The sequence below is a fragment of the Dermochelys coriacea genome, chromosome 1 (assembly GCF_009764565.3).
Source record: "Dermochelys coriacea isolate rDerCor1 chromosome 1, rDerCor1.pri.v4, whole genome shotgun sequence".
In the NCBI taxonomy this organism is placed as follows: domain Eukaryota; kingdom Metazoa; phylum Chordata; order Testudines; family Dermochelyidae; genus Dermochelys; species Dermochelys coriacea.
The window spans coordinates 273,915,689-274,059,867 of record NC_050068.2 but is presented as its reverse complement, the minus strand read 5'-3'; positions in this window follow the sequence as shown (position 1 = coordinate 274,059,867).

Here is a 144,179-nt window from a genome sequence, read left to right as displayed (position 1 = left end):
CGTGTAACTTTTCTACCAGGTATGATGGCACCAAAAATGGCTAGGTTCAAATACCTAATGGTTCCTCTTAAAATTAGCAAACACATCTGCTTGAGCCCCCAGAAACCTGATAGACAATACTTCCCCTCTCACAAGTACTGAGTCCAAAAACAAGGAAACTTTTTATTTGGGGTAGGGTGAGGAAGGAACACAGCATTAATTTGGAAAATCACAACAACAAACAGCAATATGTTTATATGAATAGTAAGTAAAATACCCATCCCTGCAGTATCTTGAGGAGTAGTCCTTTGCATCAGTTTCTGCCAGTGTGAACTTAAGAACATAAGAATGACCATACTGGGTAAGACCAAAGGTCTATCCAACCCAGTATCCTGTCTACCAACAGTGGCCAATGCCAGGTGCCCCAGAGGGAATGAACCTAACAGGCAGCGATCAAGTGATCTCTCTCCTGCCATCCATCTCCACCCTCTGACAAACAGAGGCTAGGGCCACCATTCCTTACCCGTCATGGCTAATAGCCATTAATGGACTTAATCTCCATGAATTTATCTAGTTCTCTTTTAAACCCTGTTATAGTCCTAGCCTTCACAACCTCCTCAGGCAAGGTTGACTGTGCGCTTTGTGAAGAAGAACTTCCTTTTATTTGTTTTAAACCTGCTGCCCATTAATTTCATTTGGTGGCCTCTAGTTCTTATATTATGGGAACAAGTAAATAACTTTTCCTTATTCACTTTCTCTATACCACTCATGATTTTATATACATCTGTCATATCACCCCTTAGTCTCCTCTTTTCCTAGCTTCTTTAATCTCTCCTCATATGGTACCTGTTCCAAATCCCTAATTATTTTAGTTGTCCTTTTCTGAACCTTTTTAATGACAGTATATCTTTTTTGAGATGAGGGGACCACATTTGTATGCAGTATTCAAGATGTGGGCGTACCATGGATTTATATAAGGGCAATAAGATATTCTCCTTCTTATTCTCTATCCCTTTTTTAATGATTCCTAACATCCTGTTTGCTTTTTTGACTGCCGCTGCACACTGCGTGGACGTCTTCAGAGAACTATCCACGATGACTCCAAGATCTTTCTCCTGATTAGCTGTAGCTAAGTAAGCCCCCATCATATTATATGTATAGTTGGAGTTATTTTTTCCAATGTGCATTACTTTACATTTATCCACATTAAATTTCGTTTGCCAGTTTGTTGCCCAATCACTTAGTTTTGTGAGATCTTTTTGAAGTTCTTCACAGTCTGCTTTGGTCTTAACTATCTTGAGCAGTTTAGTATCATCTGCAAACTTTGCCACCTCACTGTTTACCTCTTTCTCCAGATCATTTATGAATAAGTTGAATAGGATTGGTGCTAGGACTGACCCTTGGGGAGCACCACTAGTTACCCCTCTCCATTCTGAAAATTTACCATTTATTTCTACCCTTTGTTCCCTGTCTTTTAACCAGTTCTCAATCCATGAAAGGATCTTCCCTCTTATCCCATGACAACTTAATTTACGTAAGAGCCTTTGGTGAGGGACCTTGTCAAAGGCTTTCTGGAAATCTAAGTACACTATGTCCACTGGATCCACCTTGTCCACATGTTTGTTGACCCCTTCAAAGAACTCTAATAGATTAGTAAGACATGATTTCCCTTTACAGAAACCATGTTGACTTTTGCCCTTATGTTCTTCTATGTGTATGACAATTTTATTCTTTACTATTGTTTCAACTAATTTGCCTGATACTGATGATAGACTTACCAGTCTGTAATTGCCAGGATCACCTCTAGAGCCTTTTTTAAATATTGGCGTTACATTAGCTATCTTCCAGTCACTAGGTACAGAAGCTGATTTAAAGGACAGGTTACAAACCATAGTTAATAGTTCCGCAATTTCACATTTGAGTTCTTTCAGAATTCTTGGGTGAATGCCATCTGGTCCTGGTGACTTGTTACTGTTAAATTTCTCAATTAATTCCAAAATCTCCTCTAGTGACACTTCAATCTGTGACAATTCCTCAGATTTGTCACCGATAAAAGACTGCTCAGGTTTGGGAATCTCCCTAACATTGTCAGCCGTGAAGACTGAAGCAAAGAATTCATTTAGTTTCTCTGCAATGACTTTATTGTCTTTAAGTGCTCCTTTTGTATCTTGATTGTCCAGGGGCCCCACTGGTTGTTTAGCAGGCTTCCTGCTTCTGATGTACTTAAAAAACATTTTGTTATTACCTTTTGAGTTTTTGGTTAGCTGTTCTTCAAACTCCTTTTTGGCTTTTCTTATTACATTTTTACATTTAATTTGGCAGTGTTTATGCTCCTTTCTATTTACCTCACTAGGATTTGACTTCCACTTTTTAAAAGATGCCTTTTTATCTCTCACTCTTCTTTTACATGGTTGTTAAGCCACGGTGGCTCTTTTTTAGTTCTTTTACTGTGTTTTTTAATTTGCAGTATATATTTAAGTTGAGCCTCTATTATGGTGTCTTTGAAAAGTGTCCATGCAGCTTGTAGGGATTTGACTCTAGTCACTGTACCTTTTAATTTCTGTTTAACTAACCTCCTCATTTTTGCATAGTTCCCCGTTCTGAAATTAAATATCACGGTGTTGGGCTGTTGAGGTGTTCTTCCCACCACAGGAATGTTAAATGTTATTATATTATGGTCACCATTTCGAAGCAGTCCTGTTATAGTTACCTCTTGGACCAGATCCTGCAGTCCACTCAGGACTAAATCGAGAGTTGCCTCTCCCCTTGTGGGTTCCTGTACCAGCTACTCCAAGAAGCAGTCATTTAAAGTATCGAGAAATTTTGTCTCTGCATTTCATCCTGAGGTGACATGTATCTGGTCAATATGGGGATAATTGAAATCCCCCACTATTATTGAGTTCTTTATTTTGATAGCCTCTCTAATCTCCCTTAGCATTTCATCGTCACTATCACTGACCTGTCAGGTGGTCGATAATAGATCCCTACGGTTATATTCTTATCAGAGCATGGAATTACTATCCATAGAGATTTTATGGAACATGTGGATTCATTAAAGATTTTTATTTCATTTGATTCTACAGTTTCTTTCACATATAGTGCTACTCCCCACCCCTGCATGATCTGTTCTGTCCTTCCAATATATTTTGTACCCCGGAATGATTGTGTCCCATTGATTGTCCTCACTCCACCAGGTTTCTGTGATGCCTATTATATCAATATCCTCCTTTAACACGAGACACTCTAGTTCACCCATCTTATTATTTAAACTTCTAGCATTTGTGTACAAGCACTTTAAAAACTTGTCACTGTTTATTTGTCTGCCCTTTTCTCATATGTCAGATTCTTTTTTATGTGACAGGTTTCAGAGTAGCAGCCGTGTTAGTCTGTATTCGCAAAAAGAAAAGGAGTACTTGTGGCACCTTAGAGACTAACAAATTTATTAGAGCATAAGCTTTCGTGAGCTACAGCTCACTTCATCGGATGCATTTGGTGGAAAAAAAAAAAGGTTTTTTTTTTCCACCAAATGCATCCGATGAAGTGAGCTGTAGCTCACGAAAGCTTATGCTCTAATAAATTTGTTAGTCTCTAAGGTGCCACAAGTACTCCTTTTCTTTTTTATGTGAGTGTTTTTCATCTGCTCTGGCCCATACTTTATCCTCTTCCATCCTCTCCTCCTGACTAAAACCTAGAGAATCTCTATCAATAGACTCTCCTCTAAGAGATGTCTCTATCTGATCCATGTGCTCCTCTTCAGCAATTGGCTTTCCCCCATCTCTTAGTTTAAAAACTGCTCTGCAATCTTTTTAATGTTAAGTTCCAGCAGTCTGGATCCACTTTGGTTTAGGTGGAGCCCGTTCTTCCTATATAGGTTCCCCCATCCCAAAAGTTTCCTCCGTTCCCTCCTCTCTACACCTCGTCTCATCCACACATTGAAACTCTGAAGCTCTGCCTGCTACCTGGCCCTGTGCGTGGAACTGGAAGCGTTTCTGAGAATGCCACCATAGAGATCCTGGATTTCAGTCTCTTTCCTGGCAGCCTAAATTTGGCCTCCAGAACGTCTCTCCTACCCTTCCCTATGTCATTGGTACCTACATGTACCACGACCACTGGCTCCTCCCCAGCACTACATATAAGTCTATCTAGATGTCTTGAGAGATCCGCAACCTTCATACCAGGCAGGCAAGTCAACCTACATTTCTCCCGGTCATAGAATCATAGAATCATAGAATCATAGAATATCAGGGTTGGAAGGGACCCCAGAAGGTCATCTAGTCCAACCCCCTGCTCAAAGCAGGACCAAGTCCCAGTTAAATCATCCCAGCCAGGGCTTTGTCAAGCCTGACCTTAAAAACCTCTAAGGAAGGAGATTCTACCACCTCCCTAGGTAACGCATTCCAGTGTTTCACCACCCTCTTAGTGAAAAAGTTTTTCCTAATATCCAATCTAAACCTCCCCCATTGCAACTTGAGACCATTACTCCTCGTTCTGTCATCTGCTACCATTGAGAACAGTCTAGAGCCATCCTCTTTGAAACCCCCTTTCAGGTAGTTGAAAGCAGCTATCAAATCCCCCCTCATTCTTCTCTTCTGCAGACTAAACAATCCCAGCTCCCTCAGCCTCTCCTCATAAGTCATGTGCTCTAGACCCCTAATCATTTTTGTTGCCCTTCGTTGTACTCTTTCCAATTTATCCACATCCTTCCTGTAGTGTGGGGCCCAAAACTGGACACAGTACTCCAGATGAGGCCTCACCAGTGTCGAATAGAGGGGAACGATCACGTCCCTCGATCTGCTCGCTATGCCCCTACTTATACAACCCAAAATGCCATTGGCCTTCTTGGCAACCAGGGCACACTGCTGACTCATATCCAGCTTCTCGTCCACTGTCACCCCTAGGTCCTTTTCCGCAGAACTGCTGCCGAGCCATTCGGTCCCTAGTCTGTAGCGGTGCATTGGATTCTTCCATCCTAAGTGCAGGACCCTGCACTTATCCTTATTGAACCTCATTAGATTTCTTTTGGCCCAATCTTCCAATTTGTCTAGGTCCTTCTGTATCCTATCCCTCCCCTCCAGCGTATCTACCACTCCTCCCAGTTTAGTATCATCCGCAAATTTGCTGAGAGTGCAATCCACACCATCCTCCAGATCATTTATGAAGATATTGAACAAAACGGGCCCCAGGACCGACCCCTGGGGCACTCCACTTGACACCGGCTGCCAACTAGACATGGAGCCATTGATCACTACCCGTTGAGCCCGACAATCTAGCCAGCTTTCTACCCACCTTATAGTGCATTCATCCAGCCCATACTTCCTTAACTTGCTGACAAGAATGCTGTGGGAGACCGTGTCAAAAGCTTTGCTAAAGTCAAGAAACAATACATCCACTGCTTTCCCTTCATCCACAGAACCAGTAATCTCATCATAAAAGGCGATTAGATTAGTCAGGCATGACCTTCCCTTGGTGAATCCATGCTGACTGTTCCTGATCACTTTCCTCTCCTCTAAGTGCTTCAGGATTGATTCTTTGAGGACCTGCTCCATGATTTTTCCAGGGACTGAGGTGAGGCTGACCGGCCTGTAGTTCCCAGGATCCTCCTTCTTCCCTTTTTTAAAGATGGGCACTACATTAGCCTTTTTCCAGTCATCCGGGACTTCCCCCGTTCGCCACGAGTTTTCAAAGATAATGGCCAAGGGCTCTGCAATCACAGCCGCCAATTCCCTCAGCACTCTCGGATGCAATTCGTCCGGCCCCATGGACTTGTGCACGTCCAGCTTTTCTAAATAGTCCCTAACCACCTCTATCTCTACAGAGGGCTGGCCATCTCTTCCCCATTTTGTGTTGCCCAGCACAGCAGTCTGGGAGCTGACCTTGTTAGTGAAAACAGAGGCAAAAAAAGCATTGAGTACATTAGCTTTTTCCACATCCTCTGTCACTAGCTTGCCTCCCTCATTCAGTAAGGGGCCCACATTTTCCTTGGCTTTCTTCTTGTTGCCAACATACCTGAAGAAACCCTTCTTGTTACTCTTGACATCTCTTGCTAGCTGCAGCTCCAGGTGCGATTTGGCCCTCCTGATATCTTTCCTACATGCCCGAGCAATATTTTTATACTCTTCCCTGGTCATATGTCCAACCTTCCACTTCTTGTAAGCTTCTTTTTTATGTTTAAGATCCGCTAGGATTTCACCATTAAGCCAAGCTGGTCGCCTGCCATATTTACTATTCTTTCGACTCATCGGGATGGTTTGTCCCTGTAACCTCAACAGGGATTCCTTGAAATACAGCCAGCTCTCCTGGACTCCCTTCCCTTTCATGTTAGTCCCCCAGGGGATCCTGGCCATCTGTTCCCTGAGGGAGTCAAAGTCTGCTTTCCTGAAGTCCAGGGTCCGTATCCTGCTGCTTACCTTTCTTCCCTGCGTCAGGATCCTGAACTCAACCAACTCATGGTCACTGCCTCCCAGATTCCCATCCACTTTTGCTTCCCCCACTAATTCTACCCGGTTTGTGAGCAGCAGGTCAAGAAAAGCGCTCCCCCTAGTTGGCTCCCCTAGCACTTGCACCAGGAAATTGTCCCCTACGCTTTCCAAAAACTTCCTGGATTGTCTATGCACCGCTGTATTGCTCTCCCAGCAGATATCAGGAAAATTAAAGTCACCCATGAGAATCAGGGCATGCGATCTAGTAGCTTCCGTGAGTTGCCGGAAGAAAGCCTCATCCACCTCATCCCCCTGGTCCGGTGGTCTATAGCAGACTCCCACCATGACATCACTCTTGTTGCACACACTTCTAAACTTAATCCAGAGACACTCAGGTTTTTCCACAGTTTCGTACCGGAGCTCTGAGCAGTCATACTGCTCCCTTACATACAGTGCTACTCCCCCACCTTTTCTGCCCTGCCTGTCCTTCCTGAACAGTTTATAACCATCCATGACTGTACTCCAGTCATGTGAGTTATCCCACCAAGTCTCTGTTATTCCAATCACGTCATAATTCCTTGACATCACCAGGACCTCCAGTTCTCCCTGCTTGTTTCCAAGGCTTTGTGCATTTGTATATAAGCACTTGAGATAACCTGTTGATCGCCCCTCTTTCCCAGTATGAGGCAGGAGCCCTCCCCTCACAGACATTCCTGCCTGTGCTTCCTCCCGGTATCCCGCTTTCCCACTTACCTCAGGGCTTTGGTCTCCTTCCCCCGGTGAACCTAGTTTAAAGCCCTCCTCACTAGGTTAGCCAGCCTGCTGGCAAAGATGTTCTTCCCTCTCTTCGTAAGATGGAGCCCGTCTCTGCCCAGCACTCCTCCTTCATGGAACACCATCCCATGGTCAAAGAATCCAAAGCCTTCTCTCCGACACCACCTGCGTAGCCATTCGTTGACCTCCACGATTCGACGGTCCCTACCCAGGCCTTTTCCTTCCACGGGGAGGATGGACGAGAACACCACTTGCGCCTCCAACTCCTTTATCCTTCTTCCCAGAGCCACGTAGTCCGCAGTGATCCGCTCAAGGTCATTCTTGGCAGTATCATTGGTGCCCACGTGGAGAAGCAGGAAGGGGTAGCGATCCGAGGGCTTGATGAGTCTCGGCAGATGAGTCTCAGTCTCATCACAAACCCAGCTGTCTATGTTTCTAATGATCGAATCTCCCATTACTAAAACCTGTCTTTTCCTAATGACTGGAGTTCCCTCCCCTGGAGAAGTAACGTCAGTACAAAAGGATACCCCAACATCATCTGGAAGGAGGGTCCCAACTATGGGAAGGTTTCCCTCTGCTCCCATTGACTGCTTTCGTTCCCTGGGTCTTTCATCCTCCTTAACAGCACAGGGGCTGTCTGACTGGAGGTGAGACAAATCTACAGTGTCCCGGAAAGCCTCATCAACATACCTCTCTGCTTCCTTTAGCTCCTCCAATTCCAGCACCTTGGCCTCCAAAGCCCATACACAGTCTCTGAGGGCCAGGAGCTCCTTGCACCGAATGCACACATATGCCACCTGCCCACAGGACAGGTAATCATACATACTACACTGAGTGCAGTAAACAGGATAGCCCCCACTCTGCTGCTGGGCTTCTGCCTGCATTCTCTCCTACAGCTATCTAGGTTAATGATAGGGTTTTTATTTAAACCAAGAAGTTTTTATTATAGTTTAGTGTAAAGGTTTTAAAGAATGGCAAGTGTACCTCGCCCCCTTCCCACTCCCCTTCCAAACTCCCTCTAGAAACTCCCAGTTAGCAGTCCCTGTTTGCAAATGGACAAATGTTCGTTTGACTCTGAACTTCCCCACTCTGGTGGACCCCACTTGAAGAGGTCCATCTCCAGCCCCCAGGGGGAAGTACTGCCTGGCTTCTGTGAAGAGACATCTTGCCACGGTCTCTGAGCCATTGCCTCTCACCCTACTGCTGCTTCCAGCCACAAGGTTGTCTGTGTCACTACCTCTTGCCACTAAGCTCTCTACGCTGGCATTGCCACCTCTCGCCATCTCCGTGTTGTCTCTCACTGCACCACTGTCTCCAAGCTGTCTGTCACGGCACTGTTGCCTCTAGCCAGCATGCTGGTTCTGGGTCTTCAGACTCCTAATCTGCAGTAGCAGGGTCTATGTGGCCAGTGAGTGAGCAGCAAGCTAGTGTGCTGTAGATTCACACACCAGCTTGCTGAGCACCAAGTCTCCGTGTAGACAAGCCTTTAGTAAAAGGGCCGGATTTTCAGGGATGCTGAGCAATACCAGCAATGAATTTGGCCCATTGTGTGTGCAGGTCAGAAGAATCTCTAATGGTTTGGGATCCTGGTAGGAAACAAGCATTTTTATCTGCTTGTTGCATCGTTACAATAGTAACCACTAGTGGTAACCATTATGCCTTCATGCTTAGATTTGCTTCTTTTGCTCAGACTGGCAAATTTCACAATCTTTTTCAAAGAGTTACCTTATTTGGGGGTGTCTGACATCTCCATGGATTGTAGGAGCCAATTGTAGGGTGTAAAAGTAGCCACTTATCCATTGTGTGGCATAGTGGCCGGGAAATAAATATGAATCTCCTACACAGAACTTGTGTCACACCTTTACTATAGAAGGTAAGAGGCGCTCACATGGCAACAACACTAGTGGGATCAAAGTAGGAATTTACCATTGATACAGCAGAAGAGGTGCCCACATCAGCTAATGTAGCCACCATAGCCACCCCACCAATCTGCACTGTTATTATTTGTACTGCAGTAGTGCCTAGAGGCCTAAGTCAGGAGCCTCATTGTGCTAGACACTGTACACACATAATGATTAAACAGTCTCTACCACAAAGCATTTAAATTCTAGGAACTGCTGTTACTAAGCCTAAGTCACCATTATGTTAATTCCATTTTATTCCAGGATAACACCATTGAAATCAATAGAATTATACAGGAGTTAACACCTCTCGTGAATTAGGCCCTCCAACTTCAGTTAAATAAATAAAATTACACTAAAACAGTGGCACCTCTTTGGGATGACCTGCCTCACCTCATTTAAGATGAATACTGCAGGCATCCCAAACTCATGCTGATAGACCCTTCAATCTGCACCACTCACCAGCATCATATCTTTACATAGACGGATAGATGGGGGAGTCAAGGAGAGGATCCATAATAGCGCAGAAGCTGCAGCAGTAGTTAAAGAAAGAGCTGAAGGGCATCTTTCTCATTGCCTGCAACTATACTTATGAGAGACTTTTCAGATGATCTGAGTGAAAGGGCAGAGGCGCAACTGTCACTTTATTTGGCGGATTGGGAAGAGGAATTATCACTACTCACACCATTATGTGTAGGCAGAGATTTATTAGGCACATAGGTCAGGATTCTAGGAAAGAAGAAATAACCTCACCCAAAAGTTTCTCCATTTAATCAAGTTGCAAACAACCCGACACTGTCCCACACAACTTCTTGGTCCTCTCTAGGATCTGGAGGACCAAGAATTTATGGTTTTGAATTAATTCCACATTATCCACTCCTGTGACAGGGCGAGGATCCCCACCTCAGCACCTCCTGCTGGCCATGCTGGGAATTAGCTCTTGGTTGCCGATCCACCTTCCTCTAGTGATGTCTCACCGCCGTCACTTCTGCTCTACCTCAGACCGTCATTGCTCCCCGGACCGCAGCATCCTCTTCTGGGTCCGGTCCTCTGGCTCGGGGAACCAGCTGTCTCTAGTCCATCCACTTGCCACTCTGGCCTACTGCAGCCTTCAGTCTAGCCCCTCTCCTCAAGGGGTAAACTGCAGTCCAAATACTAGCCACCCACTCTGTTGTAAGTGGTGGAAAATGGGGGAACCCACAGGCGAACCCACTACTCCAGGCCCCAACCCAGGGACCCTATAACCACATGTTGCTCCTCCTCCAACTCCCACCACCTATTTCCCTGAGCTATTTCCCCATAGCCCTAGCACCTTCCTATCCCTTTGTATCGGGGGCTTCAGGCTGGAACTCCCTATTGCTCCCTCGACCCTGCCCAGCACTGCTCCATCTAAGGTACTCCTCTAAGGCAGCCAGTCCTTCTCCCCTGTCACTCCAGGGAGAGACAGCCCCTGCTCTCTTGAGTAGCTGTTCTTATATGGCCCTTTCTGATCCTGATTAGCTGCTCCAACAAATTGGCTCTCTAAAAGCCCTCCTCCCATTGGTTGGGTTTTGCACAGCCTCCCTGAGGGCTGCTTTAACCTTCCATCTACCTGTGTGGGTCAGCCACCCTGCCACAACTCCTAATGGAGTTTCTAACTTCAATAGGATCTTTTACTCATATGGAAAAAGATTTACAGGAGCACACCTTTATGGTCATAAAGGTGTATCTAGCTTTCTAAGGTATAACAGCTAATCATTTCAATTTCCTCAAAATCCCATTTATTTTGAAAGATCTCATTCACAAAATACAAATAAAAGCAAGGAAATATGTGAATGTCACCCATTACAGTGTTTCTCCACCCAAATCCTGTCTCCTGTTCTCCATTGTGAGTAGTATCTTTTTTTAAACTTTGATTCTACAGTTCCTGATGTTTTGCCAGCACATGTGTTCACAAGGCAGTATGATGGTTGCAGTTAGGTGGTAAAGACAATATACAGTCTGAAAAGCATTCTCCATAAAAAGAAAAGAACAATAAGTACACTGTGGTAAATAAATGACAACTCATTAAATAGAAACGTATTTTTTAAATAGTAGAACCTTATTATAAAAGACACTGAAATGAATTCACGGTTATGCAGCACTAATGAAATCAACAGCGTTGCATGTGTATATATGAGAGCTGAATTTTCTTCTTAATGTCATGCTTTTCTTGTAATGTTAATGGTAAACAAAAATGTCCTTGCGTCTGCTTAATTCACCACCTGTGCCAATGTCTTCCATTGATTCATTGTTGTAGCATTAATAGTCAACTTGGTTCTGGTATTAATTTTGAAATCAAATCTGTATAATTCTCCTAAAATGTTTCTTATAAAGAACACTCAACATTTTGATTAGCTGGAATATTAAATTCAAAACACTACTTTATTTATCTGCCCAATAAGCTCCATTTGCTTTGCCATTGCAGACTTGCCTTGCATATTTCTTATGCGTGCTAGCAATTTCCCATGATGCTGTCAAGGCCTTTCTCCTTTTCAGAGAGCCATCTGTATTCCTGATTCAAGGTGTTATGCTAGTCTTTATTTGAAAAGGGAGGCTGGCATTTGTTCACTCTCTAGCCTTATGTGCCATTAAGAACTGCACTGAAATCTGTTGACTCATTCATTTTGACATTAGCTGTAAACTGGTTTACAATAGATACTCTTTCAAGGTTTATCTACAATAGATTTTTTTTCCAAAAAATGTCTTACCATTGATGTCTCCAGTGCAGCTTCATCTGCGGTAGAAATGGTGGAAGCTTTAGTGTATGTAAGGTGCCAGTAGTCACCAGCATTTTAACCACCTCATTGTCTGAGCAGATTTAGAGAATATTGGGTTGGTTAAAATGCTGTTTGTGGTTGGGGTGGACTAGGCTCTGAGGTCCCCTGCTGGAGGCCTGGTGGCACTGCCACACCCCACTTCAGAAAAGGGCAGTAGAGAGGTCCTCCAAGCTACCTAGAGCAGCTGCGTGGGAAGCAGCCAATCAGGGCTCAGCAGGTCAGTATAAGAAGAGCTGCAGGGCCAGAACAAGTTCAGTTCTTTGCTATAGCTGGAGGGGAGTGGGTGGTGCTTCAGGCTAGCTGCTGGGACTTCCCAAGGATGAGGTCCTGCGGTAAGGGTGAAGACTGTGGGAGAACCATGGGGAAGTGGTTCATGGAATTATAGTGGCAACAGTTTATTTAAAGAGATATTGGGAATGGCTATTATCTATAGGGTTCCTGGGCTGGTACCTGGAGTAGAGGATGGGTCTGGGTGTCTCCTTTCCCCCCTGCTGTCCCCAGCCACTGGAAAAGTGGCCTGGACTTTGAGGCACCCTGGAAGGGGACTGAATTGTAGTGACCCAGCTGAAGAGTGGGGTTCAGAAAGGCCCTGAGACTGAAGACACTGCCTCCAGGGAAGGAGCCCTTGGGCACTACTCTGTTCTGGAGCTGGGACAAACAGAGAGACATCACAGAGGGTAGTGAGAGAGGCCCCTGTGGGACTTGTACCCCAAAGCAGTTTGCTTTGCTTTTTATCTCACAAACTGTGTATGACTTGGCCAGAAGGCTGAGTCAGCGAAGACCCACCACAAACAGATAGAGGAAGAGAGTGCAGTCACATGCTCTTGTGAGAGGTGAGTGCAACCCTGTTACACTGAGCTACACATAGCACTCCCATTATTCTTCCCAACCTTGGAGCTTACCCAGTGGTAAGAAAGATGGGGACAAAAGTATGGGCACAGCCTCAGGTGTATTAAGGCCTCTTTCTGTGAACTGGTTGGACTTCAGTGTTTCTATGGTACTACATAGTTGCCAGCCTTTCAAAACATGGACCTGGGGAAATTCTGCAAAAAAGCCATGGCTTGGAGAACTCTCAGTATATTAATGGTGGTTGCTGGGTAAGATTGGTGGAGAGGCTGGCGATGGCTCGCTATCTTGGTGGATCTGGGGAAAGCAGGAATAAAGGGCCTGGGTTTGGCAAAGGGGAGGAGGGCCTTTGAATTAAGGAAATTTTGGAAACAGTGGGGCTTGGGGTGAGGAGAAAAATGGGTTGGGAGTGTGGAGGGTCATGTGGGATAAACACCAAAATGGATACAAAAATGATTAATAAAACTGAACTTATTTTAAATTGTGAGCATGCCTTTGCCTGTACTGAATTTTAGGAGATATTTACAGTTACTTTCAGACACGTGCTGTGTGGTGAATAATAGCTGAATATATATGGTTTTGTTTGCTTAGTTAATTAAATGTTCATCCTAATTAAAGAGTCTAGGAAATCTCTACTTTTTCCACATAAGTGACAGACATGAAAAGCTTCATGGAGATTACTACTTTCTTGGTTGTAAATTTTCTTGTCACCTCTGGCTCTAATTGGCCAGACTCTGAAATGCAGCTGTGCTGCTGGCAAACAAGGTGCCAGCTTATGCCAAGGTCCCCATGCCTCACTTGAACACACACACATAACAGGAATCAGTCTGGATCACTTGTGTGTTTAGTATTGGTAAAATAGGTACTAGTCATAAAAATGTGCTTAAGTGTTTATGCTTTATTAAATGCTTGTAAATTGCTGAATTCATTAATCTCACTTAGAACATCTGTATCCCATATTATAAGGTGGTAATTAGGCATTTATATTGTATGCCTCTGTAAATCACCAGACAGGAGAGAGACATTAACTAGTGCGTAATATTGGTCTCCAACTGAAGATATGTCCTCCCTGACAAATAAGGCCTATCCACACCAGATGAACCATTGTGGCACATCAGAGAAGAATAAACTTTGTTGCTTGCTCTCCCCATCTCAATGAAGAGGAGACGTTAAAGTGAATGCCTCCTGTTTGCAACTAGGACGAGGAGGGGAAAAGGTCTAAAAAGCCCTGATAAGAAGGGCTATCTTTGCTGCTTGGACTCTAGGAGGGCAAGATTTCTAGGCATAAGCAAGAGATCCCCAGGTGCTTAGCTTGGGTTAGCCCTAGAGGACATATAGAACTTGCTTATTATAGCAGCTTCTATTACCTTTCGAAACTCAAGACTGTAACTCTTTTGTGAGTCTGTTTACCTGCTTTGACCTTATTGATAAGTTTCATATTTCCTTTTCCTCAATAATTCAAGGTAGCTGAGGAGAGAACCCACCAAAGAGAGACAGAACAAGTGGCAGCACTCGGAGCCAGTGAAGAAGTTGAGGTGAGAGCCGACAAAAGATGCCTGTCACAATTAGTCTCATTCAAAGCCGATGAGGAAGCTAAGGAGAGAGAAGCTCAAATGTTGCAGGTCAGAATTCTGGAACAGCAAAAGGAGCTTCCCCCAGCCAGTGAGTATATGTCCCCGCACAACACAGGGAGTGGGACAGTCTACCCAATTTATAAAAGAACTGACTGTATGGAATAGTTCCTCTCCACCTTTGAGATACTGTGGGCTACACAATATCCACATAGATAAACCGATGCCTATCCTCTTAACCAAATTAACTGGGAAAGTCAGACAAGTGTTTAATGTTATGGAGGAGAGTGATAAGTTTCATATGAAATTTAAAGAAAATGTATTGAAAAGGTTACCCGTGAGATCTATCAGAAGTCTAGAACTCCCAGAATGTTGGAACATGAGTAACATTGTCAGTGTGTATAAAATGTATACTTTTTATCCAAAAATGGATAATGGGGGTGGGTGCCGAAGGTGATTTATGGAAAACTGTTTGAACTGATGGCCCAGGAGCAATTGTGATGGGTAGTTACAGGTGCGGTAAAGACAGCTATCTGTGGTGACACAATGCTCACAGCATAGAGGCTGCAGAAATGCTGATTTAAATGCTTGCAACAAAGCCCGTTGCCAACTCTGTCCACATATCTATTCAGGGGATACCATCATAGGGCCTAATCACATCAGCCACACTATCAGAGGCTCGTTCACCTGCACATCTACCAATGTGATATATGCCATCATGTGCCAGCAATGCTCCTCTGCCATGTACATTGGCCAAACTGGGACAGTCTCTACGTAAAAGAATGAATGGATACAAATCAGATGTCAAGAATTATAACATTCAAAAACCAGTTGGAGAACACTTCAATCTCTCTGGTCACTCGATCACAGACCTCAGAGTGGCTATCCTTCAACAAAAAAGCTTCAAAAACAGACTCCAACGAGAGACTGCTGAATTGGAATTAATTTGCAAACTGGATACAATTAACTTAGGCTTGAATAGAGACTGGGAATGGATGAGTCATTACACAAGGTAAAACTATTTCCCCATGGTATTTCTCTCTCCCACCCCACCCCCCACTGTTCCTCTGATATTCTTGTTAACTGCTGGAATTAGCCTACCTGCTTGTCACCATGGAAGGTTTTCCTCCTTTTCCCCCCCCTGCTGTTGGTGATGGCTTCTCTTAAGTGATCACTCTCCTTACAGTGTGTATGATAAACCCATTGTTTCATGTTCTCTGTGTGTGTGTATATAAATCTCTTCTCTGTTTTTTCCACCAAATGCATCCGATGAAGTGAGCTGTAGCTCACGAAAGCTTATGCTCAAATAAATTTGTTAGTCTCTAAGGTGCCACAAGTACTCCTTTTCTTTTTGCGAATACAGACTAACACGGCTGCTACTCTGAAACCTGTGATTATGCAAGGCACTGAATTTAGCCGTATAGAGTGGAAATCTGTCAACTTCATGAAAAAACTCACACAGATACAGACAGACAGACATCTTCCTCTCCAAATGCAAACAGATGGACATCATACCGAAAGGACTGAAGGTAAAAAATCCATTACAATCTACATACCACACAGACTATGCTGACAGCTTGTGCCACACACTCTCAAGGAAACTGCGGAACCACCTGATCAACATCCTCTACAGCAAACAGGGAAAGATTAAGAATGAGCTCTCAAAACTGGATACTCTCATAAAGAACCAACCTTCCACACAAACTTCCTCGTGGCTGGACTTTACAAAAACTAGACAAGCCATTTACAACACACACTATGCTTCTCTACAAAAGAAAAAGGACAATAAGCTATCTAAACTACTATATGCCACAAGGGGCCACAACAATGGTTCCCGTAACCCACCCAGCAATATTGTTAATCTATCCAGCTATACTCTTAGCCCAGCGGAAGAATCTGTCCTATCTTGGGGCCTCTCCTTTTGCCCCTCCACTCCCACGAACATGATACAGTTCTGTGGTGACCTAGAATCCTATTTTCGACATCTCCGACTCAAGGAATATTTCCAACACACCTCTGACCAACATATTAACCCACAGAGACCTTCCTGCCAACACTACAAAAAGAAGGATTCTGGGTGGACTCCTCCTGAAGGCCGAAACAGCAGCCTGGATTTCTACATAGACTGCGTCCGCCGACGTGCACGAGCTGAAATTGTGGAAAAGCGGCATCGCTTACCCCATAACCTCAGCCATGCAGAACACAGTGCCATCCACAGCCTCAGAAACAACTCTGACATCATAATCAAAAAGGCTGACAAAGGAGGTGCTGTCGTCATCATGAATAGGTCGGAGTATGAACAAGAGGCTACTAGGCAGCTCTCCAACACCACTTTCTACAAGCCATTACCCTCTGATCCCACTGAGAGTTATCAAAAGAAACTACAGCATTTACTCAAGAAACTCCCTAAAAAAGCACAAGAACAAATCTGCACAGACACAGCCCTGGAGCCCCGACCTGGGGTATTCTATCTGCTACCCAAGATCCATAAACCTGGAAATCCTGGACGCCCCATCATCTCGGGCATTGGCACCCTGACAGCAGGATTGTCTGGCTATGTAGACGCCCTCCTCAGCTGGGAGTGCTGGTAACGAAGGGCCTATCTTCGAGACACCACCGATTTCCTGAGGAAACTACAGTCCATTGGTGATCTTCCTAAAAACACCATCCTAGCCACTATGGATGTAGAAGCCCTCTACACCAACATTCCACACACAGATGGGCTACAAGCCGTCAGGAACAGTACCCCCGATACTGTCACGGCTAACCTGGTGGCTGAACTTTGTGACTTTGTCCTGACCCATAACTATTTCACATTTGGAGACAATGTATACCTTCAAATCAGCAGCACTGCGATGGGTACCCGCATGGCCCCACAGTATGCCAACATTTTTATGGCTGACTTAGAACAACGCTTCCTCACCTCTCATCCCCTAATGCCCCTACTCTACTTGCGCTACATTGATGACGTCATCATCATCTGGACCCATGGAAAAGAAGCTCTTGAGGAATTCCACCATGATTTCAACAATTTCCATCCCACCATCAACCTCAGCCTGGACCAGTCCACACAAGAGATCCACTTCCTGGACACTACGGTGCTAATAAGCGATGGTCACATAAACACCACCCTATATCGGAAACCTACTGACCGCTATTCCTACCTACATGCCTCTAGCTTTCATCCAGATCATACCACTCGATCCATTGTCTACAGCCAAGCGCTACGATATAACCGCATTTGCTCCAACCCCTCAGACAGAGACAAACACCTACAAGATCTCTATCATGCATTCTTACAACTACAATACCCACCTGCTGAAGTGAAGAAACAGATTGACAGAGCCAGAAGAGTACCCAGAAGTCACCTACTACAGGACAGGCCCAACAAAGAAAACAACAGAACGCCACTAGCCATCACCTTCAGCCCCCAACTAAAACCTCTCCAACGCATCATCAAGGATCTACAACCTATCCTGAAGGACGAGCCATCGCTCTCTCAGATCTTGGGAGACAGACCAGTCCTTGCTTACAACCTTGCTTGCCCCCCAACCTGAAGCAAATACTCACCAGCAACCACACACCACACAACAGAACCACTAACCCAGGAACCTATCCTTGCAACAAAGCCCGTTGCCAACTCTGTCCACATATCTATTCAGGAGATACCATCATAGGGCCTAATCACATCAGCCACACTATCAGAGGCTCGTTCACCTGCGCATCTACCAATGTGATATATGCCATCATGTGCCAGCAATGCCCCTCTGCCATGTACATTGGCCAAACTGGACAGTCTCTACGTAAAAGAATGAATGGACACAAATCAGACGTCAAGAATTATAACCTCCAACTGGTTTTTGAAGAACACTTCAATCTCTCTGGTCACTCGATTACAGACCTGAGGGTGGCTATCCTTCAACAAAAAAGCTTCAAAAACAGACTCCAAGGAGAGACTGCTGAATTGGAATTAATTTGCAAACTGGATACAATTAACTTAGGCTTGAATAGAGACTGGGAATGGATGAGTCATTACACAAAGTAAAACTATTTCCCCATGGTATTTCTCCCTCCCACCCCACCCCCCACTGTTCCTCTGATATTCTTGTTAACTGCTGGAATTAGCCTACCTTGCTTGTCACCATGAAAGGTTTTCCTCCTTTTTCCCCCCCTGCTGCTGGTGATGGCTTACCTTAAGTGATCACTCTCCTTACAGTGTGTATGATAAACCCATTGTTTCATGTTCTCTGTGTGTGTGTGTGTGTGTGTGTGTGTGTGTGTGTGTGTGTGTGTATATAAATCTCTCCTCTGTTTTTTCCACCAAATGCATCGGATGAAGTGAGCTGTAGCTAACGAAAGCTTATGCTCTAATAAATTTGTTAGTCTTTAAGGTGCCACAAGTACTCCTTTTCTTTTTGCGAATACAGACTAACACGGCTGCCACTCTGAAACCTGTGATTTAAATATGTTACTTCAAAGCCCTATGAAGGGGTACAAATACCAGGGGATGGGAAATCCCCATATCACTCAGGGTAAGAGATAACTGGATATAAAAATAATTCCAAATTTGATTAAAAAAAAAAAACCCACAAGGGAGCCCAGATTTTCAAGCCCCCTACCAAACGTGAAGGCAAGTGGTCTACCATCACTGTAGAGCTCCCAGCCACATAAAACCAAATTGCCGAGAAGTTAGGGAACCTCACAATCCATACCCCCTCCTGCCACAATAAGTGTTACTCCCATTGCTTCAGAGGCAGCAGTAGTACAGGAGAAAATTGTCATGACTTATAGAAGAACTGAGCCTTGGGATGGTACTGAGCATTATAAATAAATTTTAGAAGGTAAATGGCATAGATTGTAAGTCAGGAGGAACACTGCACCCCAAGTCACTTTGGTCAAAGAAAGCTTGGTAAGAGAGGAAGACAGGCTTATCTATATATCTTTGGCCAAATTCACTGTAAGTGTATCTGTGGCTACAGTTTATCTGGAGTGCAAGGATTTTAAGGGAGATGATATCAACATTAGAAATCTGCTTCCCACTGATATTTTAATAGTAGTAATATTTTAGCCATGTCTAAGCAAGTTAATGTCACCATTTGCAGCCAGAAAGAGTATGGGTCATAGATACTAAGGTCAGAAGAGATCATTATGATCATCTAGTCTGACCTCCTGCACAACGCAGGCCACAGAATTTCACCCACCCACTCCTGCAGAAAAACCTCTCGCCATGTCTGAGCTATTGAAGTCCTCAAATCATGGTTTAAAGACTTCAAGGAGCAGAGAATCCTCCAGCAAGTGACCTGTGCCCCATGCTACAGAGGAAGGTGGAAAAACCTCCGGGGCCTCTTCCAATCTGCCCTAGAGGAAAATTTCTTCCCGACCCCAAATATGGTGATCAGCTAAACCCTGAGCATAGGGCAAGATTCACCAGCCAGATACTACAGAAAATTCTTTCCTGGGTAACTCGGATGCCATCCCATCACAGGCCATTAGGCCTATTTACCATGAATATTTAAAGATCAATTAGTTAACACAATCATGTTATCCCATCATACCATCTCCTCCATAAACTTATCGAGTTTAATCTTAAAGCCAGACAGATCTCTTGCCCCCACTGCTTCCCTTGGAAGGCTATTTCAAAACTTCACTTCTCTGATGGTTAGAAACCTTTGTCTAATTTCAAGTCTAAACTTCTTGGTGGCCAGTTTATACCCATTTGTTCTTGTGTCCACACTGGTGCTGAGCTTAAATAATTTCTCTCCCTCTCCTGTATTTATCCCTCTGATATATTTATAGAGAGCCATTATATCTCCCCTCAACCTTCTTTTAGTTAAGCTAAACAAGCCAAGCTCCTTAAGTCTCCTTTCATAAGGCAAGTTTTCCATTCCTCGGATCATCCTATAGCCTTTCTCTGTACCTGCTCCAGTTTGAATTCATCCTTTTTAAACATGGGAGACCAGAACTGTACACAGTATTCCAGGTGAGGTCTCACTAGTGACTTGTATAATGGTACTAAAACCTACTTATCCCTACGGAAATGCCTCTCCTGATGCATCCCAAAACCGCATTAGCTTTTTTCACAGCCATATCACATTGGCAGCTCATAGTCATCCTATGATCAACCAATACTCCAAGGTCCTTCTCCTCTTCCATTACTTCTAATTGATGCATCCCCAGCTTATAACTAAAATTCTTGTTGTTAATCCCTAAATGCATAACCTTACACTTCTCACTATTAAATTTTATCCTATTACTATTACTCCAGTTTACAAGGTCATCCAGATTCTCCTGTATAATATCCTGATCCTTCTCTGAATTGGCAATACCTCCCAGCTTTGTATCGTCTGGCCCCCACTCTGAAGCAAATCCTCACCAGTAACCACACAACAAAAACACTAACTCAGGAACCTATCCTTGCAACAAAGCCCGTCAACTCTGCCCATGTATCTATTCAGGGGACATCATCATAGGACCTAACCACATCAGCCATACCATCAGGGGCTCGTTCACCTGCACATCTAACAACGTGATAAGCCATCATGTGCCAGCAATGCCCCTCTGCCATGTACATTGGCCAAACCACACTCTCTCTATATAAAAGAATAGACACAAATCAGATGTCAAGAATTATAACACTCAAAAATCAGTTGAACACTTCAGCCTTCCTGGACACTCAATCACAGACCTAAAAGTCACAATTCTTCAACAAAAAAACTTCAAAAACAGACTCCAGTGAGAAACTGCAGATTAATTTCAGGTCTAACTGGACACGTTTAAATTAGACTTGGATAAAGACTGGGATTGAATGAGTCATTACACTAACTAAAAACTATTTCCCCATGCTAATTTTCCCCCTACTATTACTCACACCTTTTCAACTGTTTGAAATGGGCCATCCTGATTATCACTAAAGTTTTCTTCTCCTGCTGATAATAGCCCACCTTAATTGATTAGTCTTACTAGAGTTGGTATGGCAACCCCCATTTTGTGTGTGTGTGTATATACACACACCCACACACCCCTTCTTGCTATATTTTCCACTGCATGCATCTGAAGTGGGTTTTAGCCCTCGAAAGCTTATGCCTAAATAAATTTGTTTAATCTCTAAGGTAGCACAACCACTCATTCTTTTTGCTGATAAAGACTAACATGGCTAACACTCTGAAACCGACACACTTCACAGAATCTCCAGTGGAATTATGCAATATTTTTTTTTTTTTACAAGTCAAAGCAGCAAGACCAGACAATTTAAGACCATATAATACTATATAGACATAATAGGGTGGAGAATATACTATGAAAAAAGGAGACATGAACAGGGGAAGGAGAGCGCATCAAAGGGAGGGAAAACAAAGAGGGATAATGGTCTGGAATTCTTTGCGCAGTCTTAACATATCTAGAAATGGGGTCCAAATGTCTTCAAACATGTACAACAAACTTCATTCTTTAGCTGCTAAATCAGATCTGAGCGCTCCTCTATTCAGGATCTGAATCTACACTTCCACTTTTGTAAAATCATGTGCTTGGTGATCATTGCAGCCCTTAAGAACCAAAGTCTATATGGCAAAGTTAAGCTTAGTTTAGCAGGTAAATATCCTAGAATATAACTTTCAGCAGAGGTTTAGCTGCTGAATTCTATTTTAACTCCCATGTCCACCTCTTTCAAAATGTCCCTTTTTTTTTCTCTTTTACTGCACCAACAGATGACAGGTTCAAACCTTTTTTGTACAACCTCTGCAGTGTGATATCTTTTTGAAAAGAATTTGAAAAGAATATCTTTAACACAACATAATATGATCTGCCATTGGGATTCTTTAAGGGCTGTGATAAATCCCCTCTCTGTGCTTTCTCAGAGAACTCCTAACTAAGGGAGATCCTCTTCATTAACAAGATACATAGTGGGTGTAGGCCTGGGGAAATATATGAAACTTTTCTGAAGTTTCTAGGGGTTTTGGGGCCTCTGGCAGACCAAGGGCATCTCAGCTAAATTGACATGTTACATGTCTTAGTTGTAATACTGCCACTCTGTGGAGGGTGGCAGATCAGTGCTATTTTTAGCATTATAAAAGGGAAAAGCCCTTATCCTTGGTTGGTTGGTTGAGAAATCCCTCTGATCACTAGCCAGTTCTTCCAAATTATAGGTCTGTTCCCAATTTGCAAGTCTTGGTTGTCCCATATAGGCTCTTTTTGCATGATGGTGAGGAGAAAGCCTACATACTTCATACAGCCATCACTGTACACACCTTATTTTTCTCCATCAGACAAACAAATGAGCCAAGGAGACCCGCAGGGGGAATTAAGTGGTTAGAAACTGAACAAGTATTAATGCACCCAAGTAAAAAGATGTTAACATGCTGGAACCAGTTTGACAGGTGTGACACAAAAAAACTATAATAGCAATTTGGTAGTTCCCTTCAAAGAAAACATGTATTAGCTGGATAACGGGTTTTGGTTAAATCTAACCCACTTGAAGGTGAAATCATTTGTTTGTTAATTCCTTAAATGCTATAAGCTTCTTCTGCAATGTTCATTTGCAAATATTTAGTGTCAAAATGCATCCATCTAATGTAACTGATTACTAATATTACTGCTATGTGAATAGTAAGATGTTTTATGCACCAATATGTAATCAAGGGACCTTAGTATAACTGGTTACCAATATAGAAGCCATTTGAGTATCAACTGGAGATTGAATTAGTAATCTGGCACTGCTTAGGTGACTTCCTTATGAAACTCAAAGACAAGAACCACATCTCTATATCTGAGGATTGGCATGGAGAGCATTATTATTTGGCCTATTTTTTTAGGATAAAATTATTTGGTGTTCAACAGCTTAAAACATCTTTCTTTCCCACAATCAGAAGTGGCTGGGTTGGAGGCATTTGGGAAGAGACAAGAGTTAGTGATGTTGCTGGGTTTCCAGAGAAGCAGGAATGGGAATGGGTTGATTACAGCCTGAATGTGGAAGTCCAGTAAGGAGCCAAATTGTAGTCGTAGCAACCTCTTCTCTTCCAGAAAAATAAGTGGTATGTCTACACTGCAATAAAAAACCCACAGCACCAAGTCTTGGAGCCCGGGTTAGTTGATGTTTGCACCCAGGTTAGAATCTGGTGCCGCTTGGGGCGGTGGATTACCTGCAGCAATGGAAAAAGTTATTCCTATATCTATGGAAGATCTACACTACTGGCATTACAGCTGTAGCTGTGCTACTGTTGTTCCTATCGTATTAACATGCCCCGAGATGCCATACTACTTTGTAATAGCTCCTAAAGGTTCACCTGCTCCCTTTCCTTTATTCACTCATGTGGTGGGTGCAAACCTGATCTGCTCATATTGCAATCACAGCTCTGTGTTGCTCCTCAAGCTAATCCCTATCTCCTCAGATCACAAACATGCCTCTACAAACCTGCTCAGCCTAGTGCCTTCACCATTCAAACTGTTCAGTACTGTTACAACTGAGTGCAGCTGCAGTGTGTACAGATAATTCCCTGTAGATATTGTCAGCTTAGGGTGGGGGAGGGGCAAAATTACTGCTACATGGTGTGTCCCTTAACTCTGTACTTCTTGGGTGTTCTTTGAGTAGTTGTGGACATGTATTCCACTCAGGTGTGTGAGCACCCAGCACACCAGAGTCAATGAATTTTTTTTTCCCCACAGTAGTACCTGTCAGGGTGGGGCATGCACCCTGTGCTTCCTCAGGGCCCCTTCCCAGGCTATATGAAGGCAGACTTGGAACTCTAGTGCAGTTTCTCCTCGTGGCTCTTTGAGCTTATAGTTGGAGAGCTAGCATGAGCCATTTTTCAAGAGTTTAGTAGCAGTTTGTATTCTGTACTTAGTTTTATTGTTATACTTTTTGTTTGATCATCTCTGTAGTTAATCAGTGGCGTTATGCACCACAGAGCATAAACGCTCTATGGGATTAAAGCACTGCCCATTGGGTAGGGTTGCCACCCCCACTAATGACCTCTCACACACATTGTTTGTTGTGTCTTGGCAAGGGACACATTAAAAAGAGGTGCAGCAGCTGTTTATTTAAAAAATGATTTTTAGAGACTTAGGCCTTAAACAACACCATTTGGAGCAGGCAATGCAGCCTGCCACGGCACCAGAACCCTCTTCAGCTCGTTGTGCTGCCTGCCCACAGTCGACCTCTGTTTCTTCAATAGTTGCTGACAGACCCCTGAACTTTGACTCTTCCCTGAGGAGAAGAAGAAGAGGTCAATAGTCTTCTCCTGGGATACTTTAGGAGAGGCCTTATAATACTGACTAGCACCACTCAAAATTGAAGAAAGGTTCATCCCCTTCTTCACTGAAGAAAAGTTCTGAGTGTCACAAACTCATCTGGTACCCAGGGTAGAGTCAGGCCATCAACTCATGACTCCTAATACCAGGGCAGGAGGGTTCCATACCATTGGCTCCAGGGCCATCTGCAGGATGGATGTTGAGTTTGGGACTGACAATCTCACTGGTTTACATGACAGCAAGAGACTCTGCTGTTCTGTCCTGGACCATCCAATAACGCAGGAATCCAGTGGTTCTGTGGTGCCCAAAGCCATTCCTGGTCTCTCTAGCTATTTGGCTCTGGGGCAAAGACTGTTAATGGTGCCAGCTTTAATACCAACTGAGAAGCATACCAGAGACTTGCCCCTTGTACTGTCCTTTGGTGCACATACCTTCCATGCCTGTACTGACCCTCAGACTCAGCAGAAATCACATCCCCCACCTCAGTGCCTACAGCCTCGGTACCTGGACAGTAACTGGAGTGGGTACTGACTTCAACTTACTCCTTGGAATCAACTGTAGATCCCTTCCAGTTATCAGACCTAGAGGTGAGACCTTCCACCTCATGGGAGACATTTGCTATACTGACTACTATTCTGACCTTGGTACTGGCTTTGCCCTTCTGATAGTGAGCTATGGACAAATTGGGGTATTGAGTGACTCCACCAGGTTGGGCACCACTGATACCTCCAGCCCAGTTCAGAATCCACCAGCTCATTTCCATCACCACCTAGGCAGAATCAGTCTCTTAAATTATCCAGGCCTTCACTTGACAGAGAAAACTGGTACCAAGACATCTTTGGAGACTGATTTCCATGTCCTAATATATTGGAGACAGACTGCCGTGGCCTAATGCTTACTGGCTTCCTATGCCTTATGCTTGGCACCTTAGAACCCGGGTGTGGGAGGCAGTTCCTTGTTCCCACAGGTCTCAATTTCCATCCCAGTCAAGAGAGGTCATTACATTGACCTGGAACAACCCCCAAAACCACCTGCTTTTGAGGTGCAGGAAAATGCTGAGCCCACTGAACTTTGCCAAAGGAACAAGCCTTGCTTCCTGAGGCTGCTTTTGGCTCCTGTTAATCTGTCCTCTTCTTTGTCTGATGTCTCAGTGGTCCCAGGCACCTCACTCATCCCAGAGGATTTTAGATCCTACCAGGAGTTACTCAATGAATGGATGTGGCTCTGAATATCCAACTTAAGCTGGTACAAGAGAATACTCATAAGCTTTTGGATATCCTTCAAGCATTGACTCCAGGCAGAGTAACCCTCCCAATTAACAAAGCCTTCTTGGAGTTGGTAAAGGCCTTTTGACAAAAGCCAGCATTAGCCTACAGCTAAATGTACAGAAAAATGCTATATGTTCCCTCACAGGAGTTTGAATGGTTTTTACTCCCACCCAGCTCCAAACTCCCTACTATTGATGGCCATTAATGAGAGACCATGACAAGGGAGGTTCAAATCAACTCATAAGGAAAAGGAACCTAAGATAAGAAAAGTTTTCTCTACCATCTCTCTCCAAATACAGATAGCTAACAGTGCTTGCTGGTTAGCTAAGTCAATTTTCTGAATTGGGACGCAGTGTCCAAATTCATTCATAGATTGCAAGAGGAGTTTTTGAAGCTTTTGTAGCAGAAGGCAGTCTGATAGCTGAAACCACATTCCACTCCATGCTAGAGAGGATAATAGAACCCAACATACAAAAATTATAGAGGACCTTCACATTGATGGACCATTTTTGTTTTCAGATAAAATTGATAAAGCATTACATTTGTTTTAAAATTTCTGAGCTACCCTCTGCTCCTAGAAGTAATGGTGTAATGGGACCGGAATGTGGCAGACAACATTCTGGCGCTTATACCGAAACAGAATGGTGTCCTTTACACTGTCACATAGAGGACACGATTTTGCAGAGCAAAATTGTGTTCCCCACACAGTGAGAATTTGCATGCACAGTACGTGAGAGGTCATGGTGGCAGAGGCAGGGTCATAGACCTGCACAACAACAGTATTCCTACCAGTACCATAGGCAGCCCTTCTGTCCACTGAGACAGAAGAACTTCTCGAGGTCACACAAGTCTCAGAGAAGGAGATACTCTAACTTGAGTTCAAATCACCTCATCGTCAGCCTGCTTTTGACTTCTCCTTTTGAGGATAGCATTATGATCAACAATGATCTTTCTTCCATTTTCCCCCTGTTTGGGGGCAGATTATTCCACTTCCTTGGTGCTTGGGAAGCCATAACCTTAGACAGGTACAGTTGAGACTGGGATATTCAATTCCTTTCCACCACCCTTCCTATCCTCCTCCTTCATCTCTTTTCAGGGATCCATCTCACAGGATGGTGCTCCTTAAGGAGACTCAGACTCTACTCACCCTAGAGCCATAGGTTTCAGAGTGGTAGCCATGTTAGTCTGTATCAGCAGAAAGAATGAGGAGTTTTTGTAGCACCTTAGAGACAAATTTATTTTAGCATAAGCTTTCGTGGGCTAAAACCAACTTCATCAGATGCATATAGTGGAAAATACAGTAGGAAGGTCTGTAATTGAGTGTCCAGGGAGGTTGAAGTGTTCTCCAACTGATTTTTGAATGTTATAATAGAAAACCCCTGAAAAAGCACAAGAACAAATCGGCACAGACACACCCCTAGAATCCCAACCAGGAGCTTTCTGTCTGCTACCCAAGATCCATAAACCTGGAAATCCTGGATGCCCTATCATCTCAGGCATTGGCACCTACAGCAGGATTGCCTGGCTATGTAGAATCTCTCCTCAGGCCCTACCCTACCAGCACTCCTAGCTATCTTCAAGACACCACTGACTTCCTGAAGATCCGTTGGTGATCTTCCAGAAAACACCATCCTAGCCACTATGGATGTAGAAGCCCTCTACACCAACATTCCACACAAGATGGACTACAAGCCTTCAGGAACAGTATCCACGATAATGTCATGGCTAACCTGGTGGCTGAACTTTGACTTTGTCCTCACCCACAACTATTTCACTTTTGGGGACAATGAATACCTTCTAGTCAGCGGCACTGTTATGGGTACCCACATGGTCCCACAGTATGCCAACATTTTTATGCTGACTTAGAACAATGCTTCCTCAGCTCTCGTCCCCTAACGCCCCTACTCTACATTGATGACATCATCATCTGGACCCATGGAAAAGAAGCCCTTGAGGAATTCTACCATGATTTCAACAATTTCCATCCCACCATCAACCTCCGCCTGGACCAGTCCACACAAGAGATCCACTTCCTGGACACTACAGTGCTAATAAGTGATGGTCACATAAACACCACCCTATACCGGAAACCTACTGACCGCTATACTTACCTATATGCCTTCAGCTTTCATCCAGACCACACCCCACGATCCATTGTCTACAGCCAAGCTCTAAGATACACCACATTTGCTCCAACCCCTCAGACAGAGACAAATACCTACAAGATCTCTGTCAAGCGTTCTTACAACTACAATACCCACCTGCTGAGTGAAGAAACAAATTGACAGAGCCAGAAGAGTACCCAGAAGTCACCTACTACAGGACAGGCTCAACAAAGAAAGTAATGTAATACTCCACAAGGTCTCAAAATATACTAAGTATCAAAACAAATGTTTCATAAAATCATAGGGTTAGAAGGGACTGCAAGAGTCATCTAGTCTAACCCCTGCCAAGATGCAGGATTGTTGTGTCTAAACCATCCAAGACAGATAACTATCCAGGTGCCTTTTAAAAAAAACTCCAGTGAAGAAGCTTCCACAATCTCCTGAGGCAGTCTGTTCTATTGTCCTACTGTTCTTACAGTTAGGAACTTTTTCCTGAGATTTAATATAAATTGGCTATGCTGTAGTTTGAACCCATTGTCTCTTGTCTACCCTCTGTGAAAAAAGAGCAACTTTTCTCCATCTTTTTTATGGCAGTCTTTCAAGTATCTGAAGATTGATATACCTCCACCTTAATTTCCTCTTTTCCAAATTCAACATACCCCGTTCCTTCAGCCTTTGCTCTTATGAAGTGCATTCCATCCCTTTGATCATCTTTGTCACTCGCCTCTGGATCCTTTCCAATTTCTCTACATCCCTTCTATACCTTGGTGACTAAAATTTGGACGCAGTACTCTAGCTGAGAGCTAATCAGCGCTGAGTAGAGCGGTACTATCACCTCCCATGATTTGCACGCTATGCCTTTGTTAATGCAACCTAAAATTCCATTTGCTTTTTTTTGCAACAGCATCACATTGCTGACTCCTATTGAGGCTGTGATCCACCACAACTCCCAGACACTTCTCAGTAGTGCTGCTGCCAAGCCCAGTTTTCCCCAATTCTATATTTGTGCATTTGTTTTTTTTCTTCCCTAAGTGTCAAATTGGTGAGAAGATCTCTGTGTTCTTTACTTATCCCAACCTGCATCCTTTCCCCTTTACTGTCTATGGAACTTTGCTAGCCATCCAGTCGCATGTTATTTTTTTGTGAGCAGACTGAAGCAAAGTAGTCGTTGAGTCACTCTGCCTTCCTATCATCTTCTGTTACCAGCTCACCTTCTCCATTGAGCAGCAGACCCACACCATCCTTGATCTTTATTTTTTGTCTAATATATCTGAAGAACCCCTTCCTGGTATCTTTCAATTCACCTCCTACTAAGTGAAACTGAAACTTATACAAGAGATGCTACAATCCATTTTGTCAAAAAAGAAAAGGAGGACTTGTGGCACCTTAGAGACTAACAAATTTATTTGAGCATAAGCTTTCGTGAGCTAGAGCTCACTTCATCGGATGCATGAACACACACACACACACACACACAGAACATGAAACAATGGGTTTTATCATACACATTGTAAGGAGAGTGATCACTTAAGATGAGCTATTACCAGCAGGAAGGGGGGGGGGAGGAGGAAAATCTTTTGTGGTGATAATCAAGGTGGGCCGTTTCCAGCAGTTAACAAGAACATCTGAGGGACAGTGGGGGATGGAGTGGGGGGAGAAATAACATAGGGAAATAGTTTAACTTTATATAATGACCCATCCACTCCCATTCTCTATTCAAGCCTAAGTTAATTGTATCCAGTTTGCAAATTAATTCCAATTCAGCAGTCTCTCATTGGAGTCTGTTTGTGAAGTTTTTTTGTTGAAGGATAGCCACTCTCAGGTCTGTAATCGTGTGCCCGGAGAGATTGAAGCGACCACACAACAGAACCACTAACCCAGGAACCTATCCTTGCAAAAAAAGCCCGTTGCCAACTCTGTCCACATATCTATTCAGGGACACCATCATAGGGCCTAATCACATCAGCCACGCTATCAGAGGCTCGTTCACCTGCGCATCTACCAATGTGATATATGCCATCATGTGCCAGCAATGCCCCTCTGCCATGTACATTGGCCAAACTGGACAGTCTCTACGTAAAAGAATGAATGGACACAAATCAGACGTCAAGAATTATAACATTCAAAAACCAGTCGGAGAACGCTTCAATCTCTCCGGTCACACGATTACAGACCTGAGAGTGGCTATCCAGCTAGAGAGAACTGCTGTTATGCCCTTTGGGGGAAAGGATGATATGTCTCTGTCACAGGGAGGACACTGGCTACTGGTTACTTCTGGCAGCAGGCAGTGCTCCATCCCCAACCCATCCACCATAGTGAAGAAGAATGATCGATTAATGGCTATTAGCCAGGATGGGCAGGGTCCCTAGCCTTTGTTTGCCAGAAAGTAGGAATGGGCAACAGAGGTTGGATCACTGTTCTATTCGTTCCCTGGCATTGGTCACTGTCAGAAGACAGGATACTGGGTTAAATGGACCTTTTGTCTGACCCAGTATGGCCATTCTTATGTTTTTATGTTCTTAACTATCCCACTGCATAGGAAAGATAGGAAGTATGGCAAGATACCACCTTGGCTTAACCAGGAGACCATCAAGATCTGAAACTCGAAAGAGAGACCTACAAAAAGTGGAAATGAGGTCAAATTACAAAGGATGAATACAAACAAATAACACAAGTTTGCAGGGACAAAATTAGAAAGGCCAAGGCACAAACCACATTAAACTAGCTAGATACATAAAGGGTAACAAGAAAACATTTTACAAATAGATTAGAAGCAAGAAGAAGACCAAGGAGACAGAGTAGTCCCATTACTCAATGGGGGGGGGGGATAATGGAAAATGTGTAAATAGCAGAAGTGCTAATTGACTTTTTTGTTTCAGTTTTCACCAAAAAGGGTAGGAGTGATTGGACATCTAACTTAATGAATGCCAGTGAAAATGTGGTAGGATCAAAGGCTAAAATTGGGAAAGAACAAGTTAAAAATGACTTAGACAAGGTAGATGTCTTCAAGTCACTAGGGACTGATGAAATACATCCTAGAATACTCAATGAATTGACTTTTGCAATCTTCTTCAAAAAGTCATGGAAGATGGGAGAGAGATTCCAGAGGTCTGAAAAATGGCAGATATAGTGTCCATCTATAAAAATGGGGATAAGGACAACCCAGGGAATTATAAGTCAGTCACCTTAACTAACTTCAGTACCCGGAAAGATAATGGAGTGATAAGTGAACAAACAATGTTTTAGCCATCTGGGAAACCTTACAACTTTACAGCCAAATCACATTTTATTATATTTTTGTTAAGGCTTAAAGTGATTAAACAAAGGCTATTTTGTAATAAAGTAGGTTTTGTATAGCTGAATACATTCATGGACGTGTCCAAAAGATCTTTTTACTAACAAATCCTAAAAATTTGGTGTACAGAACTATAATGTATCCTCAAATAGTAATAAACCTAGAAATGTTGTATTAAGATTGTGTAGCAAATGCGTTATATTAGAAGTCGTCTTTTGTAAGAATTAGTGCTCTTGTTATTTTGCTAATGTTTTGAAGTGTCTAGGACTGGTTAAAACAAATGAAACTACTGTAACCATTTGGAGTTAGGCTATTGCTTTTATAATGAACCTGGAAGTTGTTTAAAACTAGAATCAGATTAGGTTTAATTTCTTCCTGCATTTGGAAGTGGCATGACATAAAACTCGCCTCAGATTAAAGTTAACAGGAAGAACAAAAAGAAAAGGAGTACTTGTGGCACCTTAGAGACTAACAAATTTATTAGAGCATAAGCTTTCGTGAGCTACAGCTCACTTCATCCACCAAATGCATCCGATGAAGTGAGCTGTAGCTCACGAAAGCTTATGCTCTAATAAATTTCTTAGTCTCTAAGGTGCCACAAGTACTCCTTTTCTTTTTGCGAATACAGACTAACACGGCTGCTACTCTGAAACCTGTCAGGAAGAACAAAGTGTGAGGGATCACAGGCCTCAAACCCAGGCCCACAGGTTGCACTCCGGCCATGACTGCTACCCAACAGCTTAGCTGAGTAACTAGGAAAGGGCTAGCTCGCGGAGGGTCCTGCCCCCAAAGCTCCCAAGCGAGGGAAACAGCCAGCTGCTCTATTGGCTAAGGAGTACTCTATAAACCCGGAAGTAATAACAGGAAGTTGTCTGAGCAACTTAAGGAATCCTTGGCTGGCTGCTACTATGGACCCTGGTGCTTACCTGACTTCTGCGCTCTGCATTACTGTCTGCTCCTGGTTCCCGTTTCCCTTCCGATTCCTGACCTCCCATCTCAGGCTCTTGGCTACTCCCAGTTCCTGTTGTCCTACTCTACTCCTGCTCCTCTGACCTTGTTTCTGGCTCTGACCTTTGACTTAGCACCTGACATTGTCAATGGTTCTGACCTTTGGCTTGATATTTGGTATTGTCTCCAGTTCTGATTCCTGGCTTGGCACCTGACTATCTCCAGCTGTAGCCTTCAGCTTGGTACCTGTTGCTGTCTTTGGTTTTGACCTTCTGCTCCAGTCACTAGGCCTGCCTCCTGCTCCAACCACAAGGCCTGGCCACTCACATCCTGGTCATTGCATAAATTTTCCAAAAGTTAACTACCAAATTACAACAATATGAAAACTCAATCCTGTTGTTAAATGGTTCAAGAACTAGAAAACAGAAAGTGAATCCAAAGAGACTAAACAATTCTGTGAATGTGTTTTTAATTAACTATGCTAAATAAGAAATTAAGAATTCCAAGGAAAGGATAAAAACTCTTGGTATTCAAGCTTCATACAAAGTTCCTTTCCATCTACTGGATGGGCAGGAAACTTGCCAAAAATTTGACCTGGTCACCTCTAATGAATGACCTCCTCTTCAAAAGAAAAGGACTAATAGAAAATTGCCATATAAGTATTTTTGGGTAGATCAAGCCCTCCCAATGCAGCCAAATGGGGTGATCATACTTAAAAAGGATTGTCAATCCCAAAACCTTTGTCCAACAGAACCTATGGCAGCAGATTGTGTTCAGCAGATCAATGCCTGCTCCAGAGAAGCTGGTCAATTCTACGTAAGTAGTTTGTTTAACTCTCCCTAAGGAAAAACTATTCTCTTTACGAGTACTCTACATCCTGGGATGCTGAAGCCCAGAATCCCAATTGTAAGCATCTTGTCAGAGGGAAAGAGACATTTCCCTGAAGACAGACTCCTAAGTCCCACCACAAAAAAGAAGACTGCACACCAAACAACAGAAGGAAGGGGAGAAATTCCACCTGCTTTTAGAGATTTAGGAAATCAATGAGTATTGCTAAAATTCCTTAGGTAAATGTTCTGCTTCCAAGGAAATCAGAATTTGAGTTAGAGAGCATAATTATTGTTCTCTTACCTCATCGAACCCATTGAGGTTCAGACCTATTAAAAAAATCAGAATCTTGGGCTTGCAGGAACTCTTGGCTGGAAAACACCAAAGTCATACATGTAACAACATCCATCGCTACTGTTAAGATATTTTGATTCCAAAAAAAATAGATCCTTAAAGATTAGGGAATTTTCTCTTCAGACTCTCCCCACTGTATTTTCCACCGAATGCATCCGATGAAGTGAGCTGTAGCTCACAAAAGCTTATGCTCAAATAAATTTGTTAGTCTCTAAGGTGCCACAAGCACTCTTTCTTTTTCTTCTCTTCAGAACCTAACTGAACTAAATTATAGGATTTAAATCTAACAACGTTGTAACTAAAACTGATTTGGTTCTTATTTCAACTGCGTGCTTTCACCTGTAACTACCAGAATTACCTGGTGTGTAGTGCTGAACTTTCTTCATTTGGGTTACTAAATTATCTGATTTATTGCTTAGAAGAGCTAACCACAAAAATATAACTTAAGTACAGCAGATGTTTATAGTAGTTATGTCCATTTCAAACCAAAGATTTTAAGGAAATTAATTGTTGGATGGTTCATTTTGTTTTGTTGTTTTTGTATCAACTCAGTTCCTTGGCAGGACTGGGATGTGGGCTGTCATGGTCAGAGCAAGGGTGATCAGAGCTGGAGTCCAAGTCACAGAATCAGAAGCTAGGGTTCAAACAAGAGTCAGGTCCAGCAACCAGTAAGGAAGACGATAGTTGTTTGGACAACTTCTTGTGCTGCCTCCTGTCTTAAATAGTGTTGTCTGGCCAATCAGGTTTCTTGTGGGCAGTGCCTCTGGAAGGGGTCAGAGTTCTGCTAGCTTCTCATTTCTCATAGTTCTGGGTGAGCCTCCCAGTGGTGGCTAAGGTGTGAGGGCTGCCTGTGAACCTGTTGGTCCTTACATTCCAGCTTTAAGTGTTACTAAGAACTAACAATTTCATGAAATCACTGTTCTTTGCCCTGTGACTTATTCACTCAAACCTCTGCAGCTGTGCTGCCTTGAATGTGTGACAGAATTATCTGCTAGTGAGAGATGCATCGTTGTATCTGTGTCCCTTGTAACACTACATCGTGTGTGAAGTGAGAAAAGTTATCACTTCAGTCTTTTGTGTGTTATAAACTTTAGAATACTTTTTCACTAGCTTTAATTGTGTTGTGTGTTTTTAACTACAGGGTTAACTAATATATTAATACCTTACACTCCATACTAGCCTCATTTCAATGTTGGTGTGGTATCTTAACTAGTTACTAACTTACCTTTGTCAATTTTAAATACCAAAAGAGGGGACTTAGGTATTTATTTCTATGTTTGCCCATTGGTGTGTGCTATTACCTTTAATAATATCTTTCTTTTGCCAAGTAACTCAAACATCAGTATCTCCTGTCAGTGTGCTATTGGCCTTATCAACTTTCCAAGGACACTTCCTCAACTTACTTAATTAACCTTAATTTTAATATCTTGGTTAATTAAACTGCTTTCTGAACTTTCACAGTTGTAAATTTTCTATTGACTCCACTAAATTAGAGTTAATCCTCTGTGTGTTGTACTGTTGTATTAGAATTAAGGCTATGATTTAGTCATGGGTATTTTTAGTAAAAGTACTAAAGGTCACAGACAATAAACAAAAAGAAAAGGAGTACTTGTGGCACCTTAGAGACTAACACATTTATTTGAGCATAAGCTTTTGTGAGCTACAGCTCACTTCATCGAATGCATTTGGTAGAAAATACAGTGGAGAGATTTATACACACACAGAGAGAGAGAGAGAGAGAGAGAGAGAGAGAGAGAGAGAGAGAGAGAGAGAACATGAAACAGTGGGTTTTATCATACACACTGTAAGGAGAGTTATCACTTAAGATGAGCCATCACCAGCGGGGGTGGGGGAGGAAATGGCTCATCTTCCTTGTCACCATGAAAGGTTTCCCCTCCCCCACCCCTCCTGCTGGTGATGGCTCATCTTAAGTGACCACTCTCCTTACAGTTCATAGATTATCAGGGTTGGAAGGGACCTCAGGAGGTCATCTAGTCCAACCCCCTGCTCAAAGCAGGACCAATCTCCCATTTTTGTCCCAGATCCCTAAATGGCCCCCTCAAGGATTGAACTCACAACCTTGGGTTTAGTGGGCCAATGCTCTGTGTATGATAAAACCCATTGTTTCATGTTCTCTATGTGTGTGTATATAAATCTCCCCACTGTATTTTCCACCGAATGCATCCGATGAAGTGAGCTGTAGCTCACGAAAGCTTATGCTCTAATAAATTTGTTAGTCTCTAAGGTGCCACAAGTACTCCTTTTCTTTTTGCAAATACAGACTAACACAGCTGCTACTCTGAAACCAGGCAATAAACAAAAATTCATGGCCTGTGACCTGTCCATGTCTTATGCTAAAAATACCTGTGATTAAATCTTGGGAGAGTGGGGCAGCCGGGGGAGCGTGGCAGGGCCCTGCTGGGGTGGGGTGCAGCAGGGAAGGACACCAGGGGCCAGCAGCATGGCTGCTCCGGCCACCTGCCTGGGGACCGCTGCCCAGGACCACTGGAGCAGTGGCTGGTGTGGCTGTCCTGGGGCCACCTGAGCAGCTGGCACCAGATCCAGCTTCTTGGTTGGCCTGGGGTCAGCCACACTGACCGCTACAGAGGTCGCAGAAAGTCACAAGATCCATGACCTCCATGACAGACATGGAGCCCTAATTATCACATTGGGTGTTTTTGGTACCTTAGCTTTGTATGTATTTTTGTAACATTTCCAGTTAGGTATGTACCTAAACACTGCTTTATTTCAAGCTGTAGTAGTCATATGACTGTGAACTTGCCTCAGGAATCAAACTTAAACCAGATAATACTTCTGTCTTACAAAAATAGTAAAAAACTAGTAAAGGCTTTGCTAGGTTTTATTTAAGATAACACTACTTTTAATTATATTGTCCTATTCAACCTAGTTAGTTTCATCATAAATTATTCTTTACTTTAAAATTTTTGATATCAAGTTGAATTATAGTAGTTGTAATGTAGTTACTTCAGTTTATACTTATAAGATACTATTTCTTTAAGTTTAGCTGTTGAATTATGTTAATGATATTTAGCTACTAGTTTGTCTTAGAGTAAGCAACCTGTTGATGCTGTTACTATCCTAAGTATGTCCACGCTGGCAAAGTTACAGTGCTGGCAGTTACAGCACTGCTTAGAAAGCGCTGAAGGGAAACGGCTATTCTGTGTTCACACTGTCAGCTGCCTGCGCAATAATGTGTTCACACTTGCGGCACTTGCAGTGGTATTCGGAGTGGTGCACTCTGGGCAGCTATCCCACACAGCATTTCTTCCACTTCTGCCACTAAGAGTTGTGGGAAGGTGGAGGGGAGCACGGGGCATCCTGGATCCTGTCCCAATGCCCCGTGATGCCTTGCTTTGCATCCCAGCAAGCCCTGTGCTTCTGTCCGCATTTGGTGCCATCTTTCAACGGTTTGTGTACTGCGCACCCTGCCTCTTCGGTCTGCAGGAATGGATCCTGAACGGTTGACCAGTATGCTGCTCACTCTGACTAACAAGTCACAAGTGGTAATGGAGTTATTCCTTAAACTACAAAGGCAAGAGGAGTGCGATATTGATCTCGCCACGCGTACTAGCAACAACACGAGATTGCTTGTGGCATTCACGGAGGTGCTGACCACAGTGGAATGCTGCTTTTGGGCTTGGGAAACAAGCACTGAGTGGTGGGATCACATTGTCATGCACGTCTGGGATGACAAGCAGTGGCTGCAGAACATTCATGGGACTGTGTGATGAGCTCGCCCCAGCCCTGCAGCACAAGAACACAAGAATGAGAGCTGCCCTGCTGTTGGAGAAGGGCATGGCAATTGCACTGTGGAAGCTGGCTACTCCAGACTGCTACCGATTGGTCGCTAATCAGTTCGGAGTGGGAAAGTCGACTGTTGGACTCGTGTTGATGGAAGTGTGCAGGGCCATTAATCTCATCCTGCTCTGAAAGACCATGACTCTGGGCAATGTGTGTGACGTGGATGGCTTTGCACAAATGGGCTTCCCTAACTGTGGAGGGGTGATAGATGGCACGCATATTCCAATTCTGGCACCAGACCACCTAGCCACAGAGTACATTAATTGGAAGGGGTATTTCTCAATGGTTCTCCAGGCGCTTGTGGATCACCGTGGTTGTTTCCTAGACATTAACACGTGCTGGTCTGGAAAGGTGCATGACTCATACATCCTTCGGAACACTGGCCTGTTCAGGAAGCCACAAGCAGGGACTTTCTTCCTGGACCAGAAGATCACCGTAGGGGAAGTTGAAATGCCCATTGTGATCCTGGGAGACCCTGTATACCCCTTAATGGCATGGCTTATGAATCCATACATGAGGCACCTACACAGCAGCAAGGAGCAGTTCAACAACAGGCTGAGCAAGTGCAGAATAACTATTGAATGTGGTTTTGGCTGTTTAAAGGCCCCCTGGTGCAGCCTATATGGGAAGATGGACCTTGCCAATGACAATATTCCTATGTTGTATGCTCATAATAATTGTGAAAGGAAGGGTGAAAGCTTCACTCAGGGCTGGACCACTGAGGCTTAGTGCCTGGAGGCTAAATTTGAACAGGCAGAGACCAGGACTATTAGAAGGGCATGTGGAAGTAGATAAAGGGAATTTGGATGCAGGCCTCTGAAATGAGCAGACTCAGGCTAACTCTAGTTTTAATAACGCGAGATTTGTAGAAGCAGGGCTCATGTCAGAAGTGGGTGGGAAGACAGCAGAGTAGAGTCAGCGTGAGCCATGTTTTGAGAATAGAAGTGAGAAAATACAGGAATGGGCAAGACATAATATAAACAAACTGCATTTGTTGATCACTACTGATGTAACAAAAGGTATAAATGCTTGCCTTAATTGTTTATCTTTTGAGAGATCTGCCTAGGAGGGGGAAACTCTATGTCCTAGTGCACACTCTCCCTCTGTGCAATTGCTTGAGAAAATAAAGTGTATCTGACTTGCTGCACCCAACCGAGAGAGTGAGAACTCTGTTTTTCTTCGACAATTTGGGAGCTCGTCTGGGATGGCAACGCCTTCTGAGACAACGGCAGCTGCTGCGGACACCATGGTACCACAATAGAGGTAGGAGACCTTTTGAAATCTTTATTGGGGTATTGTAGGAGGACTGCCTGTGGAGGCCATCTGTCCCTTTGAGGCTTACGACCTCTGAACTTATTGATTGTGCAGCAAGATCAGATGCAGAGCAGTGCTGGGGAACTGTTTTGCCGCCCCCAATAAGGTTAATTTGATGTGGTGCTGGGGACTTAGTTTTGCTACCCCCAATAAGGTTAATGCATTAGGTTAATGCACTGGTGCTGAGGGGTTGTTACTGCCTCAAGAGTTGTATTAAGTCCAGACATAAAGTATTAAGGTTATTGTACATGAGATGTATCGTGGTGTGAAGACACAGAGGCCTGTGTGTGTGTGTGTGTGTGTGTGTGTGCACGCCAGCCAGTGCCAGTGTGAATGAGGGCCACCAGAAGATGCCCAGAGCTCCCTGCAAAGCACAAGCTCGTGACCGGAGATGTCTCTAATGCAAGCCCAGTGGCTGCACCTTAGTGGATCGGTAAAAGATCCGAACCAAGGTGGCTTTTCTCTGCATGGCATGACCGGAAAGGGGTGTGCCTGGGTCTAGGATTGTGTGACCCCCATCTCTCCTCATCCTCTCCTCCCCGTTTGAACTACTGACTAGTCTAATTGCCTCACCGGAGGCCATTAGCGTATGCGGTATAGTCTTTCTGAGACTAGCCGACGCTCTTTGCTGAAGGGGGTGTAGGAGAGTCATGGACATCCTCAATAAATCTTTCCTGTGTGAGTGCCTGAGGAAAGAGAGTGAGAATTTTCTTAGCTCATGAGCTGACCGAACGGACAGGGTGCCCTCCTTGGGAGTGTGAGAGACTTTAGTTTATGAGCCACCAGCAGACAGGATGCCTCCCCGGTGTGTGTGATTGGAAAGTGGGGGACAGTCTAAGTATTCCCCCTCACCCCAAAGAGTACCCCTGTGTACCACATGTGTGTGTATTATCGCCCCAGAACCTGCAGGTATTTAGAAAATTGGAACTGTTACACACAATAATCCATCTAAACAGTTCCCACTAGAAGGTACCTTTTGATTTAGATGAATTCACATACCTCAGAGGAACCCTTACATTACTCTGACACACAGTGGGAGCAATTTGTCGATAGAATCCGGATGCCTCCCTACCCAAACCTCTTTCTCAACCCCCTCGGCTCCTTTATATCCCCAGTTAGTTAAAGTTGAAAGCGAGGAAAGAAAGGAATGGGTTAATTTGAAAATTCAGCTTGGCCCAGAGATAAAGAGAGAGCTGCTCTGCATTCAAGGTCAAGAATCAACACCGACCATACCAAGCACAAATTAAAAAATTGCTTTCATCCCCAGCTGGCTGTGAAAAATATATAGATAGAGGCTAGCAAAGGCAATACAAGTTACAGGACTGAAATTACATTTGCAAAGCTTGGCTGCCCATTGAGACCCAACAGTCTGCCTTTGCGACCCTGGAGCCAATTGGTTTGGGGACACTGAAGAAGCCACAGTCAGCCGGCCTGGACTGGAATACCAAGCAAAGGGTCTCTGAAAGAGATGCCCCAGGAGACCCCATTGTGTAAAAGAACAGCCCTCCCAAGAGCAGAAGCAAGTTGGAGATTGCACAGCATATCTCTGGACAATCTGTATACAGGATAATCTCCTGTCCACCTCCCCCGCCTTCTCTGGACATTATACACGGACGTGGCCTGTCTGGACGTACGTGTGTGAGTATGAAAGTGGCTTGCTTGGGGCATTAATGTTTTTCTTCCCCTGAGTGATGTGGGAACGTTCCAACACACTCTCTGTTGTTTTATTGTTTTATTATTTTATTAATGAAGCTTTTTAAAATTCAGTTATATGGTGTTTTCTTCATCTCCCCCCAACAATCCTGCAGCGTCAGCCTGATCACCTGACACAAGGGATAGATTGGTAACACAAAAATCTGTCAGTTTTGGTAGAAAATTGAGTAAGTGGGGAGCCCTGCAGAATGCACGCTATCTATTTGTTTTGCCCTTGTTTTATGTTTGCTTTGCTTAGTATTATGTTAAGAATTGCATGATTAAAGGTGTGTTCTCTCTCAGCTGCAGTAGGTCTAGGAACCGGAGAGGGATTTAGCATTCCTCTCTCCACCCTGGTTGACGGGGAAGAGTGGCAGGTCGCAGTGGCCGTAGCAGGACTGGGCAATAGAGGAGTTGGCGGGGGGGCAGGGGAAAGGGAAGAGATGTGTACCTGACAGCTAGAGAGAAAATTGAACAGTTAAACACCAATTGGCTGTGCGTTCTGTCCAGATGGCAAGTGTTAGAGAGCTTATTCCTTCACTCTCCCGCTCCCCTGGTGCTTCTTGCATAAACAGAGACCAGCATTACCCGAAGTCCGAAGGTGCAAACAATTCAATGTTTATTGGGATGAACTTCCATCAACCTTAAATCCAAGTTCCTTTTTCCTTATTTTCAAATCCCAATTTACTTCCTGTTTGCCCCTAATTTATATAGTAATATTCTTAGCCATACCTTAACCAATCATTCTACTGAAATTTAACTAACCAATCCTAACATATTGTAACATGATTAGCTAACAAATTATATCCCACCACCTTAATTAGTTTACACCCAGCAAAATTAATTATACAGCAGACAGAAACAATCACAGAACCAAACAGAGACCATACCGATAAACAATAGCAAAGTGGGAACTATAATGACAAAACAATACAGAAGGGAGGATTTCACAATTACATCTATAAAGACATAAGGGTTTCCCAGCTGTGTCTATTGATAAGTGAGTTCTTACCAAGCAGAAAACTATCAACCTAAATTTCCTTTTACATCTTCTAGGCTCTTCCCTTTCTCTGGAGGTGATAGATCAGATCACCTTCCTAACAGCCCCATATTGATTAGTTTGGAATGTGAGGAGGTGACTGTCGCTTCCCAGCTTATGGCTGCCTCTGCTGCTTAGCCAAAAGCCTTAGCCTAAGAACAGGGCCTCAGACTGTCACAGCGAGAGAAGATTCTTTCTTGTATACCTCTATTACTAGCTAAATGATAAGAATACACCTACATTCTTTTCCACCAAATGCATCCGATGAAGTGAGCTGTAGCTCACGAAAGCTTATGCTCTAATAAATGTGTTAGTCTCTAAGGTGCCACAAGTACTCCTTTTCTTTTTGCGAATACAGACTAACACGGCTGCTACTCTGAAATATATCCTAACAGCAAGCCTCACGGGGGATGATTCGTGTGACTCTTGTGAGTGATATTGTTAAGAAAAGAGACCAGGAAGGGTAGGGGCTAGTTGAGAAGCCCACCCTTCCTTGCTAAATTGGTAGTGAAACAAGCCTGAGACCATGGAAAGAAATGGTTCAACAAGAAAAAAAGGATCGGGCCCAGAAAGCAGGCAGGCAGGCAACAGTGAAAGAAGTTGGGAAAAGAGTGAATAGTTAACTCTGTAGATGCTGGAGGGAATTAAGAAGTGAAACCTTGTAGGAATGTGAAAAGAGAAAAGGTGTTATGAAAAGAAAATTATTGGTTTCTTTGCAGCCATTCTGAAGGAGAAATGGGCCCTTTTCCAAGAGATGTCTGTAAATAATCCAGGCAAGAGGTTATTTAAGTGGAATCATTTCACTACGAATAAGTTAGTCACATTTGCTAAAGAACACTCCTGGTGTGTACAATCTGTGTTTTGTAAGTTTCAGATGAATTGGTGGTGTTTTAAAGTTGTAAAACCGAGAATACTTTTGCCAGACACAGGAAACTAATGTTGTTTAATTTTGGTATTTAGCATTTAATCCTTAAAATGACTTAATGCTTTACAAGATTTAAATTTGTTTTTAAAAAAGATCAAAGTTGTGGCTGCAGCAGGGCAGTCAAAGCCAGGAGAATGGAAAAAGATTTTAATTTGTTTTTGGGTAACAAAATAGCAGATCCGGGAAAGAGAGAGAAGGACAGTGCCCCTGACTGTGTGTGGTCAAGCTGCCACTTTACTGGGAGTGCATGGAGACTTTGTAAGCACAAAAGGAACAGTTAAATCTTTTGTGTAAAAAATTAATGTGACTAGTGTTGTGGAAATTGAATTGTGGAGGAAATGTGCATTTCCCCCAGAACATGTGCAGTGTATATTGTAGCAGGGGTAAAATGTGCAGGAGGTCGGACTAGATGATCAGAATGGTCCCTTCAGACCTTAGTATCTATGAATCTAAAAGAAATGCAAACCTACCATGCTATTTAATTAAAATCATATTAGAACTCCAAAGGGAGCCACAATAGGTTGTGTTGTCTTTTTCAGATCTCTGTGTGTTTTGAAAGCAGGAGTTAAAAGTAAAAGGCAATCAAAATTCTGGTAAAAACAATTGTCCCTTTTAAGTAAGAGTCTCTTTAAGCTGTGGATAGCTTTGGATCCAGAAGCAAGCCAGAAATCATCCGTGTTAATGCAAATTACCTAACTGATAAGGTAAAAGTCACTGAAACCTGGGCTGCCTATGAAACAAATAAAGAAAATATGGGTAATTCCTCTGTTTTGCCTGCAATTAAGGGTATTTGTATTAAAAAGGAAATATTTTAAGCAATGACTGACTGCCCAGAAGCGGTAGATCTATGTTCTTTTTGTCTTTCAGAAAATCAGAGAAACTAATGCCAGCTGAAAAGCAATCCATATACCATGCATTTACTGGCACAATAGGAATTATGTTCTGTGTTCTATGTCCTATTTTGTGGTGTTTGTCTTGTGGCCAGAATTGTTGTGTTTAATATTTTCATAGGACAGTCTACTTCAAAATCAAATAGAAGGGTTAAATCAAAATGTAGATATTTGTTTTATTCAATTTGGAATACAAAGTGTTTGGATAATATCAGGAAAATGTGATATACTAAAGTATAATACATTTGCTTAAATAAGAAAAAGAAACTTCATTGGCCAGATCTTTTAATTGAAAAAAATGTTAAATTTTGCACACCAACAGTCTTTAGAAGCAAGGACATGAAAGGTTAACCTATTCCCCATATTGCACATGGGATCCTTCTGGCTATCTCCGATTTCTAGCCAGAGGGCTGGGGAGGGAGGAAAGCTATTGGACATCAGAGGTTGTACGAAGTGGACTCCTCAAAAGTAGGTGTGCTTGTCCTGGCTTGTTGCTCCAAAGCTCTCTAAAGTCATTTTACTGGAAGGGTGTATGTGGAATACATTGAATAATAAGACTAAAGTACTGTATAATGGCAATGTGTATGTGTTTATTGTTGGGGAAAAGGTATATGAGTGGAGAGTGGAAGCTTCCTTTGTAGGTTAAAGAAGCCAAGAAGGGGAGAAGGAAAAAGAACAGAACAGTCCAAAGATAAGACACCTGGCCCCATTCAAGGACACTGTTCACAGCTAAGACTTGGCTGACAACCAAGAAAGGAGGGTGGGGGGGACTTGAATGTGCCCAAGCAGCTGTAAAATCTGCAAAACTCTGCCAGGCATTAATGAAACGTTAGGTTTCTTTTCTCACAGGTAAAAGAAGTGTTACCTAAAGACCCTAGCAGCCCTGCCATTCATTGAAACCAGAAGACTGAGTCTACGTAAGGTCCATCAACGAAAGACTGCTCTGGCTTCACACTGGAAAGGCCCTTACCAAGTTCTGCTCACTACCAACACCACTGTAAAGTGTCAAGGACTGACTGCCTGGACCCATGCTTCACTGCAAGAAAGCCCCTCAGCCTCGAGATAATTCCACTCCTACTATTGATCAGCCTGTCTCTCTCTTTCTGGTATTTCTTTTCCTCCTTCTGGACCACAGGGGAAAAGGACAAGGTGATGTGCTGGTAACCTCTCCCTTGTCCACTGACAGAGCTAACCTGCATTCAGTATTTGCTACAGAAACCAAAGCACTACAGGGCCACGATGCTTCAGGAGAGAAGAAGAAAAATACTCGTTCCGCTGAAATTGCCAAAGTCCAGGAATTCCTGACTACAAAAGACATTAAGAACTGACCCTGGTGAAGAAACAAAGAATTATACACTGGCAGGAAGAAACTTGTGGAACCCATGCTTGGGAATGCGCTATTGAGTGGATTTGGGGATTTATTCTACAGGCTGCGTCCTGTGTTTTTTGGATAAGTACCTTCAGCATATATTACCCTCCCTAATTGGATTTTAAATGACAAATACCAAAGGCACCTTGTTGCCACTGTCCCACCATTTCCTCCATTACACTATTACCCCTGCAACACATCCAAACACAGACAATGCCATATATCTGATAAAATCCAATGGCCAAGGCCTTCACACCTTAATGATTTATTTAAATGTTGTTTGAAAAAATTATTTGTAAGGTTCAGGATATTCCATATAAGCGAACAATTGAGTGGGGAGAGACTGGTCAGAGGAAATAAAAGTATATGACATCATTACAATTGAGCTTCAAGAATGCTTCTCAAAAGTACCTGAGAATATTTAAACAATAGATGTGGTGGTGTGGATAATGCTATCCCCAAGAGAAATGTACTAGGACATCGAATAACAATAATTAATGACACGTTAGGGACTGTAAAATTTACCCTGCCCCTTTCAAATCACTTTCATGTATCCAGCTTTCAAATCACTTTCATGTATCCAAATTGCTCAAAGGGGGCTGCTATTTGGCTAGCTCAGCAAAGGGCACAGGTCTCCTCTAGAAAGAAAAGAGATTTAGCTGGTTTCACCTATGGGATGGTGCAAATAGCACAGCTGCAATCTGGAATATCTATAAAGGCCAACTACCTGGTATGCCTAATCAATTTTTAGTCAGTGCTTCTGGAATAACACCCAACATTTGGATAGGGATAAGGAGTCAATGGACATTCTAGCTGTTAAAACCCCCACAGTTTCAGTGTGTACATAAACTGAAGCCAGGGGAAGTTGTCACTGTTCATAACAATGTTTGTTGGGAGGGTATGGGACAAGGAACTACCCTGACAGGACACCTGCTTTTCCAAGCTAATGATAGCTGTGTGCATGTTGAGGCCACCACATTACAAGATATTCATTTTAATCTCACCACTGCTGCAGGCAATTATATTATTTATTGGCCTGTGGATAGAATTTTACAATTAGCCCTTAGGTTTCAAATACCCTTCAATTGGATTGTCTTAATACCTGATAGGTTCCAAAATTTGTTTTCATTCCTACCAGAGGTTCAGAAAATCTCTGAATTCATATTCTTCAAAATATATATCAAGTTGAAAAGTATGCCTTTCATACCACTTATAGAGTGTCTACTTTATGTACTAAGTATGATGTATTGTGCTTTCTGACTAAAACTGTATAATAACCCCATTATATTATCACTATGGAAATGCTATTGCTTGTATTGTTGTTGTTTAGCTTAGGGTTATGTTGTTGTTGTAAGGGACACAATAATACTTTCCATGTCCATGCTAATCATGCATTGTCATTGTATCGAATCAAAAAACCTCTAAGGTTGAAGTATTTAATGTAAAGTCAGAAATACAAGATTTAATGAGAATGGAAGTCTAAGACTGATAGTTGTGCTGGAAGCACAAAAAGGGGTTGGAGTGTAGAAGTAGATAAAGGGAATTTGGATGCAGGCCTCTGAAATGAGCTGAACTCAGGCTAACTCTAGTTTTAATAACGCGAGATTTGTAGAAGCAGGGCTCACGTCAGAAGCGGGTGGGAAGACAGCAGAGTAGAGTCAACGTGACCCAGCCTAGAGATAGCTATGTTTTGAGAATAGAAGTGAGAAAATACAGGAATGGGCAAGACATAATAGAAACAAACTGCAGTTATTGATCATTACTGTATGTAACAAAAGGCATAAATGCTTGCCTTAATTGTTTATCTTTTGAGAGACCTGCCTAGGAGGGGGAAACCCTGTATCCTAGTGCACACTCTCCCTCTGTACAATTGCTTGAGAAAATAAAGTGTATCTGACTTGCTGCACCCAACCGAGAGAGTGAGAACTCTGTTTTTCTACGACAGGCACAACAAGGGGCCAAAAGGATCAGGGATGTCTTGAGGCAGCAATTTGAAGCTGAAAGCCACTTATATTTGTTGCTATGCTCGGGAGTGGAGTGCTTTTAATGCTAGGAGGTGATTGTGACTGGTGCAGATGATACAATATGAAAGTTTAAGATAATTGTCTGTTGCTTTAGAATCATAAAATAATAGGGTTGGAAGAGACATCAGGAGGTCATCTAGTCCAATCCTCAAAGCTCAAAGCGGGACCAACACCAACTAAATCATCGCAGCCAGGGCTTTGTCAAGCTGGGCCTTAAAAACCTCTAAGGATGGAGATTCCACTATCTCCCTAGGTAACCCATTCCAGTGCTTCATCACCCCCCAGTGAAATAGTGTTTCCTAATATCCAACCTAGACCTCCCCCACTGCAACTTGAGACCATTGCTTCTTGTTCTGTCATCTGCCACCACTGAGAACAGCCAAGCTCCATCCTCTTTGGAACCCCCCCTTTAGGTAGTTGAAGGCTGCTATCAAATCCTCTCTGTCTTCTCTTCTGCAGACTAAATAACCGCAGTTACCTCAGCCTCTCCTCGTAAGTCATGTGCCCCAGCCCTCTAATCATTTTTGTTGCCCTCCGCTGGACTCTCTCCAGTTTGTCCACATCCTTTCTGTAGTGGGGGGTCCAAACCGGACACAATACTCCAGATGTCACCTCACCAGTGCCGAATAGAGGGGAATAATCACTTCCCTTGATCTGCTGGAAATGCTTTTACTAATACAGCTCAATATGCCATTGGCCTTCTTGGCAACAAGGGCACACTGTTGACTTATATCCAGCTTCTCTTCCACTGTAATCCCCAGGTCCTTTTCTGCAGAACTGCTGCCTAGCAATTCGGTCCCTAGTCTGTAGCGGTGCATGGGATTCTTCCATCCTAAGTGCAGGACTCTGCATTTGTCCTTGTTGAACCTCATCAGATTTCTTTTGACCCAATCCTCCTATTTGTCTAGGTTACTCTGGATCCTATCCCTACCCTCCAGCTTATCTACCTCTCCCCCAGTTTAGTGTCATCTGCGAACTTGCTAAGGGTGCAATCCATTCCATCATTCAGATCATTAATCAAGATGGTGAACAAAACCGGCCCCAGGACCAACCCCGGGAGCACTCCGCTTGATGCCGGCTGCCAGCTAGACATCGAGCCATTGATCGCTACCCGTTGAGCTCAACGTTCTATCCAGCTTTGTATCCACCTTATAGTCCATTCATCCAATCCATACTTTTTTAACTTGCTGGCAAGAATACTGTGGGAGACTGTATCAAAAGCTTTGCTAAATCTAAGATCTATCACATCCACTGCTTTCCCCATATCCACAGAGCCCATTATCTCATCATAGAAGGCAATCAGGTTGGTCAGGCATGACTTGCCCTTGGTGAATCCGTGTTGACTGTTCCTGATCACCTTCCTCTCCTCCAAGTGCTTCAAAATGGATTCCTTAAGGACTTGCTCCATGATTTTGCCGGGGACTAAAGTGAGGCTGACCGGTCTGTAGTTCCCCGGGTTCTCTTTCTTCCCTTTTTAAAATATGGGCACTATATTTGTCTTTTTCTAATAGTCCGGGACCTCCCCAGATCGCCATGAATTTTCAAAGATAATGGCCAATGTCTCTGCAATCACATCAGCCAACTACCTCAGCAACCTTGGATTCATTAGAGCTGGATCCATGGACTTGTGCATGTCCAGCTTTTCTAAATAGTCCTTAACCTGTTCTTTCACGACTGAGGGCTGCTCACCTCCTCCCCATACAGTGCTGCCCAGTGCAGCAGTCTGGGAGTAGCTGTCCTTGTATGTGAAGACTGAGGCAAAAAAAGCATTGAGTACTTCAGCTTTTTCCACATCATCTATCACTATGTTGCTTCCCCCATTCAGTAAGGGACCATACTTTCCCTGATCACCTTTTTTGTTCTAACATAGCTGTAGAAACCCTTCTTGTTACCTTTCACATTCCTTGCTAGCTGCAACTCCAATTGTGCCTTGTCCTTCCTGATTACACCCCTGCATGCTCTAGCAATATTTTTATACTCCTTCCTAGTCATCTGTCCAAATTTCCACTTCTTGTAAACTTCCTTTTTGAGTTTAAGATCACCAAAGATTTCACTGTTAAGCCAATCTGGTCACCTTCCATATTTGCTTTTATTTCTACACATCGGGATGGTTTGTTCCTGCACCCTCAATAAGGTGTCTTTAAAATACAGCCAGCTCTCCTGGACTCCTTGTCCCCTCATATTAGCCTCCCAGGGGATCCTGCCCATCAGTTTCCTAAGGGAATCTAAGTCTGCTTTTCTGAAGTCCAGGGTCCATATTTTGCTACTCACCTTTCTTCCTTTCATGAGGATCCTGAACTCAACCATTTCATGATCACTTCTGCCTAGGTTGCCACCCACTTCTACCATTTCTTCCCTGTTTATAAGCAGCAGGTCAAGAGGAGCACGGCCCCTAGTCGGTTCCTCCAGCACTTGTAACAGGAAGTTGTCTCCAACACTCGCCAAAAACTTCCTGGATTGTCTGTGTATTGCTGTATTGCTCTCCCAGCAGATGTCAGGGTGATTTGAAGTCCCCTATTAGAATCAGGGCCTGTGATCTGAAAACTTCAGTTAATTGTCCAAAGAAAGCCTCATCTACCTCATCCTTCTGATCCAGTGGTCTATAGCACACACCCACCACAACATCACACTTGTTGCTCTCACCTCTAAACTTAACAGGCTTAAAGACTCTCAACAGGCTTTTCTCTAGTTTCAAACTGAAGCTCTGAGCAATCATACTGCTCTCTTACATACAATGCAACTCCTCCATCTTTCCTCCCGTACTTGTCCTTCTTGAACAGTTTTTACCCATCCATGACAGTTCTCCAGTCATGTGAACTTGCCCCGCCAAGTTTCTGTTATTCCAATCACGTCATAGTTCCTTGATTGTGGCAGGACTTCCAATTCTTCCTGCTTGTTTCCCAGCTTTGTAGGGCTCAGTTTGCTTTCAATTAATAGAATAAAGATTGATTTCAAACCAACACAATTCTTTTATTCAGAAACAACAACCAGAGAGGAGAGAGTCAAACAAAAAAAAACACATAGCACTGAGGGGTTGGGGGAAAGGAAGGTACCATGAGGAGGTGGAGTCCTAGGATGGTTAAAGATTTGTGTATGTCCAGGGATTATATTCAACCTTCTCCTTTGAACTACAGTGCAGTGGCTACTGTACTGAATCAATGCCAAACTGCAGAGAGATAGGTGTTGAGTGCAGTGGCTACTGGGAGTCAGCAGTGCTAGACTGTGATGGGGGAGGAGTGGAATGTCATGAGTACAGACTGGAGCCAGGAGGTTGACAAGTGCGCAGCACCAGAGCAGCCATTTGCCTCCTGCACCATGTAGTAGGCATTCTGCAGATCCTTTACTTTGTCCCTGCACTGCAGTGTGTCCCAGTAATGGAATGGCCCTTTCCATCATGCAGCGTGAAATCTGGCCATAGGTATCATAATTCATATGGCTGGAGTGCAGCTGGGACTGGACATCCTCCTCTCCCCAAATGCTGATGAGGTACAACTCAGCATTGCTCCAAGCAGGGGATCGCTTGGTGCATGGAGCAGGCGTGGCCACCTGGAAACATGCGCTGAGACCACTGCATGTATCACTGAGCAAACAGGAAGGGGACTTTCAAAATTCACAAGGAATTTACGGGGTGGGGATGACAGTTGGTGATCTGAGTGCAGGGCAGTAGAGTTCAGAAAGGCAAGAATAGGCATTGTGGGACATCTCCTGGAGGCTAATTGCAGCACTGTATTTGACCAGGGTGTCTACACTGGTACTGTACCCCCGTTGTAGAACGCTGTATGCCTCTCGTCGGGGTGTTTGTTTTTTTTTTACAGCGCTGCAACCATGCAGTTTCTGCACACTAAGTATTTTGGCACTGTGTACACCTCAGGAGTTACAGCGCAGAAAGCTGCTTTCCTGCACAGAAACTTACCAGAGTAGACAGGTCCTAAGTAAGTAAGTGAATACCATTGTGGCTGATGCTCATCTTTTTTGAATTTTATACTCAGTTTTATAATACTAGTCCATTCAATATAGTTAAACTATCTTATTTGAATGTACATTATATTTAAGAATTTCCATGTTGCTTTAAATGTTGCTACATTGTATCATTCATTTTATTTATCTTTTTAATAGGTATCATTTGCATAATCCTTGTTGTTTTAATGTTTTGGTTTCTTTTATCACTCTGATTATTTAAATAAACATTTCTTTATTTCTAAGTCAAGTTAAATAGTTTATTTTGGGGTGTCCCTTCATGTGCAAGGAAAAAAATACTTGGTAAAACTGATGTGGTTAACCCCTGAGTGTCATCTCCTTAATAACCATAATCAATAATTCCATCTTTTGATCTGACTTTCCTGAAGTAGTCATAAGAAGCAATTAATTAATAATTTCATCAAATTAATTTTCTCCTAATTATCAGTTTTGATAATTGTTTGTTTTCTCTTTTGACAATTTTACTTTGAAAATTACCTGGCATCCAACCCCTCTTTACTGCACAATGGGGAGAGTTAGGTGCCTAGGGAAGGGATCCTCAGAAGCCGGTAAGCCGAGCAGGGATGGACATAAACTAGCCAGTCAAGAAGTGCAGAGAAAAGGGGTAGGGCTGAAACCCCATCTCTCAAATGTATTTAGGCACTTAACTCCCATTGATATGGGCCTTTTGGCACCTGACTGACATGGTAGAGGGAGGCACAACCTGCTGCATGGGCCATGCTGAGCCATGAATCTTCTCTTGGAGTTAGGCACCTAAGCTAAGTCACCTGTGCTTAGCAGACAAAACACGGACCTTTCTTGCAAAAACAAACAAACAAACCACTTGTAGCCAATAGCCTGGTGGCTAGGGCATTCAAGTTCAAGTCCCTGCTCCAAATCAGACAGAGCAGGGAATTAAAAATCCAGTCTTCTACATTTGAGGTGAGTGCCTTAACTATCAGGCTATTGAGGATGCTGGAACAGCCTTGCTCAATCTCTCCTGTTGGAGCTGTTCCACTTCATATAAACAATAAAATATTTTTTGGACCAGGGACTTGAACTTAGTGCTACCACATCTCAGGCAAGTACCCTAACCAACAGGCTGGGACATATACAGCCTCAGAAAATTCCAACCTGCTCATCATGGCTGCCTTTTATGACAGGTATCAGGCATGATCTGAGCACACCTATAGGATCAGGCCCCACTAGCAAGATAAGCAGGGGAATGCCTAGTCTGAGAATCCCATTTCAGGGCTGCCAGAGTTTTGGTTTCATCCTTATCCAGGTTTTGAGAATATAAGTGACACCTAAAAGGTAGAGACAGTTAGGTGCTTCAGTATGTTTATAGATCTGGGCTGGTCAAAAATTTTTCATCAAAACTGATTTTTGATGGAAAACTGTGTTTTTGGCCGAGTGACATTTTTCACAAAAAAAGTCTGTGGAAAACACAGACAGTTGGAAATATTGCTGTGGTGCCTTATGGGAATTGTAGTTTGGTTGCATGATGTTTCCATTCTCTTCTATAAACTAGGACTACATTTCCTGTGATGCACCATGAGAGGAGAGGTGAAACTGTGGCACATCCTGGGCAATGGGGCCTATAAAGGAGTGTGAAAGTTTGAGAAACTCAAACTACAACTCCCATGAGAGCATTTCCAAACTGAAATGTTTTAGTTTTCAGCCAAAATATTTTGGTATTTGACTCTTCTGCAGGAAAACTCTGAGGAAATACCCACATTTTTTAACCCGCTGTCATGATCTCCAGTCCACTGACCTCCACAACTTCTCAGCTTCCTCTTTACTGCTCTGTTCCCTCTTCCATTAATTTAATTGACTCCCTCATTTAGCCATGTTCCTCATAGCTGTCTTTTACCCAAGTAAAAGTTAACTGGCCAAAACTGAGCTGTTGATGTTAGTCCCAAAGCTTTCTCCTCTCTCCATTTAGTCTATCATTGTTGAAATACCACCATCATCCTAGTTAGTCATGCCTGTAACCTGAGTATCATCTTTCACTTTCCTGTCTCTAGCCTCAGATGTCCAGGGCATATCCAAATCTTTTTGCTTCTTTTACCATAATATTTGCATGATCTGGCCTTTTCTAACTGCCACAATTTCATCCAATTTCAGCCAGGCCTTTATCACCTGTCTTCATCATTGCAGGTTTCAGAGTAGCAGTCGTGTTAGTCTGTATCCGTAAAAAGAAAAGGAGTACTTGTGGCACCTTAGACTAACAAATTTATTAGAGCATAAGCTTTTGTGAGCTACAGCTCACTTCATCGGATGCATAGAATGGATACAGAGAAGGTGGAAGTTACCATACAAACTATTAGAGGCTAATTAGTTAAGATGAGCTATTATCAGCAGGAGAAAAAAAACTTTTGTAGTGATAATCAAGATGGCCCATTTAGACAGTTGAGAAGAAGGTCTGAGGATACTTAACTTAAGAAAATAGATTCAATATGTGTAATGATCCAGCCACTCCCAGTCTCTATTCAAACCCAAGTTAATGGTATCTAGTTTGCTTATTAATTCAAGCTCAGCAGTTTCTCGTTGGAGTCTGTTTTTGAAGCTTTTCTGTTGCAAAATTGCCACCTTTAAATCTTTTACTGAGTGGCCACAGAGGTTGAAGTGTTCAGGAATCATAACATTCAAAAACCGGTAGGAGAACACTTCAACCTCTGTGGCCACATCCCTGAACCGTGGCCACTGGGAGCTGCAGGGGGCCATGCCTGTAGACAGTCAATGTCAGCAAAATGTCTCGTGGCCCACAATCAGATTACCCTGATGGGCCGCAGGTTGCCCAACACTACATTATACCATCCCCTCCATACATTCATCAAGCTCAGTCTTGAAACCAGTTAGGTTTTTTGCCCCCATTGTTCCCCGTGGAAGGCTGCTCCAGAACTTCACTCCTCTGATGGTTAGAAACCTTTATCTAATTTCAAGCCTTAATTTGTTGATAGCCAGTATATATACATTTGTTCTTGTATCCACATTGAAGCTTAATTTCAATAACTCCTTTCCCTCCCTGCTATTTAGCCCTCTGATGTATTTCTGGAAAGCAATCATATCTCCCCTCAGCCTTCTTTTGGTTAGAACAAACAAGCCAAACTCTTTGAGTCTTCTCTCATAAGGTAGGTTTTTCATTCCTTGGATCATCCTAGTAGCCCTTCTCTGTACCTGTTCCAGTTTGAATTCATCTTTCTTAAACATGGGAGACCTGAACTGCACACAGTATTCCAGATGAGGTCTCACCAGTGCCTTCTTTAATGGTACTAACACTTCCCTTTGTCTACTTGAAATAGCTCACCTGATGCATTCAAGAACTGAATAAGCCTTTTTTCATGGCCAGATCACATTGGTGGCTCATAGTCATCCTGTGATCAACCAATATGGAGGTCTTTCTCCTCCTCTGTTCTTTCCAACTGATAAGTCCCCAACTTATAGCAAAAATTCTTGTTGTTAGTCCCCAAGTACTTTGCACTATTACATTTCATGCTATTTCTACTACTCCAGTTTTTAAGGTCATCCAGATCTATGAAATTCCAATCCTCCTTTGTGTTGGCAATACCTCCCAACTTTTTGTACTAAGGTCATTAATACAAATGTTAAATAAGATTGGTCCCAGACCAATCCCTGAGGAACTCCACTAGTAACCTCCCTGCAGCCTGACAGTTCACTTTTCAATATGATCTGTTGTAGTCTCCCCTTTAACCAGTTCCTTATTTACCCTTAAATTCTCATATTAATCCCTACCTTCTCTAATTTAACTAATAATTTCCCACATGTAACTACATCAAATGCCTTACTGAAATTGAGGTAGATTAGATCTACTGCATTTCCTTTGTCTAAAAGATCAGTTATCTTCTCAAAGAAGGAAATCAGGATGGTCTGGCATGATCTAACTTTTGTAAAACCACATGTTATTTTACCCCAATTCCTGTTTACCTCTCTGTCCTTAACTACTTTTTCTTTCAAAATTTGTTCCAAGACCTTGCACACAATTGAGGTCAAACTAACAGGCTTGTAGTTTCCCAGATCACTTTTTTCCCTTTCTTAAAAGTAGGAACTATATTAGCAATTCTCCAGTCATTGGTATGATCCCTGAATTTACAGATTCATTAAAAATCCTTGCTATTGGGCTTGCAATTTCATGTGCCAGTTCCTTTAATATTCTAGGATGGAGATTATCCGGGCCCCCCAGTTTACTCCCACTAAACTCTTTGAGTTTGACTTCCACCTTCAGATGTGGTAATTTCTACCTCCATATCCTTGTTGCTATTTGTTAGTCTCTAAGGTGTTACAAGTACTCCTTTTCTTTGTTGCTATTAGTTACCTTGCCACTATCCCTAAATTCTTCATTAGCCTCATTAAAAACTGAGGCAAAGTATGTGTTTAGATGTTGGGCCATGCTTCGATAATCCTTAATCTCCACCCTATCCTCAGTGGTCCCCCTTCTTTCCTTGTTTTCTTTATATTTATATGGCAATAGAACCTTTTACTGTTGGTTTTAATTTCCTTTGCAAGGTCCAACTCTGCTTGGCTTTTGGCAGTTCTCACTTCATCCTTACACTTTTTGACCTTCAAGAGGTAGCTTTCCTTGCTGATCTGTCCCACCTTACATTCCTTTTAGTGTTTCTGTTTTTTCTTAATCACCTATTTGAGATGCTTGCTCATCCAGGTGGTCTGCAACCCTTCCCTATGATTTTTTTTCCACTGCTTGGAACGCAGGCTTGAGATAGCTTCTGTAATTTTAAAGTCAAGTAATTCCAAGCCTTCTCTGTATTCAAATCCTTGAGTTTTTCAGTCCAGTCCACTTCCCTATCTAATTCACTTAGTTTTTTTAAGTTTGCTCTTTATTAAATCAAGGACCCCAGTTCATCTCTCTTTTGCACGTATCTACCTAGAACAAAGTGTGTAATCATGCAAACATTATCAAGAAACTTTCTTCCTATATCCCTACAAAGATTCACACACTAATTTCAAACAAGCTTTCTCTTGCTCTTATTAATGTCATGAAAGCTAAGGGCCTGGTACAAATCTTAAAACTGTTTATTAAAATATAGGAAATAATTTAATTTTCGCAGACTGAATTTCTGACTCACTACATATACCTCATTATCTTTAACTTTATACCACAAAATTTATGAGGAAACTGTTTTAATGGGAATGCAAAATCATAATATTAATTTACAATGTTTATTCTCAAGGATACCCAATTCATTACTGGAAATATTTTCAAAACAATCCTTGACATATATCCAGAAATGAAAGCCACTGTCAAAAAATGCTATCCACATATCCCAGCCAAAGAAGGCAAAATCATTTGGAAGCATACGTCAAAGTACTTATTTTCATATATGGTTCAATAAATGTATATTAATTATTTTTGATTCTATAAATGACATATGAAAATGTATGTGGAATAAATTATGACATTTCAGATAAATGCTGAGATAAAATACAACAGAATTAGTGGTTTTGTCCATCTCATTTATGGTCAAAGGCCAATGATATCATAAACAAGATCACAGGATTCCAATTTTAATTCAATCCAGTTGTTTCTCTTCTAGGATTCTATCCAGATAGTCCTCTGCTCTTTTGTAAAGAATGCTGCAATTATCTTATTCTCACAGTTTAAAATGTTATTGGCCATACACAAAAGAGAAATGTCACTTTTGATTAATGGATTTGCTAGATTTGGTGTACCATGGGAAAATTAACTCTTTGCTGGGCAGAACTATGGCAATTTACCAAACCATTTAAGCACACAATTAACTTTAAGTTCATGTTTAAGTCCATCCCTGTTCAGAAAAGCACATAAAGACATGCTTAAGTCTTATTGAATGGGACTTAAGCTTGAGTTTAAGCACTTTGCTGATCCAAGACCTGTGTAAGTACATGGACCCCTTTCTGTAATAATGTATAGAAAGAAAGTCCAAAGCTTATGGGCCTGATACTCCTCTTCTCTATACTTTGTATACTCATTTAAATGCACTACCAATTAGAATGTCAGCATTGGGCATTCATTTTGCATAGCTGTAAATGTCTGTACAAGGTGTAAGATGGTATTATTATTATTTACTTATTTGTATTACCATAGCCCTTACAAGCTGTAATCATAGACCAGGACCCCATTGTGCTAGGTCCTGTACAAACACAGAACAAACAGACTATCCCTGCCACAAAGAGCTTACAAACTAAGTATAAGACAACAGATGGCTACAGAAAGACAGGGTTGTAACGTTGCACCCCATAATGCTTTATAGAAATATGCTTATGAGTGTAAATATGACATAACTGGAATATGTTTATGTTAGATATGCCATGTAGCATATCTTTGCAAAGGTTATGTTCTACTGCATGTATTAATCCTATTCATATGCATGTATCATTTTTATATCTGAAGTTATGAGCTTTGGCTCTATGCTTGTATTTAAAGTATTTGCTGTAGGAAGCACATAAGGCAGATTTGGTCAACATAGTGTGAAGGAGTTATTCAAGTAATTGGGAGTACATAGCTAACAATGGATCTTGAGAGACACCAGTTGATATCTGAGCTTTCCTGGGAATGTTCAAACTAACATGTAAACAATGGCGTCACCTGCAAAAAGCTGAATCATTCATAGACATGTGACTTGCCCAGGTGACTGAAAAACTCCATCTTGTGGAGGGGATCTTACACAGGAGAGGAGAGGGGGTTTCCATCCACAAGAGAGACTATATAAACCCCTGGAAACCCCTCCATTTTGTTTTCAGCTGGCTCAAGAGACATTCTCTACCCCAAAGAGATGCCTGAAAGAAACTGGAACAAAGGACAGTAACTACAGGGGTGTGAGTGATTGCTGGACCCAGATTAGGAGGGAACTGGGTATCTGAGGGTGGGAGACAGGAGCACTTCTTAAGCTGTTTTCAGATAAGCCTCCAGCTTTTGGGGGATATGGTTCAGACCTGAGTCTGTGTTTGTATCAGGCTAGCGTGTCTGGCACAGCCTGGAAAGGTACTGAAGTCCCAAGCTGCGAGGGGAAATGGGCTTAGAGGTAGTCTCAGCACATCAGGTGGCAGTCCCAAGAAGGTTTCTGTGACCCAACCCATCACAAGGGGAGTACATGGAAACAATGAGACAATATTGGTCAGTATGATAGCTAAATGACTCTATACACAGCAGCCTAACTGTTATCAAATAGTTTTAGAGGCATTGTGGCAAAGGAGGATTTGAAGAAGAACAGTGAAATGGCTTTGCAGATATTTATGGGGAGGTCTTCCCAAGCATGAGGGGCAGCATGGGAGAACACATGAAGTTGCTTATCTGACAATGTAACAAGTGGGTGATGGAGGCTGACCATGGACCAACTGAGGCAGGCATCAACTTCTTGACACTGAATGAGAGATGATAGGTAGTGTGGGGATTGACCATGAAGGACCTTGAAAGTGACAAGCAGCTTATGTTTGATGTGATAGAGAATAGGGAGCCAGTGGAGGGATGCAAAGAGATGGGGTGACGTGGTCCAAATGATGGGCTAAGAAAATGTTCTTTACAGCAGCAGCATTCTGAATGGATATGAGCAGGGTAAGATGCACTTATTGGGGCCAGAGAAAAGGTTTTTGCAGCAATAGAGAGATGAAATGATGAGATCCTGGATGACAGCTTTAGCTATGTGAATATGTAGGAAAGGCCATGTCTTAGAGATATTATGCAGAAAAAATATGCAAGACCTAGACATTCCCTGAATATGAGGCCCTAGAGAGAGCTCTAAGTCAAATACGATGCCCAGGTTATGGGCCTGAGTGACAGGCAGCATAGTGGTGTTGATCACAGTGATTGAGAAAGGAAGTAATGGGAAGGGCTTGGGGGGAACATTAAGAGCTTTGTTTTAGCCATGTTGAACTTGACTTGATGGCTAGATGTCCACAAGGAGATGTTGTAGAAAGGTAGCTCTGGGAATCTTCTGCATAGAGATGGTAGTTGAATTTGCATGGGATTACCAAGTGAAAAGGTGTAGAGGGAGAAGAAAAGGGGACCAGCATCAGAACTCTGTGGAACCTTGATAGAAAGTTGATGGACTGGAAGTCATTGGAGAGCTGCGTGACAGGGCATGGGGTGGGGGCAGTTGATGGGCGATGCTGAAAGAGATTAGGTGATGGTCATAGAAGGGTGTAACACAGTGCTGGGAATATTCAGAGCTGTGAGCCCCTGTGTTACCTGTCTGGCTCAGCAAGAATGAGCGTTTGCTGAAGATATTAGATTATGAGTCAGTTCCCTGCCACACCAGTCTGTTTTCCTCACAAGCAATCTCCTCCAGGCTCTCCCAGCCCAAATGTTACCTAGCAGGTAACAATCAGTGAACTCCATTCCTGGGGTCCTCAGAGATGTTTCTCTGCAATGCACTGCCACTAACACTGTACATGTACAGTAGCTTATTAAGTTTGCTGCTCTTCTAAAGAGTCAGTACATTCCAGCTTATTAATTTAACTGTAGTAAATACATCTTTCCCTTCAAACACAGAATTGAATTGGTTTATAATAAAAGTAAAACAAGTTTATTAAACAAAAGACAAAAGCTGAAGTGTTTCCAAGTAGAAGGAATAAAGATGGAAAGGGTTACAAATAAACAAAAATAAAAATATGCTTTTAATGGCTAAGACCTGACTTAACAAGCTATAGTCTTTGTTCAAGGTATTTCCTCTCCAATCTTCCCTTTCCCAGCAATAGCTGATGAGCTTTCTGCCTAGGTCCCCATAGAGTACAAGGTGCTGTTTTCCTTGTCTCTTCAGGTGAAGGGTAACTTAGGGGGTTCACTCCCCTCTCTTTTTAGTTCATAAACCTTTGAAAAGTATTCTTCTGAAATGTATCCACAGATAAGGTACCTTTTCCCTGCTGGGTGTGGATGCAGTGCTGCCTGTTGTAGCCTTCGTGTTGCCTATTCCACTGCTGGTGATTTTTACAATGCAAATTACCTCTTCTTGCAACCTCTGATACAAATGACTAGACCATTGAATTTGGCCACAGCTGATTTGCGGTGTTGGCCTCTTTTCTTTGCCTGGAGAAAAGCTGTTTATCACTTCTCCTGGCATGCCTGGGGACTTAAAGACATAATATCAATGAGTATCCATAATTCCACATACAACATTTCCACAGATATTTCTCAATGATATTGTTGACCAGTGTGTTATTAGTTTTCAAATGATACCTTACAAGGTATATTTTGTACAAATATTATTGCAATAGTGGTTAAGGGGTGAATACAGGGGTGCCTAAGGTCACAAAGGGGAACTCAGAATCAGAGAGACCAGAGAGAGAGCAATGGTTGGTGAAGACCAAGTCAAGCGAGTGGCTCTTTTGGTGAGTTGGAGAGTTGAGCGCGGACTGCAGGTCAAGTGAAGAGGTGAGGACAAGAAAATGTGCAGTTAAGGGGCCTAGTAGAGCCATCATCATGTAAACTGAAGTCACCAAGGATGAGTGTGGGAGATTGTGATAAGAAGAATAAGACAGAGCCTTGGTCTGAACCAGGGCAGGGACTGCAAGAGAAGGAGAGGCCTCTGTAAAAGAGGCTAGCAGCAGAGGTAGTGTCAGGTGAAGGATCCAGATCTAGAATCTATAACAACTAAGTACTGGAGGAAGTGAAGTATGAAGAAGTGGATGGTTGAGATCTTCTTAGAGATGGAGTGGGCATTCCAGAGACAGCAAGAGAAAGAAAGGAGGGGTTGGAGGGGGATGGGAATAAGGTTAGGAGTGGTGGTCTGAGAGGGGTAGTGGTGATGGCAGGGACACATGTGGGAGGTGGTTATGGAGGGAAGGGCAGGATTGGGGAAAATCTCATCAGAGGTGAAGAGGAAGACATGGACATGGTTTTTGCATTGGTGGGAGATCACTATGGAGAGGGAAAGAGGAGTAAGCAAAACTGGTGGGAACTGTGGAGGGATGAGGGTAACAAGGATGGAGCAATTGAGCAAAAGGAACTAGTGGGGCAAAAGGAGGAGGAAGGAAGAGTATGAATGCAATGATACAGAAGAATGGTTTGGTGAGAGCAATGGGTGAGTGGCAGAGGGACAAAGTTTAAAAAAAGTGATTTAAAAATGCTGTGAAGGTAACTGTGAAGAAGTGTACCTCCTCTTTAGGGGACAGGCTGAAGCCTAGGTCTAGGACAGCCTAGGGTGCAATCAAGGAGGCCCTGCCCTAGGGCTGGGCTACATAAACAGGAAAAGAAAGTTGAGCAAGAGAGAGGGAAAATGAGGCAGGCTGCAATGGATGGTGGTTTCTTTCAGGCTCCAGCAGACCAGCCTAACCAAACTCATAGACTATGAACTGGTCTACACTACAAAGTTTTGTTGGCAAAAGGCAGCTTTTGCCGACAAAACATGGGAGGTGTACACACTACAAAGCTACTTTTGGTATCAAAACTACTCTTTTGCCCATAGGTGCTGACTCCGTGGGTGCTCCGGGGCTGAAGCACCCACAGGGAAAAATTAATGGGTGTTCTGCACCCACCAGCAGCCAGTGTAGACACTGCTGTTTGTTTTAGTGACAGAACTGGCTTTCACCAGGATCCCACAATGCCTGCCATGACCAGGACCGGCTCTAGGCACCAGCAAAGCAAGCACGTGCTTGGGGCAGCACATTTCCAGGGGCGGCATTTTGGCCATTCTTTTTTTCGGAAAAAACCACCAACGTACAAAAAAAAAACCCAAAAACATGATGATCAAAAAAATCTCCAGTAGTGAGATAGGAGTGTGACATGAAAAATATCATGTCACGTTGTGACATGGTTACTCGTAATGTGAAAGTGTGTAAATGTGTAAACGTTAACAGTTATTGATTAATTAAATCAGGAATCATGATTATTTGTGTGTACTGTGCCGCCCTATCGGCACCATTTGCATCAATTTCTGTGTTGTGTCGGTGCCAGTGGTTATAGGGCTAAAATGCCTGGACAAAAACAAAAACAACTTTCTGGTGCTGCCTACCAGCAACAAAGAGAGAAATGGCAAAAAGAATTAGAAAAACTCTCTCTTACTTCAAATAGGTATTTTAAAAAAGTCGACAATCAAGGAGAAAGTTCTAAGCAATGCATTGAAAGTGATTCTTCATCAACTGACGAAGACCAATTGAACCAAAGATTATCTTTATCAACTGATAAAAATGAACAACAATCCAACCAAAGATTATCTCTGGTAACTGATAAAGACGAACAATCACAATCCATCCAAAGATTTACTTCTTCAGCTGAAGAGTCCAGAAACGAAGAACTGTTATCCAAATCTAAAAATGAAGAACAATGGAGGGTGGAGAGACTGACACAGGATCGGATCCAAGTACATGGCTGACAATAATTACTGAAGCAATGCTAATGATTATTGTGAAAAAAGGTTCTTCAAAACTAGATCCTACATTTGAATATCCATTTAATGAGTCAAATCGTCAATTTATGCCATCCAGTATGAAGGAAAAAAATGAAAAATGGGGAACAAATTAATAGATTGTGGTTAGTGAATTCATAGATCAAAGTTGTAGTTTTTTGGTTTTGGCTGTAGCTATAACTTCCATTGAAGAAAGATTTTTATCGGTTGCATGGTCATTGTGAAACGTTTGAATTTTTATTTTTTGAAATATTAAAAATCAGTTTTCCAAAGAAGACCTCATAAAGCACTGCCAAGACCTACATTTAGCGTTCAGTACTGATAATGCTGCTGACATTGATGGAGTTGAATTGTATGATGAATTAATAGCTTTATCTGAGCTAATAAGTCCTAAAACTTCTCCTCTGAAAGTATTAGAATTTATAGCAACAAACGATTTTTTCACTCCAAACACTGTTATAGCATTATGCATTCTTTTAACATTACCAGTATCAGTGGCTTCTGGTGAGCGCAGTGTCTCAAAACTGAAATTGCTAAAAAATTATTTGAGGTCCACTATGTCTCAAAATCGTTTGTCAGGACTCACATTAATTTCAATTGAAAGTACCATTGAAAAAAATTTAGATTTCACTGAATTATTAAAAGATTATGCAAGTATAAAAGCCAGAAAAATTCCGTTCATATAAATTCTTTTAATTTATGAGAAGCTGGGCACACCAGAAGACACTAATGTTTTTCATTACAGTGTATAGTTGAACCCAAATTGTTTGTAACTGTGATTTTGTTAAAATTAAATGAGTACACTAGTAGGAAATTGTTTTAGTTCACTAACTGCACATTCTCTGTTTTCATTTATTTTAAAATTTTAAACAGTCAAAAAAAACCCCCCAGAACAAAACAAAAAAACATTGCAAAGTGCAAGCATGTGTAAAAGCCAAAAAAAAAAAGGCGGTGGGATGGCCAAAAAATGTTTTGGTTGGGGTGGCAATAAACCTAGAGCTGGCCCTGGCCGTGACCGCTCTGCTCACTTTTTGATCGCTGCTGCCCTGCAGGCATGCTCCTCTCCCCTTTCAAAGCTCCAGAGATGTATCTGACAGCAGAGCGTGCTGCTTCCTTTGGGGGAGCAAAGAGGAAATTGTTAACATGGAATGGTCCTGTTCTGCCCTGCACTAGGAACACAGGGGGCAGACAGACTGCTACTGCAGAGAGTGGGGGCTGGAGGATTGAGTGGGGGGGACTGCTGTCCTGTTTTGACAATCCTTAACAAGGAGAGCTCACAGAGCTGCTCAGGATGCTGCTCCCAGCAGCTGAGGAGGCTGTGGGAGAACTTGAAGGGAATCACAGAACCATAGACAGGCAGGCAGACAGAGTGGGCTGCTTCGGGAGAGACTGCTAAGCAGAGCCGGGGGCTGACTTTGGGGAGTCCCCCTCCCCCTGCCTCAGGATAGGTCAGTCAGCCTGCTGTCTCCCCTGCCCCAGACACACCACTCTCCTCTCCTTCCCCCCCACACACTTCAGTTGAAAAAGTGGCTGACAGTCTACTAGGATGCCCCTGGAATGATGGGATTGAGAAACCTGCATCATGTGATGCTTTACCTGCCCCATGAGGCACTGCAAAACCTTCCCAAAGCACCCTGGATCCAGTTGGATAGCTACCACAGTGCATTGCTCTCTGTGTTGATGCAAGAGCTGTTAGTGTGTATGCACTCTGCCAACAAAAGGAACTAGTGTGGACGTACAACAGCGATTTTAATTAAAGTGCTTTAATTAAAGCAGCATAACTTTTGCTGACAAACCATTGTAGTGTAGACAAGGCCTATGTGTTATGGACTTTAACCAGGGCCCTGAGGTGAGGACCTTATGAACTGTGTATTGTAGTTGCTCCTGTCCTGAAACCTTATTAAAAGAGGACATGCTATTTTGTTACTGTGTTAGCTTCTCCTGGCCCCAGGCTGTTAAAGTGTAACCCTTCTGCCCATCAGAGGTAGCAGCAACAAGGGCCGGGTTCAGTATCTAGGGGTTCCATTCCAATACACGATGCAAAACCGGCTCGAGCCCCCACCCAGTGACCTGAGACAAATATATACCACCCCTGCTGGGCGCCTCTAAAAGGCGATACGTCCCCTCTCGCAACCACATAGTCTGAGTGTAGCAAAAGCCTTTTAATAACAGAGAAAAACAATGTGGCATTATGTTGGGGAAACACCACCAACAGGATTCATAACATAACCCATGAGCAAAAAAACCCCACCCCTAGCAATTTGGGGCATGTCCTTTCCCTTTGGTTCTTGAGTCCAGCAACCCAAAGTCCCAAAAGTCCAACAACCCAAAAGTCTCTGTCCCTGGTCAGTGCAGCATCAGAGCTCAAAAGTTTATCTGCAGATTTTTACCTCCCAACCTGGGTGTGGAGATGGAGAGGGGGGGTTAGGGGCACCTTATGTGGTCCAAAGCCGATTGCCCCACCTCTCCATGGGGCTCCGCTCCGCTCGCCATCCCACAAATCAATCCTTTCTGCCAGCCACACCCCATGACCTGCTCCAACCATCCCACAAACTGCTCCGTTCCAGTAGCCACCCCACAAGCCGCTGTGCTCTGCTAGCTCTCCCGCAAACTGCTCCACAATATATCTTCAGGGTCCCCCACTACTTAACACAGCACTCAGTTGATTTCAGCTCTTAGTAAGTTTCGCTCTTTTGTGATTTCAGCCTGTAGAATGGGAGTCTCAGTACCAGTACACCATTAGCCCAAAGTCAATTCAGCTCAGCAGTCTATAACCAGACTCCTAATAGAATCAAAATTAGCTCTGATATTCCACAGTAGAAAAAGGAGAAGATGCAATTAACATGCAAGGCCCTCACACCACCAAATATTAATACCTATCCCCAGCCTTTCTTAATTCACTGAGTTTTGGAACCCATGTCCCTTGCCTAGCGAGTGCTACTTAATTGATGGCGAGTCCCTCCATCATAACAAAAGGCCAAGTACAGTTCCACTGTCCTTGAGTCACATAATCAGGATAATTACAATTTATTCTTCCTGCCCCAATAACAGGGAAACTGGGGATCCCACAGCAGCCAAAGTGACCATTTAGGCAGCTATGGGCTCATGCTAGGTGGGGTGGGTGTGTCTATGCAAACGAGATCAGCCCCTGAAGTTCTTTTCCACAACTTGCCTCAACTCACCACCAGATGTCAGGGTGGAGCTCATCCTGACTCTGCTTACAAAAGGGAACCCATTACTGCCCCATTGGAGGAAATTAAGGAGGGGCACACCTGAAGTGCCACACAGGACTGCCAGGGAGTGCATGGGAACTGCCCACACCTTTACAGTAATGCATAATGAAGGGTTAAAATACATTGCTAATGTAATAACCTGGTATATGGATTTGTGTACAGGCCCAAAGTCCAGAGTTTGGTCAAGCGGTCAGAGGCCTAGCAATAGCTAAGAGAAAGCAGAATAACCGAAGATAACCTTGCTTTTGCTAAGATATGCCTTGTCAGCAAAACACCAGATGTCGGCGGCAATAATTGTGTCTTATTCAAAGTTTCAAATAGAACAAAGAAGCCCTGTTTTTGTTGTGTTAGTTTCTTCTGTAGGGAGATGTTCTTCCCACACATCCAACCTTGAGTTTATGAAAGGTTCAAGCATGTCAGTATAAGATATGACCTCTTCCCACCTCCCTTTCCCAGGAATCAATGCCTGCCTTAAAACACAAATAAGCAACTTGAAAGAAAATCTTTATTTGCCATATACTTTCACTGTTTCTTTGCTTTTATCCCTAGATATGTATCTGTTGGACAATCAAAGGAGCTACTTCATTCCTACGGACCTCAAATTGAATTCAACATATATTCTATACTAATACATTTATTAAAGTACTAATTAAATGCTAAATGTTAATTTGTTAACATTGAGACCATGGGCAGAGACATTATGTAACCTTTTGACCATTGGCTATTGTGCTATCATGTCTTGCAGCTAGACCTATCAGAGGGTGTGGGACTGCCTACCCCATCACTTTCCCCACCCATGGAAAATCCATATATTCCTTTGTAATCAATTGATTGACAGTGTCTCTGAGCCTAATAAGCGAGGTGACACTCCGTCAGCGCTGTACGTAATAAATTACTATGCTTGATCTCTACACAGTGTGGATTTATGTCCTTCACATAGGTTCCCAAACTGTGAGTTACAACCCCAGATGAGGCTGTGTCATCAGCAGATGAAGTCAAGAGGCCAACGGACAAGATATCGCTCTTGAGATGATGCCATCTGTCCTGAAATGTGTCCAGACCTTCTCCACAAACACTGCACCAGTAGGCCACCATTTTGATCTACAAAATGGTTGCCTCTGCACAGCGTGACCTCGTACATATGGTGCATGTGAGGTCACGTTTTGTGGAGGCTGCCATTTTGTAGATCAAAACAGTGGCCTCCTAGTGCAGTGTTTGTGGTGCAGGAGCAGACACATTGGCTTTGCAGAGGTGGCTGTGCAGATGCCAATTTGGCCATTTGCACCATCTGGCTGTGCAGGCATCCAGCTCAGAGACTTGAATGCAGAAGATACTTATCTATGGGCAGCATCCTCATCAACAGAGCATCCTCTCTGCTTGAGCTGGTAGGAGCCTGTGATAGCCTTTTCTGAGATGGGAATCTGCAGTGGCTTGTAAGCTCCTTAAAGAAGGGCCCATATCTTCTTTTATGGCACCTTGAATACCCTCTTGGCACTGAAGGATAAGGAATCCTTGTAAGTTCCTGTCTCTGTGCTGCCTTGGCATCACCACCCAGGGCCTTCCTAAGTCCTGACCTCATTGGCTTAACAGTGAATTCCTTTTTTTCTGATTTGTGATAAGAGGCACAATGGACTCACTTTTACACAGAGTATCTGCTTCAGCCTCCAGCAGTGAGTCAAGTGATGTAGTTATGAATGAAAAACAGGAGTCCACGACATGCTCGCACACATGATGAGGCTTTCATGCTTGTGGCTTAACCAGTGTTTTGGTCAAGAATAATGGAAGGCCAAAATGCCCAAAGGAAGTTGTCCATTCTTTCCCACATCACAGACATATTTGGGAAACGTAATGAATTGAATACTGGTCTGCAAAGAAAGAACACACAGATCCTTCAGCTGAGTGATCAAATCATAGGATTCATGAAGAAAACTGTTTTTGGAAGAATAATCTATGGAAGACAAACTGGGCATCTTTGCAAGGTCCTGGCTCACAGTGAAATTATTCAGTCTCCTTGGGGCGGCAAATTTTTTGCTTGGGGTGGAAAAAAAACCTAGAACCAGCCCTGCCCACCACAAAATGTATACATTTAGCACTTCTGTGCCTGCCACTGTTAAGAGCAGAGCAATCTTTTGCTTATCCTGTTCAGTTTAAATTTCTGTTTGAGCCTTTTCCAGATATCTTCAGCATTTCCCCTCATTCTCAGGGCTGGTGGGAGATTTACTCGCAGTTGTGCAGGGTCTGTAGCCACCATTTCAAGTTACCTCTCTCATTGGGTCTTCCAAAACTTCATGCCTTCCACTTCTGGGACCCCGTAGTATTTTACTGATGAGCAGACAGGCTTCAAGATAAACCCTTTACTAGATTTGGAAAGTATGTATACTGATAAGGTGACAAAACTTCCTACTGTTCTTTAGCTGTAGCCTATGCTTGCCATGTTCTGGGGTTCTTTGTTTTTTCTGTCCTAGCATGCAGCACCTCTCAGGAAAACAGACTGCATAAAGTATGTACAAGAAGTGTGGCATCTCTACACTTCCTGGAGGACTTACTCTATAGCAGAAATATGAGAGAATTCTGCACAGGGAATATTGAATATTGTCAAAGACAAAAATTCTCAAGATTAGGATTGGGATTGGGATTGGGATTGGGACTGGGATTGGGGGCAAAAGCACAGGTCCTGTTTAAGGGGCTAAGGCACTATTTAACCCTTTATCTCTCCATGGTATAATAAAAGAGTTAATTTAGACTCAATTGAGAATCTTCTTGTATACTGCAGAGGTGATCACTGATACCTAGGTCTAAGGATTAGACCTACTTTAGGATAGTGTCTCCATTGCAAGAGACTGCCCAGTGTGCACCAGCAGTGAGGCTCCCCCTCTAACAGCTTAAATTACTGAGAGCTGTGTTGTGGGGCCCCTGAAGACATCTCTGTGAGTGGACAGCTGGTGAAGCAGCTAGCAGAGAAGCTGGTGGGGAGGGTCAGAGCAGATCCCTGCAGAGGTGTGCCAATTGGCTATTGGGGTGATGAGCGAGTGCCCAAGCAGTGCAATGTGTAAAGTGTTTCCTTACCACCCCCCTCTGCCTTCCACTCAGGGTGGGAGGTGAACTCTGCAGATGAACCTCTGAACTCTGGGGCTGCACTGGCCAAGGACAGCAACTGTGAGTGGGGTTAGAGAAGGGACAGGCACGTTAAAGGGACTTTTGCGTTGCTGGACTTAAGACCCTGAGGGGAAAAGGATACTGCCCAACTTACTTGGGGGTGCGTCTTTTGCTCATGGTTTGTGTTTATGAGCCCTAGTTGGGATGTTTTCCCAAATTAATGCTGAGTAAATTCCCTCCTTGTAGTAAAAGTTTTTGCTACACTGAGACTCTGTGCTTGCGAGAGGGGAAGTATTGCCTCTTAGAGGCACCCAGGGAGTGGTATGTAATTTTCCCAGGTCACTGGGTGGGAGCTCGAGCCGGTTTTCTGTTGTATTGTTGACAAGGAACCCCTAGATACTGAACCCGGCCCTTCTTGCTGCTGGCTTCACGTGTCAGAAGGGTTACACAATCTTTCATTACATGATCTTGTACTATATTTTTCACAGGACTCCTGACTCAATCTGTCTATGGTATGGATGGTGCTCACTTAAGGAGCAGATCTTCAATATTTTGTTTCATTCTCATTATTTGGAGTGTGGCTCAAGACTTTATTTATTATATACTATTCAAGCCCTGCTCTGAAGACAAAATTACTAATTTCTTCTGGGCTTTTCTGTGGTCCTCATTACTATAGTAATTGAGAGCTTCATAAATATTTATTCTCACAATGCCATTGTAAGATGAGGAGGGGTGGTGGTATTATCCCCATTTTATGGATAGGGAACTGAGGCACAGAGAGATTAAGTTAAAAGTTTCCCCTACTTTCGGGTGCCCAATTTGAGACATCTAGGACCTGATTTTTCAGAGGATTTAGGATGATTTGGCACTTATATGTTCAAAGCACAGCTTCCTTTGTCTTGAAATTGCAACATTTAGTGCTCAGCACCTCTGCATATCTGATCCAAAACATAAAGCTGGACACCCAGAGAAAAAGGAACACACACCTAGTGACCACCCATGAAAAGTTTAGTTTAAGTTTCTTGCTTAGCATCACATAGTAACTCTTTGGCAGAGACAGGGATAGAATCCAATTCTCCTGGGCAACATTTAGTTGCCTGAACAATGACAGTACCCTTTCTGTTCCTCTAGTCCCTTCCTCGTTCACTATACACTATCCCAATGAAGCTGGGAACCTACAGATGACAGCCTTCTTCAGGAGATAAACTTGATTTATCCCCAAAGCAGGTCCATTCTTTGCACACAAAGGGCCAGATTTTGCCACCTTTATTCATAGTCACATTATGTAATACTTTACAACTTGAATAATTTCATTTGGAAAAATGAGATTACTTATGGACTAATCTGCTATTCACTATAAGTAAGATATCTCATTCTGGCCCTATATGTTTACGCAGAGGCATGTGCTCCTGAAATCCCCTTCTAACAAAGGCTTCATTCACAAAAGGAAGCTTATTACTCTATCATTCTAATTATTTCTCAGTTTGTATAAGTTTCTGACATAGGCATTCATGGACTTTTTTAGAACTTGCTTGCTGTAGTGTACCAAAATATGATAGCCTTCCTTTAAATAGTTTGTGAGCCCTTTTAATGGCACTCACAGTGTTCTGTAAGCAGACAGAGCAACAGTGTGTCTATGTAGCTAGTCGTTGCTTATTATAAACATAGTTATTTGGACCCCATCACACTTTCATATTGTGTAAGGAGCAAAACACACAACACTTGGAAATGCACCAAGGGCACTCAGTACTGAAATGTTCCCTATAGAAATGTTTCAGACTAGATTTCTCCCTTTGTTAACTGGGAAGAAATGTGGAGATTAAGATACTTGTGAGATCATTTTGCTGCTTCTCTAGGTCTGAAACCTTTATAGAGATCTGAAACCTGTCACTGAGAGAACATTACACTTATAAATTTCAAGACCACTACAGGCACTTCTTTTAAAGAACCTTTAGGAAAAAATATGACAGGAATATCTCAAACTTTCTGTCAGATGACCTTTCAGAATCCAAGAAGGGCCAAGCTACTTAGCTAATATAGTGGGACCACCCTTTGTTTCCTTAGGAAATGTTCTCACTCAGGAAGTCTGGAGTTAATTGATTTGAATAAAAAAAGTGGACAGGCATATCCTTCCAGCCTGGATATTGCTCATTTTGTGAGATTATGAAGTTTCGTTGATGTTGAAGTGATAGCTCTATAGGAAAATATTAGCATTGATTCTTCTGGTGTTTTTTTTTAAAGTCATTACTCGTGTATTATTTCTCATAAGACACAAATATATGAATTAAAGTGACCTTTTAATTCATATGATCTTTTTCATTTATTATCCTACACAGTGATATTTTGTGTCACATAAAATAGGACCAAGAGAATAAGAAACTGTTTTTTCAAGGCATGTTTGATAGGGACTTGAATGCAGTGGTGTTTATTCTTTGCCAAATCACAACATGTGGGCAGGATTTTGTAGCTGCTTTTTGACTTCAAGGGAATTGCATTCAGTATGTAGCTGTATGTGGAGCTCCTGTAGGATTGGGTCCTCTGTTACTTTCATGGTCTCTGCATTTGATTCTTCAGTTTGCTTTTTTTTTTTTTGTACAAATTTGTGAGTGAACAAAAGAACTAATTTCTTCATTGGTGCCAAGTTATTAATTGTATCTCACCCGTAGGGCAAGATTCACAAAGGGATTTAGGTGTCAAAATTCCACTTTAGGTGGCTAAGTCTAAACTTTAGATTCTTAAAAACTCTTCTCAGCTGCCACCTAACCCAGTAGGTGTCCAAGTTTCCCCCAGTAAAGTCCCCTCAGCACCTAATTGTCTGGGGGCATGCACACAGTTGCTGCTGAGCAGCTCAACGCCTAGGTCCTGGCAGGATCCTCAAACTCTGTGTTTCCTCACCTCTCTTTCCTGCAGGGCCTAATTTAATAGGCAATCTTGGAAGCCTACAGGATGTGGAGGAAGGGTAAGACCACTTCCCAGGGAGGTGGGAGACCCAGGTTTAAGTCCCCACTGTGTTTCATTGGGAGCAAGACCTTTTCTCACCTCATAGATGAGAGCCCAAACCACTGGGCTATAGGGTAGTCTGGAGTAAGTGTCTCTTAATCTCACCTGCTGGAGTGGTTCAACTTTGTATAAATACTTAAATATTCATTAAGCCGAAGAGAGGCTATAGCTCTGAGGTTAAGACATGCTCCTAGGTAGTGAGAAACTTGCATTCAAGACCCTTCTCTCTATTAGGCAGAATGGAAACTTGAACTTGGGCTTCCATATCCTAGTTAAGTGCCCTAACTAGTGGCTATAGGTAGTACAAAAAACAAGGGTGTGGCAGCAGCACCTTGACTATTTTTCACAAGAAAGGTCTGACTTGGCTTGCACACTCAACTCCAGCAGAGGGTTCGTGTGTGTGTGACCCTCAAGTGGAGATGGGCACCTTTCTCTGGCCCAGAGTTAGGCATGGGGTTTAGGCCACTGGATAGCTTAGGTGGCTCCCTCCTCAGCATGCTGGCTTTTGTGAATCCCTTTCTTAGGTGCCTAGCAGTCCCCTTGCATTTTATAGAGAGCCTGGGTACCCAGTTCAGGGCTGTGGATTCCACTAGGGAACAGGGAACCTAAACATTAGGTGCTGCCACACAGTCTAAGCCCCCTTTAATTTCAGCCCTTAGTGGTCAGGAAAGTATATGGTAGCTTCTACAAGACACACTGCAGTGCAGATGAGGATTGTGAGTGAGATTTTTCAAAAGCTCCTCAGAGATTGTGGAACAAACGCCACATGAAAAGCCAATGGAACTTGTGCGTCTACATCCTTTATGTGCTTCTGAAAATCCCACTGTGCGTAAACTCTCCCACATAGTTCTGACAATTAAGCATAAAATCCCAACAGGGAGCATGTTGTTTGGCTACTGGAGCACACATTGGGGACAAGACCAAATTTGCTTATTCAAGTTTATAAAATGACAACAGTATTGGGCACTAACGCTAGATTATCTGAGGGGGGGCATCCCAAATACGTTGTCACTGTGTCATGATTCCAGATGAGAAAATAAGGCACTTCTTTTAAAGAACAGGAGGTCGCTCATCATTATCATATGTAATCATGAAATCAGCAGCTGAAGCAGAGCAGGATTTGCGCTGGTCACTTTTAAGAGTGACAAACTGTTTGTTTAGAAAAAGGCCTGTTCTTTCAGTTATTATATATAAAAGGGCCTGGAAGGTTATGTTTGAAGAAGAGAAAAAATGGTGCTTGTTTTTCGCCTTAGAAATAGAACATCAGCTCTAGTCTCCCTTGATTTTTTGCTCGACTTGGAGAAGGGTGCTGAGAACTTGTAAGCTTTAACTAAAGGAACAAGACTGCAGGAATACACAGAGGACTTTACTTCTGGGTGTTTTATTTAAATACGTGTTAGCCAAAATGAACATGCCTACCCCAATTCTGTCTGCTTTGAGCAGCCGAAGCATTCACAGCCAGCAGAGGACTGCCCTGGAGTGGCATACCTCAACTGGACCGCTAGCCAGTGTGGTGGTCCCTGTAGGACTACTACAGACAGTGTAATTTAAAGGAGTCCCTTGGCTGATTGATATTATGTCCTGGGTCTTTTCAGCTCCTGGCCAGGACACACCTTTCCCCCATGGTCTTCTTAACTACACTAAGGGCAAACTCAGTGCAGCTGTGAATCAGGCCAATACAATTTTAATTGGACCAAATAAAAATCACTTCCCCTTTCAGTTAACCAGGTTTACTTGGATTATTTCTCCAATTTCATAAACTTTGTTTGCCAGTCATCCATAAATCTTCCATGGTGTGTAAGACCTAGATTTCTAATGTGAAAAAACAAGCGGGGGAAAAACTCACACTTTATGAAGAGAAAAAATAATTCAAACACTTATTGTGCTTTTTGTAAATGAAAAAGAAGCAATTTCCTTTGTAGGACACTTCTTATGGTGCAAACCAACCTTAGATAAGGTGACGCTAAGACACTGGGTAGAATGGGAGAAAGAAAGTGAGAGGCTATTCTATAACAGTGGTTCCCAACGTTTTTTGTGTTATGATTATGACGCAACTTGATACCTTTAATTATTCTCAGGTGCACCAGAATATCGTCTCCAAATAAACTTGTCCTCTTATTGCCTTGGTTTAAGCTATTTACTACCCTTACCATTCACAGTCTGCAGGGAGGGGTGTAGCTCAGGATGTAGGCAGGGGGAAACTAGTGTGCAGAGTTGGGGTAGCTTAGGGTGCAGCGAGGAGCTGTGTTTGAGGAGGTGCTGCTGATGCGGGGCCCGGCCGTGTGCTCAGTTCCTAGTTGGCACAGTGGGGGCAGCTCCTCTCCTTGTGGCCATGTGCGTGCTGGGCTGGACTGGGCCATGCCTTCCTACATGGCCACCAGTGGTTTGCGGACACCAAGGACCCCATTAGGTCTGTCTTCACCCTCCTCTAGTCCAGCTCCCACCTCACTGCAGTTCTGCCCTACCCTCCCCCAGCCTCCACCTCATACCACAATTCTGCCCCCCAGTTCTCCCACCCTCACCTCATACCAATTCTGCCCCCACACCTATGCCCCACCAGTTCTGCCCCACCTTCACCAGATCTTCCTCCCTGCTCTCTCACCTCACACCCAGATCCCAGCCCCCCCAGTTCAGCTCCTCCCCCAGCCTCACCTCTGCTTCTTCTGAGGCTCTTCTCCCCTCCTAACTCTGGGGAGGGGCAGAGGAGGCGACCCATTGCTTACAAGAGGGTGAGTGGGGAGGAAAGGGAGATGGAGCCCCAGTTGGTTGCTCTGCATCTGGAGGAGGCAGGACAGTGAGGCAGATGGCCAATCAGAAGGTGACTTTCCCCCTTCTTTCCCTCTCTCCCATGCCAACTCCACATTTAGTTTTTTAAAAAATTCCGTGTTCAGGCCAGACAGCACACCCGTGTGCCAAAGCACACTAGTCAGGAAATACAGTTCTACGATGAGTTAGCGATTTCCAGTTGATTTAGATATTTTTCATGACACAATCCCTATCATCAATTTCCTAATGATTGGTGAATGACTATGACATGAGCATTTAGTGTGATGAAACCTCCAGGAATATGTACAACCAAAATTGGCAACCCTACTCCCCAATCTTCTGCTATTTACAGTATAACTTGTACCTGCTGCAGTAAATTGATTCTGAACCCAGTTTAGATGTTAGTTTTGCCTGTTAAAGCTCTCTCATAACCTTAAAATCTGAGACTATGTCTACACTACAAGTGCTACAGTAGCGCTGCTTTAGTGTGGACACTACCTGCAGTGATGGAAGGGTTTTTTCCATTGTTATAGTAAATCCACCACCACAAGAGGTAGCTAGGTCAATGGATGTTTTAGTTGCAGTCCCTGAGGGCCTAGGGAACTTTCACTGTCTCACTGGACCTGGTTAAGTGTTTCATGAACCCTGCTTCTGCACATTGTCCCAAGAACTGTGAATCCTTACTGGTGAATAAAAAATGAACAGGAATGACACCACTGAACAAAAAGACACACAACATTTAGGTATAGTGAATTTTATTTTATTTGGGCTCCTAATATGATCACATTATTTATTTATTGTATACACACCCACAACACTTTGCAGACATATAAGTAGACAGATCTCTGCTTATAATAGGGAAGTATAAAACCCACACAGGCCAGCAAATTAGCCCACCTTACTGCACTAGAGTGTTTGTCAGGCTTAATTCAGTATCAGATCCAGCTGTGGAGGAGTTGGGTTGTTGCCACAAAGGAAGTAGTTCACAGCAGTAACATTGGGAGAGTGAGAGGTCAAGAAACCCATGTCTTCTCCTAAGGAGATGACCTAGGTGGAAGTCCTTTTCTGGGTGAATAATTGAAATTGCAAACCTGTAGGTGTGAGATGATATTGATTTATTTCAGTGAACAGACTGAAACTGTGGCAAAATCCCAAGTGGGTCAGAAGACATTTTGTTTTGCTACCTGCCTTTTAATACATATTAAAGACATTGAAAGGGGTGGAACTCCAGAGGGACTTGGCTGGAGGGTGAGTACCCCACTACATGAAATGAAGGACAATGGGAGTCTCTGGGATAGTGAGTGACTGCAATATCACCAGAGGGTGCTCTGGGATGATAAGTCCATTACATTGCCCCAGAAAGACTGGTCTAAATACAGAGAAGGGTGTGGTGTGATGCAATATAAAAGCAAAGTGACTGAGTAACTAAAGGAGACTGAAATATTAGTTGAAAGGCGTTTTAGGTTAATTTTTAATCTGAAATGTTCAATAAACAATTATGTGGTGTAGTAAGAGCAGTAGTGATTGGTTATTGGTGGAATGCTAAAAGAAAGAAGTACTTTTTAGGAGAGATTGCAAGTAGGAAAATGAAGTTGCTAATTGTGCTAGACTCAGAGGAGCATAGCATAAGTGCCTTCTTGAACTGGGGCCATTGATTCCAATAGGGCTACTCAGATATTTAAAGTTATGCATATTAGTAAGTATTTTCTCAATTGTGGCCATAGAATCTGCAGGGGAGAAGGGGAAGAAATGAGTACTAAGATGTATGTGGAAGGAGGAGATAAAAGTATCAGGGAATTTTTCTAAACACTGAAGTTGCATAGAAGTGCAACTCTGAGTGTAGACCAGGCCTGAAAGGTGGGCAGAGTTGATCTTGCAATGCAGTAGAGGGATGCAATAAGAGAGGTGATGTTGGCAGGCTCTGATGGAGACAAACTAAACACCACACGGGGTGGTATAGCTATACCTGCGAAACCTTTTTGTGTAAATACATCTCATACATGCAAAAGAGGTTTTTTTGTTTTGTTTGCTGACACATCTTATAAAGGTTCACTGAATAAAATACAATTGTACTATGATTCTTGTGAGTCACTGGTTTACAGGAAAAACACAAGCAATGTTAATATTAGTTAATCAAGAGACTAACATCATATATGACAGACAAGTTGTCATAAATATAAAGGGAAGGGTAACCACCTTTCTGTATACAGTGCTATAAAATCCCTCCTGGCCAGAGGCAAAACCCTCTCACCTGTAAAGGGTTAAGAAGCGAAGATAACCTCGCTGGCACCTGACCCAAAATGACCACTGAGGGGACAAGATACTTTCAAATCTGGAGGGGAGGGGGAACAAAGTGTTTGTCTGTTTGCCTGATGCTTTTTCCAGGAACAGATCAGGAATGCAGCCTTGCAACTCCTGTTAAATTAGAAAGTAATCTAGCTAGAAATGTGTTAGATTTCCTTTTGTTTAATGGCTGGTAAAATAAGCTGTGCTGGATGGAATGTATATTCCTGTTTTTGTGTCTTTTTGTAACTTAAGGTTTTGCCTAGAGGGATTCTCTATGTTTTGAATCTGATTACCCTGTAAGGTATTTACCATCCTGATTTTACAGAGGTGATTCTTTTACCTTTTCTTTAATTAAAATTTTTCTTTTAAGACCCTGATTGCTTTCTCATTGTTCTTAAGATCCAAGGGTTTGGGTCTTACCTATGCAAATTGGTGAGGATTCGTATCAAGCCTTCCCCAGGAAAGGGGGTGTAGGCTTGGGGGGATATTTTTGGGGAAGACATCTCCAAGTGGCCTCTTTCCCTGTTCATTGTTTAAAACGCTTGTTGGTGGCAGCATAGGGTTCAAGGACAAGGGAAAGTTTGTACCTTGAGGAAGTTTTTAACCTAAGCTGGTAAGAATAAGTTTAGGGGGTCTTTAATGCAGGTTCCCACATCTGTACCCTAGAGTTCAGAGTAGGGAAGGAACCTTAACACAAGTACATATTTATAATTTTTATGCAAATGAATGAGTAAATGATTTTTTTTAAACTCCAAAGGCAATTATTATATATCCCCAAGGTGTCTGACAGCAGTGCTAAGAAGTCCAAAGGTACTTTGTTATATTACTTTCTAAAATACGGGGAAATCCAACATGTCAATACTTCAGCCAAGACTGTTAGGCTTATTTAAATCAACAAAGGCAATCTACAAAATAAGAGTTTATCAGCTCAACCCAAGCATTCACAGGGCTGATTACGGTTTGCCATGGTTTCACTCTTCTGAACAATATTATCTCAACCTGTTGCTCTACTGCAACTAATGTCTATGATCTTTTTCAAATAACTTGTTAAAAGTTGCTTTATTTATTAATGGTAGAGAGAAACTCTCTGCTCTTGTATTGAAAATGGCATCAGCTTGTAACCTACAAACACTGACTGCTGTTGGGCAGCTGTACCTATAATAGGAGATTGTTTCCAGCTAGTAAGGACTCAACAAGAGAGCTGGACAAGTACCTCTACTCCTGCTAGGTGCTGGTTTTATTTGTGGTGTGTGTGTTTTAAATGATATTAATAGTGGATCATTTATGTTGAGGAATTTTAGAGATGGGGAAAATAGCATGTTAGGGTTGAGGGGATGGGGATGGATAAAGATGAGGCATCCATGCTGATTACTAAATCTAACAGCTGCTTTCAATACAGTTGTCTTGAAGTGGTGCCTGCAGACCCTGGCAGAAGCAGACAGGGCTGCTTTTCACTGGCTTCATTCTTTTTTCTCAGACAGATCTCAACTGGTAGTTGTTGGCAACTGCTACTCTTCCTGAAGTGCTCTCAATTATGGCATTCTGCTGGATGCTATTTCTGTTGCCCTGCCTTTTCAGTATGCCTAAGGGGCCAGTAGGAGGGTTAGTAAGGAGGCATCAGACTGGTGTTCTCAGTATGCTGACAGCCAGTGTCTCGCTGAGTCTGAGGCATGGATGAGAGCAAGCTGGCTGAAGCTCCACCTAGATGAGACTGAGGTGATGAAGGTGGGTTGGGGGAAGCTGCTGGAGGAGATGGCAGAGGTAATAACTGGTGGGTTCCCTGTGAGGGAGTAATTTTACCATTAATAAGTAGGGTTCACAATTTAGAAACCCCAGCTGCTGTTCAATATTCCATATTACAGTAGTAATCCAATCAGTTTTTTATTATCTTTGCCCAGCTAGGAAGTTGAGACCTTTCCTTATGGATGCATACCATGCTTCTGTTATCCATTCTTTTTTTACCTGGAAATTAAACTAGTACCAGGCAGTCTACATAGAGCTACAACTTAAACCATTCAGACTGAAGCTGGTGCAGAATGCAGTAGCGCATTTACTAAGCAGTGCATTTTGCTAGGAGCATATAACATTTGTGCTCCAGGATCTACACTGGCTGCCTTTTGGTTTCCATATGGAATTTAGGTTTGGCTATAACCTGTAAAGCCCCAACTGGTCTGATATTTGAACTCTAGCTCTAAATTCTGCAGCTGTGATCAATCTCATAACAATACGTTGAGCTTTAATTTTCACAAAACTTTGAAGATGCCAAGTTCCATAATAGTGCTAGGTATCATTATTGATGATCACGTTTGTCAAGGTTCCTTCCCCACTTTTTATATTTATGACACGCCCCCAAATCACATATAGGGTGAAACACTGGCTGTGATTTCTTCCTGGAGCTCTAGAAGAAAACAGAGTTAATAAGACACATGCACCTCTAAATATACTACCAAGTGTATAAAGACTAACAATATTTTCCACATCTCAAGGACGATTTTAACCAGTTGATTCTGGGAAAACTTTCACGGGAGAGTGCATGAGCCACTTAGTTAGAAGCTCCTGAGATGTGTTGTATGTCGAAATCAAAATCCTGAAGAGCTAAACTCCACCGAATAAGTTTTTTGTTATTTCCCGTGGTAGTATGAAGCCATTGTAGCGCAGCATGGTCGGTTTGCAAGTGGAAACTCCATCCCCAAAAGGTATGGGCATAGCTTTTCCAGAGTGTAGACAATGGTGTAACATTCTTTTTCACTGACTGACCAGTTGCTTTCCCTCTCAGACAGCTTCTTGCTGAGAAACACAACAGGATGGAATTCTTGATCCAATCCTTCCTGCATTAAAACTGCTCCCACACCATGCTTGGATGCATCTGTGATTACTAGGAACGGTTTGTCAAAGTATGGAGCCCTTAGCACAGGGTCAGCCATGAGTGTCACTTTAAGCTGGTTAAAGGCCTTCTGACACTCTTCGGTCCACTGAAAGGTATTTGACTGTTTCTTTTTGGTTAAGTCTGTCAGTGGGGCAGCGATTTGGCTGTATTGTGGTACAAATTGCCTGTAATATCCGGCCAAGCCTAAGAAAAATTGGACCTGTTTCTTTAACTTTGGGACAGGCCACTTTTGGATAGCATCCACTTTGGCCTGAAGGGGGTTGATAGTTCCTTGACTCACCTGGTGTCCAAGGTAAGTCACTCTGTTTAGGCCTATTTGACACTTCTTAGCCTTAACAGTTAGTCCTGCATCCCTTATGCGCTCAAAGACTTTTTGTGGATGTTCCAGGTGTTCTGCCCAGGAATCCAAAAATATGGTCACATTGTGAAGGTAGGTGACTGCATATTCTCCTAATCCCGCTAGGAGACCATCTACACGTCTTTGGAAGGTGGTGGGTGCATTCCGCAGCCCGAAAGGGAGCACATTAAATTCATACAGTCCAACATGTGTGGTGAAGACTGACCTTTCCTTGGCGGATTCATCTAGTGGTACCTGCCAGTACCCCTTGGTTAAGTCCAAGATAGAGATGAACTGGGCCTGTCCCAGTTTCTCCAATAGTTCATCTGTGCGTGGCATTGGATAGTTGTCTGGGCAAGTCACAGCATTTATCTTACAGTAGTCCACACAAAAACGTATCTCCCCATCTGGTTTGGGAACTAGAACCACTGGAGATGCCCATGCACTGCCAGAGGGGTGGATTACACCCATCTGTAGCATATCCTGGATCTCCCGTTCTATAGCAGTTTTAGCTCGAGGAGACACCTGGTAAGGTTGGACTTTAATTGGGTGAGCATTACCTGTGTCAATGGAGTGGTATGCCCATTCAGTCAGTCCTGGGATGGCTGAGAACATCTGTGCGTAGCTAGTGCACAGCTCCTGGATCTGCTGTTGCTGCATACACCAGAGGGTCATGGAGAGGTTCACCTCTTCCATGCCATCAGCACTTTTCCCTTCGTAATAGACACCTTCAGGCCACTCAGCATCATCTCCTCCCTGGGCTGTAAACTGACAAACTTTTAATTCTCTGGAATAAAAGGGCTTTAGAGAATTAATATGGTACACCTTAGGCTTTCGGTTGGAGGTGGGAAATGCTATGAGTTAATTAACAGCTCCCAGGCGCTCCTGGACCGTGAATGGCCCTTCCCACGACGCTTCCATTTTATGGGCTTGGAGCACCTTTAAGACCATGACTGGTCCCCTACTTTGAAGGAACGCTCCCTGGCATGTTTATCATACCAGGCTTTTTCCTCTTTTTGAGCATCCTGTAGCTTTTCTTTAGCAGGTGCTAGAGAGGTTCAGAGGGTGTTTTGTAGGTTGGTTACAAAGTCCAGAATGTTAGTTCCTGGAGAAGGTGTAAACCCCTCCCATTCCTGCTTTACCAACTGTAATGGCCCCTTAACCTTACAGCCATATACAAGTTCAAACAGTGAAAACTCTAAACTGGGATGTGGTACAGCTCTGCAGGCAAAGAGCAACTGCTGCAACACTAGGTCCCAAACATTGGAGTGCTCATTTACAAATTTGCATATCATGGCCCCCAAAGTTCCATTACATTTCTCCATCAGGCCATTTGTTTGATAAGGGATGGCAACCAAGTGATTCACCCCATGAGCTTCCCAAAGGCTTTCCATAGTTCCTGCCAGGAAATTAGTTCCTGCATCTGTGAGGATGTTAGAGGACCAACCTACCCTGGAAAAAATGTCTGCTAGTGCCTGGCATACACTTTTAGCCCTGGTGTTGCTTAGAGCTACTGCTTCCGGCCATCGGGTGGCAAAATCCAGGAGAGTCAGTATGTACTGCTTTCCTCTGGGTGTCTTTTTCGGAAAAGGACCCAGAATATCTTCAGCTACTCACTGAAATGGAACCTCAATGATGGGGAGTGGCTGGAGAGGGGCTTTGACTTGGTCTTGGGGTTTTCCCAATCTTTGGCACACCTCACAAGACCAGACATAGGTAGAAACATCCTTGCCCATTCCCTCCCAGTGGAATGACCTCCCCAACCGGTCTTTGGTCCTGTTCACCCCAGCATGGCCACTAGGATGATCATGGGCTAAGCTCAAGAGCTTGACCCGGTACTTAGTTAGAACTACCAATGGTCTTTGAGGATGCCAGTCTTCCTGCTGTCCACCAGAAAGAGTTTCCTCGTATAAAAGTCCTCTTTCTACAACAAACCTGGATCAATTAGAAGAGCTGAGAGGTGATGGGTTGCTCCATGCCGCCGTCCAAGCTCTCTGGAGGCTTTCATCTGCTTCCTGTTTGGTCTGGAACTGTTCCCTTGATGCTGGAGACATCAGTTCCTCATTGGATTGTGGACCTAAGCTTGGTCCCCCTGGAAGCAATGCAGGTCATAGGGCTGTTTCCATTGACTGTGAACCACTCTCTGCTGGTGCACTATGTTGGGGTTCAGGCTCTGGTTGTGCCTCTTGTGTAGGGTTATCTGCTGCTGGTGCAGATTCGATGGGGCCCTCTGGTGTTGAGGTTGCAAGCACTGGATTCAGTGCTGGCACTGGTTCTGGTGCTGGTTGTTCTGCCAGTTCCGGTTCTGGGACTGGCTCTGTCTGGGTCTCTGGGACTGGATCCACTACTGCTGTTGCTGACGTTGGCATGGGGTCCGGTTCCATCACCTCTGACCGGGTCCTGGTAGAAGTTTCCAGAATAGAATTAGGCATGACAGCTTGCTTATCCTGGCTGCGGGTGACCATTCCCACCCTCTTGGCTAGCTCCATGTGATTGGCCAAGCCTTCCCCCAACAGCATGGGGATGGGATAATCATCATAGACTGCAAAAGTCTATGCAAAATAGACTGCAAAATGTTCCTGACCAGCCCTTGTACTGGACTGGCAACTTGGCTGTAGGCAAGTCAAAAGAGTTTGACTTGAAGGGTTGAATCGTCACTTGGATCTCTGGGTTGATTAAATTGGGGTCCACTAAGGAAGCATGGATATCCGACACTTATGCTCCATGTCCCTCCACGCAGTGACCTTCTTCCCACCCACACTCACAGTTTCCCTCCACTCTGAGGGTATCTGGGAGGCATCTGGGCCTGAGGACCTCGGGTGTGATTCTGGTGCAATGAACTAATCTGTTGGGGTTCTTGGGGCAGTTGGCCTTTACATGCCCTGTCTCATTACATTTCAAACATCATCCAGCTGACGGGTCACTGGGGCGAGGTGGGTTGCTGGACAACGGTACGATAAGGTGTCTGGAATGTTCCTTGGTGTGTAGTTGGGGCCTTGGGCTGTCCCCAGTAGTAGGGGGAGGTCAGAGGTTGTCCCTTCTGGTCTCCGCTCGAACTGCGGCCAGTATTGTTCCGCTCTCCTCCCTCCACCCATTTTGTTCCAGTTTCCCACTTCTGATATTCGCCCCAACTGCTACTAGTTTTTTTTCTTTTCTGCCACCTCCACCCATTTGGCTCCAATCTCCCCCACCTCTATTACAGTTGTGGGCTTCCCATCTAGGATGTATCTTTCTATTTCCTCAGGAACACCCTCTAAGAACTGTTCCATTTGCATTAGGAAGGGCAACTCTTCTGGAGATTTAACACTTGCTCCTGATATCCAGGCATCCCAATGTTTCACAATGTGGTAGGCATGTTGGGTAAATGACACATCTGGTTTCCACCTTAGGGCGCTGAACCGCCGACAGGAATGCTTGGGTGTTAGCCCCATTCTGACTCTCACCTTGGTTTTAAACAGTTCTTACTTGCTCATGTGTTCCTTAGGCATTTCAGCCACCACCTCAGCTAAGGGTCCACTGAGCTGCGGCCTCAGCTCTACCATGCATTTATCTGTAGAGATGCTGTACCCAAGGCAGGCCCTTTCGAAGTTTTCTAAGAAGGCCTCAGTATCATCACCTGCCTTGTAGGTGGGGAACTTTCCGGGATGTGAAGCGGTACCTAGAGAAGGATTGCTAGGGTTTGTTGGTATATTCTGCTGAGCCTTTGCCTTCTCCATCTCCAGTGCATGCTTCATCTCTTTTTCCTTTTCCTCCAGTTCTTTTCCCCTTGCCTCCATAGCTCTCCTGTGGGCAGCCTCTTGGGTTTTTTCTGCCTCTTTCGCTGCCTCCAGTTCTCTCCTGTGGGCAACCTCCCTTTCCTCCTCAGCATGTTTCCATTCTTTTTCCTTTACCTCCATAGCTCTCCAGTGGGCAGCCTCTTTGGCTTTTTCCGCCTTGGATTCTGTCATTTTAGCCTCTCTGTTTTTAACTAACTTTATACCTGAGAGTTTTTTTTTTTTTTTTAAAAACTGGCTTGTAAAATTTTTGTGCTGTAATGTGACATCTATGTTCTCTGATAGCTACTCTCAGTCTACAGAAAAATCCTTTGTCTCCAGGCAAATAGACAGAAAAACCCTCTAGTTGCTCTTAGCTAAAAACAAAACAAAACAGAACAACCTCTTCAGGTCTGTGAATAACTTGTGAATTTCCCTGCAGGAGGTTAACTACCCTGCCTTTAGGTAGGGAAAACTCCAGCTCAAAAAGAATGATCCCTTTTGTTATGCCTGCTGCTCTGGCCCCCAGGCAGAGCCAGAAAAATTCTAATTGCTTTCAGCTTAAAACCTGCTTTCAAGCAGCCCAAAGAAAAAAAATGTCCTTTTAAAATCCTGTTGTGCTTCAGCTTCAAAATGATCACAAAAAATCTCAAATTGATCCCACTGCTCTGCCACCATGTCAAGGTTCCTTCCCCACTCTGAACTCTAGGGTACAGATGTGGGAACCTGCATGGAAAACCCCCCTAAGCTTATTCTTACCAGCTTAGGTTAAAAACTTCCTCAAGGTACAAACTTTCCCTTGTCCTTGAACCCTATGCTGCCACCAACAAGTGTTTTAAACAAAGAACAGGGAAAGAGGCCACTTGGAAATGTCTTCCCCCCCAAATATCCCCCCAAGCCCTACACCCCGTTTCCTGGGGAAGGCTTGATAAAAAAATCCTCACCAATTTGTGTAAGTGAACACAGACCCAAACCCTTGGATCTTAAGAACAATGAAAAAGCAATCAGGGTCTAAAAGAAGAATGTTAATTAAAGAAAAGGTAAAAGAATCACCTCTGTAAAATCAGGATGGTAAATACCTTACAGAGTAATCAGATTCAAAACATAGAGAATCCCTCTAGGCAAAACCTTAAGTTACAAAAAGACACAAAAACAGGAATATACATTCCATTCAGCACAGCTATTTTACCAGCCATTAAACAAAAGGAAATCTAACACATTTCTAGGTAGATTACTTTCTAACTTAACAGGAGTTGTAAGGCTGCATTCCTGATCTGTTCCCGGCAAAAGTATCACACAGACAGACAAACCCTTTTTTCCCCCTCCCCTGCTCCAGCTTTGAAAGTAACTTGTCTCCTCATTGGTCATTTTGGTCAGGTGCCAGTGAGATTATCCTAGCTTCTTACCTCTTTACAGGTGAAAAGGTTTTGCCTCTCGCCAGGGGGATTTTATAGTTCTGTCTACAGAAAGGTGTTTACCCTTCCCTTTATATTTATGACAATGTTGAATGATAAATGTTTTAGGTACTCTTCAAATAAAATGGAAGCAAAATTAGTAACTATGGAAATAAATTCTGAAAGAATGCTAAAACTGCTTTCTAAATATGTTGCATATGAGTGTGCTGTTGCTTTGTCATGGAAATGTAATTTATTTGATATGTTATTACTAGCATGCCTTTAAATATAAAACTCCTACTCAAAGAAGATAAGTACAATTTACAAGGAATTAGATTGGTAGATGCTTAATTTGAAAGCTCAAATTGCTCTATGGGAAAATATTTTTTATTATCACAGACGCCTTCGCAATGTCTGCAGGGGAAATTAAATGATATTCGCTGACATCAAAAGAGCTGCAATTAAACACCTAGAAGTACTAAACAAAATTATATAAGTACTCACTTTCTTCTATTGCATCAGATATGTAGGACTCTTTCTGGTAAATAACTTTTGCATTTCCCCTGGTAACTCATGCATAAAATTTGACTTGCAGTCATTAAAAATAGCTTACTAAATAGCATGGCATCCCAGGAATCCCAGGTGACACAGGAGGAGAGCAGCCACCTCTTCCAGGATTATCATCATCTTCCTCCCCGGATGAGGTGGTGGCAGGCACCTCAAGGGCCCCAGCCTTGGAGGACTGCAGGGTTTTGCAGCAATTGTTGCGGCGGGTAGTCCAGAGCCTGGGGATCCAGGCGGTGGAAGTGGTAGAGATCACCAATCCAATGGTGGACATCCTCACCCCCTCTAGGCCTGCCCACATTGTCCTGCCTTTAATTAAAACAAACCTTGTGGCAGACCTCAGCCTCATTCCCCCTACGGCTAAGCAAAATGAGAGACGCTATTTTGTACCATCAAAGGGGTATAAGCATTTTTATACTCACCCCCCACCAGATTCTCTTGTTGTGGACGTTGCTAACCAATGCAAGCATCAGGGCTACCAGGGACCCTCCCCGAAGAATCAGGAGGTCAAAAAACTAGACCTTTTCGGGAGAAAGGTCTATTCGACTGGTGAGCTGCAGCTCCTCATCTCAAATCAGCAGGCCAATGGGAGCAGATATTGCTATAACACCTAAGGAGTGATGGCCAAGTTTGTGGAGCTGCTGGTACAGGACTCCTGCATTGAGTTCTCGGCACCAGTGGAGGAGGGCAAGCTTATCGCCTGAGCCTCCCTGCAGGCTGCACTGGACAGGGCGGATGCGGCCACTTGTGTTATGGCCACAGATGTAGCCATGAGAAGAAGCTCCTGGCTACAAGTCATTGGTCTGCCCTATGAGGTCCAACAGATCATTCAGGACCTCCCTTTTGAGGGTTCAGCTCTTTTTTCGGAAAAGACCGATAAGAGACTTCATAGTTTAAAGGACTCAAGATCCTCCCTCAAATCGCCAGGCCTCCACATGCAGCGGAAGCACTTCAGGCCACAGCCTCCTCCATGGTTCTACCAGCCACAGAACTTATAGGACGGTTCCCGGAGGAGAAACAAGAGTGGCAGGAAGAGACCACACCAGTCCTCAGGCCAAGGTTCTGGCCGTCCCAAGACATCTTTGTGCAAGAAGCAGGCCTTTTTAAGGTGTGCTTGAGGACGACACACCAGCACCACAACTGGATCCATCTCACCTTACCTTACCTTCTTGTCGCAACTATCCCCTTTCTACCCTGCATGGTCCCATATTACATCGGACGGCTGGGTGCTCCTCACGGTAGAATGGGGATATTCCGTCCAATTCTCGGCCCTCGCCACCCTCCCATCCCCCTTCCCCGTCCCTCTTCAGGGATCCTTCTCATGAGCAACTCCTTATCCAGGAGGTGCACTTGCTCCTATCTCTGGGGGCAGTGGAAGAGGTTCATCAGAAGCTGAAGGGCCAGGGCTTCTATTCCCAGTATTTCTTAATAGCGAAAGCCAAAGGCAGCCTCAGGCCCATCTTAGACCTGCGTGATCTCAACAGGTTCATGAAGAAACTGAAATTCCGTATGGTCTCTTTGGCCTCCATTATCCCTTCCATGGATCCAGGGGATTGGTATGCCACACTCGACTTGAAGGATGCATACTTTCATATAGCGATCACACCATCTCACAGAAGGTACCTCAGGTTTGTGATCAACCACACCCATTACCAGTTCACAGTCCTCCTGTTCAGCCTGTCAGCGGTGCCTTGACTGTTTACCAAGTGCATGGCAGTCATGGCCGCGTTCCTGCACACGTGGCAGGTATAGGTGTTTCCACTCAAGGGCCACTCCAAGGTTCAACTGGAGGCACAAGTCGACTTCATAAGAATAACATTCAATGAACAGGGCCTTCTCCTGAATGTGGGGAAATCAATGCTCTTGTGAAATCCCTGGTTCAGTGGATAGAATTTAGAGGGGCAGTACTGGACTCAACACAGGCCAGGGCATACCTCCTGGAATTGAGATTTCCGAGCCCTAGACAATATAATTCAAAGTCTTAGATAATTCCCTACCACTCCAGCAAGGAATTGCCTGAAACTCCTGGCACATACAGCACTTGTACCTATGTTCTGCAACACGCTAAGCTCAGACTCTGGCCACTCCAATTGTGGTTAGCCTCGGTGTATTGGCTGGTTCAGGACAATTTGGACAGTGTCATCACTCTACCTTGTCTGATCCTCAACTCCCTCCTGTGGTGGCTTGATCTGCAAGTAGTGTGTGCAGGAGTCCCCTTCACCAAACCTCAGTCATCCCTCTCACTAGTGATGGATGCGTCAGCCTTGGGATGGCGTGCACATCTGGGAGACCTCAGGACTCAAAGTCTCTGGTCTCAGGCAGAACTCGTGCTCCACATCAGTGTCAAAGAACTGAGAGAGGTCCTCCTAGCATGTCAGACCTTCTAAGCTCATCTGGAAGGGAAACGTGTATCAGTAATAATGGACAATACTACTGCAATGTTTTACATAAACAAATGGAGGTGCATGCGCCTCTCCTCTTTGCCAAGAAGCCCTCAAGCTGTGGGACTTGTGTAGCTCATTTGATACACCTGGAAGCATCGTACCTACTCGGAGTACAGAACGAGTTGGTGGACTCTCAGCAGGTCATTCCACAGCCATGAGTGGCCTCTGTGCCCGAATGCTGTGAACTTTATCTTCCAACAGTGGAGGTTTCCCCAAATAGACCTGTTAGCCACACGACACAACAGGAAGTGCCAGCAGTTGGGCTCCTTCCTGAATCACAGCCCGTCTCCATCGTGGACGTGTTCCTTCTTCCTTGGGATCACCTCCTCTATGCATTTTCTCCTATCCCGCTCATTCACAAGATGTTCCTCAAAGCTCTGAGGGACGAGGCTTCAGTGATATTGACAGCTCCAGCCTGTCCCCATCAACATTGGTACACATCTCTCCTGGAAATGTCCGTGGAAGCCCCAATCACCTTGCCGCTCTTCCTGGGCTTGATAACTCAGGATCATGGTGACCTCCAGCACCCGAACCTTGAGTCGTTGCACCTCACAGCTTGGAAGCTCCATGACTGAACCTGATGGAGCTCGTTTCTTCGGACCCGGTCAGACAAGTCCTCCTGGGCAGTAGGAAGCCCTTCACCAGGGCTATGTAGCTGGTCAAATGGAAGAGGTTTTTGATCTGGTCAGCGCAACACCACCCGTCTCCGACCCTCATACCTCATACCATACCTCTTATACTGGACTACCTTCTCTACCTTAACCAGCAGGGACTGTCCATGTCATTAATAAAGGTCCATTTGACTGCCATTTCTGCCTTCCATCCAGGCGCAGAGGGTTGGTTAGTCTTTGCCAACCCTATGGTCACCCATTTCCTGAAAGGTCTCGATAGGTTGTACCCACACGTTTCACAGCCAGTCCTAGCCTGGGATCTGAATCTGGTCCTCTCCAGACTAATGGGACCACCATTCGAACCACTGGTGACATATTCTCTACTGTAACTCTCCTACAAGGTGGCATTTATGGTAGTGATAATATCAGCGGAGGGTGTCTGAGCTCAAGGCCTTAACATCAGAGCCCCCTTATGCGGTGTTCTATAAAGACAAGGTTCAACTCAGGCCATATCCAGCTTTCCTCCCTAAAGTTGTTTCCCAATTTCACATCAACCAGGAGGATGTCTTCCTCCCAGTTGTTTATCCTAAGCCACATTCAAGCGGCAGGGAACAGAGGCTTTACTCATTGGTCATTTGCAGGGCATTAGCCTTTTACATCGAGCAAATGACACCATTCCATAAGTCAATTCAACTGTTTGTTGCCATAGCAGACAGGATGAAGAGGCTTCCAGTCTCCTCACAACCTGGCAGAAGTGCCTGCCCCTTCGCTCACAGCACACTCTACCTTGGCGCAGGCTTCTTCAGCAGTGTTCCTGGTGCAGGCTCCGACCCAGGAAATATGCAGAGCGGTGATGTGGTCCTCGATACTTACTTTTACATCACATTACGCAATCACCCAATCACATTATGCAATCATCAGGCCAGAGACAGTGCAGCCTTTGGTAGAGTGGTGCTCCAATCAGTGAATATTTGAACTCTGACCCCGCCTCCATATCCTTAAGATTGCCAAATCGCTGTGGCAGACCCCTTCTTCAATTCCACCTACTTCTAAGAAGGCGGAAAAGAAGTATTGTGTTCCTGGTTTTGAATATCTGTATACACACCCTCCATCAGCGTCACTGGTCATGTCCACTGTTAATGAAAAGGATAGGCAGGGCCGAGTCAGTGGTACACCAAGAGACTGGACTTATTTGGCAGAAAGATTTATTTGATGGCCAGCCTGCAATTTCAGATGTCTAACCACCAGGACCTGTTAGGCAGGTACAATTTTAATCTGGAGGACTCCCTTAACAAATTCAAGGAGGCCATCCCGCAGGACCGAGCCCAGGAGTTTGCCACTTTAGTGGACGAAGGCACAGCGATGGCAAAGGGTACCCTTCAAATGGCCTGGGGGATGCTACTGACTCAGTGGCCAGGGTGGTCGCCTCCGTGGTGGCCCTGAGGTGCAACTCCTGGTTGCAGTCCTTTGGGTTATCCCAGGAGATGCAGGCCACTATACTGGACCTCCCATTTGAGGGGGTGGGGCTCTTCTCTGAGTTCACAGACTGAAGACTCCGTAGCCTTAAAGACTCCCATGCCACCCTCCTCTCCTTGGGCCTTCATACTCCTCAGAAGGCCAGGAAGAAGATCTGCCCTCTGAGTCCATGATCTAGGTTCTCAGGGACTCCCTAGCTGGGCACCTACAGGAGACAGGATAGAGACAAGGCGTATAAACTGTGACGCCCATTGTCTTCCCATTTGTCTGCTCAGCCTGGCCCTTCCAGGAACCAAGGAGGCCAGAAGCAGTCATTTTGAGGGTGCGCTTGAGGATGACGTCCCAGTCACTTCCCAGGATCCACTCCTCCCATTCTTTCCTTGACTGCCTCTGCCCCTTCCTGCACTTATGTGATCCCACATGCACGGTTCTGCCTCAGTCCCCTGCAGCCATGGCTGGCATTAGTCGACGTCCCCAACAGACACAGCATGGACACTGAGGTCAGGGTTCCGGACCACATATTGTCATCATTCACCTGGTCGCAGAGTCCTGCATTGGTGTTGGAGGGAGTTCCTTTCGCGGCTGTGCCCCTGTCAGTGACCCTTGTCTCCAATGCCACGGACCAGGGGTGGGGAGTCTGCCTGGGTGATCTCAGCATGCAATGTCATTGATCGAGTCACAATCACTCCTTACACATCAACATCAGGGAACTAAGAGTGGTTTGCCTGGCCTGCCATTCCTTCCTATCTCACATAAAAAACAGGATGGTCTTGGTCCTGATGGACAATACAGGGCCTATGTTCTATATCAACAAGCAGGGTTGAGCCGGATTGTCTGCCCTTTGCCAGGAAGACCTCAGGCTCTGGAACTACTGTGGACAACATGGCATCCATCTCATAGCATATCACCTTCCCGGGGCCAGGAACAGTTTGGAAGATTGCCTCATTAGGACCTTCTTATCTCGCCACAAGTGGTGCCTCCACCCAGAAATGGTCAGCTTCATCTCCCAGAGGTGAGAAACTCCCAGGTGGATCAGCTTGCATCCAGGCAGAACAGGAAATGTCACATTTTCTGCTCAATTTGGGGATCAACAGAGGCTCCCTGTCAAACACTTTTCTGCTCCTGTGGTCAGGGACTCTGTTCTACACCTTTCCTCCAGTGCTGCTGATTCACAGAGTCCTCATGAAAATAAAATAGGACAGGGCAAAGATAATCCTCATAGCACTGGTGTGGCTGTGCCATGCTGCTGGACCTCTCAGTGGCTGCTCTGTTACAGCTGCCACTCAGGCTGGACCTGCTGTCCCAAAACCATGGCAGTCTTCTGCATCCAAACCTGGCGGTGCTGCACGTGACTACTTGGCTGCTGCATGGTTAAATGTGGAGGAGCAGGAGTCCTCAGCTGCTATCCAGCAGGTCCTGTTGGGGAGCAGAAAGCCCTTCACCAGAGCGACCTACCTGGCCAAATGGAAATGGTTCACTTGTTGGGCCTTGGATAAAGGTACTCAGCCCAAGTGGGCCTCGCTGCAGTTGATCCTGGACTACCTGCATCTCAAGCTCCAAGGCCTGTGCCTTTCATCTATCAAGTTCCACTTGGCTGCTATTTCAGCCTTCCATCCACCGCTCGAGCGTCAGTCCATTTTCACCCAGGACATGACTGCCAGGTTCCTCCAGGGCCTAGAGTGCCTCTACCTGCTCCAGGGCCTAGAGCGCCTCTACCTGTCAGGGACCCCGTTCCAGCATGGGACTTGAATCTTGTTCTGTCACAGCTCACAGGACCCCCCTTTGAGCCTCTGGCTTCCTGCTCTCTCCTTCTCCTGTCCTGGAAGTTCGCGTTCCTAGCTGTGATAACGTCCACCCACTGGGTCTCTGAGATTAGGATGCATACACTATACGGTCTTCTACAAAGACAAAGTCCAGCTGCAGCACACCCAGCTTTCCTGCCCAAGGGAAATGATCCCAAATATGTAGACTAGCCCTTAGAAGTGTTATCCATTCAAGATGGACAAGGGATAGAGGGACATGGCCGGGAGAGGCCTCTACACTTCCATTTGCAGCATAGGGGGCTCTGAAAGGTGTGAAGTGACTCATTCTCCTCAATGAGATGTTCTCAGCTGAATGAGAACACCCCAAGGAGATGAATATAAACTGAAACAATAGCTCTGAGACCTGCAAACTGCTACATTCATTTAACTGGATGTTCCCTTCCCCCTCCTTGAGTGCTTTAGAGAGCCTGTGATAGGCGTGAAATATACCCATTCTCAGCTCCCCACTCAAAGGATTTCTCTAGATCCTAGCTTATATGAGGGATAGTGATGGCGGCCTCAGACCCTCTCAAAAGCATGAAAGGAGATAGGGAGAGGGTGTTCAACTCCAGACAAGGGGACCCCCAAATCCTGGTGCACACATGGGGAGCTGCAGGAAGATAGATATCCAGAGGGGTAAGGTGTCAGATGTGCGGTGCAGGAATGAGTTTTCAGAGCCCCCTAGATCTGAGTGTGCGCACTCACAGGAGGGGAGAATTTGGAGATGACAGGTACCCCTCCCCCTAGTCTTCCTAAGCCCTGCCACTCAATCCATGTTCCCCTTCCCAGTATCAAACCCCCTCACTCCCCCAAGCCTCCAACCTCTTTCACCTCTTCTGCCACCAGTCCCTATTTATCCACCTCCTCATAATCCCACTTCAGCCCTCTCCTCCTATTTCCCCACATTTCCACCCTCTAATTACCTCTCCCTGGAAGCATTCACATGTCTAATTCCCCCCCAAAGATTTTGAGGGGGCATGGGGATCACAGCAGTACTGTGAGGTGCAGGAGGGTTGGGATGCACTGAAAATATTGCAAACAAATTGTGTTGGGGAAGAACCCAAGCAGGAGCTATTAGTGACCAATGTTTTGACCCCAAAGTCTGAGGGGGATTGTTTATGGGATTTATTACCATCACCACCAGAACAGCATGTGTATTTCTCTGTAGTGACCGATGTCTCAAATAAGAGGAACAGGAAAATGTTTCCAATGTGCCTGCAATGTTTCACTGTATCAGACGGCATTCAGTGCAAGCTGCTCAATTTTTGTGAAGATAATGATGAATCTGCAAAAGGCATTCATTGTGCTATAATGAGCTACCTAGAGAAACACCAGCTTAGTGTTAATTGCATTAATGTGAACTACAGCAAACACAATTTGGTGCATCAGTTGTTCTGTACTGAAAATGACAGCATTTCGAAGGCAAACTGCCCTGCACACATAGCCCACATTACTTGCAAAAATGTGTAAGCAAAGTCTGGATGAGCTCTCCCCTGACCTCTAGTGGTGAGCTATGGAAAAAGACTTCAGAAGTTGATCTCATTTGCATGGACACACCCACCCTGCCTAGGTGCTCAGCATGATGGGATTGCTTGTCCAAATGATCTCTTGTGGCTGGTGTTGGATCCCCAGTCTCCTTGTTTGTTGGGGCAGGAGTAATAAAGTGTTGTTATCCTTGTTGTGTGAACAGAGGGAAGCAGAACTGTACCTGGCATACCCCAATGGAGGGAGTCACCCTCAACTGAACAGCACTCGCTGGGTAGGGGACATGGGTTCCAAAGCCCAATGAGGTGTGGGGGTGGTGTCATAGCATAGTCCAGTGTCTCTTTGTGGTATAAGAAAAGATCTAATTTAGACTCAATTGAGAGTTCTGTTACATGCTGCAGGACTGAAATCACTGATACCTAGGTCTAATACTTGCTTTGGGACAGTGTCTCTATTGCAAGAGACTGTCCAGCGTATACCAGCAGTGAGACTTCCCCCAGTAACAGCTGAAATTACAGAGAGCTGTGTTAAGTGTGGGGGTAGCCCTCAAGACATCTTGGCAGGTGGCTACTAGAGTAGCTGGTGGAGGGGGCCAGAGCAGAGCCCTGCAGAGTCATGCCAATTGGCTATTGGAGTGATGAGTGAGTGCCTGAGCAGTGCAGCATGTAAGGTGCCTTCTTACTCCCCCACCCAGCTTCCAACCACCATATGTGGATGAATCTCTGAACTCTGGGGCTGCACTGGCGAAGGACAGCAATTGTGAGTGGGGTCAGAGAAGGGACAGGCACGTTAAAGGGACTTTTGAATTGCTGGACTTAAGACCCTGAGGGGAAAAGGACACTCTCTTCGTTTATTACAAAGCCAAACAACTGATGGGAAAACTACTACCACAATAAGAAGCAAAGGTAAAGCATGACTTCATTAATGTTTTATGACTATATGCTTTTGTATGTTGATAAATGGTTTGATTTCTCTACTGACAATGTAGTGATGAGACTGAAACCCATTGGTCTCTGCAAGAAGCCTAGTTTCTCAAAGCTTGAGGATGTAACAGATGCATTCAAAATGAGGGAAATCCTAAACATGGACCAGTTCTAAAAGGAATACTGCACCAGTCAGGATGTGATCAAAACATCAAGAAATGACATTTCCAAACCTATCAGTGAAAATGAATGTATATGTTTCAGAAGTGTGGAAAAGAAAACTTCAAAATCTTGCTCTAAATGATGTCATTTGTATTTAATGTACTGGAATCAAATGTATTTGTAGAGATAATTTTTTTATGAATGGGGAATAAATGGTCTCATGTATGGAACAGATGCAGCATAGACTTAATTAAAAGCCAGCTCAAAATTTACATAACTGCAGGATAATTGGAAGTGTTTCTTCATCTCTGTACAAGATTGGTAGTTTGAGTGCTGCAAAAAGCAGGAAGAAATACCCCTTGTGGATGTAGCTGAGTACTGCTTATTACTGATAGTATCTGGAAGAGAGGTGGGGAATGGGTGCTAAGAACACAATCCCTTATTTTTGAAATACGATGTTGGCAACCCTAGTTCCAAGTGTCTCTCCCCTGCTGGGATAGTCCATGACAAAAAAGAGGGGATTTAACACAAATCATTGAGTTCATATGAGTAGGTGAGGAGGAAATGCTACCCTCTCAGGGTGTATTTACAGCAGGTCCTTGCTTCCCTCAGGGAGGGACCTTTGTGCAGTTGTTGTAGGGAGAGATCCTGCTTTCCCTCAGCTCTTTTCTCAGGAGCTGCAAATGGCAGGTTTGTTATACCAATAAAATAAAAACCAGTAGGATCTTATTAAAGGGGAAAAAGGCAAAATGCCACATTTATTGTGAATACAGAAAGAAGCATAGTAAGCAGTTAGTTATATGCTATAACATTCCATTCAATTTCATATTTATTCACACATTCATTCATACACACACACACAGGTTCTGCAAGGTTGTTATCATAGTTGCTAGACTTAGAGTTGTTCATGCCAATCCACTGGCCGGGTGGCCTGGATATGAGGAGGGAGCAGGGCCTTGTCAGATGCTCCTCTGATGCTCCTGGAAGTTGGTTAGCAGAATCAGACCCCAAAGTTCTGTTTCTAGAGTCCATTTTTATAGGAATTTATTCCTATGCCAGTCTATGGGAATTGCTTCATCATGCTGTTGCTGAATCAGTCAGCAGATGGCACATTCCTGATGGCTCCGTGCTGCCAGATGTTATCTTGTTCTTTGGTTCTCCTATCCTTGAGGCTGTTGGGTGGATTCCAGTCTGCCCTCCGGAGGTCATCTGGTTGTCTCCATTCTGCGCATTCTTCGGCCGATCAATACTGAACTCCTAGGCTAGCACCTCCGTGATCATTCATTTATTATCCACACCAAGCATCCATCCACATACATCCTCTATCTCTATTTTAATCACAATTGTTAACAAAGCACGATAAATACAACCAAAGGGCGGGGAGTCTGTGTGCTGTTTCTATTGTTACAAAGTATTGCTTTGAGAACAGACTCTGTCTTAGGATGTACTGACACAATTAGCAGCATGCAAATTTCACAGAGAGGGAGAGAAACAGTAAAAATAAGAGATCAAGAGACCTCTTAATTAGTAATACCCTGGAATTTGAATTATGGGGACTCAAACTTATTAGTGATTTTAATACAGAACTTCTTTAATATGATCCAACATAAAAGGTTTGCCTCCGAGTGAGCTGTTGTGCTCCTTTTTAACTTCTCGTCCAGTCTGTGCCTCTGTTGTAGGGTTGGTGGGGCAGGACAGGCTGAGCCCAGAGCAGCACATTAATCCCTGGTTGCCCAGTGTGGGGTTTGTATAACCCCATCACAGAATCCCAGAAAGAAGGTTAAAGAAATCAAGGCATGAGTTAAAGAAGGTGTGGGCCAAGATTTTTGCAGTGGTAATAGTGAGGAAAGGGTAGAATTTGATTATATCAAAGAGGAAAAAGCTATAGGGCCTAGCAGAAGACTGCATAAGGGGGGAGAGGAACTGAAGATGATACAGAGAATGAGGATTTGGGAGACGTGAAAAATAACAGTGTGAGAAAGAAGTTTAGTGGGATCAAGAAGAGAAGTTGAGTTTGGAGGAGACTGAGTTACAGGTGGTGGTGGGATAGCCAAAAAGAGATGTTTGAAAGGCATTTGAAGATGTGAGACTGGGCAAAGCAGAAGACGTCAAGGATAGAGTGGTAGATTTGGGCATCATTCACATAACTGTGGTAGAGAAGCCAGCAGAACATTTGTGGATGGAAAGTTTACAGAATGAGGAGGAAGGGACTGAGGAGTAGAAGCATGAGGAACACCAACAGATGGAATGAAAGGGAGAGGATGAAGAACCACCAAAAGAGATGAAGGAATGATCAGCAAGGTCGGAGGTGAACCAGGAAAGTGAACTGATTAAAAGAGTGGGGGGAAATCAAGGGGAAGAGAATGAGAAGCTCCACTGAAAGTAGCCGAAATGGTAACAACAAAAATGATAGAAGAACCTTTAAGACTTAGCTATGAGATAATCTTTAGTACCTTTTTACAGTCGATATTTTTTAGAGGGAAAAGCCTTTATACAATGGATAAAACAAATGCTTTGAGGCTTCTATTGAGTCAACGATCTGTTTAGTTAGTGATCCTATGACACTGATACATTTCAGCATTCCATGAATGGTGCCATATGGAAGTTTATATCCTTTCTGAAAGGATGTCAGAACTAGTCTGTACCTTTTGAGAACACTGCATAATGAGAGATTTTTTAATAAGACTCTTGGCAGATTGACCAAAATATACTCTGTACCACACTAAAATGTTGAAATTTATGCATCTTCCTGTGGTCTAGAGTTGGAAAAGAGTCAAACCCTGTGAAATATACTTCTCAGTATCAGTTCTAAAACAATCAAAGCAATTTATGTTGATATTTAATTTAATCCCATGTTAATTATTGCTTCTGTGTATCATATGCTTTCCACACTTGGGTCATGCCAGGTTTACTTTTTCCCCCATTTACTTTAAAGGCAGCTATAGCTCTTCTGTAGCTTCTGATTCTGTCTGTCAGCTTCTCAAATGTCATTCCTCTTGACAGGAATGAGTTCCTCAGTCTCTCTGGGATTACTCCTGTTTACTGTTACAGTATAGTCTCCTACCATAGTCTGAATTATCACTTTAATTTTTAATCCAATCAGGAAAATCCCAAGACAGTGACTATCTTCAATAAGATTTTTTTTAATGTGACCTGACTGACCTTATTAGCTCCATGTTAAGACCATTTACCTTGGCAGATGGAAGTGCCTAGTCCCATTATATATCTTATTAGCTGCTATCAACATAGTATGGGATCGGAAGACGCACATTCTTTTCTAATCTACAATTTGTCTCCCAGGAATGTATGTTTTCTTTCATGAGAAATACCCTCAATATATCTCAAATGAGACATCAAACCCTTTGTACTGCTCTTCCTCCAAGAACTTTTCTTATTCTCCATTAGAAAGCTGCATAAATAAAAGCCTTGGTATCCTCCTGTCAAAACACTGCCTAGCTTCTTCCAGTCTTAGATATTTATTATTTGGGACAGCTCTGCTCTGTGCAATCAAAACATAATTTTCCAAAGTTATAATCAAGAGTGCTTAGATTCATTTTTCACTTTGTTTTCAAAATCTCTGCCTTCATGACAAATAGTAACCCAAACAGCTGTAAATCTTCTCAACCATTACCACTAACTCCAAAATATTTACTAGCAATATATCTCAATAAGATCTGACAGAAAGATAGCATTTGTTTTGACCTAGCATCTGTTCTTTGTGCAACGTATAGGCTTATTCAAATGTATCTTTACAGTGGACTCTGTTCATATGCCATAGTGACTACAGCCAATCTGTACTAATTGAAGTGCTTAATATGTTTTTTCTAGCCAAAGAACATAATCTAATTCTTCATCTTCAGTCCATTGTTTTGAAAGTTAACATTTTCAGTCTTTACAAACTGTTTATTTTACTCATGGTTGTATGTACTGCAGTTTATTACAGCATATTGTTTCTCTGGTTCACTAGGCAGGTAACTTGCAGCAAGCTATTAATCTTACCTGTTTGCATAAAACAGGTGAATACAAGTATCCACTCAGAAATCTGCATATATTTTAACACATTTTAAAATGAAATTTTAGACTATACCTGTGAATGCAAATCAGGAAAATGTACACACAAATAACTAGTGAGGTGTCTGTTAGGCCATTTGTGTGAACTACTATTATATGTATTGTGGCAAAATACCTTGTTCGCCTCAGTAGGCTCAGTCCTTTTTAGCCTTGGAGACTCAGGGTTGGGGCAAGGCGAATCCTTATAGGTGGCACAGGGTCCTGCTACTCCTCTCCTCTCCTCAGTCAGTCCCTTGTGCTTGTTTTCCTTCCCTTCTCAGGAGCGAGTGCAGCCTCCCTACTGGGAAGGTCTGGTGTCTTGCTGCAAACAGCCTACTAGCAACTTCCCTGCTCCCCTCACTCTCTCCTTCCTACCACCCAGGAGAGGGTTTAAAAAGGTCCCAAGTAATTGGAGTCAGCTGAACCTAATTGGTTCCCTAGCAACCCCTTTTCCAGCTGAACCTTATTGCCCCATGGTTCTCTCTCCTCAGTGGATAGGGAGGGGCCTTTTAATCCCTTGGGACTAATTACTACCCCCCTTTTGTAGCTGTTTGTCCTGGGTTTGCCACATATCTCCCCCCTCCCGCCCCCGCTCAACACTACGGGGTTGGGCTACTTGGGTCGACAAACAGTGCACTCTCGGCAGGCCATCCGCATTGCCATGTTGGATTCCAGACCTATTTTGTACTCTGAAGTGGAAGGTTTGAAGCGACAGAAACCATCTTGTCACTCTGGCATTTTTGTCTTTATTTTGGTACATCCCCTGCAGAGGGGCAAGGTTCGTGACAAGGGTAAACCTCCGTCCCAGTAGATAGTAGAAGAGGCTTTCTATAGCCCATTTTACCGCCAGGCATTCTTTTTTGACAATGGCGTATTTACGTTCCCTAGGCAGGAGTTTCCTACTGAGGAAGAGGACGGGGTGTTCGTCATCCCCGACCATTTGTGAAAGTACTGCCCCCAACCCTATATAAGAGGCGTTGGTTTGTAGGATAAACTCCTTCCCCCAGTCTGGGGCCACGAGTATGGGGTCAGTGCAGAGGGCCATCTGTAGATCTGAAAAAGTGTCTTCAGCCATGGTCATCCATCTTACTATGTCTGGGCCCCGAGCTTTTGTTAGGTCCGTTAATTGGCATGCCCTGGTGGCAAAGTGGGGAATGAACTGTCTATAGTACCCCACTAGTCCCAGGAATGCCCTGACCTGTTTTTTTCAGAGTGGTCGGGGCCACTTCTGTATAGCTTCTACCTTGTTGAGTTGGGGCCTCACCACGCCCCTCCCTACTATATATCTGAGGTATTTGGCTTCACCTAGCCCGAGCGAACACTTTGGGGGAGTTTGCCATCAGCCCGGCCTTCTTCAGGGTATCCAGCACTGCCTTCACCTTCTCCAAGTGTGTCTCCCAGTTGGGGCTATATACAATATCATCGTCGAGATAGGCTGCTCCATACTTGCTATGCAGTTGCAACAGTTTGTCCATGAGCCTTTGGAAAGTAGCGAGCACCCCATGCAACCCAAAGGGGAGGACGTGTACTGATATAGTCCCTCTGGAGTTGCAAAGGCCATATTCTCTTTGTTGGCCTTGGCCAGGGGGATCTGCCAATAGCCCTTGGTCAGGTCAAGGGTAGACATAAACTGTGCTTTCCCCAATCTGTCAATTAGCTCTTCTATCTGGGGTATAGGGTATACATCAAACTGGGACACCTCATTCAGCTTTCGGAAGTCGTTGCAGAACCTCACGCTGCCATCCGGCTTAGGCACTAAAACCACTGGACTTGACCATTGGCAATGAGATTTTTCATTGACTCCTAAGGCCAGCATTTTCCTGACCTCTGTCCTGATCTCCTCTCTTTTGGCCTCCAGGATCCAGTATGGCTTGACATTCACCTTCACTCCAGGCTCTGTGAGGATGTGACGGTGAACCTCAGTAGTCCTGCTTGGCTTTTCTGAGAACACATCCTGGTTGCATTTAATCAGGCTGATCACTTCAGATTGTTGATCCGGAGTCAACTCCGGGGATATTCCCACTTGGTCAGGCTGGTTGCTTTTAGGGGATGTTGCCTCTAGCGCAACCACATTCGCTTCTCTATCCTGCCATGGTTTCAGCAGGTTTATATGGTAGATCTGCTCCAGCTTCCAGCGACCCAGCTGTCGCACCTTATAGTCGACTTCTCCTATGGCTTCTATTATCTCATATGGTCCTTGCCACCTGGCCAGGAGCTTGCTCTCTGCCGTAGGTATGAGCACCATTACCCAGTCTCCCACCTGGAACTTCCGGGTCGTTGCTTGGCGATTGTAGTATGTCCATTGGGCCCATTGGGCCTTCTCCAGGTGTTCGCGCACAAGGTGGGGGCAACTTGGGCTATTCTGTCTTTCATGCAATACATGTTCAACAATGTTTCTCCTGGTGTTCGGCTGTTCTTTCCAGCCCTCTTTGGCCATGTTCAATATGCCCCCGGGGTGGTGATCATATAACAGCTCGAATGGGGAGGATCCAGTGGAAGCTTGGGGAACCTCCCCAAGAGCAAGTAAGGTAGTAGGGTGTCCCAGTCTTTCCTGTCACAACTAACCACTTTCCATAGCATGTTCTTCAATGGTCTTGTCGAATGCTTCAACAGAACATCAGTCTGAGGATGATAGACTGACCTCCTGAGGGTCCATATATGGAGCATTGTACATAGGTCCTTCATTAACTTAGACACAAAGGAGGTCCCTTGGTCAATCAGGATCTCTTTAGGTATCCCTACTCTAGAAAAAATCTGGACTAATTCTTTGGTTATGGTCTTGGACATGGTGTTCCATAGGGGTACGGCCTCAGAATATCGGGTGGCATAATCTATTACTACCAGAATGTACTGATGACCCCAGGTTGACTTCTCCAGTGGTCCTACTAGATCCATAACTATTTGCTTGAATGGGATTTCAATAATTGGTAGAGGTACCAAAGGGGCCTTAGGTGTGGTCGGGGCCCATGTAACTGACATTCTGGACAGGAAGTACAATATTGCCGGACAGCCACATAAATGCTGGGCCAAAAAAACCTCTGCAGAATCCAATCAAGGGTCTTATTACTCCTAGATGGCCCCCAAACAGATGGCTGCAGGCCAGATCCATCACTCCCTCTGTTGCTTCTGTGGGACCAAGAGTTGTTCTACGACTTGCTCTTGGACCTGGACTACTCTGTATAGCAGATCACCCTTAATCACATAATATGGCCCTTGGACCTTTACTCTCCCCTCCATGGGGACCCCATTTACCTCGACTACTTCTTTACGAATATTGCTGTATATTGGATCATTGGCCTGATCCTGACCAAAATTCCTGAGTGAGGTCCCCTTTTGTCCAAACTCAGGGGCCTGTGTGTCTGCGTGGTCAGGGCTTTTAACTGGTTCACTACTTCATTCAGGGTGGCTCAATCAACCAGGGCCGCCTGGTTCATTAGTAATTGGTTCATCTCCTGTTGGACGCATACTGACTCTTGCTGGGCAAGCATCTGCACCCTGGTACCCTCTTGTTGGGCCGCAGTGACCTGTACCAATGCCTTCACTACATCCTCCATTATTTTATTTTATTTTTTTTTGTGATTTACCCTGCCCTGAGATGGCTTGCCACAGAGCCTTACTCACTCACCACATCCCACTTCTGACACCACGTGTGGCAAAATACCTTGTTCGCCTCAGTAGGCTCAGTCCATTTTAGCCTTGGAGACTCAGGTTTGGGGCAAAGTGAATCCTTATAGGTGGCACAGGGTCCTGCTACTCCTCTCCTCAGTCAGTCCCTTGTGCTTGTTTTCCTTCCCTTCTCAGGAGCGAGTGCAGCCTCCCTACTGGGAAGGTCTGGTATCTTGCTGCAAACAGCCTACTGGCAACTTCCCTGCTCCCCTCACTCTCTCCCTCCTACCACCCAAGAGAGGGTTTAAAAAGGTCCCAAGTAATTGGAGTCAGCTGGACCTAATTGGTTCCCTAGCAACCCCTTTTCCAGCTGAACCTTATTGCCCCATGGTTCTCTCTCCTCAGTGGATAGAGAGGGGCTTTTTAATCCCCTGGGACTAATTACTACCCCCCTTTTGTAGCTGGTTGTCCTGGGTTTACCACAGTATTCAATTATAGTACAAGATGTGGGTGTACTCTTACAAGATCATCTTTCACTCCTGTTCATATATTTCTGAAAGTTGCCTCGGAATATCTTGTTTTGAAAACTTTCCTAGTTGGGTTGGGAGGGGAGGAGAAAAAGGGAGTAAAAATATAAAGGTTTTTAGTCCAGCAACCACCCTGGTCTCCCTTCAAGGTCTATACAAGGTTTTTTGTGGATTCTGTATCTTAAGATTTTAGGAATCTGCCTAATGACATTCTATTACTGTTAAGCATTTTGAAATAGGGACATTTCATCCCACCCTGCCACATCAACACCCCTATAATCAGTAAGAGTTCACACGATTTGGGACATACAAAATTGAGGCAGAAGTATTCTAATACATGAAATGCATATGTTTAACGTTCACAATATCCGTCTAACTGTATATATTTGAGTAATAGTTATGTGAGGACGGGTTTGGGGGTATAGCATGGAACTCAATTTTCATTTGATACAGTAACCACTCTTTTTTGATGTGAAAAATGTGCAAAAATTAAATATATATTCAACAAAATTTTAATTTGAATCAAATACTTTATTTTGGAATCATTCTAAATTATTACTAGTGTTCTTTCTCATTCAAGCTACAGATAATTGTCATAAAATTAGTAATACAGGTCACTTCTTATCATTGATATTTTCATTTGCAAATGCTAAAGCTGTTTTTCTCAGAATATTGTAACATACCATACCTCCCTGGCACACAAATAATATGATACATGGCAGTTTGGCACTGTTACAGATCCACATCTCATTGACTTACAAGGTGCATCATTCTCACAAGAGCCCTTAATTAACTTCAAAATATCTGGAGGAGCAAGCATGACATTGTCTGGTACGGTTTTTGGAAACACAGACTTGGAACTCTCACCCCATATCCACCCATACACCACCACTGCAGTATCTGGATCCAAAGCACTTTTGCATACAGATGTCTGAGGATGTGCTCACTGTGTATTTTCTGTAAATGCTTCAGTTAGTGGTGCTGCAGAGCTGAGTTTTGGTGTTGATGTGGTACCTTTGCCAGTTTTCACTGCCCATGATTTCTAACATGATGGCACAATTTGATTGTCTTTAGCGTGCAGCCATGAATTTAGTTGCTTGTTGAATACCAGGCATTGCTGGATGATATCAATGCAGCAGAGAGAGGGAATACGAGCTCACAGAATCTTCAACTCAGTGAGTTTGCCAAGGCCAAAGTAGGAAGCTGCTGTATCACAGCCTGAGTGCATGGGCAGCTAACAGGTTTAGTAAATTGTTTCAGTGTTTCTCTGCAGTAGCACAGATGTCTATTACAAATCTCTTGGCCTGGGGGGGTCCATAATCTCTAAAGATGCTAAGGTCCTGTTCAAGGTAATGGTGCAAGAGTAAGACAAATATGTCAGCGTCATCTGAGAATATTGACATACCCACCAATTTCTCTTTTTCAGCCATCACCATTTGTTGTACAAAGATGTTCTTAACTTCCTCATTTGAGGCGGCCAGAGCTTCTGTAGATCACTGTGTCTCCCTGGTTTATTTCAACTAGGGTATTGTCTTTGCCTGTGATGGCTAGCTTATGCTTTAGTGTGTGTGTTAATGGAACTTCTTGTCTTGAATGAGTTCTGTACAAATTATGTCAATCAACTGTTATTTTCAGTAACCATCAAGGCAACTTTCTGGTGGAGGTGGCTGTTGCGTGTAAGCAACTGATGCATGCTGCTTGCTTTTGTAGCCATGCTTCAGCTTGTGATCCTTTGTTGAAGTCTTTATACCTGTCAAAGACCAGGTTTACTCACCTGCTAGTAGCTTGTGTTCAGTGTAGACTCCGAAACTGGTCACAAAGCCCTTGATAATACTACTTGCTGAGCAGCATACTACCCAAAGATGTGCAGAACTGTCAATGTCTCTGCAGGTGCCTTCTTGTGAAGTATGTCTAGTTGACACACCTTTCTGCAGCTCTTTTGGTTAGGCTTAGCCTTGACAATCCTTGATTTCAAGCACAAGCCAAGAGAGCCACACAGATGTAACGGTGCGTGGTGTGTGTTTGGTTTATAAGCTGTTAATGTCTATAATTGTCCAGTGTTTGAAAATTAATTCTTCTGAATGAATATGTACATTTTAAGTGAGCATGCTCTGAGACTACAAGAAAATTATGTCTCGGTTTGTGGGGAGGAAGGGGTGCACTAGCAGGCTATACTGCTAATACGGACACTGATACAGATATAGCATGTGTACCTCCTAACTAATCATGTTCCATAAAAAAATAGTGTGAAGTTTTCATTAAAAATCAGTGAAAGTGGTTTCATTGTTACCTGGCTCATGAAGCAGGAGGGGGTAGTAATAACTGTTCATACTTCAAAATCAACAGCGGCAAGGCGTCATCAGGCAGTTTCTTTCAATTTAGGGTCTTGAAATTCAGAATCCACAAGATCTAAAGATGAGGCATTTAAAAACAGCCACTTTCACTTCTTGGTCTGCACAAATAGTAGCAAGGACAAAGTGTGAAAGGTACTACAGACATTTTGAAATAGGAATTTCTATTAACATTAGAATTGTCCCCAATTTTAATCCCTCAATCAAACACCCCAAAGCTTTTGAGGAGGAAGGGGAGTTGTCATCTAATGCAGACCCAGATCAGAAGTTTATAATTTTGGCCACTATGTGTAGTAGGCTAAACTGAAACCCTGAATCTGAGTGTCATTGAACTTTGCAGGAGAGGGGATTTTAAATGGCCAGCCATGAAACTGTGGTTGTGACCAGCAATAGAAGTGCTAAGTTATCTCTCCTGCCTGTGTATGAAGAACAAGTTTCGTGCCCATACTAGAGTAAAAAAATTGTGGCCTGGAAGGAAAAGTACAGATACTGTGGAGCATCAGAGAGGCTAAGGAATTCTGGACAATTAGAGTTGGGAAGCATCATGGCTCCTTAAGCACCTATCTATAATATGCAGGGGGAACAAGCTGCATTGAGTGACACATGCTGGCAGTCTTATGATGCCAATTTTAAAATATCCTTGGAATTTCTAAAAATTATAGCTGACAACTTCCTAACACAGGCGTGGCATCCTATTTCTATGTTAGATCTCATCTTGACAGATAAAGATGAATTTATCACAGAAGTAAATATCAGTGGTTGTTTAGATGCAAGTGATTACAACTTAATTACATCTGTTAAATGCAAGCAAAATAAAATCCAGACCATAATATATACTTTGTTTTAAAAGAGCCAGTTTCACAAAGCTGAAAGCAATTGAGCCAAATCAGATGGGAGAAAAATTTTAAAGAGATCACTTCCTCCTGATTGGGAAAGAACTCCAGCCTCACTGATTGACTGGGGTGCACAATTTAAACCAGAAAGAGGCACAGAAAGTTGTATGACATCTAGGTGAATACTTGACAGACCGCTATTATGGACTCTGCCTTCCCACCCGTTCCTGGTTGCTGCTCTCCTAATCCCAAATCCCCGTTAGTTCTTGGTTCCTGCTTTCCTGTCTGACTCCAAGTCCCTGCTCCTATGCCTTACCCCTGATGCTGATTCCAGCTTCGACCCCTAACTTGACTCCTGACTGTCTCTGGCTCTCACGCTGGCTCTGGCTCCAGGCTCCTGACACTGACCATTAGGGCTGGACATCCATGTTCCATGCCTTACAGCTTGCTCAGACCACTACCAACTTCTCTGAGTGCGTCCAACCAAGGATGAACCTGGTGGAGTTCCCCACACCCCAGATAGGCATTGGCATTGCACAAGCAGGTGATCTGCCCCCAGGCAGAAAAACACAGCATTGCAGGTACCAAACGCATAGCTGGCCACTGAGAATCAGGCATTGTGGAAGGAAGTCCCTCAACTCCAGGCAGAGAACCCTGTGCCTATCTGGCTGCTCTGTCACCTGAGCTGGAAACTGCTGTCCCTCTGCCAGAGTGCTTCAATGGAAGCCTCTCTAAATTCCCAGGCTTCATGAATCAGTGCTACCTCATTTATTGCTTTGACCGCAAGTGTATGCTTCCAACCATGCCAAGATAGTCTTAGTAATCTGCCTGCAGCTAGAGGTTTGGTCTGGGCCTCTCCCCTGTTGGAAGCTAACAGTCCAATTCTATCCAACTGGGATGCCTTCCAGCAGGTGATATCAACTGTCTTCAGTTACTCCACCCCACCCTTTCTGCTGAGGGCACCCTGCAGAAACACCAACAGGTTTGGGGCACAGCCGCTTTCTATGTAGCTCACTTCAACCATCTTGTATGATACAAGGAATGGAATGGGGGGCTTGTGGGATGAGGTCAAGGATGAACTGGCCCAAATCAAGACCTCGGTGGGTCTGGACACCTTTAGAAAACTTGTTATCCATATTATCAAACGTCTACATGAGCAATGGTAAGAAAGAAGAGGGCATCACAACCATGCTTCCCCCACTATTGGATTCTTCTCCACCGGTTGACCCAATGATAGACCTGACCCACTAGTCTGCTAGTGGGGCAGATAGACTTGACCCACTAGCAACTCGAGCCTGAAAGCGAGAGAGTGATAGTGACTCCTTAACCTGTGTTACTACTGTGGTAAAGCAGGCCATACTAGGGAACCCAGTCTCATGTAATGCGGAAAATGAGCCTGCCCAGGTCTGGTAAAGAGTGATAGCCTGGGCATCCTAACACTGTTTCCCTGAAACCCAAACTGAGGTCCTGAGAGGAACACAATACTACTTCCTTCAACTGGCACTGCACCTACAAGTAGCAGTCAAGGTGTTACAAATCCCGTGCATTCCTAACAATTTTCTCTCCACAGGAGGCCCTCATTGACTTGGGTGCAGCAGACAACTTTTATCAACGCAGAAGCAGCCCAGGGACTACAGATTCCTCTGTAGCCTAAGTCCTTTCCAGACCTGGTAGAGGAGATCAGCATGTCCCTCTTATCCTCCAGACCAGTGGCTATGGAAACTGTTCCTCTCAAGGGCATCAAGAAACCCTACAGTTCAGTGCCATTCACTCCCCACACTTTTCTCTGACCCTGTGTATCTCGTGGCTGGCCCTCCACAATCCCTTTATCAGCAGGCATGAACTACAAGTTGAATTTTTCTCAGAATTCTGCCAGCAGCACTTCTTGGTCCCAGGAAATAGCGCATGGTAGTTCCCCAGTGATGGCACTCTGAGGTAGCTGTCCGGCAAAGTCACCTGCTGATTCTGGTCCTTGACTTCTGTCCAGATACAATGACTCCAAAGATGTCTGCATTTTTCTCCCCAAAAGGACAACCTTGTCCCCGCACAGGGACTATGGTGACCCAACCAAGCTACAACTAGGGGCAAATGTTCCGTTTGGGTGTATATATACCATGTCTGAGCCTGAAGTAGCCACATTTCACACCTATCTTCAGAAGAAGTGCACTCAGGGATTTATTCATAAGAGCACTTCACCTGCCAGGGCTCCAGTCCTCTTTTTGTTCCCCCCCCCCCAAAAAAAAAAAGGATGGAAGTTCTGACTATGTGTGGACTGTCGGGCCCTGAATCAAGTCACTGTTACAAATCAGTACCCATTAACATAGATCCCTGAGCTAATGGACCATGTGAGCTCCACCCAGGTAGACACAAATCTAGACCTCTGAGGGCAGTATAAACTTGTACATGTTAGAGCTAGGGATGAATAGAAGACCACCTTTCAAACACATTACAGTAACCTCAAATAATTCTTGATGCCCTGTGGTTTGACAAATGTGCCTACTAGAAAAATTTGCCTTTGGTCATTCCCCATAGGGTTCCTAAGGTTCATCCTATCTCCCTTTGGTATCAAAGTGGACCCATACAAGGTAAAGGCAATCCTTGATTGGTCAGTGCCATGGCACGATTGTGAACTACATAGTTTTCTGGGATTTGTGAACTTCTATTGGTGGTTCATCTCAAAGCTCTCTGAGTAGATTGCCCCTCATGCTGCTCTGCTCCTCAAACACTACCATGTTCTTCTGGTCTCCTGAGGCCCAGCAGACCTTCGAGCAAGCAAAACTCGTGTTTACCAGCACTCTCATATTGGTCCACCCTGACACCAAGCAGGTTTTCAATATTGAAGTGGACCCTTCCAACTTGGCAATCAGAGCAGTGCTCTCCCAAAGATATAGTCCTCAACAATTGCTACATCTGTGTGCCTTTTTATTCCCAGAAACTCTCACTCATTGAACAAAACTATGAAATTTTGGACAAAACTCTGGGCAACTGAGGGTGGCAACACTATTTAGAAGGCCTCCAGTACCCATCCAGGTGTACAGAACCTTGAATATCTGCATATGGCCAAAGCCCTCAACCAGTGATGAATCATAGAATCATAGAATCATAGAATATCAGGGTTGGAAGGGACCCCAGAAGGTCATCTTGTCCAACCCCCTGCTCAAAGCAGGACCAAGTCCCAGTTAAATCATCCTAGCCAGGGCTTTGTCAAGCCTGACCTTAAAAACCTCTAAGGAAGGAGATTCTACCACCTCCCTAGGTAACGCATTCCAGTGTTTCACCACCCTCTTAGTGAAAAAGTTTTTCCTAATATCCAATCTAAACCTCCCCCATTGCAACTTGAGACCATTACTCCTCGTTCTGTCATCTGCTACCATTGAGAACAGTCTAGAGCCATCCTCTTTGAAACCCCCTTTCAGGTAGTTGAAAGCAGCTATCAAATCCCCCCTCATTCTTCTCTTCTGCAGACTAAACAATCCCAGCTCCCTCAGCCTCTCCTCGTAAGTCATGTGCTCTAGACCCCTAATCATTTTTGTTGCCCTTCGCTGTACTCTTTCCAATTTATCCACATCCTTCTTGTAGTGTGGGGCCCAAAACTGGACACAGTACTCCAGATGAGGCCTCACCAGTGTCGAATAGAGGGGAACGATCACGTCCCTCGATCTGCTCGCTATGCCCCTACTTATACATCCCAAAATGCCATTGGCCTTCTTGGCAACAAGGGCACACTGCTGACTCATATCCAGCTTCTCGTCCACTGTCACCCCTAGGTCCTTTTCCGCAGAACTGCTGCCGAGCCATTCGGTCCCTAGTCTGTAGCGGTGCATTGGATTCTTCCATCCTAAGTGCAGGACCCTGCACTTATCCTTATTGAACCTCATTAGATTTCTTTTGGCCCAATCTTCCAATTTGTCTAGGTCCTTCTGTATCCTATCCCTCCCCTCCAGCGTATCTACCACTCCTCCCAGTTTAGTATCATCCGCAAATTTGCTGAGAGTGCAATCCACACCATCCTCCAGATCATTTATGAAGATATTGAACAAAACGGGCCCCAGGACCGACCCCTGGGGCACTCCACTTGACACCGGCTGCCAACTAGACATGGAGCCATTGATCACTACCCGTTGAGCCCGACAATCTAGCCAGCTTTCTACCCACCTTATAGTGCATTCATCCAGCCCATACTTCCTTAACTTGCTGACAAGAATGCTGTGGGAGACCGTGTCAAAAGCTTTGCTAAAGTCAAGAAACAATACATCCACTGCTTTCCCTTCATCCACAGAACCAGTAATCTCATCATAAAAGGCGATTAGATTAGTCAGGCATGACCTTCCCTTGGTGAATCCATGCTGACTGTTCCTGATCACTTTCCTCTCCTCTAAGTGCTTCAGGATTGATTCTTTGAGGACCTGCTCCATGATTTTTCCAGGGACTGAGGTGAGGCTGACCGGCCTGTAGTTCCCAGGATCCTCCTTCTTCCCTTTTTTAAAGATGGGCACTACATTAGCCTTTTTCCAGTCATCCGGGACTTCCCCCGTTCGCCACGAGTTTTCAAAGATAATGGCCAAGGGCTCTGCAATCACAGCCGCCAATTCCCTCAGCACTCTCGGATGCAATTCGTCCGGCCCCATGGACTTGTGCACGTCCAGCTTTTCTAAATAGTCCCTAACCACCTCTATCTCTACAGAGGGCTGGCCATCTCTTCCCCATTTTGTGATGCCCACCACAGCAGTCTGGGAGCTGACCTTGTTAGTGAAAACAGAGGCAAAAAAAGCATTGAGTACATTAGCTTTTTCCACATCCTCTGTCACTAGCTTGCCTCCCTCATTCAGTAAGGGGCCCACACTTTCCTTGGCTTTCTTCTTGTTGCCAACATACCTGAAGAAACCCTTCTTGTTACTCTTGACATCTCTTGCTAGCTGCAGCTCCAGGTGCGATTTGGCCCTCCTGATATCTTTCCTACATGCCCGAGCAATATTTTTATACTCTTCCCTGGTCATATGTCCAACCTTCCACTTCTTGTAAGCTTCTTTTTTATGTTTAAGATCCGCTAAGATTTCACCATTAAGCCAAGCTGGTCGCCTGCCATATTTACTATTCTTTCGACTCATCGGGATGGTTTGTCCCTGTAACCTCAACAGGGATTCCTTGAAATACAGCCAGCTCTCCTGGACTCCCTTCCCTTTCATGTTAGTCCCCCAGGGGATCCTGGCCATCTGTTCCCTGAGGGAGTCAAAGTCTGCTTTCCTGAAGTCCAGGGTCCGTATCCTGCTGCTTACCTTTCTTCCCTGCGTCAGGATCCTGAACTCAACCAACTCATGGTCACTGCCTCCCAGATTCCCATCCACTTTTGCTTCCCCCACTAATTCTACCCGGTTTGTGAGCAGCAGGTCAAGAAAAGCGCTCCCCCTAGTTGGCTCCCCTAGCACTTGCACCAGGAAATTGTCCCCTACGCTTTCCAAAAACTTCCTGGATTGTCTATGCACCGCTGTATTGCTCTCCCAGCAGATATCAGGAAAATTAAAGTCACCCATGAGAATCAGGGCATGCGATCTAGTAGCTTCCGTGAGTTGCCGGAAGAAAGCCTCATCCACCTCATCCCCCTGGTCCGGTGGTCTATAGCAGACTCCCACCATGACATCACTCTTGTTGCACACACTTCTAAACTTAATCCAGAGACACTCAGGTTTTTCCACAGTTTCGTACCAGAGCTCTGAGCAGTCATACTGCTCCCTTACATACAGTGCTATGAGTTCAGTGGGCCTTATTCTTTTCACGCTTGATTGATTGACAAGAAGGAAGCTATAAGTAAGGAACCCCACAATGTCCCACAATGTCCAAGATGGGATAATATAAGTAAAGAGGTATAATAATTTTCCTCTGGGCCTCCGAGGACTAAATCCCTACAACTATGTCATGACACCCTTCTGACAGGATATTTTGGCCACTTTAAAACTCAGAGCCTAGTCTCTCATGTCTTCTGGAGGTGTCTCATGGGGCCACAGTGCAGGCCTATGTGACTGTATGCGCCTGCTCCAAGTTACCATACAATAAACCCCTCAGACTCATGCAACCCTTGAGATTTCACCTGGCCCCTGGACAATTATCACCTTAGATCTTGTAACAGAGCTACCCTAGTCCAGTGAGTCTGACCATTCTGACAGTTGTGAACCACTTCACAAATATGACACATTTCATCCCCTGAATTGACCTATCATCTTCCCAGGAAACTGCCTGGCTTTGAGTGAACAAAGTCATCTGCCTCCATGACCCCCTTGAGCACATTCTTTCCAACCATGGTGCACAAATTAGCTCCCGCTTCTGGCAAGAAGCTTTCCAGATTTTGGGCATCTGCTCCTCCCTTTCCTCTGCCTACCACCCTCAGACACATGTTCAAGTAGAGAGAACCAACCAAATCCTGGAGCAAAATCTTCAGTGCTACATAAACTTCCACCAGCATGACTGCTCCTTGATGTTTCCTCAGGCAGAATTTACAAACAATAGTACAGAACTTGCTGCTAAGGGACAGAGCCTCCCTCCTTTCCACTCCCCCCGTCGCAAACTATGAGGTTTCACCCTCAGTTCTACCTGGGGCTACTCACAACTTCTCACAACCCAGCAGCCCAGTACTGGATACAACAGATACGTCAAACACAAGATGACCTAAAAGTTCACCTGGAGGATGCCGAGAAGAGCTACAAACAATATGAGGAACTTCAACACCAGAAGAGTCCTGGCCCTTTTGGTAATCCAGAAAGCATGTCTCCAATGAAACGCCTACATGTGAACAGGCCTTCTTGTAAATTGGACTCTCAGTTCCTTGGCTTCTAGCAAGTTCACTGAAAAATTTAACCCATTCACCTATGAACTTGATTTACCGCGTTGTCTTTGAATGCACCCAATTTTCTATACATCACTCCTGAAGCCCCACATTCAGAACCGATTTCCCCACGGCTCCCAATCACCCCACTAATGGTACACATTTAAGACCATGATAAGTATATTGTCCATGCGATCCTTGATGCTAGAACCAGACAGGGTCGACTCTGGTATCTCCTGCTTTAGGAATGCTGCCTGGCCCTCTTCTCCTCCTGCTCCTCATATGGCTGGGCTGGAGCTGCGGCGCATGCCCAGGGGTGAACCACGGTCAGTCTGTCACCCTATCGCCAGCACCCAGGAGTTAGAGGTATGTGTATCCCCATCTCTGAGTGCTGGGAATGGGATTGCAACCCCATCCCTCTCACTGCATCCCTCCCTGTACCCCCATCCTCCCGTCATTGAATCCCTACCAGTCCCATCCTGTCCTGCCCCCCACACCTACCCATCCCAGCTCTGTACCCCCTACAGTGCTCTCCCACCTATCCTCTCCACCTCCCAGAGCTGCCACCTCCATTTTTCTCACCCCCCATAGCCCTGCACCCCTTTTACCTCCATACATTGTCCCTATATGTCATAGAATCTCAGGGTTGGAAGGGACCTCAGGAGGTCATCTAGTCCCACCCCCTGCTCAAAGCAGGACCAATTCCCAATTTTTGCCCCACATCCCTAAATGGCCCCCTCAGGGATTGAACTCACAACCCTGGGTTTAGCAGGCCAATGCTCAAACCACTGAGCTATCTCTCCCCCCACCCTGTGCCCCCAACATCCTCATGCACCTGTAGTCTTCTGCCTCCCCCTGCATCCCCACCACCCTAAATACCCCCCATACTCTCTCCTTCACTGCCCCCTCTCACTCCCACCCTGCTCTCATCCTTGATCTCTTTCCCTCCCCATCCTCTCTCCTCCACCCCACCCCCATCTTTTCTCCTCCAGCCCACCCTCCTCCCTTCCTGGCTATGTGATTTAGGCAGACCCTGGAAAAGTGTATGAAAAGATGTCTCTGTTTAGACAAGTGTGTGTATGCATGCATTGTATGTGTGTAAGAGACTGTGTATCTTTGTGTAGGGGTGTGTATGTATTGCCGCATATGTGTTTACCTGTGTGAGTAAAATTAGCCTATTGTAACTTCCTGACATCCTGCACAGATCTCCCAGATTCCTCAAGCATCATTTTGACTGCCTGTGATGCTGGCAGATCAGGTGCCAGCTCATGCCAAAGCCCCAGGCCTCACTAAATGCTTGCTGTGACATTCCCCAGGGTACAATATGAACTGATGGACAGCCGTGTCCCCTCAATTCTCCAACCTGGGGTGCCTTTTAAACCTTTTGTTGTGGCTTTTAATAATCCTCATCTCTGCCTTTCTACAATAAATGTGTTTGTTTCTGGAAGCTCTAGTTTTACAAAGAAGAACACAGTCATGCATCACCACAAAATGTATCTTACAAAATCAACTATTTTGGCTGTTATTGCATGCTACCCAGCGATTCATTCCAAAGACACAAACAGCAGAATCAAGCACTGACTTCAAAGTAGCCTGTCTCAGTGCAAGAAATATATTGGGACTGTGGCAGTTTGGAAAATTTTCCCTCCTGACAATCAGAAGGATCTTCTGAAGTAGAATCTAAAACCTATATTGAAAAGAATTAACAACATTATTTTGGGATTGAAATATGTGCAATGCTTTGGAATGAAATTGTTCCAGCTGCTTCAGCTGTACTTCCCAAGCTTATGTGAAGTTCCCTGTAGATTGCTTCCAAAAGAGTCAGACTTTTATTTCCTCTGATATTTTGCTGCCTCCTGAACTTAGTGCATCAGATTTATAGTGTGCAGAGGTTCCCTTCACACATTTCATTATGGGTGTTGCCTTTTTCTGCAGCAGTCTCTGTTTATAACTTAGCAGTTTGCCCAACTATCTTTGCATTCCTAGGACTTACAACTCACTGCAATATTAGTTCTTGTTGCCAGGGCACTTTGTAAAACACTTGACTCTATTTTAATGTGCATCTATTTTTGGATCAGTGCAATGAACAGGCTTTCTTCTTGATAGTTTATTTTGCTGAGACATTTATTTGGAAGATATTAGTCCCACAAGGGTTTCTACAGCTGCCCCGTTTGTTCATTCAACAACTTGTAATAGACCAAATATGGCCAAGACCAGATGCTCACAGTTGAAATGTGAGCTAATCTTATACTACTACAGAAAGGGGTCATTACTGATAGCATGGCTTTAAACTTGCAGAGTCTGATTCTCCTTTGCCTTGAACTTGGTATAGTTATTTGCACCTGTGGAAAGTGAGATCAAATTGGCTGTAAAACATGACCTCTGGGAGGGAGTGGAGAATTCTGACTCAAGCATTTTACACCCACTTTGAGTACATAGGGTGTTGTTGCTCTAGGTCTAGCTCAGTAGAGGCAACACAGTAGACAGTCAAGCTCATACAGTGTACTAATGTCCCACTGTCTATAGTGTCAGATCTCTCCTGCTCATGTGGATACTGTGAGGTCTGAAATGGAGCTGGCCCTTGCTCTCTGGGTAGGGCTTTTTGGAGCAGAAAGTCCCAAAGTTTCTGGTCTCTATTGCATGTATGCAGTTAGTTAACCAGCATGGTGTTGCTCAGGGATGCAATGAGGGGCTGGGAGTGTGGAGAGACACAGATGTCCCAATCCCACCTCCACCACAGCTGGAAATTTGGCCTGGCTGCCCCACTCTGTAATGGAGAAGTGTCAGGGCCAAATTTGAGCGGCACTAAAACCCCATATACCTGCTTCTCCCTCCTCCCCCCCCCCCCCACCATCTAGGCAGTCCACTGTCCATGGACATTGGGAACCCTCTGTGCCCAGGAGGGCAGGAAGATTAGATCCAGGCTTTTGTTCTTCCTGAGGAAATAGAGACACAGAAAGAAGATGGGGTCTGGGACTCCCAGAACTACCTGGCCCATGGGTGGGGATGGTGCTCTTAGCCTGACGGCCTCTCCGGGTCAGAGCTGGGGGTTGGGTGCAGGGGGAGGATAGTGGGTTAGGAGGTGAGTGTGTGTAGAGCTGGGTGCAGAGGGGACAATGAGGGGCTGGGTGCTGAGACAGCATGAAAGAGCTCAGGAGTGGGTGTGGGGGGGGCAGCAGGGGAGACCTCATGGGTGGGTGCAGGGGCAGGGAAGGGATGGAGTGTGTGGAGCTGAGTGCAGGGGGAGACTGCGGGGGAGAGAGCTTGGGGCTGGGTGCAGCACAGAGGAGAGAGAGCTCTAGGCCCCTTTCATAAGAAAATGTGGTTGCACCCCTGGTGTCCTCGTTTGTATGCAGGTAACTTCAAGGGTTAAAAATATGGTGCACAATGTACGCTGCCAGTTATGCTAGTCTCATGCATGTAAGAAAGGCTTCCCTAATGGGGACCTCTACCTCAGCCTTTACCTGTTGAATTAAAGGGAGTTTTCCTGTTAGGAATCTTATTAGGATTGCTGCCTGCATACCAGAAGGGTTTATGTTTAAGTCATAACTGAAGCTGGGTGCATGTCACACAGCAAGACAAACCCCCCACAATAGGGACTACGTCTGACAAGTCTGCTGTGTCTGGCCTCCAGAAGGAATGCACACCAGCCACAATTATGAACACATTGATCTCTTCAAGGAACATCCCAATCACTGGGGCCCAGATTCCCAAAGGTTTTTAGGTGCCTAACGCCCTTTGAAATCGATGAGAGCTAGGTGCCTAAATACCATTTGAAGATCTGGGCCTGTGTGTTCAAATATGAAGTAAAAATAGTGTAACATTTACTACAAGTGGAAGCAGCAGGAGGTGATTATAGTGGGGTTGCTGGTGGGTAAAAGTACTAAACAGTCTTCAGGTGTTGTAGAAATGGCATGAGAAGACTCCTCTAGTCTGTGACACTGGCATCCACAACATGCAACATAATGGGCCACCCTTTACTATCTTCTCCCAGTCCTTCCTGACACTTACTCTTTTCTACCCTCCTCTCCTCTGTACCTCACTCAATTGAAATACACACAGGGCAAATATTTAAAGATCTCATTTAAGTGGAAGACATCCTCCCTCTAACACCAACCTGCCTTTCCTAAACATGTAATGTGCCTGCCTCACAGCACACAGCCTTTCCTCTGAGGCTGAGAGGAGGCCTTGTGTCTGGTACAGCTCCCTTAGCTTCTTGCTTCAGGTGGATTGGCAGTGACAGCGGGGGAAATTTATAAGATGCAGACATTATGAAAACCTTTTAAAGAAAAAACCACTGGGATCTTTGCTACTCCTAAGATTAATTTTCCTCCATGAGAGAGGATGTGAGGGGAGGAGGAAAGGACTTGGTCAGTGGAAAAGGGCTGCACGCTCCAGTGGGTTTTTCCATGGAAAAATTTATCCTGGATTACCTAATTGGAAAACTAAGAGAGGCTAATTTATGGCCCTTGGAGCCATTCGTACACAAGTGGGGGAGAGTAGCCATAAAACTTGAGTGAAACCACTCAAGGGGAGGAGAGACATTATTCTTGTGTGAGGCAGAGGTAAACATAGTGCTTTCAGAAGTGCAGGAATGAACCAGTGTCAACATCAGAAGATATACTCCGTAGGTAAGGCTGTTCCTAAAGCTGGCCTCCAGGCAACAGCTGGAATGCAGGGTGGAAGAAGGTTGGACTCAGCCTACCCAAACAGACTGCCAGCAGCATTATTAGGCCCTCTTATTCTGAAGCAGCGTAACTCTGTGCGAGTGTGAGAGTTGCCCCCACCAACCGCCCTGTGCAGATCTGCAGAGGATAAGAATTATTACAGCCCCTTCTCCCCTGGGCTATCTCACTTTAACTCAAGCTGTAGCAATTCATGCTTTGAACCAGGGACTTCCAGAACTAAAGCTCCAGTGTGTTGGCCAAGATGGGAGCCGACACAGGAGCCTCTAAGATGACATTATGCCTTTCTACTGCTATGAAGTGCTGAAGGGAGAAGTTCCTTCCACCGTCCCCATTAATGTACCCATGAAAGGTCAATCATTGTTTATATATACTGTCAAGTAAAGTGTAACCCTTAATACACAATGCACTCTAGATCTTGGGAGGCAATGAGGTCTCTGAACTTCTTGGGAGTATGAGCGAGTGTGCGAGACTACTAAAGGAATAACCATCATAATAAATCATACAGTTAAACTCAATTTGAAAGTTAAATTGGCTCATTTTCCTCTAAACAGATTGTACTTGGGTATCTGAGTCAATTTTGGAAGCAAATAGCTCATACTCTATCCTATTATGAATGTGGTAATACACCCAGAGGATGCCATTTGTTACTGTAATGACAGTTCCTCTATTCCCTGACCATCTAGAAGAAAAGATTTAAATATGGCATTAGTTCTGGGTAAGGCACTATCTTCTAAGACCTTGAAATCCAAGTCTCTCATTAGTTTTGCAATGTCTGGGAGATCTAGTTCCCATAAGAAAGCCTTTTATAAATCATTGGCCAGTTTCTCTTGAATAATGGTTAATATGCGCAGAATACATAAATCATGTTAGTTAGGTACTGCTATGAGATATTAAAGGGATGGTGCAATTTGACAACTAGTCAGTTTCAAAACATGAGTTAAAAATATTTTCAGATACTACATCTGCCCTTAATTCCTCAGGCCAATTTTTCTGTGGTTTTATAATCACATTCTCCTATTTAAAATGTCTTTCTCACTCCTGTTGTTGTGTGAAAGACCGACACAAACAATATGGGTAGTTAACTAACAAGGACCCTGATCTTGTAATGTAAAAGTTGATGGGCCTCTGCACAGACTCAGGGGTTCACCCACATGCATCATTCTGCAGGATCAGTGCTTAACTGACTATATACAAAGTTCTGTCACATGTACAGAGGAAACAAACTGGAACAACAAAGAGTTTTTCTCTATTTTCTAAATTACTAAGTTGACGGTTTCCTTGTAAGGTACTAACTAGATTTTTGGAGGTCTAGATAACTAAGTTAAAATCTGAACCAGATCACAAGTAAAATGTATTTGGTGGGAATCAACCTTGTACTCAGTGGGCATATGTTCACATCCCAAAACCGCAGAATAATTTTGAAACTTTACTTTACATATTTTGAATAGCCCTTGTGGGAGAGTATCTGGTCTGTGGAATGCTACGTCCTCCAGCAGAGTCCAGGAGCAAAGCCTTTGTAAATACCTACTCTTCTTATATATAATACACTAGTTCACTGATTGCTTGAGGCTTGCAGGTTGCAGTTATATTCATTTCTTGTCCATTTGAAGTAATGGATTGGAGAGCTGATTAGATCTATAAATATATTGGAATCAGCATGGTAGGAATTAGGAGTGATGTTCATTTTAAGCACTTTTTTAAAATCTATTTTTCTTTTTCTTGTCTTCACTCTCTCCTCTTGCTCTCCCTGTCTGTCTCTGAGACTCAGCTGCAGCCAAAGAGTAACACTAGGAGTGGGCCCACTTTGGTTGGGTCTGGGGATGGGAACAGGACTAGAGGGAAGACTCATCAAATCCCTAAATGGCCCCAGGGGGGTTACCTGGAAAAGAGGTTGGGGGTTGTATCTGTCTTTTCAGAGGTGCACCTTCTGCACAGAGGAACTTGGTTAGTGTGTGACTCCTGGAGGGGTGCGCTGCTGGGCACTCAGGGGCCTCAGAGCTGGCACAGAATGGCCCTGGCTTCCTATGGATTCTAGAGGAACTGAGGACTTTAGGGCAATCTGACCACCAATTAATTTCCCTCTGCAGCTAGTTCTGCTTCCAAATCACTTCAGTGGGGCATTTTTTGCTATGCTATTCATTAAAAAAAATAAATACAGGGGATCACGATGGAATTCAGCTACTTCTTGTGGACTTCCTGAGATCAGCAGAAGGGGAGAAACCCCATCAAGCCACTGGGGGTTCACCACCCCCTCTGAGTCTTAGGCATGTCAATACGGGCCCTCCCAAAGCCCCAAGGAGCCTTAGCAAGCTTGTTAGCCCCCTCATAATTTTGGGGAACTGATGAGTGTATGCTGGATCCTTGGGGGCTTGATGAACCAATTTTGACTAAAACTGACTTTTGGTTCGTGGGGTATAGGAACCCCCTGATGCTAGGGAATGGAGGGGACCTGGAAAACAAACTAATGCTATGTCTACACTGCACACTGCTGGCAGTGATGTGTAGGGCAGGTGTAGCTATGCACTGCAGTGAAAAGCAGACTTTGTCCACACTGCCGTGTGTAACTACACACATCAGTGAAATGCTCTGGCAGTGGTGAGGCAGTGGGAGGGACACTACACTGTTAAACATAGCAGTGTAGATGGGGGAGGCACTGCTTGGGTATGTGGAAAGCCATGTAGAGCAGTGGTTCTCAAAGCCGGTCTGCCACTTGTTCAGGGAAAGCCCCTGGCAGGCCGGACCGGTTTGTTTACTTGTCGTGTCCGCAGGTTTGTCCGATCATGGCTCCCACTGGCTGCAGTTCGCTGCTCTTGGCCAATGGGGTCTGCAGGAAGAGGTGAGGGCCAAGAGACGTGCTGGCCGCCCTTCCTGCAGCCTAAGGTTCTGCCGTGTTTACTCTAGTCCCCTAAGCAGTGCCTCACCATCTACACTGCTATCTATAGCTCTGCTGGGGTGGGGGGAAGGGGAAGTGACGTACACTGCACACCGCTGTACGGGGTGTGTAGTGTAGACATCCCTAAGACTCATAAGGGGGATTGGTTGGGCCCCCAATGAGCATCCTAATGTTCACAAGAGGTGTGATGCCCTGATGAACCTTCTAAGAATTGCAGTGTGGGGGCTGGGGACCCCGATAAACTTCATAAGGGATAGAGGGACTGGACTACTTGGACTCACAGGGAGTTCAAAGTGAGTGACAGGAAGAAGCAACAGGGTGAATAGGGAAAAACCAACCCCCCATCAACCAAATTTCCCTAGGTCTGCTGATATCTGATATCCAAGCCCCCTGCCTGCCCCTTCTTGCAGACCTTAGGATAAATACCCAAGGTCTTTGGACATTAGTCAGTTGACAGGGAGAGAGCCACATGCCTTCATCAAAATGTATGAATATAAATCAGTCCCTTCTGCAGTGCAAACTACAACAGGTGTATAAAAATATATGCTGTGTGTGATACAGCATGGCCAGAGGGCAACAGGAGAGTGTTTAGAAGGGAGCCTTATTCCCTGTAGAGGGAAGAAAGCTTGCTATCGATTAATTAAAGCACCTGAAACCAGTCACATGATAAAGCAGTTCCCCTGCTTTTCAATCAGACAAGTGGAGGAGTTGAAGCAGAGTGGATTGGTGTTGGAGCAGAGAGCAGTTTGGAGGGACGCAGATGAGAGTTTGGACAAGTGCTGTGGTAGGCTAAGAAGACCAAGACCTTAGGTAAAGGGACACCTGGTTTGTGCAGAGGGAGGGCAGGAAGCTCCACAAGCTGAAGGATAGGAGGGGGAAGTAGCTCAGGGGAAGGAACCGCTAGTTCAAGTGGTTTACCGCTATCCCTAGGGCTGGGACCCGGAGTAGAGGGCGGGCCTGGGTCCCTCCCTCTCAACTCCCCTCCTCTAGGGCACTAGTGGGGTAGTTAATATCCCAGTTCAGGGGCAAGAAATGGTGCCCTGAACCTCCCGCTCTCCAAAAAGAGAAAGTGCGAGACCCATCATAGTAATGCCAGCAATTTGCCACATGTTTGGGCATAATACAGATCCTCCGGTAATCTATATGTGCATGATAGAGATTTAAGATTAATACTAGTTACCTGCTAAACATCCAAACCCTAGTAAAAATGTCACTGAAAGTTATCTGCATGCTTGGTAAATACTGTGTTTGAGTGGTAACATTTTAGTTTCTGCATTCCTCGTGGTATGGTCTATTAATTGTAATGAAAATTTAAAGCAGGGATGGAAATTTACTGTATGTTTGCACAATATCTAGCATAATGGAGTCATGACCTTGCTGATGCCTCGAGGTACTACTGCAATCTACATGCTTAATATTAATATTTTAGTTAATGTGTAAGAAACATTTTTTGTATTTTATCTGGAGCCATTTAAGTCTTTCGTATCAGACCGTCATTTTGTATTACAGTGTATACCACTTTGGTCCATCATTCATATTATGGATGATAGAGTATTAAAACCATGACTCAAGTTATTTTGCATTAAATTAGATTTAAAATACCAAAACCCACAAAGACTTGCTGAACTTGTGCAAACCCCAGCCTGTTTGGTTACACACAACTCTAGTTGAGAACTCCCACCTTTTACAAGATAATTCTATGTGGTGTGTGTTTCACATTAAGAAATATATTCTCATCTTAATTTACAGGGTATTATCTTGTGTGTCTGACCTTGGTTCTCATTAAACTGTACTTTCTCCTTCCAGGAAGCTGCAACAGTTGTTCTTATGATAAGAATGTGAGTATTGTGACAAACCAAACTCAGATCAGGGCTGCAGAAAAGTGCATCATGATGCAACATTGAGGATTCAGCAGGAACCAAGTACATTACAGCTGAAAGTCTGGTTTTGAATTCCAACACAAAACGACAGCAACAGTAACAGGGAGCTGTCAAGGTTCCTTTCCTACTCTGAACTCTAGGATACAGATGTGGGGACCTGCATGAAAAACCCCCTAAGCTTATTTTTACCAGCTTAGGTTAAAACTTCCCCAAGGTACAAACTATTTTACCTTTTGCCCTTGGACTTTATTGCTGCCACCACCAAGCGTCTAACAAATATATAACAGGGAAAGAGCCTGCTTGGAAACATCTTTCCTCCAAAAATCCTCCCAAACCCTACACCCCCTTTCCTGAGGAAGGCTTGATAAAAATCCTCACCAATTTCCATAGGTGAACACAGACCCAAACCCTTGGATCTTAAGAACAATGAAAAAGCAATCAGGTTCTTAAAAAAAGAATTTTAATTGAAGAAAAAGTAAAAGTAAAAGAATCACCTCTGTAAAATTGGGATGGTAAATACCTTACAGGGTAATCAGATTCAAAACATAGAGAATCCCTCTAGGCAAAACCTTAAGTTACAAAAAGACACAAAAACAGTAATACACATTCCATCCAGCACAGCTTATTTTATCAGCCATTTAAACAAAACAGAATCTAATGCATATCTAGCTAGATTACTTACTAAGTTCTAAGACTCCATTCCTCTTCTATTCCCGGCAAAAGCATCACACAGACAGAGAGCCTTTGTTTCTCCCCCCCCATCCAGCTTTGAAAGTATCTTGTCTCCTCATTGGTCATTTTGGTCAGGTGCCAGTGAGGTTATCCTAGCTTCTTAACCCTTTACAGGTGAAAGGGTTTTTCCTCTGGCCAGGAGGGATTTTAAAGGTGTTTACTCTTCCCTTTATATTTATGATAGGAGCATTTAAGCATGTCTTATTCAAAGAGGCATTAAGGCTTTCAGGTACTATTTGACCAAGTCCACTTACAGCTAGTTTAGACTGGGAATTTTCCCTAATTGCACCCACCAGTGTCCAGTCATCAGTGCGGATGCACCACTGCTAACCCTAGAGCAGACTGACAAAGCCACTATTTATACAGGTGGTACTTATTCTGCTTTCAACCATTGTAAACAGCTTTGCCTGCCTATAGTAGGGCTTGCACGGGACAATAGACTAAAAGCTGTAATTGGGGAAAATCCCCAGTCTAGACAAACCCTCAGATTCAATTGAGTAACTGCCTTTGTCTATCAGCATTAGTAAATCAAAGTATCCTGGGCAGAGTAGATAGCCCTTCCTACTGCCCATGCTATCATGGCTACACTCTATTTTTAGCATGCTTGCTTTGTCAAAGTTAGTGTGGGCACATCCCCTTGAGTGGGGAATTACACCCCTAGCTCCAAGTGTGTGTGATGGGATGTCCATCCCACACTGACAGAGAAGGGGTTAAAAGCAGCCTAGGGAGGCTGTGCAGGGAGCAGCCAATCAGGGCCCAGCAGGCTCACATAAAAGAAGCTCCAGGATCAGTTCCTGTAAGGAGAGGGTTTCTAAAGGGCTGTATGAAGGTTGCACCTCAAACAGGGCAGCTGCTAGCAGGGACCAGGGAGCTCAAGAGAGAGACTGGCTGGCTGTTGGGACTTGCAGGCTCAAGGCCCTGAGAAGAGGGTGAAAAAGGTTCTGGTGCCATGGGGAAGTAGTCCAGGGAATTAAAGCAGGACTGGTGAGAAATTAAGAGGCAGTAGGAGGATGCTAGCTTCAGGGTCCCTGGGCTGGGACCTGGAGTAGTGAGTGGGCCTGGGTCTCCCCTGCTCATCATTGGGGAAGTGGCTAAGTTATAGAACTATTTCCCCAGAAGGTGAAAACATGAACAGTGATATGGCTGGAGGGCTGAGTCATGAAGAGGATGCTCCAGTACTTGAACTCAGGTGGGTCTGCAGGCAGTGACAATGATGAGCAAGGCAACACCAGGAGAGGGTGCACCAGCTAGCAGCACTAATCCCTGTGACAGCCAGCTGGAGGCTCTGCAGTGGTGAGTGAACCCTGTGACAGCGTAGACATATCCAAAATGGCTTTCAGATAGTTCCATTCATGCTCAGCTCCTGTCAATTGGCGCCCAAGACAGACGAAGCCATCAGGCTGAGCCCTAATTCCTATCCCACTTCCCAGAAACATTTTGCATAGCTATCCTCAATATACTGTGATCAGTGTGGCACCCTAAGAACACCCTCCATGAAATGAGAGTCAAAGTAGGGCTATGTGATTGGGAGTGTTAATATCTCCACGAGTACTCAATTCCTACCATTGTCCTGATTCCTCACCTGCTCTTCCCCATCTTTTACTTTATTTTAAAATAAAAACACTGGGATACTGATACAGTAACTGTTTACTGAAAGTGCTGGAGTACAGTCTAGTAGTTAAAATAAGCAATGGCACAGGAGCAGAAATAGCAATAAGTAGATACCATGATCACAGTACACAGCTCAGCATATCTGAGGGGAACAAGGCAAAGCATTAACATGGGCTTTAATATGACTTTGGATGGTATTTTGAAAAGCGCTTAAGAGAGTTAGGTGTCCAATTCCTATTAAAGTTCACTGGGATCTGAGTACTTGACTCCCTGAAAATCCCAGACCTTATCAATAATGAGCTGTGTAAATCTCCAGTTAACAAACTCACCAAGCTTAGCTCTGACATTCATACAAAGCATACTCTTATCCTAGATAATTTACAGCAAAATGGCAAGCATTTAAAATAGCAATAGAAAACTTGGAGGACCTCTCACAGCAGAGCTCAGCATTCCAACAACATTTCCATGAATATTAACATTCACAGCAAGATTGTAAAGGCCATTCAGTTTTTTTCAAAGTTTGAGCAAGATCCCCTAGGTCAATAATAGGTCCCTTAAAGAGAGCATTCCAAAGTATAGTACTGTACAGTAATGTACCAAATACAGATTACTGTAATAGACTAATGTACTGCAAAGGACATTATGGGGATTTCCAATCACAGGTTATAAAACCTGTGGCTAAATTATCTCAAGGAGCAGCTGCATGGGCCTCTCTGAGCTCTCACGGCAGCATGTAACATGAAGTGACCATTTTACTTCCCTTCACTTGGATGATACACAGTTGTAAATCTGCACCATATTGGATTAAATATCCAAAGAAAAGTAGCAGCCCTGATATTGGAATTTCCCTCCCTACATGAGGATGTGAGTCACCGGTCATTTCTGCTGGTTGGAAAGCAATGCAGTAAAGTCTATAAAAAGAAAAGGAGTATTTATGGCACCTTAAAGACTAACAAATTTATTAGAGCATAAGCTTTCGTGAGCTACAGCTCACACGAAAGCTTACGCTCAAATAAATTTGTTAGTCTCTAAGGTACCACAAGTAGTCCTTTTCTTTTTGTGAATACAGACTAACACAGCTGCTACTCTGAAACCAGTAAAGTCTATAGGTTCTTTAGGCTGGATTCACAAGTAGGGATCAGAGTAGCAGCCGTGTTAGTCTGTATTCGCAAAAAGAAAAGGAGTACTTGTGGCACCTTAGAGACTAACAAATTTATTAGAGCATAAGCTTTCGTGAGCTACAGAATGCATCCGATGAAGTGAGCTGTAGCTCACGAAAGCTTATGCTCTAATAAATTTGTTAGTCTCTAAGGTGCCACAAGTACTCCTTTTCTTTTTACAAGTAGGGATGTAAGTGTGGCATAGCCACATGTTGATGTACCTAACTTTTAGATGCCTGGCCGCCTAATGGAATTCACAGCCCCAAGTTAGGTGCCCTGGCTACCCACACAATGCATGGGGAGAGTTAGGTGCCTAAAAAGGGGATTCACAAAAACCAGCAAGTTGAGCAGGGAGCCACCTAAGCTAGCCAATAAGAAATGCCAAGCAAAGGGGTGTGGCCTAAGGCTAGCCCTTCAATGGTAGTTAGGTATATAACTCTGGGCCAGAGATAGGCCCCTATCTCCACTTGGAATTCATAGCCATGACCCCTCTCCTGGAATTGGATGCCTAAAGCAGGTCAGCCCTATGTCAAGAAAAACTAAGGAGGAAGTGGTGATGTCCGCCTTTTACCCATAATCCAGTAATTAGGCCACTCCCCTGAGATGTGGGAGACCTAGGTTAAAATCCTTCCTCTAGCAATTATGGAGCAGGGAGTGGGGCACAGGTGTCTCACATCCAGGTGAGTGCCCTAGTCCTTGGGCTACTGAGCATTTTGTGGGATGGACACACCAGCCATCCCCCCAAGAATTCTGACCTGCTTGCCTCTAGGTGTTTCTTGTGTGAAGGTCCCACAGGCAAGATAGGAAGTGGGGTGCCTAGTCTGAGAATAATTTCCTGGGCAGAGACATGCTCAAGAGCTCTTAGCAGTCCATTAGCTCTGAGGTGGCATCAGGACTTGGGCAGCTGTGTGCATGCCTGTGGGTGGAAACTTAGGTATCTATGGGGATTTAGGTGCTTACAGAGTTAGGGGACATGTGGGCAGGGGATTTAAGAATGTCAGTGGTGTCTGAATATTGGATTTAGACACCTAAGTACCTTTGTGGCTCTAGCCCTAGTCCCCTAATTAGCTAGTGTTATCTCACTGAAACAATTGGGAGTTATAGGGAAGGAAGGACTGGTAGGTCCTCTCCATTCATCTCTTTTGCTGCCGGCTTTCTGTGGGAGCCAGACTCCTTGATTGACTAGTCATACCTACTCCTTCTCCTGGGATAGAATGCCAATTGCTAATTGTAATAGATGGGGGTGGTGTTGCAGAGTCATTACAAGTTGATATCCTTGGGCAACTGATATCAATAAAAGTGAAGTCAATGCAATTGTAGAGGCTGTAAGTCATTGATGAATGTCTCATTACTTTTTGGTAGCCACATGCTGCAACAGTCACAGGTGATTGATAGGGTCCTACCTAGGCATTTCCAGTGTAAAGCTGCTCCATTCCCTCCAGTTTATGACAGGATGGACTTTGAATCCTAAAGATTCATGTTCACACTGAAAAGATCCAAAACATAAGGGTAGCTGGATTATGGGCTGCAATCTGATGACATATTGTCCTACTGGTTTAGGAGTTGCCCACAGAAACCACAGACTGCTAGGAGTACTATTAAGAAAGAGGGTTATACAAAAGTCAAAACTTCTTGGGAAATACTCAGTTTAAGAATTGTGACGGGGCAAGGCCAGATGGCTATAGAAAAGTAGTCTTATTGGGATCCGGGAAGTGGGCAGGCAAAGCCCGTCCACTGCTAAAGGGTCCCCCCCAGCCTAAAAGGGGGATCCACAGGACCTAGATACCCAAAAAATTCCGGGGGACAACTAATAAAATAACAGGGACAGGAGTGCGGTCAAAGGGTCAAAAGAAGGGAACCGGACGGGGACACCGAGCAGAGAACCCCGGACAGAGCCCACTGCTCCTCAAAGGCGTCAAGGGAGTCAGAGGACGCCGCCCAGAGGAACTCTGCCCGGATACGTGAACGGACCGAGGATCGGAAATAGGCCCTACAGTCACAGGAGACTCCATCGGCCAACCTCCTCACTCTGGTTTTGTAGATGGCCATTTTAGCTAGGGCCAGGAGGAGGTTGACCAGGAGATCCCGTGACTTTGTGGGGCCACGGATAGGGAGTGCATAAATGAGAAGGTGAGGGGAGAAGTGCAACCAAAAACGTAATAAGATATTGGTGAGGAGCCGGAATAGGGGCTGCAGCCTGGCACACTCCAAGTAGACATGTGCATAGAAAAGTAGTGGGAGATGGATATATTAGCTCCAGGCTAAACAAATCCCTGGTACCAGGATAAGTGAAATGGCAGCTACTCCAAGTCAATTAAGACACCTGGGGCCAATTAAGAATTTTCCAGAAGGCAGGGAAAAGGCTAGGTTGATTGGGACACCTGAAGCCAATCAGGGGCTGGCTGAAACTAGTTAAAAGCCTCCCAGTTAGTCAGGTGGGTGTGCATGTCAGGAGCTGTGGGAGGAAGTTGCACTGTTGGAGAGGCTGAGTAGTACACACCATATCAGGCACAAGGAAGGAGGCCCTGAGGTAAGGGTGAAGTGGAGCTTGAGGAAGTGAGGGCTGCTGTGGGGGAAGTAGCCCAGGGAATTGTACATGTCATGTTTCTAAAAGGTCAGCTACCATAGCTGATACTATTAGAGTCCCTGGGCTGGAGCTTAGAGTAGAGGGTGGGCCTGGGCTTCTCCCCCCCCCCCCCCCACCTTTGCCCCCTGATTAATCACTGAGACTGGGAGACAACAGAGACTGTGCAAGAAAGGATAACTTCTCCTCACCTCCCTTGTTGGCTTATGATGAAAATGGCTGAATAGATTGTGACCCTTGTCTCTAGAGAGAGAAGGGTTACGTGGAGGGTCACAGTGAGCCTCTGAGGCTAGCAAAATCTGCCAGGAAACGCTGGACCCACGGAGGCAAGAACTGAGCTCTGTCACAGAGTGTACAGTATTTTGAAGCTCTCTGGCTTAAGAATGTTGTTTGCAGAAGAAATTAAATGAGTAACATTTATTATTGTTTTCTCAAACTTGTTACTACTTGTCTTTCTCAGATTCCCCTCTTGGCACTCAGCTCTGGCTTTGAAACTGCTGCCAGACTCTGCAATATATGATAAAAACATGCCTCTTATCTGTTATGAAATATACTTTAAGAGATTGCAATATATCCGTTAGCATTGCAAGCAAATACAATACATTGTGATGCCTTTTTCTGAATTATCTCCTCATTCATCCCAGGATAGATCATTGCTTGCTAATCAGTTTATCTGATGCTGAAACATCATTCTTGGAACTATGGGACTCCATGTGAAAGGACTTTTAGGGGCACTTGTTACTTTTGCCCCATGACAGTAAGTGGCAACAATGCTCCTTTTGCTGGCTAATGGGAATGGCTAATGCTGTCCTATGCATGAGACCCTAAGTTGAACTATGCCATGGCTACTATGGCAAGCAGGTTTGCAGCATGGAGCTGCTCTGCTTGTTCTCCTCCCCTCCACTTTGCAGTTTTTTGCACTTCACTTAACCATGAAAAAAATTTTTTTTCAGAAATGCCATTTTACATTCAGAGGACTAGATTCACAAATGGGATTTAAGCACCTCGCAATCCCTTTAGGATATAAGTGTATCAAAAATCAAATGGGCAAACAAGGCCCAAAATTCTATATCGTGTGAAGATACAGGCCTGAATCCTACCTTATCACTAGCACTCCTAACAGGGGACATGATCACAGTCTTCAAGTACTTAAAAGGCTGCTATAAAAAAGATGGAGAAAAGTTGTTCTGTCTTGCCACAGAGGGCAGAGCAAGAGGCAATGGGTTCAAACTACAGCATAGCAGATTTATATTAAATCTCAGGAACAACTTCCTAACTGTAAGAACAGTAAGAAATGGAACAGACTGCCTGGGGAGGTTGTGGAAGCTCCTTTGCTAGAAGTTTTCAAAAGGCAGCTAGATAGCCATCTGTCTTCGATGGTTTAGATGCACCAAATCCTGCACCTTGGCAGGGGGTTAGACTAAATGACCCTTGCAGTCCCTTCTCACCCTATGATTCTATGAACTAGGTATTCCTCACCTATCTTTCCTGTGGATCCTGATTCAGAAGCTCAGAGCATACCTAATCTGTACAAAAGACAACCAGTGGTAAGCAGAGTGGGAACTTTAGGAACTGACTGGCAGTTCTCTCCTTCAGAATATCCACTGGCCTTGTGTCTAGGGCACTCACTTGAGATGCAGAAGACCTAGGTTCAAGTCCCTGCTCCAAATCAATCAGAGCAGAGGGCTGAAAATATTCTCCCACATCCCAGGTAAGTACCCTGACCACTGGGCTCTTGGCTAAAATAGTGTGTGTGTGTCTCTCTCTCTCCCTCTGGTTCCCCGAAGCAGGGGCTTATCTGGCTTAGGTATGTGACTCCAGGAGTGGGTTCATGGCTGAGAATCTGAATGGAGATGGATGCCTTCTTCAGGCCCATCAGTTAGGTGCCTAAGTATCTTTGAGGATCTGGGACTAAACCCTGTCCCTTGCTCCTGCATTACGTTCTTGGCTGTGTTAGTTGGCTTCCTGCTCAGTTTGCTGGTTTTTGAGACCTGGTCTACACTACAGAGTTAGGTCAATGTCAGGCAGCTTACATCAGCCTAGCTCTATGCGTGTCTACAGTAAAACATAGCTCCCACCAATGTAACTTGCCCACTACGCTGACTTAACTCCACCTCCACCAGAGGCGTAGAGCTTAATTCGATGAAGTTAGGTCGACAGTGTCAGTGTAGACGCTGAATTGCTTACATCGTCTGTTGTTGTCTTTCAGAAACCTTCCCACAATGCCCCATGCTGGCAGTTAAATCAGTGCACACGCTTGTGGTGAGGACATGCACCTCCAACTCAAGGAGCATAGTGTGAATGTGTAAAACCAATTCAATTACTGCCTAAAAAGAAAAAAATGTCAGATTTATGTGCAAAAACTACTTTGAAGGTGTGACTATTTAAAACAGGATGAGTCAATAGCCTGCAGATATCATAACTAGTGCATAAGAACTAGCTACAGCAAGACCAGCATTCTTTGCTGATGAGTTTTAAGTATGTCATAGAAAAACAATTTAACATTTCTTTTCATTTTAAATTTAACAAGTGTTTTCTTTTTTGAGAGAAGTGGTCTAAGTGAGGTACATGGCACCAGGAACTCCTGTGTTCTACTGCTTCCTCAGAATCTGACTTCCTCTGTGGCTTTTCGCAAATCAGTTAACCTCTCTGTGCCTCCGATTCCACTCCTCTAGAATTGAGTTAATAGTTGCTTTCCTCGGGTGTGCTTGGTGGATTATGAACTAGATTCACAAAGGTATTTAAATGTTCCAACACTCTTTTGGAGTAGGAACTTGAATCTGAGTTTTCCACATCCCTTGTGAGAGCACTGACCGATAGACTCAATATTTCTCTTTTTCTCTTGCATTCTAGCCCAATGTATGTATATTTATTTATATAGCTCCTACAGGAGACAGAGAGAGAGGCCCCGTCCCCCTCAAAGATCCAATAGCCAGATGGTTAGGGCACTCAGCTGGGAGATAGGATAGCTGGGTTTAAATCATGGCTTCAAATCTGGCAGCATGGGATTTAAAAACAGGTCTCCTACATCCCAGGGGAATGCTTCAACCTTTAGGCTATTGATTCTTCTGATGAACACATGCGCACCAGCCAACCCCAAAAGTCCAGATCTGCTCTCCCCAGCTGGCTTCTGTGTGGGTAAGGTGCACTCAGCGCACACCTACAAGATCTGGTCCTTCAGGCAAGATGGGTGGGAGGAACACCTAGTCTGAGAGTTCTACTGAGACTTACACATGACTAGGGATCCAAGCAGCTTGTTAGCTGTGGAACTGAATCAGAACTTAGGCAGCTTTGGATACGCCCGCAGATGGAAACTTAATAGCCTATGAGGATATAGACACCTATGGCTTAGGAGGTAGTTGAGTGGTGGATTGTGAATGTCAGTGGTGCCCAAGAGTTGCACTTAGGCATCTCAGGATGTAGGTGACTAAGTACCATTGTGAATCTGGCTCTAAGCATTTATCTACTATATTTATGTATACATTGATTTATTGTGTACCTATCATACACTATCTAGATACAGTTACAAAAATTAAAAATGGACCAAATTTACTATTGATCTGTGCTGTCTTGTACAAGTCTTGGTGGGGGTATCTATGGGTAGAAATTCTGCTGGGGAACAGCTTGCAGCCTCAGTTACAGTGGGGTTAAGGGATGCCGTAAACTTAGTTGTGAGGAGCGGGGAACAGGCTGGTACAGTACCAAAAAAAAAGGCAATGTGAACATGAGGGGCAAGACAATGCTGATGTGGTTGCTGTCTGGATACCCGCCTGTTGGCAGAACTGTTATGGAAGGGGGCTTTATCAAACAGTTAAAGCTGACCCCCTCCGCATACCAACTTTGCTGCAACTGGCCCAGTTTCTAAGATACCTAGAAGATACAACGCACTATGTACATTATTATTATTTATTATAAAAACTTAGGGGGATTTAAAAAAACTATAATCCCATGATAATCCAGTAACTGTTCCAACACCACTTTTGGGATACATCAGGCCTATTTCTGTCATCAATGATTAAGGGAAAAACTAGTGAGCTTTCTTTTGCACAATATTATCTCTCTCAGTAATGCAGGACAGACATAATCTCAATGTTCAGCGATTTAAAATCTCAATGTTCAGCGATTCTGAGATGAAATGATTTGCAAGATTTTTCATTTTAGCAGTTCTCTTCTGGCTGGGATTTTAATGGACCCTAAGGGAATTAGGCACCCAACTCCCTCTGGTACCTTTGAAAATCCAAGCTTCTGTTGGTTTAGTCTTCCTATTGTTAGTATGTTCAGGGTCATCAGTGTGTTACTATTACTTGAGATTGGGCACATGTTACCAGAAGCTTCCCTGAAATTGGATTGTCCAGAAAAAGCTCCCATAAGCATCTATATTCTGAGCAGTACTATGAGTGCTTGATCAGTTTCTTTCAGACCTAGAAAAGCATTACTTTAAAGTGTGTGTGTGTGTGTGTGTGTGTGTGTGTGTGCATGCCTTATTGGGCCCTATTATACAAACTTAGTATAAAATAGCACAGATGAGTCCAGTACATCTGGAAAACAAACAAAACAGCTGATTAAGAACTATTCACTGGCAACATTTTCAATAACATGTCTCCAAAGTGAAGCTTTCATTTGCGTTATAAAACAGCCCTATATTTTTTTTCTGTAAGTGCATTTGTGACGTGTACTAAGCATGCTACATTAATATGGAATGTATGTTGTATAATTCAAAGTTAATTAAACATCAGTTAAAAGGCTATTCCCAGAGAATGGAAATCAACCAATGATGCTGTGTTGAGAAGGCTAAAAATGGCTACTGCTATACTTTTAGATGAATTATTATATTCTAGCATTTGCTAACAATCCAGTTTTAGGGTGACAAATCCATTTTCCAGATCAGTTTTGATGACTAGATATTATCATGCTAAACACCCTAAAAATGTGGTGGATTACACAGTAATACTACTACTACTTAACTCTGATTCAGCACAAAAATAGAGTAGATCAAATATTTCAGTTCTGCATATAAATGCATGCAAACATCAAGTTTGTTTATACTTTCTTGTTCAGATTACTTCCTCATGAGACTCCTTCCACTGGCTCCACTTTGCCCTGCATGTTAAGTTCAAACCTCCTTGTTATCTATTGAGAGCTCAGCTCAACTCTACCCCACCTATTTGTATAAGTTCACCTTCTATTGTGTTCCTTCTCACTGCTTTTCCAATGGCAACAACGTTTGTTTCTCCTCTTAGTCCCTTCTCCTTGATTTTTTCTGTTTGTCTCATGTCAGTCCCTGTTGCCAAGCTGTTTTCTTCCTAATCAAATCCTTCCTAAACACTCACTGATTCTATGTTTCCTACAAGAAGTGAGTTAATTTAGACATACCAACAAAGAGTTTAATGGAGTCATTGATACATGCACAGTAACTGTGATCTTATTTGTGTTACCCTTAGACTTCCACTTGCTCTGTCATGGCTATTTATTTGGTCTATAGAGCACCTACTATGTACTGTACCTTTATTTTACCTTTCTGTTTCTGATAACTAGTGATGAACTTCTATTTATGTGTGTTTAACCAAACACTTAGCTATGGCTGGGTGGATGGGAGGAATTTTCAGGCATAGCTAAAGGAACTGCCATTTTTAATTCATTTAAATCTTTATTTCTATAAAATATGCTCCTTCGATCATGGAGGCACCATTTGGCTTCTGAATGACACTGGGTCAAACTATGAATGCCTCACTCCCACTGCTGAGCCACACAAATCAATTGGGATGACTTGTATGAATTACCAATGGGAACAGAGATTGTGAAATCTGTCCCATTAAATTTCAGTCCTTATTGCAAGTAACTTTGAGGCAGTTGCCTTGAGAAACCTCTGTTTCACTAAATAAACCTGCTATAAAGAAAACAAAAACTTTTCTCCTCCATCTCTGGGCTGAGTGCTTCAACTTACTACAAAAGAATTAAAAATAGTCTCTCTGAAATTTAATGCCTCTGCAAATAAATGCATTGTCAACTGCTGTGCTCATGCTTTGAGGCAAGTGAAGGGCACCTTCACATAGAGTAATTATCTGTTGTTTGTGTGGTTTTATCTCTTTCCATTATTTTAAGGCCATCAGTGAAAGCAGCAGTGTGGAAAGTCTAAACATGTCAGATTGTGATGATGATAGAGAAATTTCCTTTAATATCTACATGGGAAAGTTATACCAAAAGTATGAATTTGAACTATTATAATTATACTGGTAAAAAAAAATCATGCAGATACTTTAAAGTAGTTTTTTTCAGTTTAGCTTGTGTCACTTGCAGAGGAGCTTCTGCTAAACCAAAGAGCACCACCATTCTTATACTGAATGAGAGTATGGGGGTGCGGGGGGTGATGTATTGGGGGGTGTTATACCTCCACAACTATATCAGTAGAACAGGTAAAGCTTTCCTGTGCAGATAAGACCTAAATGACATCAGTTTGGTTTGGATGATAATTCTATACCTTCTACAAAATAACTTGTTTTGTGCACAGGTGTCACTAATAGCCAAGACCCTAAGACAGAAGGTGATTTTAAACTGTGCTTTCTAAACTACACAACTATGACCTTCTAAGGGACTCATTCTGCAACTCCACACTCATGCTAGTAGTCCCTAATTACTCAAATAGGTAATCGTATTGATTTAGAACTACTTGTATGAGTTGGGATCACTCATGGGAAATGGTTTGGAGAACTGATCCTTGCGTGGCCCATAGTGTTTTCAAAAGATATTACTTAGAAATGCACACAGAAGCAACATTATACTTAATTTTATAACATTTGCCTCCTCAAAGAAATACAAATAAGCATGAAGTGAACTTCAAGTGCGTTAACCAATTTAGGAAGAGCTTGATACCATTCTCTAGAACACTAAAGTGCTTAGCACGCTGTTATGGCTATACAAATAATCAGAATAAGAATCCAGTCTTTTTTATGATAGTCTTAAGTCCTATTATAAAAAGGATCAGTGGAACACAATAGGGCCATATTCTGACCTTAGTTACATCAGTGTAAATCTAGAACTCCAGTGGAAATAAATGGAGTTACTCTGGATTTACACCAGCATAAAGGAGAAGAATATTTTCATATAAATACAACATATATCTTGTTTGGTTTTTTTCTTGGGGCAGGATATAAAATAATCCATTCAGTTACAAAAGTTTTTTTGAAGATGATTGAAGCAAAGTAGGTTTCAGAGTAGCAGCCATGTTAGTCTGTATTCGCAAAAAAGAAAATGAGGACTTGTGGCACCTTAGAGACTAACAAATTTATTAGTCTCTAAGGTGCCACAAGTCCTCCTTTTCTTTGAAGCAAAGTATTTTCCTATGAAATACCACCCTTCAGAAGGTTTTGACTATTTCCAAAACACCCGAAGTACTAAGAGCTTTTCAGAAAAGTTTTATAAATCATTTAACGAAACAAGCCAACTTTCTTGGCCCTGAAATAGGTGGAATTGAGAATCTTTCTCTTTTGTGGCATAGATAATTTGAATGTGCTGCAAAAAGCATTAAAAATAAAATGGAATACCGTTGAAATATTTCAGGCTTTTTCTATATGTAGTCACAGAAAGGTCAATGTTAATTTGGAATCGGGAGCCTCATCTTGAATGAACCACTGTGCATTAACAGGAGAGAGAGAAATTGCAAGTTTTATTAAAAACCAAGAGCAGATGATATTTTAGTTCAGGAACATTAATATCCTTTCTTTAATTTTCATTCAGTGTTCTTAGCCATTTTTGACCTGTCAAGGCAATTTAGCACTCAAGGCAAGCTGTGAAAGGGGGAGGATAACAATAAAAATTTCTTTTTATTTAGATAAGACCTGTTAAAGGCATTCTCCAGTGGAGCAGCAAAAGGATTAGAGTTGGATCAACCATTTCAGAAAAAAAAAGTGCTGTTTTCCTTATAAACTTGTCACAGACTGGCTACCCCTTTAAGAAGAGTTGGGCTAACCCCTAGTAGTTAACTCCCAGCTGATCCTGATATGGACTCAGTTGCAATACTACATAGACTACATAGAGAGAGGGGAGAAGTCCTTTAGGAGAAGAAGGAGAAAGGAGATGGGGTGGTGCCTCTCTCTGAGAAGGATCTGATGAAGGAAGATTGAAGAGGGGGGGCTTTAGGGATGGAGTTAGTCCCTGTAATGGGTCCTGGAAAAGGGGCAAGGTCCAGTGAGACAGTCCTGTGTCTTGGCATTCCAGGGGGAACAAGGAGCTGGGAGGACCTAGAGAGAAGTCTGTGAGGCCTGGGAACCAGAGGAGAGGCTGTATTAAGAGGATACTGGGAAACAGCACAGTTGGAGACAGGGAGTCTCCCACAGAAGCAGCAGCCCATCTAAAGGAGCAGACCTAGCTGCTAACACAAGGTCCCTGGGCTGGAAGCCAGCACAGCAGGTGGGGCTGAGTTCTCCTACCAGCCCCCAGGAAGGAGTATTAGAGGCTGAACACAAGGACTGTTGATCCCAGGGTGCGGCTGAGGAATGAGCCCAGAATATGGGTTAAGGAGTGGCCTGGAAGGGGGGGAAGGATCTCTTGTTGGGACTTTAGTCAGACTTTTGTTACCCCAGAAGGGAATAGAAGCAGAAATAGGTGACTTGGCTGGAGGGCCAGGCCACAGAAGATGCTGTCAAACTAGGCCATCGCAGGACCAAAGATGTGGGCAACAGGGAGGCTGAAGACGAAGGCCCCTCTAATGCCATACTTTGATACCAGGGAGTGCTATGGTGGTGATTAAAACCACTTACAAGGCTGTATTGCAGAACATAGAGGCACTCACACTCTGTGGCTGGCCAGATATTTTACAATTCATGAACCACCCCTTGAGTGTGACCTCTCATCCAAATGGCTTCTGGGGTAAAAACATGAGGGCAAGAATGGAAGCTAGGGGAGGCATTTTATTATGTTGTATCATTCTATGTTGTCTCATATGATCTCACTGGCCTCTTTATGCTATCAACAGCTATTTCAGAAGTTTTCTGTGTCCAAATATCATTGCCATGGCAACAGATTATTTAAAAACATAAAATAAACAATTCAAAAATGTAATCAAAGATACAAAAAATCAAAGGCCCAAATGCTGTATTTGCTATACACTAACGTCAATATCCACCCTGGATTTACTTGTGTGTTACTGAGAGCACAGTTTGGTCCTGAATCTAGTAAAAGAACATACAATGTGGTTTTAAGAATATTTACTTTTAAATGAACACTGCCAAGTTTATCACTCTCAAAGGATAATCCCTTAAAATTATTTTAAAAATTAAATTAAATAAAAATCTGGCCTCAGGACAATGAAGAAATATCTGTACTCAGGAAAGAGTATTATAGCTGAATGAGGCAGGTATCCTGTGGAAAAATCATATGTGATTGTATAATTAAAGGTTGTATCATCATGCAGATGCACATATATAGATGTGTGTGTGTGTGTGTATATACATAAACTGAGTGCTTTTGTTATCCATATTATTGTCTAAGCCTTTTTGAAGCATACTAAGCCATTGACTTCAATGTTATCTTGAGGCAATGAGTTCCACAGGCTAATGATGTATTGTATAAAAATGATATTGTTTTAACAATATTAACTGTACTGCCCTACAATTTCATTGACTGTCCTTTTATTCTTGTGTTATAAAAGAGGTAAAAAGAAACACCTAGTTTACTTTCTCCATATCAGTCACTATTTTTTATCCATCTATCCTGGCCCCTTCTTATGCATCTCCTCTCTAAAATAAAGTCTCAGTCTTTTCCATCTCACTTCACAGTTCTATGTCTGTAATAATTTTCATCACATATCTCCAAACCTGTTTTATTTCTACTAAATATGTTTTGATGTGGGGGGTGATTAGAACACAACACAATAATCCAGATGAGGGCATCCCATTGATTTATATAATGCCATTATAATATTTTTCAGTGTTGTCTGCCCCTTTCTTAATATAATCTAACATTTTATTTACTTTCATGATTGCTACTACACATTGAGCAGAGATTTAATTGATTGGTCTGAAGTAACACCTTGGTCGTATTCCTGAGTGATTGCAGTTAATTTAGAATCCATCAATTTATATCACTAATTCATATTATTCCCTCCAGTGTGCATTACGCTGCATTTGCCCGCACTGAATTTTTGTACTCTTTTTTTTCTATCCATTCACTTTGCTTTGTTAGGTCCCTCTGAAGCTCCAGCAGGTTTCTCTAACCTGAGCAATGCAAATGATTTTGTATCACTTGCAAATTTCACCACCATCAGGTCCTTAATAAAGCATCTGAAAATTATATAATTTGATATAAATTACAGAACTATAAACCACACATATTTAAGATACAATGTGTAAATATTAAACAATAATTCAAAGAGAATCACAAAGGCAATTAATACCTTTCCTATTACTCTCAAAAACCCCCATCAGTTCTCCTATTATTTTTACTCAACAGCTTAACATTTTTATCAGGAAAAGTCTTGGAGAACAGTAGTGCCTTGCAATGACATCATTTTCATATTAGAACCAGGTGAAAGAGGAAGTGAATTCCATACGGGAGGGTCGCTCATTGACAAGTCACTGCCTTCAGGCTGTCAGGGGTGAATCTTGAGTGCCTTGGACAATCTCTATTGTATGTGAACACATAGAGAAAGAGAGGAAATGTGTGATACCCAGGACCAAAATCATTTAAGGCTTATAGGTCTATGATTTATATGCCTTCTTTGGTCTCTCTCATTAACAAACTTTAGTCATCCTTTATAACTGGTGTGGCTTGCTCACAAATATTTATCATAGAATATCAGGGTTGGAAGGGACCTCAGGAGGTCATCTAGTCCAACCCCCTGCTCATAGCAATCCCCAACTAAATCATCCCAGCCAGGACTTTGTCAAACCTGACCTTAAAAACTTCTAAGGAAGGAGATTCCACCACCTCCCTAGGTAACGCATTCCAGTGCTTCACTACCCTCATAGTGAAAAAGTTTTTCTTAATATCCAACCTAAACCTCCCCACTGCAACTTGAGACCATTACTCCTCGTTCTGTCATCTGCTACCACTGAGAACAGTCTAGATCCATCCTCTTTGGAACTCCCTTTCAGGTAGTTGAAATCAGCTATCAAATCCCCCCCCCCCTTCTTTTTCGCAGACTAAACAATCCCAGTTTCCTCAACTTCTCATAAGTCATGTGTTCCAGTCCCCTAATCATTTTTGTTGCCCTCCGCTGGATGTTTTCCAATTTTTCCACATCCTTCTTGTAGTGTGGGGCCCAAAACTGGACACAGTACTCCAGATGAGGCCTCACCAATGTCGAATAGAGGGGAACAATCATGTCCCTCAATCTGCTGGCAATGCCCCTACTTATACATCTCAAAATGCCATTGGCCTTCTTGTCAACAAGGGCACACTGTTGACTCATATCCAGCTTCTCGTCCACTGTAACCCCTCGGACCTTTTCTGCGGAACTGCTGCCTGGCCATTCGGTCCCTAGTCTGTAGCAGTGCATGGGATTCTTCCGTCTTAAGTGCACGACTCTGCACTTGTACTTGTTTAACCTTATCAGATTTCTTTTGGCCCAATCCTCTAATTTGTCTAGGGCCCTCTGTATCCTATCCCTACCTTACAGCGTATCTATCTCTCCTCCCAGTTTAGTGTCATCTGCAAACTTGCTGAGGGTGCAATCCACACCATCCTCCAGATCATTAATGAAGATATTGAACAAAACCGGCCCGAGGACTGACCCTTGGGTCACTCCACTTGATACCGGTTGCCAACTAGACATGGAGCCATTGATCACTACCCATTGAGCCTGACAATCTAGCCAGCTTTTTATCCACCTTATAGTCCTTTTATCCATACTTTAACTTGCTGGCAAGAATACTGTGGGAGACTGTGTTAAAAGCTTTGCTAAAGTCAAGGAACAACACATCCACTGCTTTCCCCTCATCCACAGAGCCAGTTATCTTGACATAGAAGGCAATTAGATTAGTCAGGCATGACTTGCCCTTGGTGTAGCCATGCTGACTGTTCCTGATCACTTTCCTCTCCTCTAAGTGCTGCAGAATTGATTCCTTGAGGACCTGCTCCATGATTTTTCCAGGGACTGAGGTGAGGCTGACTGGCCTGTAGTTCGCAGGATCCTCCTCCTTCTCTTTTTTAAAGATGGGCACTTTACCTTTTTCCAGTTGTCCGGGACTTCCCCTGAGCGCCATGAGTTTTCAAAGATAATGGCCAAAGGCTCTGCAATAACATCTGCCAACTCCTTTAGCACTCTCGGATGCAGCACATCTGGCCCCATGGACTTGTGCTCGTCCAGCTTTTCTAAATAGTCCCAAACCACTTCTTTCTCCACAGAGGGCTGGTCACCTCCTCCCTATGCTGTGCTGCCCAGTGCAGTAGTCTGGGAGCTGACCTTGTTCGTGAAGACTGAGGCAAAAAAAGCATTGAGTATGTTAGCTTTTTCCACATCCCCTGTCACTAGGTTGCCTCCCTCATTCAGTAAGGGGCCCACACTTTCCTTGACATTTTCTTCTTGTTGCTAACATACCTGAAGAAACCCTTCTTGTTACTCTTAACATCTCTTGCTAGCTGCAACTCCAGATGTGATTTGGCCTTCCTGATTTCACTCCTGCATGCCCGAGCAATATTTTTATACTCTTCCCTGGTCATTTGTCTAATCTTCCAGTTCTTGTAAACTGCTTTTTTGTGTTTAAGATCAGCAAGGATTTCACTGTTAAGCCAAGCTGGTCGCCTGCCATATTTACTATTCTTTCTACACATCAGGATGGTTTGTCCCTGTAATCTCAATAAGGATTCTTTAAAATACAGCCTAATTTAACATGTTGCTTTTGTATTCCTCCTCAATTTTTCTCTCTATGAGGGGGGAAAAAATATAGGTTGCTTTCATTTAGCTGCATGGTTCAATAAACCCAAACTGGTGTGAGAATTTATTAGTTTTGGTTCTTGCATAAGAATCCAAAGAACTGGCTACTGAACTGTCCTCCAAAATAGGAAGAAAGGCCCATATTCTCTGCAGGATGCAGCAGAAATGGCAGCAAGGGTGAGAGGAAATGGGCATAAAACCACTTGTGCTTCCTTGATTTTTTTTTTTTCAAGTTAGGGCAGCCTTAGGAGCTGTTCTAAAATATGCCAGATGGTAAAGCTCCAAATCCCAGCTGTGTATTTCCCACCTGGAGATAGCCAGGGTGCTATCCTGGCCACACCCTCTCACCAGCCTAAAACATATCTTAATCTGGGGATTGACGGCAGAGGTGGTGTAGATTATGCCAGCTCTTTGACTGCTGGGGACTTCACAGTTCTGAGGGAATCCCTATTTGGAAAGATGTAGCCATTTTCCATTTCTAGTGCTGCACCAGAGTGGGTCACAGAACAGGACACAAACATGATAATTTTTAATCATGCAAGGCTGCTTTCAGTTAAATCAGGTGTTTTCCGTTTTTGCTGTTTTGCTGTGTGTTTCTTTTTTTAAATCCATCTCTACTCACAAGCCTTTTCCTTATGTGACATGGAACCATCCCAAAACCACTTTCATCCGTATTCATTCTTCTAAACATCATAATGGCTGTGTCAACTTCCTGTAATTGTTCCATTTAAGTAGGATTTCTTAGTCCCCTTTTAATAACTCTTCTAATTCTAAAAAGGCTTCTAATGGTGCTTTTGGTTTATATGTTAATACACTCTGATAACAGATACAGGTAGAAAGAATGTATAATGCATTTTGGACACAGACAGCCTTAAAGATCAAGAAAAATAAATTAGTAAAAGAAACTTTGAATATTATTGTAATTTGTCTGGTTTGCTCAGAATCTCTGAGGATTCTGTTCTGTTCAAGCAGATGATTTACAGTGACGTCTCAGGAAAAGGAAGAGGAAACATGAGAACACTGATGTGTAGCTGCAAATAAAACAATGATGTAAAGAAACTACCGGCATTGCCAAAGCTTTCACTAATAGCTAGCATTTATGAAGCACTAAATGCTAAGTAACCCTGAGGAATAGCTAGGTATCATCCCCATGTTATAAAGCAAGAATAATATACAGAAGACCAAATTCACTACTGACGTGAGTGGCTGTAGCGCCCTTCAGCCATGATGCTAACAGTGAGTTTAGCCCAGAGAGATTGTGATTTGATCAAGGCTATGCAGGGAGCCATTGGCAAGAAACAGAGCTAAAATTCTGCAGCATATAGCTTCCAGGCCTCTAGACTCTGCTGCCTTTTTGTAAGGATTTCACATCATATTTGCATAGTAGTATTTAGTTTTCATTAAGGAATCAGCCAAGAAAGGGACAGACCATATTCAACTGAAGCATTACCCAGGCGCAATATATGATGAATACTCAGAGACTCAACCAAATTGAGAAGTAACTGAGGTATCATAAGGGAATGGTGAGTTCCATTTAGATATTCCTTTAAAATGTTTCCACAGCTGGTTTACTTAGAGGGCAGGAGATGAGCAAAGACAACCAACACAATGTTCCCAATATGCCAATCAGGGAAAATTGTTTCCTAGGAATTGTCACACTGGCTCCGACCTGTCTATCTAGTCCTGCATCCTCTCTCTCACAGTAGGCAGAACCAGATGCTTCAGAGGGAGGTGCATAAAACCCCACAAAAGGTAGATTTGGGATTATAGGCCCCCTTTAAAAATCTCATCCTAATCCCACTTTAGACCCTGAAGCAGGAAGTTTTATAATTAAGGCTGCAATTTAGTCACAGATTCTGTGACTTCCAAAGACCTCCGTGACTTCAGCCAGCCCCACCTGGGAACTGCAGGGTCACCTCCCACAGCTCCAGCCGCCGCGGGTGGCAGGGCGGATCCCCAACGTTCCTCGCCACCACTGGCGACAGGGGGATCCTTGCAGCTCCTGCCACCATGGGCGGCAGGAGGGACCCCCACTGCTCCTTACCACCCCAGGCAGCACGGGGACACCTGCGGTTCTCAGCCTCCGGGTGGCAAGAGGGACCCCCCAGAGCTCCCCGCCTCCATGGAGGCAGGGGGAACCCCCGGAGTTCGAAGACCCCAGTGGAGGGGGACCCTGGAGCTCCCAGCCCACCCATAGCTGCCAGGTTCCTCATTTTATCATGGATATTTTTAGTAAAGGTCAGGGACAGGTCACGGCTTCCATGAATTTTTCATTATTGCCTGTGACCTGTCCATGAGTTTTACTAAAAATATCCATGACAAAATCTTAGCCTTATTTATAATTATGCATTATGTGAAAAGAATTCTGGGCAGTAGTAATGTTTTGTAATGTTTTCCAACATCAAGGATAAGCATGCTGTTTAGAGCACTACAAAGGGGTATAACTTAATACAAAGAAACAACACTGAGAGAAAATATAGGCTAAATATCATGAAGAGTTTCCCTGATATTGAGATGTAGTCAGCTGTGGAAATATCTTTATAGAAAGTGGTGGGCAGCCCCCGCACTTGGATATTCTAAAAGGAGACTGGACAAATCACTATATGCATTGTATTCTATTCAGGTACTCATACAATGCCCTTCAGTATGGTGTCTGAGAGCCTTCCACAATTAGGAAGTCAGACAAAGGACTAATGTCTTGTATGTATATGACAAGGTGTACCTGGTCTTTGTGTCACCCTACAGGAACCCACATGATCTTCCTACATCCCACCCCAGAAAGCAGTCATGTGGGAGGAAAGGAGCAGCAAAGAGCTATCCTCCTGATCCAGGCCTCACTAGAAAGGCCTGTCTGGAGAAGCCATTTTGGAAACTACAGAGACCTGATCCTCCAAGGGCTAGAAGGGTTAGCAACAGCCAATTGGAAAAGAGCTGCGGGGCAGTGTTTGACAGGGACCAGAGGAGCAGGAAAGGGTGTTCCTCTCTGGTTAAAGGAGCCTAACAACTATTCGGGGTCTATTTCTGGCTGCACTTGCATAGCTGGGTTTGCGGGGAGACAGACCTGAGAACTTTAGTCCTGAGCTAAAGATGAAGATAAAGGGGTTGGAGGAAGAGGCCCATGAAAGTAGCAACAAATTAGCAGTATATGGCTGCTGGCTAGCGTCCCTGCATTGGAACCCAGAGTAGTGGGTGGACTCAGTTTTCCCCACCAACACTGGCATGAACCCTGACAACGGGGGACAAACCTAAGCTAAGCCCCAAGAATGGCTTGCCTGGAACACAGAGCAAAGAGCAGGATTTAAAGGGGCCAGAGCTGGGGCTGAAGACATTGGTGAGGGAAGATAGACTGTTAGCTGAATTCTTTGCTACCCTGGAAGGGGTTTTCTCTGACTGTGTGACCTGGTTGGAGAGGTGAGCCACTGAAGACCCAACAAGTGAAGCTGACAATCTACATGGGTGCCAGGAATGGGAAAAGTAGTACAGGACCACACTCAACTGCAAGGTGAGACTCAGGAGGTGAATGCCCCCTTTACAATGTGGTTCCTCTCTAGTCTCCCCCTTTACCTCACAGGAAAACTGTATGTATTGCAAGTGTTTGGTATTTGTTTCAAATACATTTGCTGGTGTTCATGGGGAAGGCA